The 144,179-nt window shown below is 37.6% G+C and overlaps 4 protein-coding genes, 7 long non-coding RNA genes and 1 other non-coding gene across 16 annotated transcripts; 3 read left to right on the top strand and 9 right to left on the bottom strand.

The window, feature by feature from the left end:
• The first annotated feature begins 6,414 nt into the window (after nt 1-6,414).
• On the top strand, nt 6,415-6,521 carry LOC130466468 (small nucleolar RNA R71). The gene has a single exon (XR_008926693.1). It is a non-coding gene; the product is annotated as a small nucleolar RNA R71 (small nucleolar RNA).
• A 3,088-nt stretch (nt 6,522-9,609) lies between these two features.
• LOC110775492 (uncharacterized) lies at nt 9,610-11,645 on the bottom strand. Its single transcript, XR_002529773.2, has 3 exons — nt 11,393-11,645; nt 11,087-11,136; nt 9,610-9,884 (listed from the first exon to the last, which is right to left on the bottom strand). It is a non-coding gene; the product is annotated as an uncharacterized lncRNA (long non-coding RNA).
• Nucleotides 11,646-23,148: 11,503 nt separating this feature from the next.
• On the bottom strand, nt 23,149-25,278 carry LOC130467228 (uncharacterized). Of its 2 annotated transcripts, XM_056835676.1 has the most exons (4): nt 25,143-25,272; nt 24,808-24,891; nt 24,031-24,729; nt 23,149-23,949 (listed from the first exon to the last, which is right to left on the bottom strand). In XM_056835676.1, exons 3-4 carry the CDS (start codon nt 24,709-24,711, stop codon nt 23,149-23,151), a joined length of 1,482 nt encoding a protein of 493 aa, XP_056691654.1. In that variant the 5' UTR covers nt 24,712-24,729; nt 24,808-24,891; nt 25,143-25,272. The 2 variants fall into 2 exon arrangements, with proteins under 2 accessions (XP_056691654.1, XP_056691649.1); XM_056835671.1 differs by having other exon boundaries at nt 24,031-24,891; nt 25,143-25,278.
• Nucleotides 25,279-47,420: 22,142 nt separating this feature from the next.
• Nucleotides 47,421-57,709, bottom strand: LOC110775493 (uncharacterized protein At1g32220, chloroplastic). Of its 2 annotated transcripts, XM_056835666.1 has the most exons (11): nt 57,548-57,683; nt 55,366-55,534; nt 55,136-55,253; nt 54,909-54,997; nt 54,249-54,304; nt 54,116-54,171; nt 53,802-53,895; nt 49,435-49,514; nt 48,649-48,691; nt 48,067-48,158; nt 47,421-47,914 (listed from the first exon to the last, which is right to left on the bottom strand). In XM_056835666.1, the coding sequence occupies exons 3-11, from the start codon at nt 55,241-55,243 to the stop codon at nt 47,738-47,740; spliced, it is 795 nt and encodes a 264-aa protein (XP_056691644.1). In that variant the 5' UTR covers nt 55,244-55,253; nt 55,366-55,534; nt 57,548-57,683; the 3' UTR covers nt 47,421-47,737. The 2 variants fall into 2 exon arrangements, with proteins under 2 accessions (XP_056691644.1, XP_021835785.1); XM_021980093.2 differs by lacking the exon at nt 55,366-55,534 and having other exon boundaries at nt 57,548-57,709.
• A 9,757-nt stretch (nt 57,710-67,466) lies between these two features.
• LOC110775494 (uncharacterized) lies at nt 67,467-70,434 on the bottom strand. 3 transcript variants are annotated; one of them, XR_002529774.2, is made up of 7 exons: nt 70,058-70,427; nt 69,660-69,736; nt 69,442-69,493; nt 69,243-69,347; nt 68,457-68,773; nt 68,303-68,340; nt 67,467-67,746 (listed from the first exon to the last, which is right to left on the bottom strand). It is a non-coding gene; the product is annotated as an uncharacterized lncRNA (long non-coding RNA). The 3 variants fall into 3 exon arrangements; XR_002529775.2 differs by lacking the exon at nt 69,243-69,347 and having other exon boundaries at nt 70,058-70,434; XR_002529776.2 differs by lacking the exon at nt 68,457-68,773.
• Nucleotides 70,435-70,608: 174 nt separating this feature from the next.
• On the top strand, nt 70,609-73,854 carry LOC130467218 (uncharacterized). The gene is made up of 2 exons (XR_008927345.1): nt 70,609-71,498; nt 73,584-73,854. It is a non-coding gene; the product is annotated as an uncharacterized lncRNA (long non-coding RNA).
• Nucleotides 73,855-80,901: 7,047 nt separating this feature from the next.
• Nucleotides 80,902-81,846, top strand: LOC110775491 (protein GLUTAMINE DUMPER 5). Its single transcript, XM_021980092.2, has one exon. It carries the CDS (start codon nt 80,997-80,999, stop codon nt 81,501-81,503), a length of 507 nt encoding a protein of 168 aa, XP_021835784.1. The 5' UTR covers nt 80,902-80,996; the 3' UTR covers nt 81,504-81,846.
• A 9,017-nt stretch (nt 81,847-90,863) lies between these two features.
• On the bottom strand, nt 90,864-93,216 carry LOC130466005 (uncharacterized). Its single transcript, XR_008926014.1, has 3 exons — nt 92,123-93,216; nt 91,825-91,882; nt 90,864-91,186 (listed from the first exon to the last, which is right to left on the bottom strand). It is a non-coding gene; the product is annotated as an uncharacterized lncRNA (long non-coding RNA).
• A 2,665-nt stretch (nt 93,217-95,881) lies between these two features.
• LOC130466004 (uncharacterized) lies at nt 95,882-97,844 on the bottom strand. Its single transcript, XR_008926012.1, has 3 exons — nt 97,104-97,844; nt 96,806-96,863; nt 95,882-96,167 (listed from the first exon to the last, which is right to left on the bottom strand). It is a non-coding gene; the product is annotated as an uncharacterized lncRNA (long non-coding RNA).
• A 2,982-nt stretch (nt 97,845-100,826) lies between these two features.
• LOC130466003 (uncharacterized) lies at nt 100,827-102,775 on the bottom strand. The gene is made up of 3 exons (XR_008926011.1): nt 102,085-102,775; nt 101,787-101,844; nt 100,827-101,148 (listed from the first exon to the last, which is right to left on the bottom strand). It is a non-coding gene; the product is annotated as an uncharacterized lncRNA (long non-coding RNA).
• Nucleotides 102,776-107,952: 5,177 nt separating this feature from the next.
• Nucleotides 107,953-108,333, bottom strand: LOC110775490 (glutathione S-transferase U17-like). Its single transcript, XM_021980091.1, has one exon. The coding sequence runs from the start codon at nt 108,331-108,333 to the stop codon at nt 107,953-107,955; it is 381 nt and encodes a 126-aa protein (XP_021835783.1).
• A 26,870-nt stretch (nt 108,334-135,203) lies between these two features.
• LOC130466002 (uncharacterized) lies at nt 135,204-142,089 on the bottom strand. Its single transcript, XR_008926010.1, has 7 exons — nt 141,714-142,089; nt 140,099-140,297; nt 139,779-140,003; nt 138,856-139,046; nt 138,370-138,621; nt 138,222-138,281; nt 135,204-135,454 (listed from the first exon to the last, which is right to left on the bottom strand). It is a non-coding gene; the product is annotated as an uncharacterized lncRNA (long non-coding RNA).
• Nucleotides 142,090-144,179: the final 2,090 nt, after the last annotated feature.

Raw genomic sequence — 144,179 nt, 5'->3', positions numbered from 1 at the left:
CGTAATCGTAATATGCAGCGATTGCTAACATTATCCGAATAGACTTTAGCATTGCAACTGGTGAAAAGGTTTCATCATAATCCACACCGTGGACTTGCCTGTAACCTTTTGCAAGCAATCTAGCTTTGAAAACTTCAAGTTTCCCATCCTTGTCCTTTTTCAGTTTGAAAACCCATTTGCTTCCAATGGCTTGGTAGCCATCTGGCAAATCGACCAAATCCCATACTTGGTTTTCAGACATGGAGTCTAATTCAGATTGCATGGCTTCTTGCCATTGCTTGGAGCTAGGGCTCATCATAGCTTGTTTGTAAGTCACAGGTTCATCACTTTCAAGTAATAGAACGTCATAGCTCTCGTTCGTCAGAATACCTAAGTATCTTTCCGGTTGAGATCTATATCTTTGCGATCTACGCGGGGTAACATTTCTAGTTTGACCATGATTCTCACCAGATTCTTCTAAAGATCTCTGAGTTTCATCCTGAATGTCATCTTGAGCATTCTCTAGAGTTTGTTGTTCGACTCGAATTTCTTCGAGGTCTACTTTTCTCCCACTTGTCATTTTGGAAATGTGATCTTTCTCCAAAAAGACACCATCTCGAGCAACAAACACCTTGTTCTCAGATGTATTGTAGAAGTAATACCCCTTTGTTTCCTTTGGATAGCCCACAAGGATACATTTGTCAGATTTTGGATGAAGTTTGTCTGAAATTAATCGTTTGACGTATACTTCACATCCCCAAATCTTAAGAAAAGACACATTTGGAGGCTTTCCAAACCATAATTCGTATGGAGTCTTTTCGACACCTTTAGACGGAGCTCTATTTATAGTGAGTGCAGCTGTATTTAGTGCATGTCCCCAAAATTCTAATGGAAGTTCGGCCTGACCCATCATTGACCTGACCAGGTCTAGCAAGGTTCTGTTCCTCCGTTCTGACACACCGTTCCATTGTGGTGTTCCAGGAGGAGTCAATTCTGATAGAATTCCACATTCTTTCAGATGGTCATCAAATTCATAGCTCAGATATTCACCGCCTCTATCAGACCGCAGTGCCTTAATCTTCTTGCCTAATTGATTCTCTACTTCACTCTGAAATTCCTTGAATTTGTCAGAGGATTCAGACTTATGCTTCATTAGGTATACATAACCATACCTATTGAAGTCATCAGTAAAAGTGATAAAGTAGCTGAAACCACCTCTAGCATTTGTACTCATTGGTCCACATACATCTGTATGGATTAAACCCAATAGTTCATTTGCTCTTTCTCCAACTTTAGAGAAAGGTTGCTTTGTCATTTTGCCAAGTAAACATGATTCGCATTTACCATAATCCTCTAAGTCAAATGGTTCTAGAATTCCTTCATTTTGAAGTCTTTCTAAGCGTTCCAAGTTTATATGGCCTAATCGACAATGCCACAGATAGGTGAGATCTGAATCATTCTTTTTGGCCTTTTTGGTATTTATGTTATATACTTGTTTGTCGTGATCTAATAAATAAAGTCCATTGACTAATCTAGCAGATCCATAAAACATCTCTTTAAAATAAAACGAACAACTATTGTCTTTTATTAAAAAGGAAAATCCCTTAACATCTAAGCAAGAAACTGAAATGATGTTTTTAGTAAGACTTGGAACATGGAAACATTCTTCCAGTTCCAAAACTAGCCCGGAGGGCAACGACAAATAGTAAGTTCCTACAGCTAATGCAGCAATCCGTGCTCCATTTCCCACTCGTAGGTCGACTTCACCCTTGCTTAACTTTCTACTTCTTCTTAGTCCCTGTGGATTGGAACATAAGTGTGAGCCACAACCTGTATCTAATACCCAAGAAGTTGAATTAGCAAGTATACAGTCTATAACGAAAATACCTGAAGATGGAACGACTGTTCCGTTCTTCTGATCTTCCTTTAGCTTTGGACATTCTCTTTTGTAATGGCCTATTCCATCACAATAAAGACAGCTTGATGTGGACTTGTCCTGCTTTGATTTAGCATTGCCCTTGGACTTTCCACCTTTCTTGAACGGTCTCCTTCTAGCCTTGAGTAAATCTTTGGCTTCACAGTCCAGTATTATTTCAGCCTTTCTGACAAGGTGAACAAATTCTGCAACTGTTTCTTCTCTTGGTTCACTTAGGTATAGTTGCTTGAAGCGACCAAACCCACTATGTAGTGAATTGAGCAAGATAGAGACTGCCATCCTTTCGCTTATTGGTGTTCCTAGTAGACTTAGGCGATCAAAGTATGAACGCATAAGATCCACATGGAACCTCAGTGGGACGCCTACCCTCTGTTTAGTGCGAAGGAGCTGAACATGTGTTTCTTGGACCTCCATCCTATAACACCTGTTGGGAGAACTAACCTTTAGACCAGACATTGATTCAATCAACTCATGGACGTTCAGGTCCCTGTCCTCCGTGCTTCCACGACAGATATCCCTCAGATTCTTGATGAGCGTAAAAGGTTCATAGGCTACAAACCTTCTAGCCCAATCATCAGGGATATTGTTCAGCATGAGACTCATAACCTTTTTGAGATCCGCATCCCAGGCGTAAAAACTCTCAGGGGTCATGTCTCTGGCATAGTAGCTTGGCATGGGATGTGATAGTACATACTCAAGTCCATTGAGTTTGACTATTTCAACTAGCTTAGCTTCCCATTCAAGAAAATTTGCCAGGTTCAGCTTGACCATAAGCTCAGAACCCATGATGATGTTTTGATTGTTGTTTGCCATATTGAAAACTACAATTGAAAAGAATAAACAAATAAATAACCATTCACAGTTTCTCTTAATAAACTTAAATCCTAGCATACATGCATAATTCAATGTTTATTAAGCATTTTATTCAAGTTATTTGTTCCGGCAGGTGTGAATAAAATGATTCCAAGATCCTAAAATCATTGAAGAACTAAGCACAGTTTGTCGACTTAATCCTAGAACATCTTAGGTAAGCAAAAGCCTTTTGCTAATAGTCTAGAAACTATTCTTGGTTGATAGGTACGTCTAAGAACTTATTAGGTAAACCTATCGATTTTGCCACGACATAAAAGGACTCCTTACTTATATCGTTGAGTTTCACCAAAACTAACATGTACTCACAATTATTTGTGTACCTTGCCCCTTTAGGACCAATAAGTAACACCTCGCTGAGCGAAAACTATTACTAGATTGATGTAAAGGATATCCAAGCAAGTGTATATTTTGGCAAGGCACCTTTTTACTCAATTTTTAAGTTTGGAACTTAAGGCTCTTACTATTTTGGTTAGATTTTAAGTGAACTAAAATCCTTAATCATGCAACATAATCAAGCCATAATCTTATGCATAATTAAGACATATTTAAAGCAATAAATAACTTAAAGCATGCATAAGATAAAGGTGATCTAGTATGGCCCGACTTCATCTTGAAGCTTTGACTTCAAAGTCCGTCTTGAAAATCTCCGTGGGAGGCACCATTTTCTTCAAATAGGATAAGCTATAATTAAAACTAATTACAACTATTTGATGGTACGCAGACCATATTTGAATTGAAAAACAACTTTGGTACTTTAGACCAATTACATTCAAATTAATGGTACGCAGACCATATTTTCTATCCTATTTGGGCCATACTAGTCACTTCATAACCTGCAAAACAGTACATATACAATATATACCATTCACCCATTCATTATCATGAATGGCCCACATAGCTGGTTAGTAAAACACATTATGCATCACGTAAACATTTGCAGCAATTAATCAAGGGCACCAATAATCTACCAATTATTCAGTCCTTATTAATTCTAATCAAGTTGTTTTAACCTTAAGGATTCGTAGACCTAATCAAGAGTTTATGACTAAAAAGCGCTCCCACTTAAACCAATAAATTTATATGCTTTACTAATTTTAAACATAAAAATGTATTTCTAGTCTAACCGGAAACATACAAATTTAATTAAAATTTAAAGCTCATATGAATTTATAATTGAATCCAAAAAGTTTAATTTAATTTCAGTCGTATTTAAATTAATTCATGATTTTAATTTTAGTAAAATAATTAGAATAAATAAAATTTATTATAATTACAATATTCAAAATTAAAATCCAAGAAAATAATTTAAATTATTAATTTTAAAATTAATTAAAATTACGTAAACTGAAAAATTTCAAATTAAACATTCAAAACGATCTAATCGCAACGCAAGCACCCTACGCATCGCACGCCCATGGGCCACACGCACACAGCCATCGCTGGCCATGTGCGCGCAGCCCATGCGCTCGTCGCATAGCTGTTGCATCTTCCATCGCAAGCCATCGCACAAGTGGTGCTCGCTGCGCGCGCGCCAGCGCTCGATGCACGCGAGCCATCGCTCGCTGTGCGCGCTCGCCAGCGCTCGCTGCGCGCGCTCCAGCGCTCGATGCACGCGAGCCATCGCTCGCTGTGCGCGAGCCATTGCTCGCTGTGCGCGAGCAATTGCTCGCTGCGCGCGATCGACGCTGGGCGCAGCGCTCGTGGCACGCGAGATTGCGCTCGCTGCGCGCGAGGCTGCGCGCGCTTGCGCAAGGCAGTGCGCGTTGTGGCGCAGCTCACTTGCTGCCCACACGCGACTGCCGTGCCTTGCCTTCGCCCATGCCCATTCGTCCATAGCTCGTGGCCCACGACACAAGGCAGGGCTACTGCCTTGTGCTCGTGCACCATGCCCCTGCTCATTGCATTCGTGCCGCACGGGCGACGAGCTCCCTTGCTCGTCGTCGCATGCCCGCACTATACAACACCCCTTAAGGGTAACACGAAGCGTCCATTGCTTTGTGCGTGCAAGTTATATGAACGAATCGCATAAAAAATTTAAAATTTATATTTAAAATTAATGACAAATTAATAAATAATATTAATTTCATAATTTTAGGGCGAAAAAATCGAAAATTTATTATTCAATTGATTTCCGATTATTATGGATTCAAGCCTAGGTCATAAAAATTTAAAATTTATCATAAATTTACAATTTTTATGGTGATTTTTAATCATAGGTTTCTAATTAAATTATAATTAATTATGAAAATCAAATTAATTCTAAATTATTCTAATTTTCAACAAATTAATCATAATTACAAATTAGATTGCATAATTAACAAGGATAGGCATTCAAACTTGTTAAACATATACAGTAGGTCAATCAAAAATTCAAGATTTATCAACAAGAATCGCAAATATTTAATTTAACATCTTAAATTTACGAAATTTTGCATTCGAAAAACTAAAACCTTCGAAAAGTCATAGTTAGGCTTCGAATTTGAGAATTCTGGGTTCGGCAGAAAAATATTATTTTTGTCAAAATTTTAGAATGCCTTTTACATGCGGAATTGACACAAAAATCACTCGATTTGGATGAGTAACGAAGAAACTGCCGAAAAACTGCGTACGTATAATTAAATAAACGCAATTTGCAATTAATTAACAATTACGAAAATTAATCACCCCTTTTAATTCATGCAAATTTGTAATATTTAACCATGTTCATGCAATTTAGATTATGAAAATAATAAGGGGCTCGTGATACCACTGTTAGGTTATGATACATATGACAATTCATAAATCATGCGGAAAAACCATTTAGCCAGGAATACATATTATTTACACATAATCATATAGCATAGTTTAGATGCATACTCTTTGTTGCGTGCCTTCCCTAGCTGCGCCCGAACCGAACAAGAACAAGTCTTTAGGACTCCAAGTGTCGTCCCTCCATAGATAGTCCACAGCACGTCCGGAATCAATTTCCGTTTCGAACAAATATTTAATATTTCCGTTTCCGGAATTATTTTCCGATTCCGATAATATTTCCGATTCTGACAATATTTCCGTTTCCGGCAATATTTCCGATTCTGGCAATATTTCCATTTTCCGATAATATTTTCCGATACGTACCATGTTTCCGTTTCCGGCAACATCTACGACTTGGATAATATTTATATTTCCGATACGATCCATATTTCCGTTTCCGGCAATATCATCGTTTCCGGAGTATTCATTTCTTGCCTGTGACGATCTCAGCTCCCACTGAAACCAAGATCCGTCGATTCCGAATATCCATAGATGGAGTATCTAATGCCATTAAATACTTGATCCGTTTACGTACTATTTGTGTGACCCTACGGGTTCAGTCAAGAGTAAGCTGTGGATTAATATCATTAATTCCACTTGAACTGAAGCGGCCTCTAGCTAGGCATTCAGCTCACTTGATCTCACTAAATTATTAACTTGTTAATTAATACTGAACCGCATTTATTAGACTTAACATAGAATGCATACTTGGACCAAGGGCATTATTTCCTTCAACCTCCAGTTGCATAAATCTCCCACTGGCAGCTGAATCCAAATGACACCTAGACTCATTACCCAGACCATTATTGAACTGCTGAACCAGGAACCAGTCATTCAAACCATGATGCGGGCACTCTCTTTGCAAGTCCTTGAATCTCTCCCAAACTTCGAACAAACTCTCATCTGCTTGTTGAGAGATACCTAATATCTGACCCCTCAGACGAGCTGTCTTCTCAGGTGGGAAATATTTAGCATAGAACGCAAGGGCCAAGGAATTCCAATCAGTGATTTTCATAGCTGCGCGGTTGAGACTGTTAATCCATAGCTTTGCCTTCCCACTCAATGAAAATGGAAAGAGTATCTTCATAGTCTGCTCCGGTGTTAAATTCTTCTGCTTAATGGTGGCACAATACTGAATGAAAGACTGAATATGGAGATTAGGATCTTCACCCTTTTCCCCACCGAATTGGTGTCTCTCGATCATGTTTATCAGCTGGGGTTCGATCTTGAAATTCTCGACCGCAATGGAAGTCATGATTGCCTTGGGAAGCATAGACATACTTGGTTTAGAATAGTATGTAAGCCTTCGCACAAGTGGGGGTGGTGGTGGTGGTGCTTGGTCACCCATCTCTGAATCTGTATGGAATAGATTGCTAATCAGATAGTCGGATTCAGAGTCAGAATAGTCTCTCAACTGTTCAACGAAGCTACGCCGTCTATGAAAGGTCCGTTCAGGTTCAGGATCGAACGAAGTCAGATCGCTGGTATGGACAGTCCTGGGCATAAACAAGCAAAAACTAGAAAACAGTCGTGAGATCCGGTCTCAAGGAACGGGAGTCCCTTGAGAAGTAACAAACAATAATCTAGAAAAACAATTAATAACAGAAAATAAAACCGTTTCCCCGGCAACGGCGCCAAAATTTGACAGGCTAAATCGCACTCCTATCAAAGATAAACCTAACGTTCACCAACTAAAAATATAGCAAGGGAAGCAGGGATCGTATCCACAGGGAAACAGGCGTTCTTTCTACTATTAAATTACTAATCTAGACTAATGGTAACAAGAGTTTGGATTGGTTTGCGTATTAAACTAAAGCAAATAATCAAATCGGAAAATACAATATTAAAGGAATCTAGGGCAGTGGTTCACCATAAATGCAGACCGGGATTGGACAACGAACAATGACAATCAATTAACAATCATAACTAGGAAAACATGCATCTCTCGAATCTTATGAATTCCTTAGGATAGAACAACTAGTGGGCTCTCGCTACGTACTAGAAATAATTCCTATCTAATAGCCACAGACCAAAAACATCAGATTTGTACCTCTCGGCGCATAATCCAAGGTTAATCAAACTCAAATCAAAATAGTCCGGCCGAACAGAATTGACGAGCAATAATAATAAGCTATAGAAATTATAATCAATCAATCAATAATCAAGTCCACATATAATCCCAATCATGCATTCATGGATCCCCTAAACCCTAGAAATTAAACTACTCACTCATGATAATAAATAACAAAGCAATTAACATAATAGAAAACATGATCAAAGCAATAAGATAAATTAAAGCAAGAAACAATACCGACTTGAAGAACGATGAAATAATAAAGCTTGAATCTTTTATTAAAATTAAAACTAAGTGTTTGGAGAAAAATAGAGAACTCAATCATAAAACTAAGCTATTCAAAAACTAAAAATAAAGATGTCACTAAAAATATAAGGGGCTAGTATTTATAGTTTGCCCAAAATAGAGCACAAAATCGGAAATAAAAACTCGCGAAATACGCTGGAGGTTGGCGTCGCCCGATCGGGCGACGCTTCGCCCGATCGGGCGATGTGCTCGATAGTCGGCCCGATCGGGCGGTTGCAAAATGCCCAGAACAGCGCCCAGAATGACCGCCCGATCAGGATCGGGCGAAGCCCGCCCGATCGGGCGCGTGTTGAAACTGCACGATCCTCTATCTTCAAAACGTCATATCTCCTTCGTTATTTGTCGGAATTAGGCGAGTAACCACTTGTTGGAAAGCTATTGAAGTCTAGAATCCAACCCAATTGGAATTACATCATTTAAAGTTGTATAACTTGAGTTATGCTTAAAATAGTGGACTATAGTCATTTTTGTACTTCCTTCCTTATTCGCTTTGCTTCAAAACTCTTCAAACTTAATGTTTGTGCTCTCGAAAGTACATAATCTCTTGTATTTATTCAAATGAGTAGGAAATGCACAAAAATATGCTAATTCCTACAATGATGAACCTGAAACTACAAACACACTACAAGGAGCACATTAGTACTAAAAATCGCTCCGAAGAGCTCATTTGAGATCAAAAAGTACTAAGGGACGGGGGTAAAAAATCTATATAAAACACACATATCAATGGCCGCAAGCCACTGATGATACTCCTGCCGCTGATGTTGCTTCTATTCTAACGAACAACAATAGTCTGTTTATATTGATAATGAAGTTGTTGAAATGGTTAATGATGTTTGGTTTACTTTCTATATTCTTTTGCTTACTTTAAATTTGAAAATATTTACTTTTAAAAGGTAAAATGTATGATTTCATTCTAAATATTCCTACTCCGAGAGAACATATCCTACTAGCTCAATAGGTAGAGCATTTGTGTGAATGCACAAACGATGTGGGTTCGAATCCCACGTAGGTTCATCTCATTATGATGAGGAATACATATCCTACATGCGCTCGACATTACCTTACAGTGTGTTTATATTAGTAGTGAAGTTCTTGAAATGGTTAACCATGTTTGGTCTACTTTTTACATTTTAATTATTATGTGTTGGCTAATTAGCTTTCTACCTTTATTATTTACTTTTTGTATTGTTTTACTTACTTTTAATTCAAAAACCTTTACTTTGACCTCCGAGCATATACTTGTTTCTTATAATTTTGATCAGCTTGTAGATTGATGAAAGTTAATGATTTGGAGTTTCTTTGCTCGATCATTAGCAATTGCCGCATCGAAACATTTTGATGTACTCTTTAGTTATTTTGATTTACTTTTTAGTTATTATGATTTACTTTTGAGGTATTTTGATTTACTTTTTAGTTTCTTGTATTTACTTTTGAGTTTTTTTTTTTAAAAAAAAAGTTTAGTATTAGAGACAACCTATGTAGGAATCGAACCTACATCCCCTATGCAACTGCATAGTGCTCTACCAGTTGAGCTAATAGGTTTTTCCAAAGCATCTCAAGTTGCATCACATTTTCAAAAGTAGATAAATAACTAAGAAAAGTAAATGGAACTAATTTAAAAGTAAATCTCAAGTTGCATCACATTTTCAAAAGTAGATAAATAAGTCACAAAAGTAAATGGAACTAACTGAAAAGTCAATTTAAATCATAGATGATATCGATTTCCCGTATTTCTTTCTAGTTCCTAGGACCATAGAGTTGCAGACGATAAGCACAAAACTTTACACAAAACCTTACAGAAAGGAAAATATCAAACTGCAGGATGTTTGAGCGAATGATAAGCAGACTGTTTGTGAGGTTTATATGCAATTCTTCCTCGCTTTCCTCGGTAAAAGTTTTGCTAGCTAATTCGCCAAGCGGCAGCTACAGACAAGAAGAATTTGAAAGTCACTAATCCCGGATGGTATGCCAATAAACCCCAAACTAAAACTGAAGTTCACTAAATGACCTGAAATAACTCAAAGTAACAATGTATGTTGATGTAATTTTCTCCTTACCTTGTATTATACCCTAGATACTAAATTGAACAGAACTCAGGATGAACACTAGCTACTATTGTATAATAACTTCTGCCTCTGTTGAGAAGAAAATAAAATCAACTTTTAAAAATATTTTGATTTACTTTTGATTTATTATGATTTACTTTTTAAAGTTATTTATCTACTTTTTACTTATTTTGATTTATTTTTGAGTTTCTTTTATTTTGAAGTTTTTGAAGGTTATCTACTTTTGAGCATATACAAGCTGATCTATGGGTGAAACACAAACGAAGCAAATTATATAATCAGTACCAACAGCCCAGTAGCAACTACTATCCTACTTTGCGAGCATAAATTTTAGTTTACATTTTGCGAGATTTTATTTACTTTTAGAGGGATTACATTCCTTTAAGTTATAGCTCCGCAACCTGGTTGATTTTATGCATACGTGAGTTGTTCGTTGACGCTGAAACAATCAATCTAGTAGTATCTAAAGTTTTCTTTTTATCTGAGGTGCATCAGTAAGCAATAGACTGCTTCAAGCAACCAGGAAAAAACCAACAGCAAACACCACAGATTTACTGTGGCCACATGTATCAGGTTTACTTTTAGAGATATTTGGTTTACTTTTAGAGATTTTTTGTTTACTTTTCCGCAGTTTCAATCATTTTGTGTCACCACTCCATCCTAATTATCAACATATGTACTAACCACTGTTCATAGCCAAAAAAAACCACCAAAATAAACACCAAAGTCAACCAAGGTCAACATTTGCTTAAACCTAGCAAAATAGGTTCAAGCAAGGAACCAGAGACTAGAACAACAACACAGGAACAACATAACAGCAACACAGGAACATCACAAGCAGAGAAAGCAAAGATCAAATAAAAAGAATAGGCAATCAGATCAGAAATAACAGTGAGATCCAAACTGTAGCAACAAACAACAACACAATGCATAACAGAAAGAGCAGCAGCAATATTTGTGCTAACGTAATGCAAGCAAACAATTTCATGTGATTCATGGACAAATTAGACACCTAAAATTCAATTAATCCCAAAATTTAGAAGTTTATCTTAACTATACCTTTCAAATCTCTGGTTGTTGAAGAAATCCACATAGTTGCTCTCAGAAACCTAATTCCAGCATCATAGAAATTTAAATCAATTAATCAAGTAGTTTTTTCTAGAATTCGAAGATAAAACTAATTTTTCTATGAAAAGCTGAAGAAATTTAAAAATCAAAAATCGAAAATCCTACCTTTGCGTATGATGAATTCGCAACAAATCGATCAAAAATCCAATCAAATTATTGATTCGATTTTCGCTTTTTGTTGAATTTATACCTAATTTAGCTAAACTTCTGGAAAAGTTAAGAAAATGTGAGTAATACCTGATTTCCATATCGATTTTGCAGAATGGTGTAGAATATGAGAATCGCATAAGCACCATCGAATTTGCTTGAAATCTTTGGCGAACTCCAAAATTGCATTTATAAATTACTACGAATCATTAGTAATTCAATTTGGGGAAATATTCGAGTGCAATTGCAGCTTGATATTGAAAACTATACCTAATTTTGGGTAGAGAAGTCGGAACCTCAAAGAAAATGGAAGATTATAGAGTTGTGAGGAGAGAGAAACTATCAAACTTTCTATTTTGGGAGTAGAGAGAGAAAGATATCCGTGTGTTCTGAATTCTGATAGAGCGAACCATCAAAATCAAATTTCTTGAGATTAAATCGCATCCGTCTATTTCATCTAAATCTTACGGTTGCTAAAGGTTCTCATTATAAGATTGGTTCTCATATATATATATATATATATATATATATATATATATATATATATATATACACTCACTCCATGGACTTTTTATTATTTACATACTAGTCTTATATGCATTCGATGTGTGCGTAATTATATAAAAGCTTACAATTGTGTTATTACAAAGAATCACAATAAATATTAGGCAAAAAAATATTCGCAAAATTCACATTTCAAAACAATGAGGTCATACTACAGGTCAATCTTGTAATTTAAATACTTCCTCCGTTCTTGAATGTTAGCGCCCCTTTGGAAATCTAAGACAACCCAACAAAAAGTGCAATTGTCACATGAATTTCAATAGAATTCAACCCATATGGGTAGGAGAGAGAAATAATTAAGGGTTTTAATGGGGATACAAATTTACTTGAGAGTAAATAAGTGAGACGTTTTGGATATGTGTAAGGGTATAAGAGAGATAAATGTTGGACAAATAAGGAAAGATTCCAAAAGGGACTAATAAAAAAGAACAACTCAATAAAAAAAGAGGACTAACATTCAAGAACGAAGGGAGTAGTGAAACTGTGTAATACTCATGCCCGTAAATGACGAAAAATCTAAATCTTAGTACCAGAGTAAAGTAATTGATTTTTGTTTTGGAATTTTCATGTCTTTTTTGTTATGGGGTAAGTGATTTTCTTTAGCATCTTTTTTATCCCTCCACTTCGACAATTGTCTTCATTTTCATCCTCTATGAACTCCAAAATTACATATAGTTTATCGACATTTGTTTTTTTATAATTAAATTTATAACCTTATTAATTTATTTCACATGTTTAAAAAACTATTAAAAATATTAATTTTAATTCTTTGATGAGTCATCCGATTTTTGTGGCTAAAAAACTCATTCATATCAATAACACTTTCTCTCACCTCTTCGTAACTTCGTGAATTAAAAACTATTAAAAGTATGAAGGAGTAAGTTTACAGTGAATTGAATGGAAAAAATAAGTTGAGTGATTTTGGAAGTTGTAATAAATTTCTGGTATTATTTGATTTTTCTTTGTCATCCTTGACTTATTGGTAGATTTTGAGAGATTACAGTTTCTTTCCATTATTTTATTCTTCATTTCTTGACATCGTATGCTTGCTGAGTAATTTACTTAATTCGTCGGTTGACTTCTTGCTATTAATTACTTTGCCAGATTTATATGCGTGAATTATGTATGCCTGATTTTATGGTTTTCGTGATTTGATTGCAATCAGTTTTTTGAATTATTATACCATTTCTTAGGGAAAAGTTGGGCTGGTATTATTATTGCAAATCAAGATCCGCTAAAGTATACTCTGTAATACTTTGCGAAAAAGAATTCATACAAATCAATTCAGAACTACCCCCGAGTATCCCACATTTCCACTAAGTAGGCTACTGTATTTCTGCCCTCTTAACCGGAGAGATTACAAGAGCATAGAAAAATTATGAAAGTACATCAATATCATTATATATAAAAAAAAAAAAACAAAGGAGAAACTCCACAAAGGAGCCTGTAATATGAGCATCTACATTTACTTTAACCATTCTTATTAGAGGATATGCACAACGTAACTTGAGGCTGAGAGGTGGTTAACCTTCAATGTCGGGTTGCTGACCTTCTTTGCATACATACTATACTCTTCAACCATTCGAATAAAGCTCGATGTCGTAATCGTGCCATTCAAGTGTAGTACGTTGTTCGTGTATTCTCTTGTTTCTACAGAAGCACTTGACCTAAACAATGGCTATTCTAAAATGTGATTCGTTTCTCATTATATACACGAACAACTACAATATATACAGTAGGACAAAGATGGAAATCAGCTTTGATTGTGTAACTTACTCCACTAATTGTGGAGATTATTTCCTATTATAAAGTTACACTAACATTAGCAACATTAGGATAGTTGACTGAATATTTTACAAAATAATTTACATAATGATACATATTCTATCAAAATTAAATTTTGAACTTTAGAGGGTAGTTTAGTCTATTCAAAGGGGGACACCAAAAGTGGAGTTACTATTTTAACCTCACCTCTTCCCTTATAGAATAGAATTTTGTTTTTGATGTCTCGTTTTAATATTACATTTGGAATACTTACTTTTATATTATAACATAATTGGCCCTAATGTTTTGTTAAAAAATATGCCAAGTTATTATTTTAATCAATCAAATTCATTGGTACATTTAATCTCTCACACTTTCCATTGGAGTATTATCACAATTTCTCAATATCATATTTTAGATTAAAGTGATAACATTATAAATAAACATAATTCGTATTGTTTAAATACTGCAACAAAATAGAAGTAGAAATCTCAATCCACATTAATTATTCGTTAAATCGCGTGTATAATACCAAACAAAAAGAACTGAATCACATATAAGCCATCTTTAACAATTAGATTCAAGATATGAACACAACAATGAATGTGAAAATGCTTTCCACCACAAACCATATCACTCAGTACCCCTTGTTTCAAATAAAATATATATCAGTTTATCCATGCATGTTGCTTGCATTATCAACACTCGGTGATAAAATCTTAATTTAAATACCCCAATCTACAATAGTGTTAGTAATTTGTTAAAATAATTCATACTCACCATATGGGGGGGGGGGGCAATGAAAAAAGCAAAGTACTTTTCTATGTAGCATATTTTCATCAACATGATTGGAAGTTGTGCATAAATAGCCTCATGAAAGTTCGTATATCAGAAGTAAGACATATTCTTCCAGGGACCCCTATTAAGACACTCTTAATCTTCTCCTTTAAATCAGCATGTAACACTAAGCAAGTCCTTTTTGCAATGTTTCTAGATATTGATTCAACATTGTCATTAAGATATTTATGGACTTTTCTAATATTTCATGTCCAACCCAAGAAAAGGAATACCCATATCAGCGATCGTATTTTAATATAAGTTACAATTTCATTTTTAGAATGCTTTTACATTTTAATAATATCTCTCTTCTCATGCATGGTCATTGGTCACGCACCTATGTCTCCTCTCATATCATTTTCTTTAAATAATTAATAGTCTTATTTTCTTTTCTTACAATTGTTAATTATCCATTATCCCTTATTTTTGTAAAATCAACTCATTTTTCAAAAAAATTATGTCAGACCAATTGTGAGTCATATTAAAAAATATACAGATGGAATACTCCATTAAAGAGGTTTAAGTTAGTAATTCCTTTGTTTTACAATACATATTAAATACTAGTTACACAATTTCTATTTTTAGTATGGTTGCATACACTTTTTATATGTATTTACGCACTAAATGTCTATCAAACCATAACTCCATTGCCTTACAAAAACATTTGATATTTACCATTGTTATCTCATATTTCTCCTTGTTTGTAATATATGGACATTTAAAAATAAAATAAAATAAAATATAGTTCCCTTTTTTTTATTTTGTGCCCACCCCAATAATGCAATTAGAATAAAGTCGGACAATATAAGGTTTATAATAGCATTTTTTTGTGAGAATAAGGGGACAAGGCTAAATTTAAAAAGAAACCGAAACAACATAAATTGTAGAAAACACAATTAGAAATGAAAATAAGTTGAGAAATACCGGTAGGAGTTAGGACCGATATTTATAGTATATATATGAGGTACATTTTAATTTGATATGGATTGGTATATATACTCCCTTCATTTTTCTTTGACATATTTATCATATTGGTATGTCCCAAAAGATTGTTCCTATATCAAAAATAATCACGGTGACCATAATTTTACTCTCACATAAGATATATTTGACTCCATAATTTTTGTACCCCCATAATTTGTGTATGCCATCAATTTCACACAACTAAAATTAACCGAAGGAAAAAATAGTTTGAGGACAAACAATTAGGGATGGAGTGAGGGAGTATATTGTAATTTTTAAAAAAAATCGAAATAAGTTGAAATTAAATACTGCTCATCTGTATAATAGATATATTGGGAACAATAAGATTTTTAAAAAAAATTCACACCAAAAAAAGGTAAAAAAAAAAGACAAAGATAAATAAAGTGTGGACTGATTTTAATTAAAGTAACGTGGCAATATGGTGGTAGATTCCAATCATGGTTGTTTGGGCTCCCAATTGATTCTCAATTGGGCCACTAAGTCCAAAGCCCAATGGCTCTAAACAACAACATCAAACCTACCAATGGCTATTCAGCCATCCATTAAGGCCCAAGGCCCAATAACAATAAGTGACCTATGGGCATTTATTATGCAAACACTATAAATAGGTCGCCAAGGCTCACACCTCAAGGTACGTCCAATTTATCGCCTTAAGACTACTCTTCTAGAGAACTTCTCTCTAGAATCCGAGCATCATTCTTACTTAGGCATCGGAGGGGCTTTCCTCGGAAACACCCCCGAGGCCAGTGACTTTGCTCTTGTGCAGGTGAATTCGGACTCCACTCATTCAAACAAGCAAGATCTTCAACACATACAAAAGGGCCTTCATTCGAAGCCCATTGTTTCCATCTTTGCAACACCGGAACAATTTGGCGCCGTCTGTGGGGAAGAACACTTCAAAGCCTTTGGAAGACATCAACCACCTCTTTCCGCGAAAATGGTGAATGATGTTGTTAACAATGACGACGATATGATGGTGCGGTCAGATTCAGAATCTGACCAAGAGGGGCACCCTCAATCGATGGCGAGGTCACAGCCAAGCAGAGCTACGACCGCCACAAATGCAGGACCTCCGATTCCAACTAGGGAAGAGCTCACTGCGGCCATGACCATCATGCAAAACTTCCTCTTCAATGAGAAGCAGCAAGGACTGGCAAACGACCGCAGAGAAGAGAGGAGGACCAGGCGAAGGCTGAACGAGCCACCCAGTGCGGAAATGTCCAGACCCGAACGAGAACTCCTTCCCTTGACAGGAACACACTTGACGTCGAGGTGGACGGAAAGCACGTGGGACACCCAAAAAAGGGCACAACAGCAACCAGATTGGTTTGCGAGACCATCGCCTACTCCAACAGCTCTCCAAAGCGAATCAACTACTCGTAACACTCGGATCCGAAGCTCGGTGCTCAGCAGGTTGAGGCCCTCGGTCCACTCAAGGTTAAGACCTTCGATCCACACGAGACTCGGAGTAGGTGAGTCGAGCAGATCTGGCGAACGACCCGAGGTCAGTAGCCGAGAAAGAAGAAGAGACAGGAGGCATGATCGAACCCCTAGCCCCCATCGTACGCCCGAACGTTCTAATCATAGAACCTCGGCAAACGAAGGCATCAGGGCTAGACTCGGGAAAAGAATCATGACTCCTACGTCATCCCCTTTCTCGGACGAGCTGATTATGGAAGAAATACCGAAGGTAAGACTGCCAGCTCACCTAACCTACAGCGGAATCACAGATCCGAGGGATCATGTCATCTCCTACGAGCAGCAAATGTTCTTGAGTCCCTACTCCGAAGCATGCTGGTGTAAATACTTCCCAACCACGCTAACCGGAGTGGCGGGAGAGTGGTTTAGATCGCTGCCGAAGGGATCGATCAAGAGCTGGAAAAAGCTGAAAAAGAGATTCTGCACACAGTTCGTGAGCAACAATCGCCCCGAGCGAACCACAGCAGAACTGACCTCAATCCAACAAGAAAGAGACGAAAGTCTGAGAGAATTCATGGCCAGATTCATGAAGGAGTCAACAAACATACCAAACTTGCAGCCAGACGTGGCCATCTTCGCCTTGAAGCACGCGCTCCAGGAAGGGAAGTTCCGTGACGAACTCTCAATGAAGAACCCCTCCAGAATAGCTGACGTGCTCCAAATGGCTGACGCGTTCATCAGAACCGAGGAGTTCAACAAGGCCGCTGCAAGACTGAAAGGATCGTCGGATCCGAGAGACACAAAGAATACCCAGAGCAAGCCCGAGGGTAGCTCAAGGAAGGGGAAAGAGAAAGTAGGAGCTAGAGAGATGAGCCCGAAGAAAGACGGGAGAAGGGGTGAACTTCAACCCAAGTACACCAACTACACTCCACTAGCTCTGCCCCGAAAGGAGATATTCAGCCTCAACAGAAATGACGAAAAGTGGAAACTACCTGGGAAGCTCAAGTCCAACCCAGCTCGGAGAAACAAGAACAAATGGTGCGAGTTCCATGATGACTTCGGTCACCATACCGAAGAATGCAACTCGCTGAAAGACAACATTGAGGACCTCGTTCGCCGAGGCTACCTGAAACAGTACTTGTTAGACCGAAGGGAGGAAAAAGAAAAGGCCGCAAGCGGCAAACAACACGAGCAACCCCAGAAAAGGGTCTACGAAGCAACAGGGCACAAGAAAAATGACATCCTAGTGGTGTTCGGGGGACAGAAGTCTGGCCAGGCCAGCAAAAAACACCTAAGAGCCCTCTCCCATCGGGTCAACTTCAGCGCGGTGGGAGACAACCAGCCACACCCCCCGAACATGACCTTCACTGCTGATGATTGCTTCGGAGTCCAGTACAAGCATGATGATCCTCTGGTCATCTCCATGGACCTCAATAACCACAACGTACATCGAGTATTAGTCGACGGAGGAAGTGCCGTCAATATCATCTTCAGAAACTGCTTCGAGCAGCTGATCCTCGAAGAGCCAGAGGAAGCACTGACGAAAGTCAGTTATCCTCTGATCGGATTCAACGGATCCGCAGCTATCCCTCGAGGAAAGATCACCCTGCCAGTCACAGTGGGCGAAGGCCAGGCAGCAAAAACCCTTCGGGACGAATTTTTGGTGATGGACTGCGACTCCGTATACAACGTAATCATGGGGAGAACCATGATTCACAAGATGCAAGCAGTCCCCTCCACATACCACCAGCTGATGATATACGTCTCGGATGCAGGATTCGCCGAACGAATCAGGGGTGATCAAGAAGTGGCGAGAAGAACCTGCCACACTGCTGTCCGAAAGCCCAAACTAGAGGACGGCCCCGAGGAAGAAAAAGGAGCTAAGGGAGAAGAAAGCGAGGCAAAAAGAAGAAGAGCAAGCACGAGCAGCTTGTCTCCCGCAGAAGTTGATGCTCGCCCCGAAACCCTATCTCCCGAACCAGATCAAGAAATGGAGGATATCTTCCTCGAAGATAATTCAGACAGGAGCGTCCGAATAGGCAAGGGCCTAAGCTCGGGGCTCCGAATCGATTTGATCCGACTACTCAGGGATCACAAAGACATCTTCGCATGGTCAGCAGCAGATATGCCAGGGATAAATCCGAAGCTGATTTGTCACAAGCTGGATGTCAACGCTGAAGCTCGGCCAATCAAGCAAAAAAAGAGAAATTACTCCTCGGAGAAAAACAAAGCCATCGCCGAGGAGGTTAAAAAGTTGCAAGAGGCCGGATTCATCGAACCATGCATGTATCCGAAGTGGCTGGCCAACGTGGTGATGGTCAAGAAAGCGAACGGCTCATGGCGAATGTGCGTAGATTTCACAGATCTGAACCGAGCCTGCCCCAAAGACTGCTATCCCCTGCCAAGGATAGATCAACTGGTTGACTCCACCAGCGGCCATGCACTGCTCAGCTTCATGGATGCCTTTTCAGGCTACCACCAAGTATTCATGCACCCCGATGACAGGGCAAAGACAGCGTTCATCACAAGCGCAGGAGTGTTCAACTACAAAATGATGCCTTTCGGCTTAAAAAATGCCGGAGCCACCTACCAGAGGTTAGTTGACCACGTCTTCGCCGACCAGAAAGGGAGGAACGTGGAGGTCTACGTGGATGACTCCATCGTAAAAAGCATCAAGGAGGAAGACCATGTCAAAGACTTGGCAGAGACCTTCGGAAATCTGAGGAAATACAGCATGAAGCTGAACCCAAAAAAATGCGTCTTCGGGGTGAAGTCAGGGAAATTCCTCGGATTCATGGTGAGCGAAAGAGGAATTGATGCGAACCCAGACAAAGTCCAAGCGGCATTGGATTTACCCGAGCCGAAGACCAAGAGAGATGTGCAGAGGCTAACCGGCAGGTTAGCCGCACTAACAAGGTTCATATCAAAAGCCTCGGACAAGGGAGCCCCCTTCTTCAAGGCACTGAAACCAAAGAACCTCCCCGGAGGAGAAGCAGAACCAGTCAAGAAAAAGGGGGTCCCGAGGAAAGTGGATCCCGAACTGATATGGGAACAGGAGCAAAAAGAAGCTTTTCAGCAACTCAGAGCCCACCTAGCTCAACTGCCGACACTGGCCAGACCAAAGGAGGGGGAAACCCTGTACCTATATGTCGCAGTTAGCCCTGGAACCGTCAGCGCAGTGCTTCTTCGGGAAGAAGAAAAGAAGCAACAGCCAATCTACTTCACCAGCCGAACACTTACAGGAGCCGAAACCCGGTACCCACTCATCGAGAAAGTCGCATATGCAGTAGTGGTAGCTGCACGAAAACTGAGGCCATACTTCGACTCCCACCAGATCACAGTGCTAACTGACCAACCGCTCGAAAAAGTACTCGACAAAATAGAGAGGTCAGGAAGATTGGCTGCCTGGGCCTTCGAACTATCAGAGTTCGGCATCAAATATCAGCCGAGGACAGCAATCAAAGCACAAGCATTGGCAGACTTCTTGGCCGAGTGCTCATACCAGGAAATGTTGGATGATACGAAAAGCACTTGGGAGGTCTTCACTGACGGATCTTCCACAGTAAACGGCTCAGGGGCAGGAGTTGTACTAATCCCCCCGACGGGGAAAAGCATAGAGTATGCATTGAAGTTCGGCTTCAAAGCAACCAACAACGAGGCCGAATACGAGGCCGCAATCGCAGGGATAGAGCTTTGTTTATCCCTGGAGGCCGAACATGTTCGCCTCAAAACTGATTCCCAGCTTGTAGCCAACCAGATCCGAGGAGAGTATGAGGCCAAATGGCCCAGCATGACAGCCTATTTAGCAAAGATTAAATCCTTAACGTCAAAGTTAAGATCCTTTGAAGTCATCCTCATTCCCCGAGGACAGAACGCGCAAGCAGACGCACTGTCAAAACTCGCAAGCTCGACACTCATCGACCTAAACAGGTCGGTCCACGTGGAAGTTCACCAGGAGAGAAGCATCGACTTGCTACCCACCACAGTATGCAGCTTACGCACCGAACCGAGCTGGATGGACGCAGTAGTTGCATACAAAGAAAGGGGAGAACTTCCTGAAGATAAGCTGCAAGCGAGAAAACTGAAAAGATTCAACAGATGGTTCATCATCAGCGCCGAAGGAGAGCTCATGAGGAAATCATTCTCTGCTCCGCTGCTAAAATGTGTGGGTCCAACAGACGCTGACTACATCCTAAGGGAAATCCACCTCGGGATATGCGGAAACCACATTGGAGGTAGGACATTAGCACATAAAGCCCTTCGGGCTGGGTACTGGTGGCCCACTATGGTTTCCGAGGCAAAGCAGATGGCAAGGAAATGCGAGAAATGCCAAAAGTTCGCACCAGCCATCCATCAACCAGCTCAAGCCCTACAATCAACACTGTATCCCTTACCATTCGCACAGTGGGGGTTAGACATCATTGGTCCCTTCCCCTCAGCGACGAACCAGAAGAAGTGGTTGATTGTAGGAGTCGACTATTTTAGCAAATGGATCGAAGCCGAAGCTGTCTCCTCCATCACCGAACCTCAGGTCCGCAAGTTCATATGGCAGAACATCATCACAAGGTTCGGCATACCAAGACTGATGGTCTTCGACCACGGGAAACAGTTCGACAACACCCCGTTGCAAAAGTGGTGCAAACAGTTCGGCATACACCTAGCATACTCGGCAGTCTGTCACCCACAAAGCAACGGGCAAGCCGAAGCCGCTAACAAACTCATCCTCAACGCACTCAAGAAAAGAGTCGAGGATGACAAAAACAAATGGTTAGAAGAGCTACCCGGAACGCTATGGTCCCTTCGGACCACTGAAAAAGAAGCTACCGGACAAACACCGTTCCACCTTGTATACGGATCCGAAGCTGTAATTCCTGTGGAAATCGGAACAGAAAGCCTGAGGATCCAGGCATACAACAGGTATGATGGGCTCCAAGGAGAAAGCAACAACCAGCTTCTATCCGAAGCTCTCGATCTACTGGATGAAGCTCGGAGCGATGCAAGGACACTCAACGCAGCCTATTTGCAGAGGGTCAACAAGCATTACAACCGAAGAGTCAACGCCAGACCCCTAAAAGTCGGTGATCTAGTACTCAGAAACGCCGCCTCGGTTCAGAAAGGACGGATCCATGGCAAACTCTCAGCCACTTGGGAAGGACCATACATCATCCATTCCGAAAAAAGGCCAGGCACGTATATGCTGAAACAGTTAGATGGAACAATTCTGAAGAACCATTGGAATACCGATGTTCTCAAGAAATATTTTGTATGATCTCTGTCTGTAAACCAAGTAAGTTGTTTAATGAGAAGAGGAAAGCCATTGGCACCATGTGTTTCATTAAACTTATCTCTACATTTATTGTCCCTTTATATATATATGCAGCCTCGGATCTGATCAATCCGAGACCAAAAACAGGTTGACTTTGCCCATTCCTTGATAAAATGCAAGAAATGACCAAATCATACACTTCAGGGAACCGTCCAGAATCCTCGGATTCGCGGTACCCTAATAAAATTTGTTCGCAACAAACAGTCGCTCGAATCAAGTTATAAAACTCCGGCTCAGATCCACGGATCGCCGAAGGCATAACTAAAGAGGCAGACTAGCGATCTCTTGCCCAGGTTTCCGAACCACAAGAGATCGGAAGAACAATCCAAACCTCTGAGCAGATCGACGGATTTGAAGAGTCTGGAAACTAAAGAGTCTCTTAGCAGATCTACGGATTTGAAGAACTCGCAAAACTAAAGAGTCTCTTAGCAGATCTACGGATTTGAAGAACTCGCAAAACTAAAGAGTCTCTTAGCAGATCTACGGATTTGAAGAACTCACAAAGTCAAAGAGTCTCTTAGCAGATCTACGGATTTGAAGAACTCGCAAAACTAAAGAGTCTCTTAGCAGATCTACGGATTTAAAGAGCTCGCAAGATCAAAAGGTTTTTAGCAAGTCTACAGAAAGAGGAGCTCGAGAAATCTACGGATTTAAAGACCTAAAAATTGCGAAAGAACAAGTTGAAAAGAAGCAGCCAAGTAACAAACATTCATTTTTTATTCAATATTTGGGGGAAGTACAAACACATCGAAAACCTCAAAAATTGAAAACAAAATGAAACAAGTTAAAATCGGCAGCCATCAACAGACAATACCGGCCTACCGAAGTACTAAAGAAAGCAAAAAGAAATGAGTACAACGCAGCGCCGAGGCAAAAGGGGGAAAAGCAAGCACATATTCGGAAGTCCTCAACTGGAACCGACCGACTCTGAAGAAGACGACTGCCCGAATCCCTAACTCTTGGGAGTCTCAGAAGCGGCCCCTAGGGGAGCATCCTTCGAAGAACCCCCAGCAGTGGTATCACCTTCGGAAGTTGCCTTCTGGGCCCGAGCCTCTGCAAGAGCAGCTTGGCGTTCAGCTTCAGCTTCATCTCGATCAGCTTGGCATTCCACCAAGTGGTCCTCGGCCTGCATCCATAGAGGAACTTTCTCGTTCCAAGGGAAGTGAGGCATGTGCTTCGCAAACATGCGCCGAGCACCCAGGATGCCGTTCCAGTACTGCTCTCTACACTGATCAGCAGTGTAGAGGTTGACTCGCTCCTGCTCCAGCTTCCGAATATAGTCATCTTTTTCCCGAAGCTTCAGCCGAAGGACAGGCACCTTATCAGCTTGCTGCTGGATCAGCTCCCGATGCTGGACAAAATGGTGGAGCCTTAACTCCGCCTCTTTACGCTCCTTGTCGGCCGCTTCAAATTTAGACTTCATCTCCTGGAAGAGTCTATCTTTTTCCTCAAGTTCGCTAGCGAACTTAGCGGCCATATCCTTCTTCTCCTCAGCAAAGGAAGCGATCTTCTCAGCATCCTCTTCAACTCGGAAGATGAGCTGGCCAACCTCGGTCCCGATCTTCTCAGCAGACTCTCTAGCCTCGCGACTATAGTGAAGGTACAGCTGCTTGAGTTCCGTAAGCTCGGAGAGGAGTTGCCCAGCCTTCTGGTCCAAAATGGGAATATCACGAGCATAAGCCTCACGATATTTCCTCAGTTGTTTCTCCTCAACCGAGCTACACTCGGAAGCGAACGAAGACCAGAAAACAGCCTGGGAACGAGAGAAAGATGAGCAAAATAGGAAAAACATAAAACAAAAACACAACTCAAAGAGAAAAATCTAGCAAATTACCTCGTTCAGATAGTACTGGGCCATCATTGCCGGATTCCTCTCTTCGGCCCCAGGAACCCTCCACTGCGGGTTAGCACGAAGCAGATTCTCCCGAGCAGCCTCGGGGCCCACCAAGGATCCCACGTGAGCCAAAGGGTCCTCTCCCAAAATCGGAGCCCTGGCATATCGAGCCATCGCCTCCCTTACTTCTTCGGGGATCCGTTTTAGCGGAACATCCGAACAGGGATCAGCATGGATCAGCCTATCCAGGGCCGAGGTAGAAGTAGAACCCAAAGTTGAGTGGCGCCTCTTCCTCGTCAAACCTTGCTCGGGCTGCTCCTCCTCTCCAGCAGAGGGAACCTCCTTCTGAACCTCGGGGACCGCAGCTTCGGGGCCCGAGAGATCTATCATCTCCTTGTCTGGACTCTTCTCCCTCTCGAAGGGAAGATCAGCAGACTCCTTCTTCTCCCCAGCTACCTCAGGGACATCCGAACCAGGAACAAAATCGGCTTCAATCGCCTCCATCACCTCGGTGATATCCTGGATTTCGATCCCCAAAGCAGCAGATGGTTTAAGGGGAGAAGGGATGATATCTTCCTCGATCAGCGGCTGATCCACGGCCGGCGGTTCAGCAACCACCACACTCTTTAACTTCTGCCCTGGCAAGGGCATGAAGTGAAGAAGATTCTTAGGAGGAGGCATGACTTCCGAAACTGCTTCCTGCATAGCAAGCATTCAAAGATTAGTTTCCGAAAAGGGGAGAAACGAACTACAAAAACTCCAAGTCAGAACAAATACCTTCTCCGAGGGCTGAGAAGCCTTCACTTTCTTCGGATGCGTGGAAGGCCTCAAAAGAGTGCTACCCTTCCTTTTGCGTTGATCCTAAAAAGGGGAGACCAAGGGTCAACGAATGTAAAAGAAGAAAAAGGAAGAAATAGAGAAAAAAGCGGGAAATACCCGGTTCCTAGATAAAGAGATATCTATCCGAGCCGGAGATGAAACCGAAGGAACGGCACGCGGCACAGCGTCAGTCCCAGGACCCTAAAAAGATGGTCCAGGACCAAGACGTTAGCCGACGGCCAACCGAAAAGAAAAAGATAAACAGAAAATCGAGCCTATAAATGAACACTCACCGGATCCGAAGTCGTCTTCAACTCAGGAAGCACAACCTTCACAGGAACAGCTTCAACAGAAGAGGCGGAATCCCACGGATCAGCTCGAACTTCGGATATCCGAGCAACCCCCAAAGGAGACAACACGTAATCCTTCAGACGAGGATTACGAGGGTTATCTTTTCCGAACTTGTACTCGGGAGCCGGGTCGTGAATAGTCTTCAAATCCAAAGAAATGCCCAACTTCTTAGGATCAATGCAGCTAAAGCCGTACTCTGCAAAAACAAAGCACAAAACATGTCAGCAAAACGAAACAGGAAAGAGGACAAACTCACTGAAAAAACGGTCTCAGCCGAAAGACACCTACCCCTGTCAAAAATCCTGCTGAGACCGGCAACAACAAGAATGTCCTCCCTCAGAATGTAATTGAGATTCGGGAGCCAGCTAGACGGCAGTCGGTGGTTATCCTCTTGAGCCAAGAACCACTGGAGGAGGTCCACGTAGTGGCGATGGTTCCGATCTGGAGCCGCCACACCCCTCATATCAGGATCAGGAGCCACGAACCACTTCGGAGGACGATAAAAGTTGGGATGCTTCGGATCCGTCGGCACACGGACGAGCAACCACTCCGTCTTCCAATTGTGGTCAGAGCTAAGGTAGGGGTACGCCGTGATGTAGTTCGGATCCCCCCTCTTTCGGGACTTCTTGTTGACAATGGTCCACCAACCATACCCATCACCCTTGGAAGCATGGTTGAGAACCAGATCGTGAAGATCCCGAAAAATAGCGACAGAGCAAGGGAAATTGACGAAGTCACACACCCATCTAAATCCGATTATGTGCCTCATAGATTTGGGTGTGAGCTGGGCCAAACTAATGTTGTACGACACCAAAACCTCGGATACGAACGGATCCAAAGGAAAGCGGAGACCATTCTCCAAATGGTGAGTATACACGGAAATGAACCCCCTCGGTGGATGAGTCACCCGAGGACGCTCTTGTTCAGGAAGCTCGCACCAGTACCCCAAGGCATGCTGAATTCCGTATAGCTCCTCGGCCTTCCGATGATAATTCCCTAACTTCGCTTCCACCAACCAGTCACCGCTGACCGATTTCTCCAACGGACCGTCGATCTGCGTGGTCTCATGCAAAATTGAGGCATACTTGCCCTTCGGATCAGCTTCCGACCAATGAACTGGAAACTCGGAGTAACGACGACGAACACCCGAAAAACCAGCTCTCTCACCAGAGGTTGCACGTTCATCTTCGGAAGCATCCCAACCAATCGAACTCTTCTCCAACGGCCTCTCCGAAGGTCGACCCCTCGAAGATTTCGGTAACCTCCCCGAAGGCACGTTCTCTCTCTCACTAGAGGAGCCAACAACGAACTTGTTTTTGCCCCTATTCTTTGCCATGGTCGCGAAATCTCGATCTAGGGTTTAGATTGAGGGGTAGAAGGAAGAACGAAGAAAAAAGGAGAACTCAGAAACAAATTACCTTTTTCCGAAGCGGAATTCGCCGATAAAGCGAACAACACAAGTTCCCGAAGTCTAAAGTTGGCCGAATTTCGTAGATCTGAAGAAGCAAATTGCACTGCGATCGCCGGAATTTAGAGAGAGAATGGGTTTGAAATAAGGAGTAAAAAGTTTAAAAGGAGCAAGGCACCCAGTATTTATAGAAAAGAGAAAGGGCGCATCAACTTCCTCAAACCCACGATCTCCATGACACAGTACAATTCCCAACACTTGTCATCAATGCAAATCATCCCTTTTCAAAAAAGAGAGGGAACTTTCGGACTTCTGACAGCTGGAAACCCACCCATTTAATTCTAAATGGACCGGGTCTGGGGGGCATGTTGTTTGGGCTCCCAATTGATTCTCAATTGGGCCACTAAGTCCAAAGCCCAATGGCTCTAAACAACAACATCAAACCTACCAATGGCTATTCAGCCATCCATTAAGGCCCAAGGCCCAATAACAATAAGTGACCTATGGGCATTTATTATGCAAACACTATAAATAGGTCGCCAAGGCTCACACCTCAAGGTACGTCCAATTTATCGCCTTAAGACTACTCTTCTAGAGAACTTCTCTCTAGAATCCGAGCATCATTCTTACTTAGGCATCGGAGGGGCTTTCCTCGGAAACACCCCCGAGGCCAGTGACTTTGCTCTTGTGCAGGTGAATTCGGACTCCACTCATTCAAACAAGCAAGATCTTCAACACATACAAAAGGGCCTTCATTCGAAGCCCATTGTTTCCATCTTTGCAACACCGGAACAATGGTTATTTTAATTAAACACATAAAGAAAAAGAAAAAAAAAACAAGAGATGAAAAGTCTAGGATTTAGAGGATTCTACCAGAAGATTACACTATGCATTTGCCATTTAAGTCCAAATCATGAGTTCTCTTTTATATGTAGTATAGTTAATGCAAACGAATTGTTCACGAGGCTAAACAAGTCACATAACTATTGGAGCTAAACTTGTTGATTAATCGAGGTTGATCTTGTTTAAACTCTTACATTTACTCAGGAAACAAGTTTGACCTTGTTCATGAATGTATCTGCTCATTAATGCCCCTAATATCGACAATTCTGATTTCAATTACATGTATATGAGTGTATCGGCTTATGTACAATACAACAAAATAACATAATCTCAATGACCTTATCGAGATTCTTATCATAGGTATATGAAAATGGTTTCTAGACTTACCCAATTGTACCTAGACTCCTATCCAAAAACAACTTTATCAGTAACTGTCGAGCAAATTTCTTGAAGAATTTGTACAATAGACATGCTGACGAGTAAAGATGGGTCAAAGTAAAGAGGAACTCTAAGTCTTAAGTGGATTATTTCTAAAATGGATGCAAATGACTCTTATTGGTATCCATTAATTTGGTCTTATAATGAGACTAGTGTGGTATTGGTATACTAATACACTGCTAAGGAGCACGAATACGAGTTGTTTTCCTTATTTGTACTGACATATTTTGTGTTGGTACTAAAAGTGGTTTTATTGGGGTGTCTTGTGTCCAATTGGTCACCAACTGAGCCTTGATTATAATTTCGGTAAGTGACCTAAAGCACAACCACATTTTTATTACCTCTATCCAAATTGCATCTTATACGAATTTCTCTTATGCAGTTATGCATATTTTCGAGCAAATATAGCAGTAATTTTGATAAAATTTTCATTTTCCTTCAAGGGTCACAAACCTCTTTCACCTAAAAGCTGATAATAATACTTTTACGGCGTTGTTTGACAACTAGTGGATAATTGTTAGTTGATTCAATGGTTAAAGTCGACAGTCAAGTTAAGTTCAGTTCACGTTCAATAAGGATTAACCTTCCCACCATGGGTAAGGTTCTAGATTTGTTTAAGTATTTAGTAGGGTCTAAGTACCTTCTTGTATAGGAAATTCCATTGGAAATAAGAATGCTCTAGAAACTTGTAGGCATTTCCTTGTAGGAAGAGTATAGAATATTATAGGGTGTGTATATGTGTGAATATTCTGGAATTAGGGGATGGTGGCCTTTAAATAGGCACCAAGCCTCATTTGTAGATTGAAGTTGCGAGTTAAATACAAGAAAGAATTCTCAAAGGCACTTGTGTTTTCCTCCTACTCAATCTTCCTTCTTCACTTAAGAGTGTAGTGAGGAAACTAAGCGACGAGGTGTGCCAAGAGATGATCAGACACACTAGCGAAGGACTGTAAATTATAGTTAGGAACCAATATAGCTAATTGAGCGTATATCTAGAACTAAGGAATTTATATCGTTGGGCAGAAGTCTTACTCGTCTAAGCATCGAGGCATGAAGAGCGGTGCACGGTGCTTGATTAAGACTAGGCAAAACAGTCAACATGTGACTAAGGACTTGTTAATTGATAGTGCTTTTTAGAGTTTTATACTTCGTACTCTACTTCTATTTTTTCAAATTGAGGTACAAAGAAAATACTACTTACAAAATGGGAGGGGATTCAAATATGTGTCATATCGTACATTTATCATCGTTAACGTTGATCCTATTTTTTTTCCCTTTATGTCTATAGCCTATCACTGACTCAAATATTAAAGGACTTAGATTTCTTTACCTTACACTTAATTTATCTTAATAACCATCTCATCCCATCGAGAGTTGGAAAGAACAATCGATTTCGAACATTAAGATACACAACCATCTTTCAAAAAGTGGATAGTGCGAACTTGGTGTGGATGAGGTTGCTGATCTCTATGAATTGATGCAAGAAAGTTCTGAGCATAAATGGAACCATGCATGTATTCCGAGGCTGGTTTTGATAAGGTAGTCGACGACGAGGAAGAAGCTCAAAAGACATAAGGTTTCAACTAGAGGCAAGTGTAGTCAAGTTCGTTAATGGTTCAAGCTCTATGGAGAACGACTCAATATGTTTAGAAGTGTTTGGAATGTCACATACTATCATATGATATTCTATAATTTTGTATAACAAATTATTCACAACTACATTAAATTTAATAGTTAAATAATAAATTCATGTTTGATATTAGCAATTTAGAGTACAAAATTATTGTCGCACTATCTTAAATAGCCATGATTCTCGTGGTCTAATGAAACTTTTTTGAGGGGATATGTAACTAGCTAAATAGATATAGAGTGCAACTTTTGGGATTTTAAAGACGAAACAGATGAGAGAGGTCTTTTTTTTTGTCTTTTTTCCTTGTCCTGATGATGTAAATAGTTAATAAAATAATAGTAAATACTGCGTATTTGAGTAACGTTCGCATTAAAACACCAAAGTCTCTCCCTAAACATTTTTCTTATGAAGAAGTTATTTCATTAATACAAGTGCAACATCCCAAAAAAAAAAATTATACGGAGGCTAATACAACCTAATTTTCATCAAAAATAAAATAACAACACATAAAATCCTCCCGAAATAGGGAATAAGTATTTGTTTTTTCCACTTGGGAATTCGAGAAAAGATTTTTCTAAATTTTGGACCTAGTTTCTTTTAATTCTCTATATACTTGGGAATAGAACGGAAGATATGACATGACCCATATGCTATTTGCACTACAAGAAATTGTACTATTAACGACAGGAAATCCCGTCGCGAAAAGCCAATAATCGTTGATTAACGACGGGATTTCCTGTCGCGAACCCGTCATAAAAGGGGCCGTCGTTAATAGAAATCCCGTCGTAAACCCGTCGTAAAAGACATTTGCGACGGTTATTCCCGTCATTGTTTGGTTGTTAGTCCCGTCGCAAAAGGCTTTTGCGACGGGATTTTTGACCCGTCGTAATTAGGTTGTCGTTAAAGATACACATTCTTGTAGTGTTGGGTCGAAATCCACTAATGTTTTTCCAAACTACGGAGTAACCTTTAACTAATAGAAGAGGGCAGTAGGGATATACATGAATCGTATCACCCTCCTCTCATTACCTAAATTATACTTGGTATTATTTAATTATACGCAGTAGTAAATTAATAAAGAATATTATAAACTAATATAATTTATTTTACATAAAATATAATATAAAGTTTTATATTACCTAAATTATAATTTGTAGTAATTAATATCTTAAATTAATATAATGTAGTTTAATAATAAAGTATACTACCTTCATTATATAGCTTGGTACTATAAACTAACTATTAGTTAATCATACATAAAGAATATCATTGTTATTATAATTTACAATTTCCATATATAATAAATTTCTCTTTTTAATCAACCTAATTGCTTATTATGTGAAAATTCTATAAATATTAGCGGTTGATTTGATTTACGAATAATTGAATATCATATATATAATTATGTACAATATCTTTGTTATTTTATGAGTACGTTGACATGTATACCCTTGTTCACTTCTTTATGACATAGTCACGTGTATATATAGGAGTACTTCATTGGTTACTATTGTTCAAGATTGTCTAACTCTCAAGAAACTTTGGTTATATAATTAATGAAAAATCCGCTAATAGGTATAATGTTAATGATTATGGCTCTAATTCTATTGGTGCAAATGAGAGGATGACAAAAGTGTTATAATTACGATGTAGTATATGCACATTGCAAATGTAATTCAGTGCCGTGTCGAAATTTTATCCCAAACAAGTATTACAATTTTGGTACAATAATAATTTATGGTAATTGCGGTTGTAACCGGAGCGACCATCATCAATATATTGAGTACGAGTATGCTAGTGATACTTATGCAACATGGTGATCTTATTAGTAACATGTACTCTTTATGCTTATTATTTTAGAGATATACGAAGTATATAACTACTAAGCATTGTACTAATTGGATGATCTTTTGTTTTTTTTAATAAACGGAGTCTTTTTATGATTTTTTTTTTTAAATTTTGGATTTTCATTATTCATAAATCCCCTAATTTTATTTATTTTTGGTAGTTAAGAAGAAAACACATTAGGAGGCCCCCGGCTCGAGGGGAACTCCTAAGTAATCACCGATTACAATTGAAATTAACCCCCGACTACTACAACGTTATATATATATATATAGGGGAGGGATCCGGTAAGAACACCTCCTTATGTAAGAACACTTCTTACGATAAGAACACTTTTACACTCTCCATGTTCTAAAATATTTCAAGCATATTCTCAAAAAAATCTTGTAATATCTAAGATTATCGACACATTCCTCTATCATCTATGCATGTTCTAAATCTCAAGCTTTGTGTTCTAAATCTTAGGCCTTGTGTTCTAAATTAATGGCATCTTGTCATATAATTTTAAACCGTAATATATCAAAACAATCTCCTGAAATGAAGTGCAAATTTAACAAAAAAACAAACAAACTTTTTTCAATGAAATTTGTCAATCAGATGTTATTCATAAAATAGAACATAATTGAAAAAAATAAATAAATTGAACATCTTACAATTGAAACATCAAATTAAACTTAAAACTAAGGATCATAAACTCAGAAACTAGTTTAGCAAAATCAATGGAATCAGCCGCACTGCCAATTGAACCAATTCCATTATTAAAGCAGAATCAGTTTTCCTTAACTTATTTACAAAGTTTGAGCTAGTAAGGTAGATAGTTCAGATTAAACACCTGAAATTGTGCAACGAACCACCACGAGCAGCGACCGGCGAATTGAGAAGTGCTGATAAATCGATTTAACCGCTGGAACTAGGATTCGCCGCCGCCACCGCTGGAGCTAGGATTCTCCACCGCTGCCGCCAGAGGTTCTCAATGCTGAGAATTGCCGGTAAATCGATTGATAAATCGGTTCACAGAGGTTCTCATTGTAAATCGATTGAAATCGATTGGCGATTTCCAAGAATCGATTGGCGATTTCGATGAATCGATTTCGATTTTCTGGTTTGCAGCGAACTTAGAACTGCAGCGAGCAACGACGAGTGGCAAGAGGCGAGAGACGAGCAGCGACGACGATCAGGGAGAGAAGTGTTCAAAAAGGGAAGAGAGAGAGAGAGAGAGAGAGAGAGAGAGAGAGAGAGAGAGAGAGAGAGAGACAGAGAGAGAGAGAGGGGAATTGAAGGGAGAGAGAGGAATCTGAAATAATTAAAAAAAACAGCGTGAATGAATTATTAAATTAGGGGTATTTGTTTATAAAAATTACGAAAATACCAATTCCATATAGTGTTCTTATCGTAAGAAGTGTTCTTACTAGAGACTTTCTCTCTCTCTCTCTCTCTCTCTCTCTCTCTCTCTCTCTCTCTCTCTCTCTCTCTCTCTCTCTCTCTCTCTCTCTCTCTCTCTCTATATATATATATATATATATATATATATATATATATATATATATAAATTTGTAACAAGATGTCCTACCTTTTATATCCAATCTATTTCAGAAACGTTTTATACATATATTGTACCTAGGCCTGGTTGGGGGGTTGGGGGGGGGGGGGGGTTAGTTGAAGGTTGTTGCGGATCAATAATGGGTTGGGTTAATTGTGGGTCACTTAAAATTATTAGTGGTCAGGGTCATACTAGTTAAGGGCGAGTCAGGGTCATTCCAGTTAGGGGTGGTGAGGGCTAAGGTCTAGGAAAATAAGGCTAATTAATGGGCTTTGTAAATAGAATGTACTACTCCTAAATTGTGTAGGTTAAAAATATATCATTGATTCATAAATATGCTAAAATTGAATTTCTTTGTCGCAAGGAAATACATTATCCCTAAATACAATACACGCACCTAATGTGTTATAAATATATACTCATCAAGTATTTAATGGAAACCATCAACAAACCCAATATCTACTTCAATATCTCTGATCTACGAATTTCACTTGAAGTCCCCAATAAAAGAACCAGATTCCAAAACCCAATTTCTTTTGTACCTTAACACCTTAATTATCTTCCATTAAAAAATAACCTTAACTAATTCAATCATGTCATCTAATCTTGAGAAATTTCAGAGTAAGCTCAAAGCAGAATCAGAATCTCGGACGTGCGATTGACCAAATTATCCAACAACGGTGTACAATAAACCAAGCATCTAAGTTTTAACATCTTGGGATCCAATCAAGACAAACACTATTGATAATCAACCGCTCGATGATCACTTTAACGCCCACCTATGGTACCACAAAAAAGTGATATTTGTTACGATAACGACTTTGTGTTGAAGAGAGAAAGGCCTTGTTGGGAATTGCAAGAAACTGTATCGCATTCACTCAACATTCTTAATGTTGATGTTCATGCTTGGGTAACTAATGTTGATGTTGTGGTTGAAACTTGTAAGTATTTACTTGATGATGTTGGTGATTCTGAAAGTACATTACCCGACATGTATGTACGTTGATGATGAAGTGGATGTGGAGTTTGAGGCAGAGGGTGATGATCAAGAAGATCCCATGTATTACGATGCTATCGACTGTATGTAGGATGAAGAGGAGGTGGACCACAACATATGGAGGATGATGATGGTGAAGGAAATATGCCCTTCATCCAAGGTGCATTGTGTTAGGTTATGATACATATGACAATTCATAAATCATGTGGAAAAACCATAAACCCAGGAAAACATATTATTTACACATAATCATTTAGCATAGATTAGATGCATACTCTTTGTTGCGTGCCTTCCCTAGCTGCGCCCGAACCGAACAAGAACAAGTCTTTAGGACTCCAAGTGTCGTCCCTCCGTAGATAGTCCACAGCACGTCCGGATCCGCCTTAAGATTGACCAACTAGAATCGCCCTTAAGGTACTATTATTTTCGGCACTTTATAGGCAAATGTGTGACTGAATTTTTCTCTCAAAAACTCACTTTGAATACTTTGAAACTTGTGTTATAAATTGTGAGCCCTAGCCTCATATTTATAGCGGTATGGAAAGGGAATCGAAATCCTATTCAGATACAAATTAATTAAACCTAGAATCCTATAAGAACTCTAATTTAATTAATTTATCAAATAGAATTAGGAATTTAATCATTAACCGAACTCTGCATATTTTAGGAAACGTGCACGAACACAAACACTTGCACACACACGCACGGAAGCCACGATGGGCCCCATGCGTGCGCGCGAGCAGCAGCCCACTCAGCGCCCGCGCGCGCTGCGCGCTGCGCGTGCTGTGCGCGCTGTGCGCTGCGCGTGCTGTGCGCGCTGTGCGCGCTGTGCGCGCTGCGCGCTGCGCGCAGCCTGCTGGGCCTGGCCTTGCGCTGGGCCTGGCGTGGCTGTTTGTGCGGCGCGCTTGGCTTGCTGGGCGATGGCCTGGCTTCGTGCTGGGCCTCGTCCGGCAGGCCTCGTCCGATGCTTATTCGTACGATGCGCTTCCGATTAAATTTTCCGATTCCGAAATTCATTTCCGATACGAACAATATTTAATATTTCCGATTCCGGAATTAATTTCCGTTTCGAACAAATATTTAATATTTCCGTTTCCGGAATTATTTTCCGATTCCGGTAATATTTCCGATTCTGACAATATTTCCGTTTCCGGCAATATTTCCGATTCTGGAAATATTTCCATTTCCGATAATATTTTCCGACACGTACCATGTTTCCGTTTCCGGCAACATCTACGACTTGGATAATATTTATATTTCCGATACGATCCATATTTCCGTTTCCGGCAATATCATCGTTTCCGGAGTATTCATTCCTTGCCTGTGACGATCTTAGCTCCCACTGAAACCAAGATCCGTCGGTTCCGAATATTCATAGATGGAGTATTTAATGCTATTAAATACTTGATCCGTTTACGTACTATTTGTGTGACCCTACGGGTTCAGTCAAGAGTAAGCTGTGGATTAATATTATTAATTCCACTTGAACTAAAGCGGCCTCTAGCTAGGCATTCAGCTCACTTGATCTCACTGAATTATTAACTTGTTAATTAATACTGAACCGCATTTATTAGACTTAACATAGAATGCATACTTGGACCAAGGGCATTATTTCCTTCAGTCTCCCACTTGTCCTTAGGGACAAGTGTGCATTTCCTAATTCCTTTGTCACTCGATGCTTGCTCTTGAACATAAGGTAAGAGTTGTCATCCTTATTATGTCCAGAGGTGTTCCTCGGTTTCAGAGTTCAACTGATCAAATAAACAGATAATCATAGCCTATGATTCATCCGAGCACGGCCATGCATTTCACAGTTTCTAGCTCTCCGAGTGGCCTTGTACAACTTTTAAGCATCTCATCCCGATTTATGGGAGGACAATCCCAATCTTGCGATCTTGAGATTAGACTTCGTTTGATAGGTGATTACCTGAGCGTTGCCTTTATAGCCTCCTTTTACGGTGCGACGGTTGGTCAACGTCAAAGCAACCAGTTCTCAAACAAGTAATCTTCAAATCACTCAGGTATTGAGGATTTAGTGTCTAATAATTTAATGAAATTTACTTATGACAGACTTTCATCTCTTACAGTAAAGTTTCATAGGTCTCGTCCGATACTAGTCTTCCTAAAGTAAGTATCTATGCAAATGATTATGACATTGCCATGTCCACATAGTTCAAGAAACAGAACTACTAGTCATCTTGCATTCTAATCGTCTAACGTTTTCTATGCGTCCAATTTTATAGAAAACTCCGATTATGGACCATTTTCAACCTTTGACATTCAAGTTCACTTGATAGACATTTCTTAGTCACAGGACTGGTCCTGACAGTCTATCTTGAATATATCGTCAAATTGAAGGGACTCATCATTTAATAAACCACAAATTAAATGGAAAAATGAATTCTTTTCATTTATTGTGAATGATTAACCAATAATGTTTTACAAAGATTTAAACTCTAAAACTTTAAAACATTAAACAGAGACATCAAAGCCATTCTCCAATATGCTTGATTCCCATAGCTGCAGTGTGCGAGTTGTGCTTCGCCTGCGGCAGAGGTTTAGTTAATGGATCTGATATGTTGTCATCAGTTCCAATTTTGCTTATCTCGACTTCTTTTCTTTCAACGAACTCTCGTAGAAGGTGAAATCTACGAAGTACATGCTTGACTCTCTGGTGGTGTCTAGGCTCTTTTGCCTGTGCAATAGCTCCGTTATTATAACAATACAGGGCTATTGGTCCTTTAATGGAGGGGACTACACCAAGTTCTCCTATGAACTTCCTTAGCCATATAGCTTCCTTTGCTGCTTCATGTGCAGCAATGTACTCCGCTTCAGTTGTAGAATCCGCAATGGTGCTTTGCTTAGCACTTTTCCAGCTTACTGCTCCTCCGTTGAGGCAGAAGACAAACCCAGACTGTGATCTGAAATCATCTTTGTCGGTTTGGAAACTTGCGTCCGTATAGCCTTTAACAATTAATTCATCATCTCCACCATAGACCAGGAAGTCATCTTTGTGCCTTTTCAGGTACTTCAGAATGTTCTTGGCAGCAGTCCAATGCGCCTCTCCTGGGTCTGACTGGTATCTGCTCGTAGCACTGAGTGCGTACGCAACATCCGGGCGTGTACATATCATAGCATACATTATTGAACCAATCAATGATGCATATGGAATCCCATTCATTCGTCTACGCTCATCAAGTGTTTTTGGGCACTGAGTCTTGCTTAGAGTCATTCCATGAGACATGGGTAGGTAGCCTCGCTTGGAGTCCGCCATCTTGAACCTATCAAGCACCTTATTGATATAAGTGCTTTGACTAAGTCCAATCATCTTTTTAGATCTATCTCTGTAAATCTTGATGCCCAATATGTACTGTGCTTCTCCTAGATCCTTCATCGAAAAACATTTCCCAAGCCAAATCTTGACAGAGTTCAACATAGGAATGTCATTTCCGATAAGCAATATGTCGTCGACATATAATACTAGGAAAGCAATTTTGCTCCCACTGACCTTCTTGTATACACAAGATTCGTCCGCGTTCTTGATGAAACCAAAGTCACTGACTGCTTCATCAAAACGTATATTCCAGCTCCTGGATGCCTGCTTCAATCCGTAGATTGACTTCTTTAGCTTGCATACCTTTTTAGCATTCTTTGGATCCTCAAAACCTTCAGGCTGTGTCATAAACACAGTTTCTGTTAAAACGCCGTTTAAGAAAGCAGTTTTGACATCCATCTGCCATATTTCGTAATCGTAATATGCAGCGATTGCTAACATTATTCGAATAGACTTTAGCATTGCAACTGGTGAAAAGGTTTCATCGTAATCCACACCGTGGACTTGCCTGTAACCTTTTGCAACCAATCTAGCTTTGAAAACTTCAAGTTTCCCATCCTTGTCCTTTTTCAGTTTGAAAACCCATTTGCTTCCAATGGCTTGGTAGCCATCTGGCAAATCGACCAAATCCCATACTTGGTTTTCAGACATGGAGTCTAATTCAGATTGCATGGCTTCTTGCCATTGCTTGGAGCTAGGGCTCGTCATAGCTTGCTTGTAAGTCGCAGGTTCATCACTTTCAAGTAATAGAACGTCATAGCTCTCGTTCGTCAAAATACCTAAGTACCTTTCCGGTTGAGATCTATATCTTTGCGATCTACGCGGGGTAACATTTCTAGATTGACCATGATTCTCACCAGATTCTTCTAAAGATCTCTGAGTTTCATCCTGAATGTCATCTTGAGCATTCTCTAGAGTTTGTTGTTCGACTCGAATTTCTTCGAGGTCTACTTTTCTCCCACTTGTCATTTTGGAAATGTGATCCTTCTCCAAAAAGACACCATCTCGAGCAACAAACACTTTGTTCTCAGATGTATTGTAGAAGTAATACCCCTTTGTTTCCTTTGGATAGCCCACAAGGATACATTTGTCAGATTTTGGATGAAGTTTGTCTGAAATTAATCGTTTGACGTATACTTCACATCCCCAAATCTTAAGAAAAGACACATTTGGAGGCTTTCCAAACCATAATTCGTATGGAGTCTTTTCGACAGCTTTAGACGGAGCTCTATTTATAGTGAGTGCAGCTGTATTTAGTGCATGTCCCCAAAATTCTAATGGAAGTTCGGCCTGACCCATCATTGACCTGACCATGTCTAGCAAGGTTCTGTTCCTCCGTTCTGACACACCGTTCCATTGTGGTGTTCCAGGAGGAGTCAACTCTGATAGAATTCCACATTCTTTCAGATGGTCATCAAATTCATAGCTCAGATATTCACCGCCTCTATCAGACCGCAGTGCCTTAATCTTCTTGCCTAATTGATTCTCTACTTCACTCTGAAATTCCTTGAATTTGTCAAAGGATTCAGACTTATGCTTCATTAGGTAGACATAACCATACCTACTGAAGTCATCAGTGAAAGTGATAAAGTAGCTGAAACCACCTCTAGCATTTGTACTCATTGGTCCACATACATCTGTATGGATTAAACCCAATAGTTCATTTGCTCTTTCTCCAACTTTAGAGAAAGGTTGCTTTGTCATTTTGCCAAGTAAACATGATTCGCATTTACCATAATCCTCTAAGTCAAATGGTTCTAGAATTCCTTCTCTTTGAAGTCTTTCTAAGCGTTTCAAGTTTATATGGCCTAATCGACAATGCCACAGATAGGTGAGATCTGAATCATCCTTTTTGGCCTTTTTGGTATTTATGTTATATACTTGTTTGTCGTGATCTAATAAATAAAGTCCATTGACTAATCTAGCAGATCCATAAAACATCTCTTTAAAATAAAACGAACAACTATTGTCTTTTATTATAAAGGAAAATCCCTTAGCATCTAAGCAAGAAACTGAAATGATGTTTTTAGTAAGACTTGGAACATGGAAACATTCTTCCAGTTCCAAAACTAGCCCGGAGGGCAACGACAAATAGTAAGTTCCTACAGCTAATGCAGCAATCCGTGCTCCATTTCCCACTCGTAGGTCGACTTCACCCTTGCTTAACTTTCTACTTCTTCTTAGTCCCTGTGGATTGGAACATAAGTGTGAGCCACAACCTGTATCTAATACCCAAGAAGTTGAATTAGCAAGTATACAGTCTATAACGAAAATACCTGAAGATGGAACGACTGTTCCGTTCTTCTGATCTTCCTTTAGCTTCAAGCAATCTCTCTTCCAATGCCCCTTCTTCTTGCAGTAGAAGCATTCGGATTCAGAAGTGGGTTGACTGACCTTTCTCTTTGCAGATTTGGCGCCAGTTTGCTTAGTTGGGCTGGCTTTGTTGCCACCTTTCTTAGCATTCCTCTTCTTTCCAGATTTCTTGAACTTGCCCCCACGCACCATAAGCACATCCTGCTTATCACTTTTGAGCGTCTTTTCAGCGGTCTTCAGCATACCGTGAAGCTCAGTGAGCGTTTTGTCCAGACTATTCATACTGTAGTTCAGTTTGAACTGATCATACCCGCTATGAAGAGAATGGAGGATGGTGTCTATAGCCATTTCCTGAGAAAATTGCTGATCCAGCCGACTCATATTCTCAATGAGTCCAATCATTTTGAGAACATGTGGACTTACGGGCTCGCCTTTCTTAAGCTTGGTCTCAAGAATTTGCCTATGAGTCTCGAATCTTTCGACTCGAGCCAGATCTTGGAACATGTTCTTCAACTCACTGATGATTGTGAAAGCATCTGAGTTGATGAACGTTTTCTGCAGATCCGCACTCATGGTGGCGAGCATTAGACATTTCACATCCTTGTTGGCATCAATCCAACGATTGAGGGCTGCCTGAGTGACCCCGTCGCCTGCAGCTTCGGGCATCGCCTCATCTAGGACATACTCCTTTTCTTCCTGCATAAGAACTATTTGCAAGTTCCTTTGCCAGTCAAGGAAGTTTTTCCCGTTCAACTTCTCCTTTTCGAGAATTGATCGAATGTTGAATGAATTGTTGTTTGCCATATTAAAAACTACAATTGAAAAGAATAAACAAATAAATAACCATTCACAGTTTCTCTTAATAAACTTAAATTCTAGCATACATGCATAATTCAATGTTTATTAAGCATTTTATTCAAATTATGTGTTCCGGCAGGTGTGAATAAAATGATTCCAAGATCCTAAAATCATTGAAGAACTAAGCACAGTTTGTCGACTTAATCCTAGAACATCTTAGGTAAGCAAAAGCCTTTTGCTAATAGTCTAGAAACTATTCTTGGTTGATAGGTACGTCTAAGAACTTATTAGGTAAACCTATCGAATTTGCCACGACATAAAAGGACTCCTTACTTATATCGTTGAGTTTCACCAAAACTAACATGTACTCACAATTATTTGTGTACCTTGCCCCTTTAGGACCAATAAGTAACACCTCGCTGAGCGAAAACTATTACTAGATTGATGTAAAGGATATCCAAGCAAGTGTATATTTTGGCATGGCACCTTTTAACTCAATTTTTAAGTTTGGAACTTAAGGCTCTTACTATGTTGGTTAGATTTTAAGTGAACTAAAATCCTTAATCATGCAACATAATCAAGCTTTTGATCTCATGCATTTTAAGACATATTTAAAACAATAAATAACTTAAAACATGCATAAGATATTTGTGATCTAGTATGGCCCGACTTCATCTTGAAGCTTTGACTTCAAAGTCCGTCTTGAAAATCTCCGTGGGAGGCACCATTTTCTTCAAATAGGATAAGCTATAACTAATTACAACTATTTGATGGTTCGCAGACCATATTTGAATTGAAAAATAACTTTGGTACTTTAGACCAATTACATTCAAATTAATGGTACGCAGACCATATTTTCTATCCTATTTGGGCCATACTAGTCACTTCATAACCTGCAAAACAGTACATATACAATATATACCATTCACCCATTCATTATCATGAATGGCCCACATAGCTGGTTAGTAAAACACATTATGCATCACGTAAACATTTGCAGCAATTAATCAAGGGCACCAATAATCTACCAATTATTCAGTCCTTATTAATTCTAATCAAGTTGTTTTAACCTTAAGGATTTGTAGACCTAATCAAGAGTTTATGACTAAAAAGCGCTCCCACTTAAACCAATAAATTCATATGCTTTACCAATTTTAAACGTAAAAATGTATTTCTAGTCTAACCGGAAACATACAAATTTAATTAAAATTTAAAGCTCATATAAATTTATAATTGAATCCAAAAAATTTAATTTAATTTCAGTCGCATTTAAATTAATTCATGATTTTAATTTTAGTAAAATAATTAGAATAAATAACATTTATTATAATTATAATATTCAAAATTAAAATCCAAGAAAATAATTTAAATTATTAATTTTAAAATTAATTAAAATTACGTGAACTGAAATTTTCAAATTAAACATTCAAAACGATCTAATCGTAACGCAAACACCCTACGCGTAGCACGCCCATGGGCCGCACGCACACAGCCATTGCTGGCCATGTGCGCGCAGCCCATGCGCTCGTCGCATAGCTGCTGCATCCCTATCGCAAGCCTCCGCACGCATTGGTACTCGCTGCGCGCGCCAGCGCTCATCGCACGCGGGCTATCGCTCGCAGTGCGCGCGCGACATCGCTCGCTGGGCGCGCGAGCCATCGCTCGCTGGGCGCGCGACATCGCTCGCTGGGCGGGCGACATCGCTCGCTGTGCGCGCGAGCAATGCTAGGCGCAGCGCTCGTGGCACGCGAGCTTGCGCTCGCTGCGCGCGAGGCTGCGCGCTCTTGTGCGAGGCAGCGCGCGTTGTGGCGCAGCTCGCTTGCTGCCCACACGCGACTGCCTTGGCTCGCCCTACGCCCATGCCCATTCGTCCATTGGTCGTGGCACACGACACAAGGCAGGGCTGCTGCCTTGTGCTCGTGCACTACGCCCTTGCTCATTGCATTCGTGCCGCACGGGCGACGAGCTCCCTTGCTCGTCGTCGCATGCCCGCATTATACAACACCCCTTAAGGGTAACACGAAGCGTCCATTGCTTCGTGCGTGCAAGTTATATGAACGAATCGCATAAAAATTTAAAATTTATATTTAAAATTAATGACAAATTAATAAATAATATTAATTTCATAATTTTAGGGCGAAAAATCGAAAATTTATTATCCAATTGATTTCCGATTGTTATGGATTCAAGTCTAGGTCATAAAAATTTAAAATTTATCGTAAATTTACAATTTTTATGGTGGTTTTTAATCATAGGTTTCTAATTAAATTACAATTAATTATGAAAATCAAATTAATTCTAAATTATTCTAATTTTCAACAAATTAATCATAATTACAAATTAGATTGCATAATTAACAAGACTAGGCATTCAAACTTGTTAAACATATGCAGTAGGTCAATCAAAAATTCAAGATTTATCAACAAGAATCGCAAATATTTAATTTAACATCTTAAATTTACGAAATTTTGCATTCGAAAAACTAAAACCTTCGAAAAGTCATAGTTAGGCTTCGAATTTGAGAATTATGGGTTCGGCAGAAAAATACTATTTTTGTCAAAATTTTAGAATGCCTTTTACATGCGAAATTGACACAAAAATCACTCGATTTGGATGAGTAACGAAGAAACTGCCGAAAAACTGCGTACATATAATTAAATAAACGCAATTTGCAATTAATTAACAATTACGAAAATTAATCACCCCTTTTAATTCTTGCAAATTTGTAATATTTAACCATGTTCATGCAATTTAGATTATGAAAATAATAAGGGGCTCGTGATACCACTGTTAGGTTATGATACATATGACAATTCATAAATCATGCGGAAAAACCATAAACCCAGGAAAACATATTATTTACACATAATCATTTAGCATAGATTAGATGCATACTCTTTGTTGCGTGCCTTCCCTAGCTGCGCCCGAACCGAACAAGAACAAGTCTTTAGGACTCCAAGTGTCGTCCCTCCGTAGATAGTCCACAGCACGTCCGGATCCGCCTTAAGATTGACCAACTAGAATCGCCCTTAAGGTACTATTATTTTCGGCATTTTATAGGCAAATGTGTGACTGAATTTTTCTCTCAAAAACTCACTTTGAATACTTTGAAACTTGTGTTATAAATTGTGAGCCCTAGCCTCATATTTATAGCGCTATGGAAAGGGAATCGAAATCCTATTCAGATACAAATTAATTAAACCTAGAATCCTATAAGAACTCTAATTTAATTAATTTATCAAATAGAATTAGGAATTTAATCATTAACCGAACTCTGCATGTTTTAGGAAACGTGCACGAACACAAACACTTGCACACACACGCACGGCAGCCACGATGGGCCCCATGCGTGCGCGCGAGCAGCAGCCCACTCAGCGCCCGCGCGCGCTGCGCGCTGCGCGTGCTGTGCGCGCTGTGCGCTGCGCGTGCTGTGCGCGCTGTGCGCGCTGTGCGCGCTGCGCGCTGCGCGCAGCCTGCTGGGCCTGGCCTTGCGCTGGGCCTGGCGTGGCTGTTTGTGCGGCGCGCTTGGCTTGCTGGGCGATGGCCTGGCTTCGTGCTGGGCCTCGTCCGGCAGGCCTCGTCCGATGCTTATTCGTACGATGCGCTTCCGATTAAATTTTCCGATTCCGGAATTCATTTCCGATACGAACAATATTTAATATTTCCGATTCCGGAATTAATTTCCGTTTCGAACAAATATTTAATATTTCCGTTTCCGGAATTATTTTCCGATTCCGGTAATATTTCCGATTCTGACAATATTTCCGTTTCCGGCAATATTTCCGATTCTGGAAATATTTCCATTTCCGATAATATTTTCCGACACGTACCATGTTTCCGTTTCCGGCAACATCTACGACTTGGATAATATTTATATTTCCGATACGATCCATATTTCCGTTTCCGGCAATATCATCGTTTCCGGAGTATTCATTCCTTGCCTGTGACGATCTTAGCTCCCACTGAAACCAAGATCCGTCGGTTCCGAATATTCATAGATGGAGTATTTAATGCTATTAAATACTTGATCCGTTTACGTACTATTTGTGTGACCCTACGGGTTCAGTCAAGAGTAAGCTGTGGATTAATATTATTAATTCCACTTGAACTAAAGCGGCCTCTAGCTAGGCATTCAGCTCACTTGATCTCACTGAATTATTAACTTGTTAATTAATACTGAACCGCATTTATTAGACTTAACATAGAATGCATACTTGGACCAAGGGCATTATTTCCTTCACATTGGTCTAATAGCAAGGTTCAGATTAATTATAGAATAATTAATTCAGTAAGATCAAGGGATCGGAACATCTAGCTAGAGCAATGTATTCGATAAGTGAGTTCTAATCCTTATTAGACTCACATCTTACTCTTGACTGAACCTACAAGTTCACACAAATGACATATAACAGATCATTGGGTTCAATGAATCGGAAATTCATTTCATGGCTAATCGGGAATTTAGTTCGGAAAACATAAATATACGATAAGGCATCGGACCGTAATTGTATATCATGCCGCGTATATTCATGGGTCGTACGAATAATTGTATCGTACGTCGTTGGATCGTCAAGTATTATACGATAAATATTAGCCTTAAGGTCTTAGACGCAAATACGAAAGGGAACGAGCGACGCAACATCCCACGAGACAAGCGCGCAAGGCAGCAGGCCCATGACCAGCACTGCACAGGCGAGCGCGGAAAGTGAGCACAAGGCAACAACTAACATCATGCTGGCTTGGGCGTGGCCTACGGCCCATCAGCTGGGAACACTGTTTCGCTGCGTGTGGGCTTAAGTGGCCGGTCAAGGCTTGTAGCCTTTGGCCGATTTCTCCCTATTTGTTCCAAGGTTTTAGTTAACCTTGAATATAATATTTTCACTAAGAAAAAGTGTTCCTCCTAAAGTGAGTTGTCTCGAAAAGCCAAACAACCTCGTAAAAGTTTTAAGCTAACGGAATCAAGGCAGATCTGAACATGTCGGTGGACGATTGTAGATGAACTATACTTGGAGTTTCCAATCGTGTTCGTAAGGCTATTGGGAGTACACGCTACAAATGTATGTCATATTTAATTTATACTTTTGCATGTGATCTTGGTTTTGGAGTATGTTTATGCATTGTTAATTGGATGCATAAATTCCCAACAGTGGTATATTTTAATATATTTTCATGAATTATCGTTGTCGAATTTCTCTGGTATTTTTTCGGAACTATATATATATTTTATTATTATTGGATGAATCGGTGAAATTTTTTTTGTTACGAGAAGTGTTAGATTTTGATGTTTCCTTAGTGTTTTTTGGGTGGAAACGAAATTCTAAACACAGTTCAGAAACCCCCTACTAGAATTCCGAAATTCTGCTGGACTTTTTGAGGGTTTTTTTTTCGTTTCGAAATAATTAATTCTTGAATAAATTCAGCTTTAAAAATTATTTATGATTTTTAATCAATGGATAATTAATTGTAGATTGTCCTACTAGTTTATTATTTATTTATTATTATTATTATGAAGTGTTAAAATTAATTTCTTGGTGTTTTCTCTCACTAGAAATCTCACAAAAATCATAAATAGTACAAAGAAATAATTAAATAAAGGGTGAAGAGTAACCCACATATCCCAAACAAAACGAGAAAGAATCCTATGCAGGCTTGCGCGTGCGCACCATCCCCAACTTGTGCATGCGCACAAAAGGCCCAAAAAGCTGGCAGGAATTGAAGTCAGTTCAAATTTGTGCGCGCGCAACCCTTTATTGCATGCGGGCGCACAAAACTCTTCTTCCTTCTTGGCTTCTTGATGTTGTGCCAGTTGGCTAGTGGACCCAAGTTAAACATTTGATCACTTTGCAACTTTCCTTTTCTCAAATAAAACGCCATTAACTCCTTTTAATTTATTCCTCTTTACATAATTAGTAAATCTAAATATACTAATCCTTCAATAAGGATTTAGTTCACATAATCACAACATCAAGAATTTATAAAATCCAAGTACGCATTCGACCGATTTAACAAAATATTTGTATTAAATCTTTAATAAACATACTTATAATGGATCTTTATCACTAACGAAAAACTATTATTTGATACTCCCTACGAGTATTTCACGTAATGCATTGATGTAAAGAAGTAATATTATGATCATTGAAAGTTACTATTTTCAATTAATGCATTGATGTAAAGAAGTAATATTATCATTGTTTACGTCTCACCAAAAACATCGTTCATTAATTAGTGATGTACACATAATTTTAAAGGTGTTTAGTAAGTTTTCCCTTACAATTTTATTGATAGTAATTAATAATAACATACTTCATCCATTCCTCAAACATCACACCATGGTTGACATTTACTCCTCTACACATTACTTTGACTCTTAATATCTCAAATCGAAATTATAAAAAAATTGATATTTAGAAAATACATATCGATACGAATCTAACATGACCCCAAATGACCAATTATCTTACGCATGAATCACAAAAAATGATGAAAGTCGTAGTGTAAATAGCATAAAAAACAAAATGGTGCAATATTTACAGAACGTGAAAGTATTAATTAATACTTACGTATCATTGATAATTATTATCATCAATTAGTTAACCACAAATTATTTTAATATAATATATTTAATATAAGACAAATAATCACAATATTACATATTTATTTAGAACGTTATTGGAACTTATACGATCTTATTAAAACTTGTATGACCTTATAGGAACTTATAGAACCTTATAGGAATTAGTAGGACCTCATTGGAACGTATAAGAACTTATTAAAACTTACAGGAACTATTAAACTTATATAAAGTTATCTAAACTTATAAAACCTGAAAATAAGGTCATAAGGTGAAGATAACAAAACCTCGACGTTCATATCTAAGGCAGTTGAATGGATTGCCACTTTGCCCGGTGAAACCTTAATGATGACATTACCATGACTATCAAGATCAATTGTTAGTGAGACCCCAATCGACCTTAAATTTGTTTGGAACAATGACTTTGTATTTCATGAATAATTTAAAATTTGTTAATATCCAAATGACGAGAAAACTGTGCATGGACAAAATTATAAAACTCGAGGAGAATAATGAATCTTTATTCACTCAAATAACCAAAAATTTAGTAAGGGGTATTATATGGAGTAACATGAAATTGAACCCATGATCTGCGCCGTTACAATTGGCAAGGCCATGGCTACTTAAAACTAATAACATAGATTACAAGCTGCGTAAGCAGTTCTGCCTAACGGTTTGTTTCTAAGGGGAAAATTTATTATGCACCTGCATAGAAGCAAGGATATATAGACTAACTAGAGGGACATTACCCATAAGCACCTTGCTTCATCTTCCATCATTCTAGAACACGTTATAAGCAGATGCACAAATCTATATTCTACTTCTTCTGTCCACCATACCGTAATATTCCATGAACATCTACGATGCCAGGTGGAAATACAGGGTCAGTTGCAGCTCTAACAGCAACTTTCGCAACCGCTGTTACATTAACAGGAGGAGTCAGCAGTGGACCGACCAGTGGAATTTGAGTCAGTGGTTTTGCATGTTGAAGAACCTAGTACAAATTCAGAAAATCGATATCTCAGGATAAATGTCCATAACATAACCTCTGTGTAATTGGAAGGCTGAAAAACACTAGCTGGTATAGATTTATAGGCAGCTTGTTAGAGTAAAAAATCAGCAAATGTTAGAAGCAGTATACTTTACCATCTCCAATGGAGATCCAATAACACCTAGAGGTAATTTCATGCTGCCAACTCGACGCGTTCCATAGATAAAACCAGGTCTCAAAATAACACCTAAAACAAAACATATGGAAATCATTAGTCATCAGAAAAAGTAATTGAGGATTTGCAAGCCAGTGGACTATCAAGGCCAAACAGGATTTAGTCAATTTTTACATGGTCCCTAAATCATGAGTTAATCTTGAAAAACAGCTAAGGATCACCAGATAAGAACAAGACAACTCAAAAGATAGAATTGGGAAAAAAAAATCCATGGGTAAAATACAATCATTTAAGAGAACATGCTCCCATGGCATGCTATGCATATTGCCTATTCTATACATAACCCATTAAATTTATAGATAGCAAGATAAACCACCACCGAAAGAAAAGGTCTGGCCATTCAGAATCAATATCTTGTTCAAAAGGCGTCTTTATAGCATACTCCGTATTATTATCAGTTTTTGATTAACATTTAGTCATGAAGCCAGATCATGCCATCCATATTTCATATAGTATTGTTTACGCTAGCAAAAAGTCACCAGGAATCTATTCGAAAGCTCACCACCATAAGGAAATTTGGTTAATAGCTCCGTTTCAGCCGCTCTCTGTTACCAAAAACGAAACAAGCAAACTCATCAGTCAGAGAAAAACACTTACCTTGCGTGTGCTGACAGAAAGAAGGAAAGCAAACCAGAAATGCAGCATATATCGAGATATGTGCTTGCATAATTAATAATATTAAGGGCTTCAAAAGTTGGCAAAATGAGGAAGACTATAAATTCTCAGTAACTTTTATACTCTTTGTAAAATAAATTTCAGACTGAGCTCCATAAAAAATGATGCCATGAGAGGGGAAGAAGGATAACTAAAGCATTTCAAAAAAGTTCCAGGAAAAAGATGCAGCAATCAATAAGGAAAAAAATACAGGGAGACTTCAAACAGAAAAGCAACTTGTAGTAAGAGGAGGGAGGGGGGGTGCTACTGCAGTATATAAACAGAAAACAAGCAGGAACACCTAAAAGAAAGGTGCAGAAGTATGGAAATACAAGTAAGGTGCAGAAGGACGGAAGTACAAGGTTCAAACTATTAAGAAAAAGAAGACTAAAGATTACATAAAAGCAAAAACCTTTAGTAAATACAAGTACAGAACTGTTCTTCAACAATGGATGCAATACCGGGAAAACAATATGTAATGTGGAAAAGAACAGCAAGTAAAATAAAGAGGGATTTATTAATGAGAAGTATACATGCGGAAAAGAATGCTCAGAAACGTGCAGTCATGAAGGAATTGTGGCAGAAGTTATTATGAACTTGACATAGTGTGAGCCTAAGATATTGCCAGAAATACCTTTCCTTCGTAATAACCTTGCAGTATGTAATTAACCATGCCAAAATCGGCAGCAGAGATGTAAACAAATCTCTTCACACCTGCAAATTGACTATGTTATCACTCAAGGTGGAAGGTATCCTAAAACAAAAGAATAAAATATGCAAAAAGATCGAAACAAGCACTACAAGAACACTCTCGTAACATATACCGAAACAAGCACCACAAAAATACAACATATACACCCTCCGTATTTCTTATAGGGGTTGCGTATACCATTTGCGGCCGTATTTATTTAGGGGTTACATTTCTATTTTTTGGTAACTTTTCTACCCACCCACAGATTATTTAATATATCTTACTTTCCTATGGGGCTACTAGGCCCACTACTATAATAAACTCCCTCTCTACTTTGTTTAAAATACTTTCCCCACCATCTTTTTTCTATTTGTTTATTACTCCCTTCCCCACTTGCTTTATTATTTATATTACATTATTACATTCAACTCAGCTTTCTTAATACTTGTGTCAGTCAACATATAACTCCTAAAATTACAGAGGGAGTATAAGATGTAAAAAGTAAACAGGGGGGCATAGATGACAAACATGATGAAGCACAGAACTTCACTCATGCCTATAGAATGATGCCCAAGAAGGGCGGAGGATAAGTACTACGAAATCTAAGACTGCTAAATCTAAGACTGCTACCTCAAAGAAACTTTTAAGATCTAGATAGTAATGTACTGTCCAGAGTACGGTTAGTTGCCCAGGCACTGAGCCACTTAGAAATCAGAATCCATATAGGCAGCCATGGCCATTTCTGTATCTTTCCCATGAAACACAACCAACCATGTTAGCTAATACAAAAAGAGAAGTGTCAAGTAATATAGCCAAGTACTTAGATGAGGATAACTATTCAATATCGCTCCAGCACTAGTACAGAACTGGGGACAAGGTATTGAAGAAAACACACCATAAAAAAAGAAAATGCATGTGAATTCAACTAAGATATGTCCTACACCCACAACATTGGCAGGAGAACTGCTTAAAAAGGAGAAGAATACACCAATTTTCACCTTTACACTTCATATTTCAACATAATTGCCTCTAATAATCTAAAGCTGATAGAAATTAGAAGCATAGAAATTGTGTATTTGGTGTATTATATGCTTTTGGCTACTCTCTTCTGTTTTCAGTTTGATCTTAGTCCTCAATCAGACCATGATAAATAAGAAGAGTAACAATGAGGAAGTGAGAGTGAAAGAGCAGGCACGAGGAAGGAAGATGCTTGAGCTCTAGCTCAGACGATCAAATATAACCAGTGATATAGGGATATTGCCTAAGAAACTATTGCAGCGGTCAGTACAGGTTATCAGAAGAGGGGGACAGGGGTAGTTTCCTAAAAAAGAAAGGGCATAGCCAACTTTAACAAGGCATAAAGCAAAAAGACTTTCTCCAATGCCCTGTTTGTGGGTTTATTAAAAGAACCTTCTCCACCAACAACATCACCACAGCATTTCAAGCCAGTGAAAAGAAATAGCACACACTTCTTCCCTATAATAGGCCACATTAAGTCAACGATCATTTTTCCCTAGTTACATTTAAAATTACTGTCAATTTCAAACTTAACCCTTTATCTCCCAGCTGTTCCATTGTGAACACCCATCCCACAATAACCAAAACCTCTTATTCTGTATCCTGTGACCAACTTCCACCACTGGCACTATAGAGGAAGAATATAAGGAATAAAAAGGAGATTGAATGAAGTTCGCAACAGGAAAACAAAATCACCCGACATCTACTTATTGATATTCCAGAATCAATATCCTTCCCTTCATTGGTCTGATTATACTAGTAAAACGGTTCAATCAAAGTTAAAGAATCAATTGAAAACTCATGCTTCATCCGCACGAGATATTGCTGCACCAGTTGTAATTCCTATAATTGTGGCTACCATCAATCTCCCCGACTATCCTTCCTCTTTAGCTTCTTATTTTTTTGTCCACATGTAAGTTGTCCCAACTGTCCCAAGTAGGAGATCGGAAAAGATAATTACCAACATTACGAATGAGGAGTTATTCCTCCTGGTGCAAATTACTTTTGGATTAGAAACTCATTTGAGCTTATAAATTTATAATCGATCCATCTATTTCATCCTTCACAGGTTTGGCCCAAGCCCATCCTCATGTTATATTCAAATTCTGACACAAAAGGTAAATAAAATCATGCCCTCGAGCTAGTGAATCAATGTGATCTTATCTTCAAAATCAATGAGGCTCAATAGAAGCACGTGGCTTCAATAATACATGTAGCCACCGAAGATAACTTAAAATCCTGTCACAAAAAAGCTCTACCTTCCAAAATCCGCCATCCCTTTCCTTCCATGTAAACTACCAAACTGCCAAAAGATTCAACTTCTACAGTCAACACACAATAATAACAGAATAATAGAATGAACAGAACACCTGAGCTTGAATCATTAACCCATAAAAGCAGAGAAAAACCCACAGTTATGGTGGTCAACTGATTACTGTGTTGATGACTTGATGCAAAATTAATGTTGGAAGAAGTCCTTTTAACTAAGAGATAAGAAGACGTATATTGGAAGAAATCAGAGGAAGCATCTACACGCACACCAAAGAAAGCAAACTATCTGCATCTATGACTAAGTGAGCAATCACCTGTTTTCCTCTCTAAATCAGTCTCAAACATAAGAATATTTTTAGGTTGAGAAGGCTGATTTTCGGCCATCCATATTCCAGACCTCTTCTAATCATTTGTTTATAATCATTTAGTCTGATTGCAGTAAACGGTTTCCAGTTTAATTTCAATAACTTTGTTCATTTAGTTTGCCGACTGCTTATCCCTTTTTACTGGAATCTTCATCACCTATCCACGAAATAATATCGCCACAGCCCACAGGTTTACACTGGACAGAGGGCATGAACCTGGACCTTCCGACACCCTGACTATTGCCCAGAAACTGAATTGTTGTTCTTGTTGTAAGAATAAAGATTTTATAATCAAGTGTTCTGTTATAATTTCCTGTTTGTTCTCTAGAGGACGTTCTGTACTTCTATTCTACTAAACCCATAGGACAGCATGTACTAGTACAAGGAAAGCTAATTGCATGGTTTTCCATCATCCATCAATGATATCTTTTATAAGGATGCACCAAATTCTAAAAGTCCAGCGTAAGCACCCAAATGATAAAACTGAATACTAAATTCTATGTTCTAAAGTAAAGAAAGATAAAGAAAGCAACCATCAAGAACTCTCAGCCATCACTTATCTCTACAAAATGAATAAATGCAATTGTATATATAAGGCCCATTTCAAATTCACAAATAGCCACTCAGGAATACAACAAATGATTAGAATTGGAAGCTTGAAGCCATAAACCCTCTAACAAACAGGCAGACTCTGATGCCTTAGACTTCCATGTTACTACTGATGTATATGGTGTTGGAAATTTCACATGTAAATGTTGCTCGTGATTCACATTTGTTTCTTGTTATACAAGTTTTTCTTGGTGTGGTTTTTGAGTAAAACAACGTAAAAAGAAAGTACAGAATGCAAGTCGAGGTGCATATGGCTTACGGGCCATAAATTGGCATTCGAAGGTGTTGCATGGTCGAGCAACTAAGTCAGGAAGCCATAAACAAAGCAGAAGTAACAAGCGGACCTAGTAGCAGTGTGTCCGTTGCAGTTTTCACAGAACTTCGGTTATGTTTCTGATCTTTGTTGCACATTCAATGCAATAAGGTATTGTTTCTTTTACCAAGCTGGATTGTATTTTGGATGGTATCCTAATGAGTTACTAATACATTTCTTAGTATTTAGGGACACGTCGTTTGGGAAAAGATTATAGTTTTTCATGAGGAGGTGAGTCTTTTCACCCATTATCTATAATACTTCATAAGTGAAGCACTGAAGGAAGATGATAAATCATTTTCATTTTATACTCTTGAAAGTTGTAACAACATTTTGCAGTTTTTGCGCCTAGTGTGCGACTTACATAGAACACAAACTGCATGTTAATTGATTCCAAAAAACAACCTACGCCAATGTTCCCTCCTTTGCATCTCAATATCAATATCGTGTTAGCCCTACTGTTTACTAGATAGTCGATACGAAGTATTAAATTATCAGAAGAACATTTGATCACGTGCCTAGAAGTTATATCTAAAGTCTAAATTTTCATTTCCCAAATTCTGATCCTCTAACTGTTTTAACATAAGATAGTCACAGGGACCAAGTGTGTGTGTGGGTGTGGAGAGGGGTGGAGAGGCTGCCTCAGTGACATAGATACATATGTACAGACACTTCTAGACTTCTGTTATTCTAAGAAATCAAATCATGATGAATCCATGAATAAAACTGCATACCTTTCTCTGCAGCAGCTCTAATAGCATTCATGTTTGCAGCACCATTGGTTTTATACATCTGTGCGTTAGACCCAAAGCCACCAACACAGGATATCTGCAAAATGTCATCATTCTATGTAAGGAGTCCAACCTCTGCAATTAGACTTGGTAACAGCTCTTAAAAATTCATATAAAACAACATAAGATAGTACTATGCAGCTTGAACAAAGTTAAGCACGTAGAATGAAGCAATGGCAATAGTTTTGGAAGGGTAGTTATACGAATTTTGTAATGAATGAGAAAAATATAAAAAAGGAATAGTATAGGTGACATACAACAGAAGACACTCCATCCAGTGCATCTTTAATTGTTTCAGGTGAAAAGAGGTCACCTGCAGCAAGGAAATATAAGACAACATGCATTGAACATTCCCAATAGTATGTGTACGTAGCAAAAAAGAGACCAAACCTTTATGCCAACTCACTCTATCCGCCCAAGCTTCATTAACAGATGGCCTCCCAGATCTAAAAGAAAGAAGGTGCAGGTAATATATTCAAATAGGAATATGGAGAATCATAATCCAACTAATATTCTTTTTAACGACTTTTTTAATCAGTAATTTGTTCATAATCATATATATCAGTTAGAACCACCAAACTATGTCACTGACCATTACAGAAGAATAGAAAACAGCTAAAGATGTTACAGCAAGCCTATAGCAACATGCAAACTTTGTATTAAACAAAAAATAAGGTCATGTTTCACCAAAAAAATCAACTCTACGGAGGAAACCAGAACTGTTATTTTTTCTAAAGTCAAGTGCTGGGTTATCTCAACTCTACTGAGGAAACTATAACTATTATTTTTCCTGAAGAATATCTTTATAGATAGTCATAACGATACTCATTAGAACCCTATCATTATCATGAGCAAGACTGGTTTCAAAAAAAAGGAGGAAGCAGAATCTCCAATGAATACAGTAGTATACAGCATCTATGCATTTAATCGAGATAAAGCTCACACAAAAGAAATAGAGAACAGCAAGGAGCCAAGGAGGACTGCAAACTCTTGCGGCTGAATACAAACTAGTTGAAACTAGTTTAATTCTATCCACCATTATGGAATTACCTGCTCATACTAGCGACTGACAATCCATGTTCTAAAGCTTCTTTGCATATGTGCGAACCAACAAATCCGTTGCCTCCAAAAATAAGTAGCTTAACCAACACAAAAAAATGAAAGAGTTAAATAAATGAAAGTCCCTAGGTACATGCAAGAAGTTGACACTAAAAGGGACAGTAACTAAGGTACCATAAAGACTAAGTAGGAAATACATGAAACTTAAAAGGAGATACCTTCTCAGATGGGGGAGGGGGAACATTGACTGTTTCGGCTTCCTCAACTATAGAGCCTCCACTGATCCCTGTAGATTCTGTAGACAGAAATCTCCCACTTCTAGACATTGCCAGTGTACTAGTAAACCAATAAGTTTAAGTGGAGTCAAGATGTAGAAAAAAAATTCCTCCAGGTTAGAATATACATTAATACATGCATACACATATAATATCTTGAAATAAAGACCTACAATCTTGAAAATTATCCAAAAGAAGAAGAATTCCTTTTGCTCAAGCCTCAAAATAGCAGCCTTAATGCTCGTGAGCACAATCAGATCACCAAGGTACATTCTTCAGATATGATTAAAGAAACCTTGACAAAGATGTACTCCCTCCGTCTCATTTTATGGTCCTGTTTTCCTAATCAAGCGTCCCAAAATTATAGTCATGTTTCTATTTTTTGCTATTAAATTCTCCATTTTTTCATGTACTATATTAATTAAAAATACATTCAAAATACAACAAAAATTTCCCATATACTCCCACTGTTCCTTAAAACTCGCACCGTTTTGACTTTTTGCACTATTCACATAATTCGCTTTGACCCTATTTTATTTATAGTATATGAAAACAAATGTTAGTAATTAGTATATAATATATTGTTTCCTTCATCTCAATATATATTTTCAAAATATTAATATTTTACAAGTTTTATAATATGTGGTTAAAGATATTGGTGGTCAAAGTTGTGCATTGGCAAACGTGTTCAGTCAAAACGGTGCGAGTATTAAGGGACGGAGGGAGTACTATATTTCACTTTCCCATGTACTATATTCCCTTTTCCATGTACTATATTCCACTTTCCCATACAAATCAATAATCAACGTATTATATTCTACCATGTACTATATTCCACTTTTCTTAATATCCGTGTTTTTAATCAAACTGGACTATAAATATGGGAACGGAGGGAGTAGCTCTCGTGGATTTGAGACAATCATTTTCCTCTTTTTGAGACTAGCAATGTCAGTTATAATGTTTCCTAAATCCAGACAAAATAAATAAATTTCTAAGACCCAAACATCCACCGGATAAAACTCTGAAAGAGGTAAAGTGCAAACAATAGCACTTCAAACGCTCTTAATCTTCAAAGGCCATTCTGCTAAGAACGCTTAGTGCGACTTTCAAGCAAAAATTTCACTTCAAATTTCGGACCACAACATCCTGCTCTCATGGATTCCGGTGGGGTACTGTGCCCCAGACATTCCATTCCCCCCGAACCAGAGGTATAGAAGGGAGTTTCACATAAGGAAGGAACGAGCGTAGACAAAGAGGAGAGTGAAATAATATATCCAATATGATACAAACACAGAACTCAACAGGGATTCTAAGAGGAATCTTGTTGATCATCTATAGGTCTATGGTAATTCATAGCTGGCTGGGGACCATCATAACAAAGCCCACATATTCTTTTCCAGAAAAGAAAATGTGCCCCCTCAAATCACAGACCTTGTGCCACTTGCTGCAAACTGTGTTGAAATAGGAGTAACTAAAAATCCTAAAAACGTTATATATGGAAGTATTTAACCAAAGAAAATAAGTTTGTGAAAATATATAAAATGCCTTTGGACTTCCCATGAAGGAGGAGGCGAGTTTGGCCACCTACAAGCAACGCGAGACTCCATCCCAAAATTAATTGGCACTACTACTCTAGGGGACTACTAGATTTGTATGGTGCTAATGGTATATGAAAAAGGCACTACTAAATTTGTATCGTACAAATGGTATTAATTTTCTCTACTCTTCCCCTATGTAAAAAAAACTACACGACACACATGTAAACTCGCATATTGGTTAAAACGACCTCAGGAACCTTCTCTTCACCCTCTTACGTATTCATGGACCAACTGATGGCATTCATGGCAAGATGTAAGGTGCAACGCCCCGGCTTTAAAAAAAAAATACATTGAACTATTGGAGCCCCTATCCAACTCAAACGTAATACAATTCCCTCCCATGAACTACAGCTAAGTGAATTCCTTACACTAAAAAGTAAATCTTTCCCCCTTGATCAACCACTATAAAAGAGTTTCATTGGAACAACAAAATTTCACCAATCACCAAATACGATAAACCGCACAATTTTAATTCGTATAAAACAAAGTAAGTTCATTGAGGAATTGCGTCGAACACCAACAATACAATCCATAATACCAAATTCTAGGAGCAAATATATGACTGAAAACTTTAAACACAACAATCAAACACATTGAAATGAAATGATCATCAACAATTTGATCAAACACATACAAATTGCGCCGCAATACAATGCACGATTAATCAATTTTACAAAATCACATTCAAAATTGATCACTTTTTGTTTTATAATTTACAATAATCATTATAATCACAGAAAGAAGTAGATGATCTTACGAAAATTTAGAGAGAGAAGATCGAGCTTGAATCAAACGAGACATGGTGATGAAATTTTGCAGCAAAGTGAACAAGATTGATTGATTTTGGGGGTTGTTTTGGTTAGTTTTAAGTTTCGAACAGGCGGAAATTGGAGTGAGAAAGAAGAGGAGAGAAAGGGACGAAACTCGAACACGTGGCGTGTGAAGGTGAAGGCAGGACTCTCATTAACACGTGGCTCAATGTTAGCCTGTGGAATACTAACTAGACTAGTAAGGGCCAGAATGGCGAACCTCATAATTAGGCCCCATTCAATTCACCTTATTTCTTCTGAATTGCTCTGTTCTGAATAGGAATGTCCGTGGGACGGGTTTTGTGGGAGATCCGCCCACATCCGCCCCAAGTAGGCGGGGATGGGGTAGGTTTAGCGGGTGATGGGGCGGAGATGAGTATAAAAATCGTATCCGCCATGGGTGATGCGGCGGGTGTGGATTTTGTGTTGAACCCGCTCCATCCCCACCCGTCCCGCCCCATCTCCACTTCATACCCGTCATGGGTGATGGGGCGGGTGTGGATTTATTTGTTTGTAGGTGATAATATGAATTTAGGTGAGACTTTTAAGTTTTTTGTTTGGATTTTTTGTTATTACGAGTACTTTTTCCAATTATATATGATACTTTTAGTAATAAGGTGTTTTTTCTAAAGTTAATTTTTAGTTACTCCGCATATATGGAAAATATTTGCTAAATAAGAAAAAATAGGCGGGTATTGACGCGGGTATGGGGCGGGGATGAGACTGGAATGGATACCCAGGCGGGTGGTGGGGCGGGGATGGATTTTAGTTTGTACCCGTTGGGGCGGGGATGGGGATGAATGTTGTACCCGCCATGGGTGATGGGGCGGGGATGGGGATGCAAATTTTAGGTGGGGATGGGGATGGAGGGACCTACATCCGCATCCGCCCTGCCCCATTGACATCCCTAGTTCTGAATTTATTTTTCTAATTTGATATGATATGAACTTATTTATTCTAATTTAATCTAAACTGATCTGATTCTTCAAAATTAAAATTTAAATAAAAATTTGTAATCATTAATATTAAACGATTTACAAATTAATAAATGCTATATATATATATAACACATTATTTATTTTACCTTGTTCATGATATAACTATTCTTATATTACATAGATCTGGACATGATCTATATAGATTGGTTATTTGGTTATGCTGACATGATCTGGACATATCGGTTACGATCAAGAAATATGGGTTCTGGTCTAGTTATGATCTGGACAGGTTCTGCACATATCAGTTATGATCTGGATAGATCGGTTCTGATCTTGACATCATATGTACATATCTATTCGGATCTAGATAGATCGGTGTTGATCTGCATATAAGGGATCTGATCTGGACATGATCCAGATAGATCAATTTTTGATCTGAATATATGAGTTATGACCTGGACATGATCCGAATATATACGTTCAGATATGTACATATGAGTTTTGATCTGAACATATCGATTTTGATTTGGACATTTTTTGGATAGATCGGTTCTGATATTGATAGATAGGTTATGAGCTAGACATGATCTGGATAGATCGATTTTGATTTGAAAATAGCATTCTGATCTCGACATACCTGGAAATGTTGTTTCTGATCTGGCCATGATCTGGACAAATCAATTTTGATTTGGACATATGAGTTCTCATTTAAACATGATCTGGAGACCTGGACAGGACATATCGGTTATGATCTAGATAGATCGATTCTGATCAAGATATATGATTTATGTTCTGGAATTCTGCAAGATCGGTTCTTATTTGGATAAGATCTAAACTGATTGGCTTTGATCTGAATATATAGGTTATGATTTGGACATGATTTGGACAACTCGGTTAGATACACTAGTTCAGATATAGACATAATCTGGATAGACCGAATCTGCTCTGAGCATATTAGTTCTAATCTTGAAAGATCAATTTTGTTCTAAACAGGGAGAAAAGGGAGAGATAGGAAGAGAGAAACTGTCAGTTATTATCTTATTCAATAGACAAAATATGTACACACCATACATCATATAGGGTAAGGATATAATGGGCATCCACACTAATATATATTTTATAGCACTCCCCTTGGATATCCATTATCCAAAACAATGCAATGCCTTATAATGCACATGAAATGTTGCCTCATTAAAAACCTTGACAGGAAAACGCAGTGCGATAAAATCATGGTTAAGAGAAAAAGAGTGCAACACGCATTTACTCCCTCTAATGATAACATCACTGAATGTCTTTGAGACATCGCAATCCAATGAGGTTAATTAACTTTTGAAATGTAGTAGCAGGAAGCGCCTTAGTAAATAAATCTTCTAAATTTGCACTTGAACGAATCTGTAGGTCATTTATATCGCCATTCTTTTGAAGTTCATGTGTGAAAAAGAATTTTGATGAGATGTGCTTTGTTCTATCACCTTTGATGTATCCTTCCTTGAGTTGTGTAATTCATGTTGCATTATCCACATATAACAATGTTGGTGCCTCTTTCCCGGATGATAAACCACAATCTTCTCTTACATGTTGAATCACATACCTTAGCCATACACATTCACCACTAACCTCGTGATATTGCTAAAATCTCAGAAGGGTTAGAAGCATTAGTTGTTATAGTTTGTTTCATTGAACGGCAAGAAATGGCATTACCTCCACATGTGAATAGATATCTAATTTGAGACCGATCATTATGAGGATCAGATGAATACCCTGCATTTGCAAAAACAATTAAACCTTCTTTGGATAGATTTGGAAAGAACAAACCCATTCTTTCGTACATTGTAGGTAACGAAGTACATGTTTAATCTCATTCCAATGCCTCTGGGTTCGCAATGAGCTAAACCTCGCTAACAAACTCAAAGAAAATGATATGTCAGGTCTTTTATTGTAATACCTCGTATTTTTAAGTAATTATAAATATATTTAATTATTTTATAGAATTTATAAATAAAGTTGCATTTAAATATATATATATATATATATATTTAAATATATTTTTATTAATTAAAATTTATTAAATATTTTTAATTGGAGAGAATTTTTTTATTTTAAGTTGGGGATTTTAATTGGGTTTTAAGAAAAGAAAAAGAATTTTAAAATATTCTAGCACAATTCACTCCCAAGTTCAAGTCCAAACAATTCAGCAAACCCAGTTCCCTTTTCATGGAAGCCCGAAAGGGAATTTCCTAAGCCTAACCCATTAATGATTCTGCAACTTATAAATACAAGTTTAATTCTCACAAATCCCTACACAATAATTTCATTAAACCCTAATCTCTAATTTCTCTCCTCTCTTTTATCTCTCCTCCCTCACAACACCCACACTTCTCTTTTTCGTCTCTTCTCTTACCGCGTTCGACGAGCAGCAACAGGGCCAGCACACGGCCAACCACTACTACAAAAATGGGCAAAGAGTGAAGGAAATAATGCCCTTGGTCTAAGTTTGCATTTAATACTAAGTCTAATAAATGCGGTTTAGTATTAAATAAGCAAGTTAATTATTCAGTGAGGTCAAGTGATCTGAATGCCTAGCTAGAGGCCGCTTCAGTTCAAGTGGAATTAATATTATTAATGCTTCATCTTACTCTTGACTAAACCCGTAGGGTCACACAAATAGTACGTGAACGGATCAAGTATTTAGGTGAATATTATATTCAGTAAATACTCTAATTATGGATCTTCGGAAATGGCTTATGTTGGTTTCAGTGGCAGCTAAACAAACTGTCACAAACACAAAGAAAGAATATTTGCCGGAAAAGAAGATATTACCGGAAACGAAAATATGGTTCATAATGGAAATATAAATATTATCGAATACGAGGATATTGTTGGAAACAGAAATATGGTTCGTATCGGGAATATTATCAGAAATAAAAATATTGTCGTAATCGGAAATATTGCCGGAAACGGAAATATTATCAGAATTGGAATTATTGTCGAATTCGGAAATAATGTCGGAATCGGAAATATTATCGGAAACGTAAATATTATTCAAAACGGAAATATTTTCCGGAATCGGGAAAAAAATCGGAAGCACAAAACGAGCGACGAGCCATTGTACGAACGATGGCCCATCGCTCGATAGGTCGTGGCAGCATCGCCAAGCAGCTGAGCCGGCGCGCCAGCAAGCAAGGGCCAGCGCTACTAGCCAGCGCACATGGCAGCAACAAGCTGGCCTGCACTGTTGGGCCAGTGCTGTTGGGCCGCTGCTTGTGCCAGCACACATGGGCAACTTGCGTGTCAATCTGCCGATTGCCTTAAATGGTTTATTTGAGTTTTGGTATTTTTGTGAAAATTGCCTAAAACTTAAAATAAAGATTTTCTGCATGTTTCCTAAAATCTAATGTTTCCTAAACTTTATTATTAAGGTTATGGAAACTTAGGGTTTTCCTATTTCCTATATATACGTGATCTATGATCATAATACACACACGAGTTTTCATACTTGGTGTATCACAATAAAAGTGAGATCCCGAATTAATAACACCTTAGATTAAATTCTAGTTGGTTGAACTTAAGGCGGATCCGAACAATAACGAGTTTTCATGTAATGTGTTCACATTAGTTCAGATAAAATAATTTTGAACAAAAGAAATTGAACCAAATAGAGCCATTGGATCAAATCAAACACTTTTTATGATAAAAAAGACAAAACCTAGGCTAGCTCCATTTGATTTGACGGAAATCACTTTTTCGGAAAACAATTTTCCCATTTTCATTTGTTTGTTTTGCTTATGGTGGAAAACTCTTGAGAGGTTTCGAAGAGGCGACTCTCTCGAACCCCATGGGAAGACCTTGCAAGCAAGCTAACCAGCCCATAAATGGGAAGAAGACCATGGATAACCCAACAATGGTGTGTCATGTGACGCACGCACAAGCTCTCGTCCCTCCTGCTTCAGTAATGGAGGTTGGGGATGACAACTCAGTTTCGACGATTTCATACCCAGATATCAAACAAATGCTCGATGATTAGATTATTTCCCCTGAGTCTGGCCTGCGTGAATTGTAGCAACAATCACAGGTAAAATCGAACTTTAATGCTTGGTTATCTGGACTAAGTAATGGCAAGAATATTTGTACCCATTTTTCTGGGGGGAATGGACCAATATTTGAACCAGTTCTTTCTAGTTCAGATGACCCTATTCCGCAGATTAATTTGGATGATGATGTTTTTAAAACGCATAAACTTATTCAGATTGAATTGGAAGATATTTAAGATGAAATTTCTTATTGGCAATCATCTGTGGTTTGTTATGTTTTGGGTGCAAATCCATCGCAAAATGCGATGACTGGATTTGTACATAGAATTTGGGGGAAATTCGGGATTGATAAGGTCTCATTGGTGGGGAGAGGAGTGTTCCTGGTACGATTTAAGACTATGGAGAATTTCCAGAAAGTAATGCAAGAGAGTACACAATTTTTGAATTCCAAACCAGTCATGGTGAAACCATGGACTACTGACCAGAATTTTGCAAAGGATCCTATTAAACTGCTTCCCACCTGGATAAAATTGACTGGTTTAGATGTTAAATTTTGGGGAGAATAAGAGTCTTAACAAGATTGCTGGCCTAATTGGTCGAGTAATCAAAGTGGACCAAGACACTCTTCACAGGGATAAACTAATGTTTGCTAAGGTCCTTGTGGAGGTCTGCATTGATCAAAACTTCCCTACTGAAATCCAGTTTATGGATGAAAAATGGGTAGTCATACACCAAGCAGTAGAGAATGATTGGCTTCCCATTACTTGTTGGTTGTGTAAGGGTATTGGTCACAAGCAGGAGGCTTGTACAAGGAGGAATAATCAGGGTAAGAAGAGATGGCTACCTAAGGTAGTTCAGCCTGTCAGGGTTACCACCATGGCCCAAGATGTTGTTGTAACTAAGCCAATTGTGCCTAACTCAGCCATCTCCTCTCCTGAGCATGATGGGTTTGTTCTAGCAACTGGTTTCAGTAGACAGAAATCCACTCAACTAAAATATGTGAGCATTGGTAACAAGTTTCATGCTCTAGAGGTGGATGGAAATACAGATGCGCACATAGAAGTTCTTCACAATACTGTGGGATTGGAGATTGAATCAGGGCAAGAGGTGATCACCCTTGGGCCCGATGGATAGCATTCTCTACTGGAATTTAAGGGGGCTAAACAAGAAAGATAAGAAAAAATTGGTTAGAGGTATGCTTACTTCTCATCAAATCAAACTGTTTGGCCTCATGTAATAACAGTGAAAGCTCACATAATGGGAGACTTATACCTAAATGTTTTCCCATCCTGGTGCTTCACTTCTAATATTAGTTGCCACAAAAATGGTAGAATTGTTGTTGCTTGGGACCCAGACTCATTTATGGTTGACATCATTCATATGGACCCTCAGATGATTCATTGTTCTGTCACTCCTAGGTGTTCTGGTAATGATTTCTTCTGCACTTTAATTTATGGTATGAATGATAGGAAAGGGAGAGAACCTCCATGGGCACAGTTAACGTTTATCTCTTCTTTGTAATGGTGCATGGATTGTCAAGGGGGTTCAACTCCCTCATGGACTTGGGTTGATAGGATAGGGTCCACTATCACGGCTTCATAGGTTCAACCGATAAGATCATGCATGAAATTCTATAGACTAGCTGAGATCAAGACTATAGGGAGACACTTTACTTGGAATAACAAGCAAGATGGGGTGGATAGAGTCTTCTCTAGGATTGACAGGGTGTTGGAAAATGTGATGCTCTACAGGACAATGTTGAGGCTTCCTTTTTATTTGAAGGGAATTTTGACCATTGCCCTATGGTTCTCTCTAGTTACACTGCAAGGGCATAAAGGAACCCATTTAAATTCTTCAATATGTGCATCACTGCTCCTGGATATCATGAGCTCATTGATAAGAATTGGAGTAGATAAGTGCATGGATGCCCTATGTACAGAGTGTTATAGAAAATGAAATGGATAAAAGCTAATTTCAAAGTCTTGAATAAGGCATTCAGCAATGTGTAAGTTGATAAACACAGGAGCTATAATGCTTTCTTGGAGTCTCAAGGACATATGCATGCTGATCCTTGTAATGCTTCACTAGTCACTGCAGAGAGAAGTGTTGCTCAGGCTTATAAATTGGCCAGTGAGAGATATATGTCTTTTCTACAATAGACTGCCAAGGTCCATTGGATACAAAATGGTGATGAGAACTCTAAGGCCTTCCACCCGAGTATCAAACACAGAAGAAAGCAAAACAAGATCCACTCTATCCAAAATGAGCATGGTGAGTGGATTGAAACAGATGAGGGGTGCAGGATGCTTTTGTTCAGTTCTACAAAGATCTTTTTTGTTCACAAAAGGATAATATAAGCCATGTTCACACTATGATTATGGATAAAGGATCTAGACTCATAGAAGCTCACAAAAACAAGCTCAACTATGTGTTCACTATGGAGGATGTTAAATATGTTCTTGATGATATCCCATGTAATAAAGCTCCAGGGATGGATGGGTTTGGTAGCCTGTTCTTCAAACTCTCATGGGTCACTCTGAAACATTATGTCCATGCTGATGTTTCATACTTTTTCCTTACAGGGAAAATCCCGAAGAAGGTAAATGTTACCTCTATTACACTTGTTCCTAAGGTCAGTGTTCCTGCAACTGTGGGGGACTTTAGGCCTATTGCCTGTTGTTTAGTCATTTATAAATGCATTTCTAACCTTTTGTGTGAGAAGCTCAACTACGTCCTTCCTAATATTATCTCCCCTAATCAGGGTGCTTTTTAGTTGGTAGATCTATCCTGCATAATGTGCTTGTGTGCTAGGATTTGGTTAAGATGTATAGGAACAGTCAAAAAGCTAAATGTTGTCTGATGAAGCTTAACTTGAGGAAAGCTTATGATACAATTGAATGGGAGTTTATTAAAGAGGTCATAAAAGATCTTGGCTTCCCTGTTCACTTCATCAACCTAATTATGACTTGCCTCACCACTACTCAGTACTCCATTTTGATAAATGGTGTCCCCACTGATCTTATTCAGCCTAAGAGAGGATTGAGACATGGAGATCCCCTCTCCCCTATCCTCTTCACTTTGTGTATGGAGTACTTCTTTAGAGCAATGATTACAGTCAGTGAACACCCCCTCTTAAAATTTCATCCAAGATGTAGAAAATTATCTCTTAATCACATATGCTTTGCTGATGATTTATTGATTTTATGCAAAGGAGACAATGATTTTATCAAGCTCGTGATGGATGGATTCCAGTTGTTCTCAGACACTAATGGTCTAACTGTTAATGCCTCTAAGTCGTCCATTTATTGTTGTGGCCTCAGTAGTTATGACATGGATATATTGCTAAAAAACAGGATTTTAGTTTGGTTCCCTTCCTTTCAGGTATCTAGGAGTTCCCATCAGTACCTGCAAATTGAAGCAATATGAATGTGAAGCTCTGGTGGAAAAATGGTCCTTAGAATCAAAGTTTGGAGTTTCGGGAATATCTCCTTTGTTGGCATGATGCAACTGGTTAACTTTTTCTGATGAGCATTTGTGTTTGTTGGGCACAGATATTCATTTTTCCAAAAGTTGTGTTAAGGAAAATTAATGCTACTTGCAGAGCCTTCTTATGGAATGGAAACTATGATGATTGTAGGCCTAGTGTAGTGGCATGGGATCAATGGTGTTGGCCTAAAAAGCAAGGGGGTTGGGGGTTTAGGAATCTCATTTTATGGAACCAAGCTGCTGTAGGCAAGCTGGCTTGGGCTATTGCTCAAAAGAAAGATAATTTGTGGGTAAAGTGGGTTCATTCCCTTTACATCAAGAATAAGCCTTGGGTCCAGTTCACACCCTCTTCTCCCGCAAGTTGAGTGCTGAAGTTCATATGTCAAGTTAAAGATCAGTTTGTCCAGAATGTCTCTTCTCATTGGCTTGCTGCTCCTAGATACTCTATAAAAAAGATCTACCAAACTAATCTTACTCAGAGGGAGAATGTTCAGTGGCGCATGTATGTTTGGAACGGGTTGTCTGTTCCTAAACGTAGGTTCGTCCTTTGGCTTGCTACTCAAGATAAGTTAAAAACCAGAGTTAGGCTATATAGCTTGGGAATCACTCATGGTTGTGTATGGCTAATTTGTTGTACTGCTCCAGAAACTGTGGACCATTTGTTCTTCAAGTGTGTCTATATATAGCTATGATTCTGGCACTGAAATCCTGAAATGGCTAGGCTTGTCTCACTGCAAATCTGGCATCAGTTGCCTTCTCAAATGGCTCAAGAGATCTGCAACTAGTGCATTCACAAGAACTGTTGCATACACCACTACAACTGCTTTGGTTTATCACTTATGGAGAGCTATGAATACTGTTATTTGGAAATTTCAGGTGCCTGCAATTCGGAATCTTCTTAAGGAGATTCAGCATGATGTTAGATGTAACCTGATTGGAAAAAAGGTGCACAGTAAGAAAGTGTATTGGTTTAATAAAATGTAATAGGGGTTTTCCCTTTGGGGTTGCAGCGTCTCATGTCACTACAACAAACAGGATCAAAGAGGGCGAAAAAAGTCGCCCTCTTTGATCAAAATATCGCCCTTTTAACTTTTATGGGAGAAATAAAAATCGTCCTTAACTCGCCCTGTTAGGTTCGTCCTATTAGCTTTCTACAACAACTCCATTTGCTCGCCCTTTTTTATCAAAACCAAAGAGGGCAAATAATTTTCGCCTTCTTTGTTTGAAAACAAGGAAGGCAACTTAAATTTCGCCCTCTTTGATTGTTTTTCGCCCTCTAATTAAAATATTTTAAATAGGGCAATTCTGTTTCCCCTGTTTGTTCAAAATCAAAGAGGGCAACTTGATAAAGTCGCCCTTTTTGTTCTATTTTTTATTTTAAAATAAATAAATCTGGTGAACTAACAAGTATATTACACCTTTCAAAAACTATGATACTGGGACTTTAACATTTATGTCCATCTTGGGAGAGTAAAAGTATATAGACAACAAGCATTTGAATCCATACAACTATTATGGTTAGATCAAAACTAACTTCGGTATATTTCCATCAAAAAAGAGAGGAACAATTCACTATAGCTATTACATGCTTATATCAAATGATTGTCCAGCCAACTCAAAACCTACTCGATCAATCATCATATGCTTGTTCTCTTTTGTGCTCTTCTCTACGCTTTATGCTCCTCAGTTTTCCTACAAGACCAATACATTTTCCAGCATAAGGCATTTATTAGCTGCATATGGTGTAGACACCAACAGAACTGAATATGAGGTTTGCAACTCTCATATTCAGTATACTGACTTTCTAAACCAGTAGATCAGATTTCAGATGATCAAACTTTAGGTGATTCAAAGTACATGTAACCAGAGGCAAGTAAGATAATCTAATAGTGCCATTTCTTTGTTGCAAATTAACTCAGAAGCACAGAATTCTCAATGATTTAATTTAAATTATACACATACGCACAAATGGCATACACACACATGCAAGGTTTGAACAGACATATAATTTTCTTGAAATTGTAACCTGTAAAATTGTTGCTCATCTCTTTTAAGTCATGACTTCAATAACTTGGTGAATAACTTGGAGAATAAGTCACATATTTACAGGGAAAAAAGTTGTACTCTCTTAACATTTTTGTGATCAATCTTATGAGAATACATACATCTGATCCCTGGACTGTTTGAAGGGTTTTATTTTCTTCTTATGTTTATATTAGTGTTACGAATTCAAATATTAAATAATTACCTCAGAATAAGTTGTGTGATCGTACGCAAGGCCCTTACCTAAAGCAAAAGGCACAAGAAAACAAAGAAGAAGATGAAGAAAATGATATCAATAATAAATTGCATAAGGAAATAAACAGGGATGATAGAGTGAGAATTTTCAAGACAGAGCGAACCATATGTTAGTATAACATCATCTTTTAGGAGGAACCAGAACAACAGCAAAAGTATGTAGGTATTATCTTTCATGCTATTTTCCTAGGCTGGAATCTGTTTGTATAAGTGAAATGTGTTTCCTAGAAATCGTTCTTTGAAACTGCAACAGAGTGGATACGATGTGCAATGTCCAAAACCGGGATCGGACGAATGATAGTGAGGGAAAACATCAAACTCTGTTGGCTCCCCATCTACCAAAACTCTCTCAATCTCCAAATTCTCATAATGCAAACCAATAACCCCATTATCAGGGACAACAATCTCCAGCTCGGTGTAACTACATAATTGCAAAACCAAAAATAAATTAAGGTTACTCAAACAAGTCATGTGAACATACCAAACAGAACTCTATACAAGTGAATTTTCCAGCACATAACCTGTCAATTCGAACCTCTTGGCTCAACAAAATACTCGTACACTAGAACCTCAAGTAGATGATAAACCAGTATCTAAGTTTTTGTATTTCCATAGTTTGTAAACATAATCTTTCCTGAGTTCTATTCATATCACAATGTTCGTGGTTCAAATCATCCTTTTCATTGAACTTTATGCCATACAGCAACACTACCAGTACAGAGCACTAATATAAAGCAGCACAATATATATCAAGTAAACCATCAAGAACTACTATTATCATCATTCATACTAAGCTAATTGTATATACTGTAAGTCATATTATAATTTAAACTTAACAAATTACCAATACATTCAAGATAATCACATTTCTTAGTCATCATAGAAACTACCTTCTCAGCCAAGATCCTATCACCGACATCAAGCGTGGGGTACATCGAAGATGAAGGAATAGACCTAGGCTCAGCAGGTGAATCCAAACATGAAGCTAAAAAAAGCTAGGGATTGATAATTGAAACGTATATCAGCAGATGAAAGGACGTGTGCCAAATGCCAGAACAAAAACACAAATGAAAGGGAGAAAAATATTACCAAGAAAATCCCCAAAGTCTAAGAAGAAGCCAACATCCAGGTGTTTGGACAACTGCAGAGCACCCGAGTCATATAAAAACAATCAGAGCCGAGGAAAACCAATCAATTACAACAAAATTGCTCTAACATGGAACTTGAACAAAATAAAATTTCTATCTAATTTATTCAAACAAAAGTAATTGCAAAATCTGGGGATAAGAGTGAGAGAAAAAAGTTACTGATTCTAGCAAATCTTTTGGATTGGAGGGAGAGCTTATCAAATCGTCTGAAATCTTATTGCCGAAACCGATCAAATCTGTAAGCGATTTGAACTAATCGTCAAGCAACAATATCAAATATGCAAGCAATTCGAACTAATCTTCAAGCAATTCACACTAATCTTCAAGCAATTCGATCAAATCAACAACCAACTCAAACTAAATCGAATTACGATAACAGTTAACCTAATATTGCATATTGAAACAAATTCGCAAATTCATAAGGAAAAATCGCAACATATTTTACGAATCATAGTACTAATCACGAAATTCGAACCAAAAAACGCTAAACATCAACCAATTGTAGAATAATTGCCTTCAACATAACTAATTTTAAGGAAAGAATAAGAGATTCGTACCTTTTTGAGATTTTTTGAACAAATCGATTTCTAGGGTTCCAGAAAATTTGCAAAGAAAAACTATTTTTTTCTTTTTGAATCGGGAAGAAGAGAATGGAAATTCAAGTTTATCTGGATCAAGTCGGTTAAAAAGGAAAATGAAGGATTAGAAGAAACTTGGGAGGAGAAGACGAAGAATCTTTCATCCTCTTTTGTTAATATTACTCTGGTTAATTATTAAAGGGCAACCAAAACATTTCGCCCTCTTTGGTAGCTGCATTAAAGGGCAATCAAAACATTTCGCCCTCTTTGTTAGTTATACCCAATATCAAAAAGGCAGTTAGATAAATTTGCCCTGTTTGCTCATATCAACAAGGAAAATACAATATCGCCCTATTTGATCCGTTCTACTAGGACAATTTTATTATCGCCTTTCTTTTGATGATAAAATCGTCCTCCTTGCTTCTGATTCTTGTAGTGTGTGTGACCAGCCACACCATCAACTTGATGGTGTGACGTGTACGTGCAATTAATATGGAGAAAGTTATTGACGAGTGTTACCTAACGTTCTATGCTAGTGTTACTTATACATAGTATTCGCCGTTACTTTTCTTTCTTTACTGCAATTTCTTGAATTTTATGTTAGAGGTTGCTTCTTTTCAAAGAAAAAAAAATGTTAGAGGTTGCTTGTATAGACTGGTGGTACTTGATTTTATATGTTGGTATTACTTGTACAGTGTATTGGTTGTTACTTTTCTTATTTTATTCCAGTTTCATGTTAAAGGTTCCTTGTATAGACCGATGTTACTTGACTTTCTATGATGATGTTACTTATACGTTGTATTCGCTGTTATTTTTTCTTTGTTTTACTACAGTTCTTGAATTTCATGTTTGAGGTTTCTTATATAGTCTAGTGTTACTTGAATTTCTGTGTTGGTGTTAGTTTTAGTTATTGCAGTTTCTTCAATTTTATGTTAAAGGTTCCTTGTATAGATTGATGTTACTTGAATTTCTATGTCGGTGTTACTTATACATTGTATTCGCTGTTACTTTTCTTGGTTTATTGCATTTTCTTCAATTTCATGTTAGATGTTATTTGTATATACTGATGTTACTTTATTTTCTATGCTGATGTTACTTTATTTTCTGGCTTTAAACGCATTGGGCTTATTGTAAGTGTGAACATGTCACACCATCAAGTTGATGTTGTGGCTGGTCACATATAAGACTTGAGGTTGGGGTTGTTGGCTGAGTGTTCTTAGCCTTCTGTTTGGCTTGGGCTGCAGGAGAAACCTGTTTCTCCTCCTCCCTCCCTTGGTGTAATTGGTTTGATTGATTAATGAAATCTTAACTTGTCAAAAAAAATGGTGGAAAACCATTTTTCTAGTGTTGGAAAACTATTTTCCCAATGGTGGGAAGCAACTTTCTCAAAGTAGAAAACAAATTTTCTTTTGAAAATAAGGTATGTTGCACCTTCCTCTTTTCTCTCTTACATTTCTTTTTCCTTCTCCTATTCATCTCTCATTTCCATCTTTTTCCTATAATTTTTCTTGTCAGGAAAAACAGATAAAAAAATATTATTTTCTGTCCCTTAAAAATATTTTCCGTTGAAAAGTTAGGTTTCCATTAAAACAAACGAGGTTAATCTTAAATAAGCATTAAAAAAAGAAAAAAAAAAATCCAGCCGGCAATATATTGACATAGTTGCACATGTATATAAAGATAAATATATTGACATAGTTGCAAGTCTAGCAACCATATTGTCGACAAGAGAATCTACGATTTAAATTCATGAAATTGCATCAAATCACCATATTTTCATATATCTTTGGCTTCCTCTTTTCCTCTGAATCCACTATCAAATGTCAAACCTAAGCGCAAGTATATTTGTAAAATTAATATGCCATTACTGTTGATATATAGTGTACTTTTTTGGGTAAACCGTCTTATCGATACAAAACTCATCTCTCATATTTAACGAACTAAGCATTTTATAGAGGGAAAACATATAATATTGAGTTCATAATTCAACCAAATCATGTTACTTTGACAAACATAAAACAAAAAACTGAAAATTGAAAGTAATACCCAACAAGACCATCAAAATGTAAATCTCAATAAGATGCATCATGCATGTAGTTAGAAATAGTGGAATCATATATGTACAAAACTCCATCAAAAATTGTCTTATCGAGACGAAACTCACCTTGGATTAAGCCAACTAACCCAAGTTAGCTAACTAGATCGAGCTTTAGTAGGGGGAATAAATACTGTACTCGATCAAATTGCAAATGTTTGTCATAGGCTTATCCATATATTTACAAGAATATCTCCATATTCCATGATGTGCATATTTCACTCAAATGAAATGACTTCATACTAAGCTTCAAGATAATGATCATGGAATAATTGCCTAACCCTTCTTTAATCTTTAAGGAGTATCCAAATCAAATTAATCTATGTTGTTTCATTTAGATTTAAACTCATAATCGAACCTCTTTTGTTTTTGTCTAATCATGTTTCATTAATAATCTAATTAAGGTAGATTTATTTTTAAAAATATTATCCACAATATATTAGTCAACAAAACCATCAAATTGTTATTGAAATTAGTGGTTATGGGCCCATAATAGTGATTAATTCCTCATGTAATTATAACATTAACAATTATACATATGGCCCCACCATATAACTAAAGTAAAAGAGATATGATGATTATAGGAAATAGCTTAGGTCACTAATCACTAGGGCCTCAAATTAGTTAATACGAAAGTAGCACTATCACAGTAGTTCATCGTTTTATGATGGTGCGTGTGACTCTCCGGGCCATGCACGAGCCCGTATAAGAGAAAAGTCTTGTCATATATAAGCATGATAAAGTTTCATTCTAAAACCAGTTCGTTATATGTAGAGCTACTCATATTATAGGAGTCAATTCCTCTCTATTTTTTCAACGTGAGATAACTAATCTAATTTTCACATATGTGGATTATATTCTTAACATGCCTCAATCGGTAATATAGAATATACTCTTCCGGTTTCTTATGAGGTTGTCTCGATTGCCTTTTAGGTTTCTCCTATTTAAGTTTATAGGAAGGTGTTTGATTGATAATATAATGTTGCACTTCCCTCTAAACAAAAGTTTGCTTAATTATTCAGACAACTTTGAACACTTCTTAGAAATTGAAAATTCAAGGAAAACGAAATTCATATAAAATGATCGATACTCCTAGATTCAATATTTCAATCAAAGGACTACTTAATCAGTAAGGTAACATTTTTAAGTAAAGTAAATATTAAGGAATGAGATAATTAATTTATAAGGGATAGAGGGTGTAATGTAAGTTTTTCGACTAATCCAAATTCGAGGTGACTCAACCTGATGGCAACTCTTCAAACCGATTAGCATATTATACAATCTGAAAAGCATAAAATTTGTGACTGTATATATATTGAAATTACTTTGAGGGGAAGAACAATTTGGTGTAGTGACTTTACCAACAATTCTATATTCTTTATTTCTTTATTCAATCATCTTCTTTTGCAGGTTAATGAGTACATATTGGCCAGGCTGATATCATCTCCATAACAGAATTTCAGTGCCTTTCCACTGTAGCTTTTCAAATGGACTCGTGGGGCAGATCATGAATCCAAAATACTTAATATTGGATTCCGGATTAGATTTGCACTTAGACCATAAATTTTCATTTTTTTTACTAAGGCAATTAAGAAAAAAAATGTCCTATTAGGCCAGAATTCTATACGTGCAAGTCGATTCAGCTCGGATTAACAAGCTGATTAAGGTTTTGTTCTCTTCACCTTATTTGTATGGTTTATTGCTTATTTTTCTTAAAATTAGACAAAACGAGCAAAATTCATATCATATCAGACTAGAAAAAGTAAAAACACTCACAGAAAACAATCAGACTAGACTAGGCTAGACCGGACGACACTGGACTAGAAACTAGAGAAATCAGACTAGACTGGACTAGATGAACAGGGACTAAGCCATTCATGGGTAATCATCCAATCATTAAAATGCCCATGACCGAGACTAGTACTACTTCGGTTACTTAAGGTTCTTTACACTTACTATTTGCACGAACTCTAATTAATGCAATATTTAATTACCATATATTTAATTTTGTATGTGAAAAATTTATACAAAGTTGATATTATGAAAATATAAACCGAGACCAATCTAACAAGATATTACATGATAAATTTTTATGTATATAATAGTGATAATTTACGGTCAAATTTTTCATACTTTGAACACATTCCAAGGTGTAAAAAACTTTCAGGAACGGACGTGTACTTAATTACCAAAAGGCTAAGCTTAACTTAGTGCACTTAGAGTATATATATTACTAGTATTACATGCACGCGGTGCATGCGAAGATATATAAAATAACAAAATTATGTTAGTAGAAATAATTATTCGCAAGTTTCTCTACAGAAAAAGTAGACTTCAAAATAATTTGGGGATGTATTTTTATTATGGAATATATTTGTTTGATTGAATTATGTTTTTAAAATTTAAATTTAAATATGATTTATTTGTGACAATATGATAACGTGGCATAATAAATACTAGAAAGGAAAAATAAATTATGTGAATAAGGAGTATATATATTTGGTTGTGATTAAGTGTTTGATTGTGATCGACTTTTTTTTTTTGATTTATGACTTTTTGTATGTTGTGATTAGGGGTGTAAGTGGACTTGGAAAAGTCCAAAGTCCAATCCAATCCAATCCAAATTGTCGGACTGGACCGGACTTGAAAAAGTTTGGATCGGATTCGGACTTAAATTTTCAAGTCCAATTTTTTTTGGACTGGACTTGGACTCAATTCCTTGGAGTTCAAAAATCCAATTAAGTCCAAAGTTTATAATTTTTATTCTATAAATAGAGCTATTTATCCTATAAAAAATGTTGAAATTTGCGGTTTTTGGGCCTTGACATAATATGATGGGTAATAACTCTAATAAGTTTATAACCAAAACCCTAACCCTAATATTTGTCATGAGCTTATATTTACCCTATAAAATAAGTCGTAACCTTATTTTTCCCAAACTTATTTTTTGCACCCTCTCTTCTGACGGCTATATGTTGTATGACTTCAATCCTCTCTCATTGTTCCATAATTTTCCACACTTTCATAAGTCTTGCCATTATTTTAAAGATGTAGCCATAATTTTCTGAACATAGCCCAATAATCATCAGCAATCTACGTAGCTATGTACGAAGTATTTTGGTTGGTTTAATTCTTAATACTTTGTTTGCATTTTCGTTAACATTTTGATTTGCATTTATAGTGTAGCTTTACCAAGATATTATTTAAGTATTTATTGGGTTTAAAATTATTTTACAGTACGAACGATAAGATTTATTAAAAAAATTGGATCGGACTGGATCGGATTCGGACTTAAGAAAATTTATTTAGATCGGACTGGATCGGACTCGTGAAAGCTTTGGATCGGACTTGGACTCAAATATTCGAGTCCAACAAAATTCGGATTGGATTTGGACTTGACAAAGTCCAATCCAATCCATCCAATTTACACCCCTAGTTGTGATTAAATCAATTTGACTAACTAATTTTCTTTTATGCCTTTTTATTTTATTTTATTTTACTCACAAATAATGCTAATATAATTGATAAATAGTATTAAATTTGATTGACTAATTTTCTTTTATGTCTTTTAATTTATTTTATTTTACAACTAATATCCATATTATTTGTAAGTAGTATGGGCGTTTTAGACTATTTGGGAGACAACAAAACTTCATTTACGAAAAATACATGACTTCAGAAGTTCCTTAAAATAGAGAGATATTGTAATATACTTATTTTATTTTATAACGTATGTATTTATTGATCGATCGACATATTATTTTTATGATGAGGCCCAATTTTAAAAATAGTGGAGAATATGGGACTAATTAAAAGGTCCCTTGAAGCAATCAATCATTAACAAAAGATTATGATATGAAGGAAATTAAACATGATTATCTTAGCAATAGAAGTGCATATTAGATGTTGGGTTAGCATATATTTTAATTAAACTAAATAATTACATGATTACTTTTATTTAAGTTGGCATATACTGATATACCAATATAATATTCCATATAGAAACTTCAAAATAACTAATCATCTTGTGACAATCATGTAATTAATAACAATATAATACGAAGTAATATAATTTGAAATGATAAAACATGAAAAGGTATAGGAATAAGTTCATGTGGCAAAGTTTCATACATTTAGTAACAGAATATATAAAGTTACTAGGTAGTACAGTATGCACTATGCTCGTTAAGTACACCTTTTAAAGCTTAATCAATTGGTTTAATTGGAAAGTAACTAACATATATATTCATTCAAGTACATATACACATTATCTTCGAATTGTGGATGTCAATCAATGCATAAGAACTTTGCAATTTTATATGACTCGTATGTTTAAGAGACATAATTTTTTGGCCGAAGGCCGGCATCGAAACGATAAGCCGGATTAAGCTACCTCTCCTACGTGCACCAATTAATAGGCCGAACTAAGCACGCTAGCTTTGATTTGTAAATGTTAAAAATTATATGTATATATGCATCTAGTCATTATCTTTGTGTTGTATATTAACAAGGTCATGATCTAGTGGTCAACACCAATGACACGTGTACGGTATATCATAAATTCGAATCCACCGTTCCCATTTGTATATAGTTAATTTGATTGCCCTTATATCTCATTTGTACCAAAAATAAATTAAAATGATGTTCTGCCAAAGAGAAAACGAAAAATCATCTAGACTACTACTCCCTCCGTTTCTTTTTGTTGTATCCGTTTCCATTTTAAGCGTTTCATATTGTTGTATCCATTTAGAATCTATTCTATTTTTGGACATACATTTTACCCAAATTCTTATATGAGACTGTCCTCACCATCAACTGATGGTGAGACCAGTTCACACTTGCGAATTTAGGTATGTTACTTCTATAGTTTAGACATGTTACTTTTTTTTATAATTTTAGAGGAAGATACTTTTTTTAGTTTAGGTATGTTACTTCTATAGTTTATACATGTTACTTTTTTTATACGGAGTAGTTTTAGGGGAGATATCTTCTTAGTTTAGGTATGTTACTTTTATAGTTTAGACATGTTACTTTTTTTTTATATAATTTTAGAGGAAATACTTTTCTTAGTTTAGGTATGTTAATTCTATAGTTTATACATGTTACTTTTTTTTATACGAAATAGTTTTAGGGGAGATACCTTCTTAGTTTAGGTATGTTAATTCTATAGTTTAGACATGTTACTTTTTTTTTTAATAATTTTAGAGGAGGTATTTTTTTTAGTTTAGGTATGTTACTTCAATAGTTTAGACATGTTACTTTTTTTTTTATATGGAGTAGTTTTAGGGGAGATACCTTTTTAGTTTAGATATGTTACTTCTATAGTTTAGACATGTTACTTTTTTTATACGGATTAGTTTTAGGGGAGGTACCTTTTTAATTTATATATTACTTCTATAGTTTAGACATGTTACTTTTTTTTGTAATGTTAGATGAGGTACTTTTTTAGTTTAGTTATATTACTTCTATAGTTTAGACATGTTCCTTTTTTTTTTGTATGGAATAGTTTTAGGGGAGGTACCTTTTTAATTTATATATTACTTCTATAGTTTAGACATGTTACTTTTTTTTGTAATGTTAGATGAGGTACTTTTTTAGTTTAGGTATGTTACTTCTATAGTTTAGACATGTTACTTTTTTTATACGGATTAGTTTTAGGGGAGGTACCTTTTTAATTTATATATTACTTCTATAGTTTAGACATGTTACTTTTTTTTGTAATGTTAGATGAGGTACTTTTTTAGTTTAGGTATGTTACTTCTATAGTTTAGACATGTTACTTTTTTTTTTTTATAATTTTATTGGAGGTACTTTTTTAGTTTAGGTAAGTTACTTCTATAATTTAGATATGTTACATTTTTTTTTATAGTTTTAGGGGAGATACCTTCTTAGTTTAGGTATGTTACTTTTATAGTTTAGACATGTTACTTTTTTTTGTAATGTTAGATGAGGTACTTTTTTAGTTTAGTTATATTACTTCTATAGTTTAGACATGTTCCTTTTTTTTTTGTATGGAATAGTTTTAGGGGAGGTACATTTTTAGTTTAGGTATGTTACTTCTATAGTTTAGACATGTTACTTTTTTTTTTTTATAATTTTATTGGAGGTACTTTTTTAGTTTAGGTAAGTTACTTCTATAATTTAGATATGTTACATTTTTTTTTTTATAGTTTTAGGGGAGGTACGCTATTGGTTTCGCATTCGTCACACCATCAAGTTGATGGTGTGACTGGTCTCACAGGAAACGCGCTGTACATTTTATCCTAAAATACCCTCACATTTCTATCTAATTACCAAAATACCCAAAGATTTTACCCATATTCCCACCTAATTTTTCCCACTCATAATATTTAATTCTTTTCCCTTCCCCATATACCCACTCTCTCACCTCCTTTATCACCCATCATTATCACTCCTCTCTCTTACCTTATTTCTTTATTATTTTCTCACTCCTTTATTTATTATAATCTCTTACACCCAATCATTTTTCTTACACCCAATCATTAAATTTATACCCATACAAACCAATTAATATTTCAATTTTCTTAAAAACCACACCAGATTCCAAATTGATACATCAAAAAGAAATGGAGGGAGTACATACTTTAATTTTTTTGTCGGATATACATAGAGATAAAAAAATATATAACTAAAATTTGTCATAATTAACGTAAGGGGGTTTATACACAACCATTCCTTTATTTAATTTAATGGTTTAAATTAATAACCTACATGTGAGTTGGGACTCATTTGTTCCACACGAATTTTTTTTGGATGAGATCTTATCAGGTTAATATAGCCTGATTGTCGACGTTAGACACGACTTGGCGTAGTGGAATTTATGATAGTTTGTATATATGTACTTTGTAGTCATTTTTGTGGTAAGTTGGTAGTATTTAGACGCGGCGTATATGAGTTAGACGCAACTCGATAATTAAGGTGTTCTTTTTGAAGTAGTGATAACCTTGAGACATACGTTTTAGAGGAAGAATAATGATGATCATATTGATTCAGTTGAATTGGCGTGACATTATTGGACTCACAATCATATACACTGACATCACTGAGAAACAGAATAAAACATGAATGTTGATGATGATGATTAAGATGATGAATTAGTATTATGGGCTATGGATAATGGATTGGATATAAAGGTGTCATCAACTCGTCAACATGCTGCTAACTAAGTGCTAACTATATTTGAGATAATTGAAATCAGAGAGAACGAACTTGCTCATCAGTCATGGCCTAAACCAAACAATTATCTGAAGATATTAGTCATGTGGACTAATATTGTCAAAATTTATTAATCTTAAACTTATTCTATATGGACTTATTAACTTTGAATTTATCTTATCTAAACTTATCTTGTCTAATCGTATTAATATATCATGAAATAGGTGAAAGTAACATAGGGAGAATAGAGCCATGAACTTGTCTTTAAATAAACTTTCTACTGCATTACTTATTAAATCTTATTTGAACTTAGGTATAATTTCTATTTAAACGTGATTATCTTGATTGAAATTTAACTCGTGCTATCATCACAGTATATTAGCAAGGTAATCCGTATATATAAGAGGCAAATGGGGAAATAGGGAGTACACTACTCCGTAGTACGTTGGTGCGCATGGCTTGGTGGGAGTGTGGGACTTGGAGGCCCTCTTCATTATTGCCCATTACTAGAGTTTTACTACTAGTAGTAGTATTAGTATTAGGTTACCGAGCTTTCATGCAAGTTGTGAGTGAGTCCCAATTTACCGCAACACAACCAATAATAGAACAACTAGCTTTCTTTATACTTGTACTACTAGTAATAATTATGCGGGCCCATCACAAAACCATTTGCTAAGGTACACAATGGGCCCTCTCCTGAAACGACGTAACTCCATTTTGATACACAAATAGAACTGTAAAAGGAAAAAACTGACCCAATTTGACCGCAATCCATACAAAATGAAGTGATTTGGAAAAACAACTGATTAGTGTCACGGGCGATGTTTCTGATAGTAGAATAATAGATTAATTAGATTATTATATTATTTGTTTTGAATTTTATTTAATTTGTTAGATTACTATGTATCTTGTTTTGAGTATGCTTTAATAAATTTTATCATGTAAGGATTTCTAACTCGTAAAATTAATGACTAATTAGTGATGAGAAACTATTAAGAAATTATTCAATTCACTTTTCTAATTATATTGATTGAATAATTTTGAACGTATAAGAAATAACAAAATGAGTTGTGGCATAGTGGTTAAAATATGTGACTATCAAATGAGAGGTCATAGCGGCATGTGGCGAGATGACACTTTTTACCTTGGAGTTTTAACAATAGTATAGATTCATGCATCTATAATATAGATCGGACACATTAATGTAACCTACGTACGTAAACTATTATCTGATATGACCTGAGTCGATTATACTCTATCGGGCCATAACCAACCTTAAACGACTCCGTTTAACATTTCTATACGTATTAAGGTGAGAGGAATATAGGATAGGATCAAAACCAAATGAAAAGTTGCCCCTGAAATAGGTGTTAGTTTAATTATTGGCTTCTTAATTGTTCAATTGCCCATTTTGTTAGGCTAGCTAGCTAACTCTTTCCAACAACACAACATCATCCTATCTGTGATCCTTTTAATTACTCGATCCACTCCATCAAATAATCTCTCTCCTACTTTTCTTTTCTTTTCTTTTTCTCTTATAAATACACCCTCACACCCCCATCACACACTCACATCATCACAACAACAACAACACCCCAAATAATAAAAACACCCCTTTTCTTCCTAGTGAAAAAACAGGACATAAACATGAGGATGACCACTTTCGTACACCCCACCTTAACCCCGGAGAAGAACACATTCTCCATTGCTCCAGCATCAACCACGACGTTCTCAACACAGCCGAGATCACCATGGCACTCGCCGGTGCCTTACCTTTTCGGAGGCTTAGCGGCGATGCTCGGCCTAATAGCCTTTGCCCTCTTGATATTGGCTTGCTCTTACTGGAAATTGGCTAGAAACGACGACGATGCCCAACGACAAGGCAATGAGGGAGGGGATATTGAGAATGGTGAGAAAGTAGATGGAGTTAGTAAGATGAATGGAATTCCTGTTTATGAAGAGAAGATTGTGGTTATTATGGCTGGCAATGATAAGCCTACTTTCTTAGCTACCCCTGCCTTAATGTTGTTGCCCAACATAATTTCTAATGATCATCTAAAGGTTAGTAATAACAATATTGCTAAGGATCAAGATGAGGGAACCAATGATGATGAGAAGCCTAAAGAAGATGAAACCACTCACCCACATATTTAATTAATTACTAAACCTCTTCTTAGGGTAACAAACACAGGGTAAGGATTCTCTCCAGTTACTGGACCATCGAGTTATTAGATTTAGAGAGACATGAACTATTTCTCTAGTTACTTGACCATCCATTAACTTGAGATAAACTCAACCCATCAATTTTGAAATTAGCTTAGAATGACCCATATGGATATATATATATATATATATATATATATATTTTTTTTTTATCTTTTTCCCCTCTTTTTTGGTTACCTTGCGGGAAATGTATACAAGAGGAGAAATTATTTTCGACTCTGTTATGTAATATTTCGTGTGTAAGTTGATATGGAATTATTTCTTCATTACTTAATATGATTTGTTTTCTTCTCAATTTTCGGCCAAAATGATCGCGAAAATATGCATTATTTCTAGTTGGAATTATATATGATGAAATCTAATTAGAACCAACATTGAAAAGTTATAGAAAAAAGTACAATTTTTCATTCATGCATGCATGAAAATAACAATGTTACTAATTTGTACAAAGAGTGGTTAGGGTCCATTAAATATAATGTTTATGATGTTTAAAAAATACTCCGTATTAAGAAAAAGTATAGTAAATCCCATGTTAAATGAAGTTTGTACAATTTATCATCTTCTGTTCCCTCTTTAATGTAAGAGGAAAAGACAAATTATGTATAACTATCTATATGATCGAGTCCATTTTACTTGAAAGTAATTTCGTTATTTTATACTCCACTCAACATCTAAATTCAAAATCCATGGCTATATATTAGCCTTTATATCTACTCATTGTCTCATTGTACACTACCTAAAAAGGGGTGAAGCAAAAGAAAAGTTTACAACAAAATTAAAGTTGTAATTTTAATTACATCCTCAATATCTTTAGAAGATACAAACTTTTGTAAAAGATTATCTACTAGTTTATTCAGACGACTACTTATATATATGTTAACCAACACTTACCGAGATGACATAATATTATATATGGTCTGACATTAAATAAGTGTAAGAACATCTCATACACACGGTAATTGAAAATTGAGAGCTTAGATTTAAATAATTTACTCTAAAATGAAATGGATGCTCAACAGTCATAAATTTGTTCGATAATGGGTAAGTGGAGAATATATTTTGTACATATATTTGTTTTGTGATTGCGCGCTTGAGTGATTGATTAGAAGTGGGGAAGGGGGAACATATTCTTAAGCCAATGAAATGATCAAATGAATTAAAGTGTAAAAAGAAAGGCAATTTGTGATTAACTTTGTTGGGAGACGAATAACCGGGAGGCGGGAACGAGGAAATTTATGTTGCGGAACCGGAGAATGCTAGAGCGATGCCCAAAATGTTCTTATACTATCTCTGTTTTAAAAAGATCTTTATAGTCAATATTTGCACGAACTCCCATGTAATATTTAACTACTAATATATTCAACCCAAATTCTTATATGAGACTGTTCTCACCATCAACTGATGGTGAGACCAATTCACACTTGCGAATTTAGGTATGTTACTTCTATAGTTTAGACATGTTACTTTTTTTTTTTTATATAATTTTAGAGGAGGTATTTTTTTTAGTTTAGTTATGTTACTTCTATAGTTTATACATGTTATTTTTTTTATACGGAGTAGTTTTAGGGGAGATACCTTCTTAGTTTAGGTATGTTACTTCTATAGTTTAGACATGTTACTTTGTTTTTATAATTTTAGAGGAAGTACTTTTTTTAGTTTAGGTATGTTACTTCTATAATTTATACATGTTACTTTTTTTATACGGATTAGTTTTAGGGGAGGTAAATTTTTAGTTTAGGTATGTTACTTCTATAATTTAGACATGTTACTTTTTTTTTATATATATATAATTTTAGAGGAGGTACTTTTTTAGTTTAGGTATGTTACTTCTATAGTTTAGATCTGTTACTTTTTTATAGTTTTAGGGGAGGTACGCTATTGGTTTCGCGCTCGTCACACCATCAAGTTGATGGTGTGACTGGTCTCACAGGAGACGCGCTGTATATTCAATTTCGTATGTGAAAAAATTATAAAAATTTGATATTCTGAAAATACATACCGAAACCAATCTAACAAGATCTTACATGTAATGTTTTGATGTATATAATAGTGAGAATTTACGGTCAAAATTTTTATACTTTGGACATATTTTTCAAATCGTAAAGAACTTTTAGAAACGGAGGTAGTACGTCCTATGGATACGTACTCCATGTAATTTTTTAGCGTTGTTGAGTTATAACTATACTCATTATCTTCTACGTAGTATTTTTTTTAAGAAAGTATCACCTATTGTTATCTGTTAACACGTCAAATAGCTAGGTAGTGAAGTATCTAATCGATAGTCTAAGAAATTTTTTTTTGTCTTGTGAAGCTGGCAATATATTGATTGCACGTACTCTGTAACTTATAAAGTTGTTAACATCGACAACATATTGTTCTTGTTAACAAAAACAATAAAGAGGAAAACAAACTAAAATCGGTAGGAGGTAGTTCTCGACGACGAGCACGAGTGGTCAAATCATGCACTTAAGAAACTCTGAAACGAGCAACCTTTTATATTAGCATAAAATCGGAAATTCCAAACTTTCGGGAAACTTCCTTAGATCAGAAGTTAGCCACAAAACCGTCACATAGACAGAATTGGCATGCTCGATTGTGGACATGCATGGGGATTAAAGATGGAAAAACCACTCCACAAAGGGATCCATATGGAAACATAGTAGTTATTTAGATATGCTCGATTTTGGATGGCGTTCATTCAATCCGGCCAATCTTTATGCTAACTCAAACTATTGTCTTTGGAAAGAGGGAGCTCAATAATAAATATTATTTGGTGAGTAAACAATTCAATACTAAACCATTAAGACGGATTATACTACGTATTCGACACGAGTACGAGTGCTAAATAGCTAATGTTTTTAGTTAATGTTGTTTCATTAACAAATACGTAAGACGTAGTATGTGTAGGAATAATGACTAGTAATGAACGAATAAATTTATCTTAACCAAATCGTGATGTGTACTAACACTGCTTAAAGTTGAAATTTCCCCGTTACGTATATACGACCTCTTGATAATTAACCTCCATGAATACACGGCATTTATCTCGTTCGTGTAGTACAAAAAGTTTATATTGAAAAAGAAATTGATCGTTGCAAAAAAACAAACCAGAGAAATTGTATTTAGAGAGAATATAGATTGATTATTCTTCTTGTGCTTTGTGAGGAATGTTGGAATTTAAAGATGGAAAAGCGCTCAAAACCTGCCTGCCAGGTTTTGGAAAACCGGCAGGTTTTCCCAAAACCTGTCTGCCAGGTTTTCCAAAACCGGCAGGTTTCGAGCGTGAGTTGAAAAACGGACTTAAAAGGCATTTTTTGAAGTGCACCGAAAACCGGCCGGTTTTGAGAAACCGGCCGGTTTCGAGATCGGCTCTTAGTGTTGTCCGTTTTTTATCTTCTCTTTGGATTCCTCTTTTATGATAACCTTTTAAGTATGATTTATGGACAATTATCATTCTGATTATGATGATTAAGTTGGTCCATTATTTCTCTTGATTATGGGGGTTATAAACCCTTCATTATCATGGATTTAATTGGTGATTCAATACCATTGGATTCTTTTGAGTCCTTTGGTTTCTTTGGGTTGTTTTGTATTCTCCTCTAATCCTATAAATACATGCTTCATTTCTTGATTTGTTTACAGAAAATCATTCCCTTATCATCTCCCTTTCTTCCTCTCTTTTGGGCATAAGTTCTGGTAACTCCATCTCACACCCAAGAGTGTCATTGTGTGTTGAGGGTTGTGTAAACCTTAGGGAATGAATCGGTGAATACAATTGTGCACCCCGGTTGCACCGAATCTCGTTTTCAAGGCAGTGGTTTGGTTACCACGGCACAACAAGTTCCGTAAGTCTTACTTTCTTGTTCTTCATTTTAGCCTTGAAAACTCTTAATCTACAACAATTTGAAAACGAGATATTATGTCTATTGTTATGGCTAACTCTATGATGTACAAGACCCTTCCCGACCTCTCTAAGTTGGAGCCTCTTGATGGCAAGAACTACAAGAGATGGTCACAAAAATTATTGATCTTTTTTGAGCAACTTGAAATAGATTATGTGCTCTATGAGGATGTGATTGAAGCAATTGAAGCAAGCAAGGCGGTAGCACCGGATCCCTCCCTTTCGGCGGAAGATGTCAAGAAGGCGGCCGAAGCATTGACCAAGAAGGAGAAAGACAACAAACTTGTTCGGGCTCACATTCTCCATCATGTGAATGGAATCTTGTTTGACCTCCTCATCACCAATCGGTCAAGCAAGTCCATTTGGGACACCTTGCAAAAGAAGTATGGAGCCGATGATGCCGGTAAGAAAAAGTATGTTGTTGGTAAGCGGATCAATTTCAAGATGACGGATGACAAGTCCATCATGGATCAAGTCCATGATTACGAGAACATCGTCACCGACATCTTGGGTGAAGGTATGAAGATGTGTGAAACTCTCCAAGCCAATGTACTCTTGGAGAAATTTCCACCATCATGGAATGACTACCGCAATTCTTTGAAGCACAAGAAGAAGGACATGAACCTTCAAGAACTCATTGGTCATATGAGGACCGAAGAGGCTAATCGCCTCAAGGATAAGTTTGAATCCCTTTCTTTGAATTCTTCTAAAGCTAACCTGGTTGAATCTAGTGCTCCTATGGCTAAAAACAGGTTCAAAGGGAAGAAGAAAAATCATTCAACCAAAGGAAACTTCACTAACAACCACAAGATTCAAAAGACCAAAGGAGCTTGCTATGTGTGTGGAAAGATAGGACACAAAGCCTATCAATGTGACCACCGCCACAGAGCAACTCCAATGGTGCCTCCCAAGCCAACCTTGTTGAAAAGAATGAGGTGATAGCCGCGGTGGTGGTTGAAGCCAATTTGGTGGAGAACAAGGTAGAATGGATCTTGGATACGGGAGCATCAAGACACTTTTGTGCTAACAAGGCTATCATGACGGAATTTGAGGATGCTACCGATGGAGACCATGTTTACATGGGAAATAGTAGCACCGCCGGAGTTCTTGGCAAAGGAAAGGTCCACCTTAAACTCACTTCCGGAAAAACTTTGTTTTTGAATAATGTCTTGTATGTTCCCTCCCTAAGGAGGAATCTTGTTTCGGGTGCCCTTCTCAACAAAGCCGGCCTAAAACTTGTCTTTGAGGCGGATAAGATTGTTATCTCTAAGAATGGAGACTTTGTTGGGAAAGGCTACCTTAGTGAAGGCTTATTTGTGTTGAATGTTTTGAACAATAATGAAAGTACTTCTTCTTTTGCTTACATCGTTGAGTCTATGGATGTTTGGCACAATCGATTAGGACATTTAAATGTTTCTTACATGAAAAAGTTAAAAAACATGAACTTAATTTCTTTTGATAAAATTGACAAAGCCTCTAAATGTCCTATTTGTGTTGAGGCCAAACATACTAAGAAACCTTTTAAGCAAGTGACAACGAGAAGTACTAAATTGTTAGAGTTGATTCACTCGGATTTAGCGGACTTTAAAAATTGCACTACTAGTAGAGGAGGGAAAAATTACTACATAACTTTTGTTGATGACTTTTCAAGGTTTACTAAAGTATATCTTTTGAAAACTAAGGATGAGGCCGAAAGTGCATTTTTAAAGTATAAAGCCGAGGTTGAAAATCAACTTGACCTTAAAATCAAAAGAGTTAGAACCGATAGAGGTGGTGAATATGGAAAATGGTCTTTAAAAGAATTTTGTGAAACCAATGGAATTATCCATGAGCTAAGTTCTCCTTACACCCCACAACAAAATGGTATTGCCGAAAGGAAAAACAAATCTTTAAAAGAGACTATGAATGCCATGCTTCTAAGTTCCGGATTATCCAACAACATGTGGGGGGAGGCGGTTTTATCCGCTTGTTATGTACTCAATAGAGTGCCCCTTAAGAAGTTGGATAAGACACCCTATGAGCTTTGGAAGGGTTATAGTCCTAACATGAGTATTTTGAAAATGTGGGGGTGCTTAGCAAAGGTTGCTTTTCCAGATTTTAAGAAAACCACCATTGGGTCTAAAACTTTTGATTGTGTGTTCATTGGTTATGCTCATAATAGTGCCGCATATAGATTCATGCTTTTGAGTGATCATTCTATTTGTGAATCTAGGGATGCAGTTTTCTTTGAGCATATTTTCCCGTTGAAATCCTCTTTGTCTTCTCATGTGCATGAGTCAAGTGTTGATGTGCCTTTGGATGTTTCTTTGCCTAGTCCTAGTGTTCCTCCTCCTCCCACTATAGTGGAAGAAGTCCAACCTAGGAAGAGTAAACGGCTTAGAGTAGAGACTACCTTTGGACCAGATTTCTTGACCGTTTTTCTTGTAGAAGACTTTGATGTGGATTATTTGAGTGAAATTGTTGTTTCTTTGTTTCTCTTAGAAGAAGACCCAAAGACTTATAGTGAAGCTATGAAATCCATAGATGTTAGTTTTTGGAAAGAGGCCATTAAAAGTGAATTAGATTCAATCATGTCTAATCATACTTGGGACTTATGTGATTTGCCTAAGGGGTCTAAACCCATAAGTAATAAATGGATCTTTACTAAGAAGAAGAAACCCGATGGCTCTATTGATAAGTTTAAGGCTAGACTTGTTATTAGAGGTTTCACTCAAAAAGAGGGAATTGACTTTTTTGATACCTACTCACCTGTGACTAAGATTGCCACCATTAGGACTTTGGTTGCTTTAGCGGCAATTCATGACTTAGTGGTCCATCAAATGGATGTTAAAACGGCCTTTCTTAATGGTGATCTTGATGAGGAAATTTACATGACTCAACCGGAAGGCTTTGTAGTTAAGGGTCAAGAGCATAAGGTGTGTAGACTTAAAAAGTCTTTGTATGGTTTGAAACAAGCTCCTAAGCAATGGTATGAAAAGTTTGATTGTACTCTTAGGAGTGATGGCTTTGTGACTAATTTTTCGGACTCTTGTGTGTATTCTAAAGTGTTTGATTCCTCTTGTGTTATTATTTGTCTCTATGTTGATAACATGGTTATTATGGGCACTAACCTTGAGGTTGTGAATTACACTAAAGATTTTTTGTCTACTAAGTTTGAAATGAAGGACTTAGGTGAAGCCGATGTGATCCTTGGTATTCGTTTGACAAAATCCAAGGATGGGTTCTCAATGAGTCAATCTCACTATGTGGAGAAAATCTTGAAGAAGTTCGATTGCTATGATGTGGAGCCATGTAAGACTCCTTATGATGCAAGTGTAAAGCTTACAAAGAATAAGGGTTCAAGCGTATCTCAAGAGCAATATGCCAAGGTAATAGGAAGTGTAATGTTTTTGATGAATTGCACACGTCCCGACATTGCCTATGCGGTAAGTAGATTAAGTCGATATACTCACAATCCTAGTAGTGAACATTGGAAAGCACTTCATCGATTACTTGGGTACCTAAGGGGTACCATGGAGGTATGTTTGCATTTTAATCGCTTTCCTAATGTTTTGGAAGGTTATTGTGATGCTAATTGGGTGTCCGATAATGATGAAGTGGTTTCTACTAGTGGTTATGTGTTTATGTTGGGTGGAGGTGCTATTTCATGGAAGTCCTCGAAACAACCATGTTTAGCCCGCTCCACCATGGAATCTGAATTCATTGCTCTTGAGTTGGCAGGTCAAGAAGCGGATTGGTTAAGGAGCCTCCTAGCCGATATCCCATTGTGGGGGGAGAGAACTTCCTCGGTATCCTTGCATTGTGATTCTCAAGCGGCAATTGGTGTGGCTAATAATAGCAACTATAATGGTAAGAAGAGGCACATACGCCTTAGACATAGTTCGGTGAGGCAACTACTCAAAAATGGAGTGATTGCATTGAACTATGTAAGGTCCGAAAGAAATTTGGCGGATCCTTTGACTAAGGGGTTGGCAAGGAACCAAGTTCTTGACTCGTCGAGGGGAATGGGGCTTAAGCCCATGAAGTGAATATGATAAGAATTACTAATATTCCATTCCTATGGCAGTTTGTGTTTGTAATGCTTAGTGTAGGTTGAATTCGTTGGAATTCTTAATGGATTTATACTTACGTGGTAGGTGCTCTAGCTAAGCATTTGAGAAATCCACCGTTGAAATTTATGTGGAGGTTGAGTTTGTTTAAACTCTTAATGAATCCTAAGAGATGTTTTGTGCTATTGAGAAGCACAAGGGATTCACCTACGTGGTTGTGAAGACTCGCCATCTTCCATGGAAACTTGGGCGGTTTCCTAGAGCTTCCATGAGAACTAAGGTAAACGCATGGCTTAAAACGCGTTCACTTTGCGGAGTTTACTAGATCTTTGGGGTGATGTATGTGTTGTGGGGGGCTTGACTTAAATCTTAGAGTTTCAAGGTTAGTCCACTCTTTGATCAAAAGTTTAAGGGTTTCAAGGTTAGTCCACCCTTGGACTTGTAAGTCATTGTTCCACTTCACTAAACATTTGGTTTCAATTTACTTAAATGTAACACCGAATGCTATGTATTGATCTCCTCTTATGCCCAATATTTTCCTCTTCCATTTGATATCTTTTCTCATCTTTAGTGGGGGATTGTTGGAATTTAAAGATGGAAAAGCGCTCAAAACCTGCCTGCCAGGTTTTGGAAAACCGGCAGGTTTTCCCAAAACCTGTCTGCCAGGTTTTCCAAAACCGGCAGGTTTCGAGCGTGAGTTGAAAAACGGACTTAAAAGGCATTTTTTGAAGTGCACCGAAAACCGACCGGTTTTGAGAAACCGGCAGGTTTCGAGATCGGCTCTTAGTGTTGTCCGTTTTTGATCTTCTCTTTGGATTCCTCTTTTATGATAACCTTTTAAGTATGATTTATGGACAATTATCATTCTGATTATGATGATTAATTTGGTCCATTATTTCTCTTGATTATGGGGGTTATAAACCCTTCATTATCATGGATTTAATTGGTGATTCAATACCATTGGATTCTTTTGAGTCCTTTGGTTTCTTTGGGTTGTTTTGTATTCTCCTCTAATCCTATAAATACATGCTTCATTTCTTGATTTGTTTACAGAAAATCATTCCCTTATCATCTCCCTTTCTTCCTTTCTTTTGGGCATAAGTTCTGGTAACTCCATCTCACACCCAAGAGTGTCATTGTGTGTTGAGGGTTGTGTAAACCTTAGGGAACGAATCGGTGAATACAATTGTACATCCCGGTTGCACCGAATCTCGTTTTCAAGACAGTGGTTTGGTTACCACGGCACAACAAGTTCCGTAAGTCTTACTTTCTTGTTCTTCATTTTAGCCTTGAAAACTCTTAATCTACAACAAGGAAGAAAGGCTCACTGTAACACCCCGACTTCTAAACACCATAAATTAGGTTAATTATCTTTAATTAGCAGCGGAAACCCTAATTTAGTCGGAGTGTCACATGCCTATTTCCCTCGTGGGAAATACAAGGCGACATAACCTTTTTAAATTACTAAATAAACTTTAATAATAAACACTTTTAACATCTGATTAAACATTAATATTAAAATCTAACTCAAATCATGAAATCAAACTTAGACTTTAAATAATACATCCCTTTATTACTAATGACATAGTTATCTTTACTAAACATCAATCGTGAATTTGGTGGTTGCATCCTCACTCTAAGGCATCCCATGATCTTCTTCGTACCTAAAACAAAAGCAATATCGTGAGCCGAGGCCCAGTAACATACTACCCTAACAGCGTAAACTCATTTCAATTCATTTTATTTACTTTGCAATCAGGGAGAATAGAATATAGTAAAACACTTTCATAAATGCATTATAATAAAACATAATTTATAACTTGAAACTTTAATAGTTCCCATTATCTTTCATAAAACATTCATTTTACTTGGTAACTGACAAGTTAGCCTTGCGGGACGTCTCCCACCTTGCGATAGTCCTCAAGGAGCACTCTCCCTTGTTGGACATACGCCCGTACCTAAATAGTTTCTCTTTTAGCTTGCGGTAACCCTCAAGGAGCACTCCCCCTTGTTGGGTGTCCCGCGGTACGGCGGTACGTGCACGACCTAAAAATAGTAACCCCACTAACTGCCAGAACCTGTTACACTTTTATTTATCATGTTTCGTATCTTATTAATAACTCGTAAACATCATCTTATAAAATCATTCATAAACATATTTAAATATCATCATTCATAAAACACACTTCATAAATACATTTCATATCCCACAATCCAATAAAAACACATCATTATAAACATATTTCATAATCACATAAACACATTTTATAAGGGGATTGTGGGTGTTAGCAATAGATGTTACCTCAACCGTAGTTTATACTTCCTGTTCGATGGACCGTTCTTCCTGAGCTCCGAGAATACTTATACGATTAAATTACCAAAATTAGTAATTATATACAATTATGAATATAGTTGTTAATAATCATATTTTAGAAAAACAAGTTTTATAAATTATGTAAATCCATTATGTAGAATAGCATTAAAACTTACCCAATTACGTAAATCCATTATGTAAATCATGAATATAGTTGTTAATAATCATACTTGAAGAATCTATTAGGAGTATTACTTGTATTACGTAGAATAGCATTAAAACTTACCCAATTTTGTCTTTAGTGGTTGGTAAGTATAGTTGACTTTTTTTTTTTTTTTTTTTTTTGAAAAGAAAATATTAGCAGCATATTAATTGGGATTTGGAGCAAGGTCCCAACCACCTGGTTTCACATTAGACGAAACAGAGGCAAGAAAAAGGAGAGGTGAGGCGTGCGTGAGTTAGCGGCAACATCACTAGGGTGACACATGGAGGTGGTCAGGTGGTCGGAGTTTCTGGGCGGCAAAGTTCAGTGGTGCTTCCACCGGTGAGGTGATGCGGTGGTGACAATGGTGGTGGTTCGCGACGGCGAAACAGCAAGGAAGGGGGAAGGGTCGTGCGAACGGGGAAAGCAGGGAAATGGGTGTTTCCGGTCGATTATGGGCGGCGAAAGAGGTGTACAGGCAGTGAGGGTGGCTGGGAAAGGTGGGCGGAGTGCGGTGGTTGCGGCACGGTGGCGGAACAGCAAGGGAAAGGGAGTGCGAACCGGGGAGGGGATGCGGGGGTGTTTGCGGTGGTGGAAGTAGTTGCAGTGGCAGAGCTGCGGTGTCTATGGTGGTGGCCACAAGAGGTGGCGTTGGTGGTTTGTTTCGAAACAGGGGAATAGCTAGAGGACTTGAGGTTTTTTTGTTAGATTACTCCACCGAATTGTTGTGAAAATGGGAAACAGATTTCATCTCTATTTATAAGGTAATTGGAATTCAATGGACATCACCCATGATCTCAGCATGGAAGTAGAGTAAAGAAGAAGGAGAGGTACTTGGGGGTCAAGAAAATGAACTTAGACTGCATTGTGGGTAAAGAGGAGTCAAAGAAACTAGGAAATTTTGACCCTTATTGTACCCATACACGTAGGAGAAGGGGGGAAAGCTAGGGGATTTCCCTTTTTTTTTTTTTTTTTTTTTAAATTTTAAATAGCATTTTGGGTTATTTCATAAGGTGGGTAAAATTCAGAAATTCCTTTGCTATATTTAGGAATCCTATATAAATAGAAATGTTTAATTAAAAACAGATTGTGAAATAATTCTTTAATAAATATCGTTAACATAAAATAAATTTAGTTTTCGAATAATATAGGAACGTTCCGAAATTATTAAAATCCTTTATAAACTACGAAATAATAATTAAGATTTAAAAGGTAGCTTAAGCTCGTAAATATTAAATTATAAATCTAAAATAAATAAATCGTGTAACAATATTAAAATTCAAGCGACATAAAACTTCGTAAACTAAAATCAAGTTCGAAATTAGGATTTAAAACGGTTTTAAGCTAAGTAGAAATAATTAAGCATAATTAATCAAGTTTTTAAAAAAATTCGGGGTATTACACTCTTACCCCCTTAGAAAAAGTTTCGTCCTCGAAACTTGAAAATTAAACCTATAAAATGATTGTTCTGAATCGAAAATATTCGAAATAAAAGTATGACATTTTATTTTAAAACCAAGATCTCACAATTGTATATCAATTCCGACAATGTCTAGCTTTCATTCCGCCATCTTCTTTGATGACTCAGCTTCAACTCGAGACCTAGAATTGAAGAGTAAAGAATACAAAAGGGGCAAAATTATATATCGACCCTTAATCGTCATTAAGGTCAATTACATTCTGCCAGCATCTTTCGTACCTCCACTTTACTTCATAAAATAGGATCGAGGAGCAAAGAACATAAAAGGGGCAAACTTGTTAGCTTAGACTAGGCTCCCATTTTACTTTGTGATATCTTGTTTGAAAATATTTTTCTTACCAAAAATAGTAATATTTAATGCAAAATTTATGACTTTGAAAATGAGAATAAATATTTATCTAACAATTGCAATACTCAAATAATTCGTAAAAGTCATTTATTATAACAATCTCATACTCTGAGCTCAGGAGAACGTCCACCGAAGTCGGCTTCCATGTATAACGATTAGATTACCAATACAATCATGTCAGCATAAACATAATCCATAAAGCATATCATAAAGACATAATTCATAAATTGAAAATTTTCACATTCAACATAAGCATAACATTCATAATCATTCGATCTAACACACGAGCATGGTTGATTCATAACACGTTTACATAAAACCTCGTGATTCGTACATTATATTGTTCTTAGGCGACTATCTGGAGATGTTGCGTTTTCGTTTGCTCTTGAGCTTCTTTGCTGCAGGAATCTTGTCGTTGACTTTCTTTATTCGATTCGTTTTGATTTCGATCTCCTATCTTTTCCTCTACGTTGAATAACTTCGTTGACTACGTTCGTTGCAGGGGTTCGAGTCAATCACGTGATAGAAAATACATCGTTGGACATACGACTTCGATCGTTACTTATTCTTAGTATTTCAGGTAGACAACCCTCGTATTTCGCGGATAATGCTAAGTCATCAAATGTGCCTTTATCAGAAACAATCTATCTTCCAGAAAACTTAGTTCAGACTACCTGGTTTTATAGACATGTCGTTTTGTCGATTTCCTATTCTCAATTTCATTGCATTCCTCAATCATTCATAACTCATTTCGAATTTCATAACAGTCATTGATATCATCAACCTGATACACATACTAATTCTTGATAACTCATTTTGGTAGAATCCTCAAAACTTTATATGCAAACTCAATTTCGTCTTTTCGATCACCACAAAACATGTTTTCCCATAACATTTTACAAACCTTAAATTATCTCTCTTAGCTTTCTTTATGGAGATTATCAAGCATCCTTTCAGATAAATACATAAAAAAAACAATCCTTATAATTATGCGTAATGGTAATCTAAGAATCGATTTCAATCGTAACTTCAATGCTTTAAACCTCGATTTAATTGTTGATTCGCCACTTACGAAATACAAACTCATGCTCTTTCGATACTCTATCATTCAATCTTTTGATATACTAATTCCTGATAACTCCTTTTGATAAAATCCTCAAAATCTTATTCATATGTCAACTAAAACGGGTCTTCTACCCTAACTCATGTGGTTCATAACATTTATGTATAACTTCTTAGCTTCCTTAATAGAGGCATATTAATCATCTTTTAGATACTAGACTTTTGTACTTATACACCAAAATATTTATCATGGATAACACGGGAAGGTAACCCTAGAATCAATTTCATTCATAATTTGAACACTATAAACCTATAATAACCTTAACTTAATTAGTGATCCACCACTCGTGAAATACAACCTTATGCTCGTTTGATACTTAACATTTATACTATCCTTAAAGATTCCATAACCATAAAAATTCCTCAAAACAATTCATATCCACAAAATCTTTGTGTTCGCATCGTGCTTTAACTTAACTTCTTTCAAGAAAACAGTAATGCTTAAACTTTGCCTAGTCTGTCTAGGGTAGGAAACTCATAACATGATAAACATGGGAAGTTCGGATCCAAAGCGAGAGAGATAAATTGAAATAATACTAATGTTGGCGCCATCGTGAATGTTGTGCTTGTTGTGAGCTTCGTTCATGGCATCGTTAATGCCCTCGACAATCGATATTTCGCATAATATATTCAATCAGGAAAACATAAATAACAAGAGAATAAATCCCTTTAATCCCGTTCCTACACTCACACTCATTCCATTTTAACTTGAATTGATTTTAAAATATTCTTTTTAACTTATTCCTTAAAATTCTTGCTTAAAGCCTAATGAATTTTATTTCGTGCAAAACCCGTAAGGTTTAGCACTTATGGTCGCAGAACTTTGGCTCTGAATACCAAACTGTAACACCCCGACTTCTAAACACCATAAATTAGGTTAATTATCTTTAATTAGCAGCGGAAACCCTAATTTAGTCGGAGTGTCACATGCCTATTTCCCTCGTGGGAAATACAAGGCGACATAACCTTTTTAAATTACTAAATAAACTTTAATAATAAACACTTTTAACATCTGATTAAACATTAATATTAAAATCTAACTCAAATCATGAAATCAAACTTAGACTTTAAATAATACATCCCTTTATTACTAATGACATAGTTATCTTTACTAAACATCAATCGTGAATTTGGTGGTTGCATCCTCACTCTAAGGCATCCCATGATCTTCTTCGTACCTAAAACAAAAGCAATATCGTGAGCCGAGGCCCAGTAACATACTACCCTAACAGCGTAAACTCATTTCAATTCATTTTATTTACTTTGCAATCAGGGAGAATAGAATATAGTAAAACACTTTCATAAATGCATTATAATAAAACATAATTTATAACTTGAAACTTTAATAGTTCCCATTATCTTTCATAAAACATTCATTTTACTTGGTAACTGACAAGTTAGCCTTGCGGGACGTCTCCCACCTTGCGATAGTCCTCAAGGAGCACTCTCCCTTGTTGGACATACGCCCGTACCTAAATAGTTTCTCTTTTAGCTTGCGGTAACCCTCAAGGAGCACTCTCCCTTGTTGGGTGTCCCGCGGTACGGCGGTACGTGCACGACCTAAAAATAGTAACCCCACTAACTGCCAGAACCTGTTACACTTTTATTTATCATGTTTCGTATCTTATTAATAACTCGTAAACATCATCTTATAAAATCATTCATAAACATATTTAAATATCATCATTCATAAAACACACTTCATAAATACATTTCATATCCCACAATCCAATAAAAACACATCATTATAAACATATTTCATAATCACATAAACACATTTTATAAGGGGATTGTGGGTGTTAGCAATAGATGTTACCTCAACCGTAGTTTATACTTCCTGTTCGATGGACCGTTCTTCCTGAGCTCCGAGAATACTTATACGATTAAATTACCAAAATTAGTAATTATATACAATTATGAATATAGTTGTTAATAATCATATTTTAGAAAAACAAGTTTTATAAATTATGTAAATCCATTATGTAGAATAGCATTAAAACTTACCCAATTACGTAAATCCATTATGTAAATCATGAATATAGTTGTTAATAATCATACTTGAAGAATCTATTAGGAGTATTACTTGTATTACGTAGAATAGCATTAAAACTTACCCAATTTTGTCTTTAGTGGTTGGTAAGTATAGTTGACTTTTTTTTTTTTTTTTTTTTGAAAAGAAAATATTAGCAGCATATTAATTGGGATTTGGAGCAAGGTCCCAACCACCTGGTTTCACATTAGACGAAACAGAGGCAAGAAAAAGGAGATGTGAGGCGTGCGTGAGTTAGCGGCAACATCACTAGGGTGACACATGGAGGTGGTCAGGTGGTCGGAGTTTCTGGGCGGCAAAGTTCAGTGGTGCTTCCACCGGTGAGGTGATGCGGTGGTGACAATGGTGGTGGTTCGCGACGGCGAAACAGCAAGGAAGGGGGAAGGGTCGTGCGAACGGGGAAAGCAGGGAAATGGGTGTTTCCGGTCGATTATGGGCGGCGAAAGAGGTGTACAGGCAGTGAGGGTGGCTGGGAAAGGTGGGCGGAGTGCGGTGGTTGCGGCACGGTGGCGGAACAGCAAGGGAAAGGGAGTGCGAACCGGGGAGGGGATGCGGGGGTGTTTGCGGTGGTGGAAGTAGTTGCAGTGGCAGAGCTGCGGTGTCTATGGTGGTGGCCACAAGAGGTGGCGTTGGTGGTTTGTTTCGAAACAGGGGAATAGCTAGAGGACTTGAGGTTTTTTTGTTAGATTACTCCACCGAATTGTTGTGAAAATGGGAAACAGATTTCATCTCTATTTATAAGGTAATTGGAATTCAATGGACATCACCCATGATCTCAGCATGGAAGTAGAGTAAAGAAGAAGGAGAGGTACTTGGGGGTCAAGAAAATGAACTTAGACTGCATTGTGGGTAAAGAGGAGTCAAAGAAACTAGGAAATTTTGACCCTTATTGTACCCATACACGTAGGAGAAGGGGGGAAAGCTAGGGGATTTCCCTTTATTTTTTTTATTTTTTTTTAAATTTTAAATAGCATTTTGGGTTATTTCATAAGGTGGGTAAAATTCAGAAATTCCTTTGCTATATTTAGGAATCCTATATAAATAGAAATGTTTAATTAAAAACAGATTGTGAAATAATTCTTTAATAAATATCGTTAACATAAAATAAATTTAGTTTTCGAATAATATAGGAACGTTCCGAAATTATTAAAATCCTTTATAAACTACGAAATAATAATTAAGATTTAAAAGGTAGCTTAAGCTCGTAAATATTAAATTATAAATCTAAAATAAATAAATCGTGTAACAATATTAAAATTCAAGCGACATAAAACTTCGTAAACTAAAATCAAGTTCGAAATTAGGATTTAAAACGGTTTTAAGCTAAGTAGAAATAATTAAGCATAATTAATCAAGTTTTAAAAAAAAATTCGGGGTATTACACTCTTACCCCCTTAGAAAAAGTTTCGTCCTCGAAACTTGAAAATTAAACCTATAAAATGATTGTTCTGAATCGAAAATATTCGAAATAAAAGTATGACATTTTATTTTAAAACCAAGATCTCACAATTGTATATCAATTCCGACAATGTCTAGCTTTCATTCCGCCATCTTCTTTGATGACTCAGCTTCAACTCGAGACCTAGAATTGAAGAGTAAAGAATACAAAAGGGGCAAAATTATATATCGACCCTTAATCGTCATTAAGGTCAATTACATTCTGCCAGCATCTTTCGTACCTCCACTTTACTTCATAAAATAGGATCGAGGAGCAAAGAACATAAAAGGGGCAAACTTGTTAGCTTAGACTAGGCTCCCATTTTACTTTGTGATATCTTGTTTGAAAATATTTTTCTTACCAAAAATAGTAATATTTAATGCAAAATTTATGACTTTGAAAATGAGAATAAATATTTATCTAACAATTGCAATACTCAAATAATTCGTAAAAGTCATTTATTATAACAATCTCATACTCTGAGCTCAGGAGAACGTCCACCGAAGTCGGCTTCCATGTATAACGATTAGATTACCAATACAATCATGTCAGCATAAACATAATCCATAAAGCATATCATAAAGACATAATTCATAAATTGAAAATTTTCACATTCAACATAAGCATAACATTCATAATCATTCGATCTAACACACGAGCATGGTTGATTCATAACACGTTTACATAAAACCTCGTGATTCGTACATTATATTGTTCTTAGGCGACTATCTGGAGATGTTGCGTTTTCGTTTGCTCTTGAGCTTCTTTGCTGCAGGAATCTTGTCGTTGACTTTCTTTATTCGATTCGTTTTGATTTCGATCTCCTATCTTTTCCTCTACGTTGAATAACTTCGTTGACTACGTTCGTTGCAGGGGTTCGAGTCAATCACGTGATAGAAAATACATCGTTGGACATACGACTTCGATCGTTACTTATTCTTAGTATTTCAGGTAGACAACCCTCGTATTTCGCGGATAATGCTAAGTCATCAAATGTGCCTTTATCAGAAACAATCTATCTTCCAGAAAACTTAGTTCAGACTACCTGGTTTTATAGACATGTCGTTTTGTCGATTTCCTATTCTCAATTTCATTGCATTCCTCAATCATTCATAACTCATTTCGAATTTCATAACAGTCATTGATATCATCAACCTGATACACATACTAATTCTTGATAACTCATTTTGGTAGAATCCTCAAAACTTTATATGCAAACTCAATTTCGTCTTTTCGATCACCACAAAACATGTTTTCCCATAACATTTTACAAACCTTAAATTATCTCTCTTAGCTTTCTTTATGGAGATTATCAAGCATCCTTTCAGATAAATACATAAAAAAAACAATCCTTATAATTATGCGTAATGGTAATCTAAGAATCGATTTCAATCGTAACTTCAATGCTTTAAACCTCGATTTAATTGTTGATTCGCCACTTACGAAATACAAACTCATGCTCTTTCGATACTCTATCATTCAATCTTTTGATATACTAATTCCTGATAACTCCTTTTGATAAAATCCTCAAAATCTTATTCATATGTCAACTAAAACGGGTCTTCTACCCTAACTCATGTGGTTCATAACATTTATGTATAACTTCTTAGCTTCCTTAATAGAGGCATATTAATCATCTTTTAGATACTAGACTTTTGTACTTATACACCAAAATATTTATCATGGATAACACGGGAAGGTAACCCTAGAATCAATTTCATTCATAATTTGAACACTATAAACCTATAATAACCTTAACTTAATTAGTGATCCACCACTCGTGAAATACAACCTTATGCTCGTTTGATACTTAACATTTATACTATCCTTAAAGATTCCATAACCATAAAAATTCCTCAAAACAATTCATATCCACAAAATCTTTGTGTTCGCATCGTGCTTTAACTTAACTTCTTTCAAGAAAACAGTAATGCTTAAACTTTGCCTAGTCTGTCTAGGGTAGGAAACTCATAACATGATAAACATGGGAAGTTCGGATCCAAAGCGAGAGAGATAAATTGAAATAATACTAATGTTGGCGCCATCGTGAATGTTGTGCTTGTTGTGAGCTTCGTTCATGGCATCGTTAATGCCCTCGACAATCGATATTTCGCATAATATATTCAATCAGGAAAACATAAATAACAAGAGAATAAATCCCTTTAATCCCGTTCCTACACTCACACTCATTCCATTTTAACTTTAATTGATTTTAAAATATTCTTTTTAACTTATTCCTTAAAATTCTTGCTTAAAGCCTAATGAATTTTATTTCGTGCAAAACCCGTAAGGTTTAGCACTTATGGTCGCAGAACTTTGGCTCTGAATACCAAACTGTAACACCCCGACTTCTAAACACCATAAATTAGGTTAATTATCTTTAATTAGCAGCGGAAACCCTAATTTAGTCGGAGTGTCACATGCCTATTTCCCTCGTGGGAAATACAAGGCGACATAACCTTTTTAAATTACTAAATAAACTTTAATAATAAACACTTTTAACATCTGATTAAACATTAATATTAAAATCTAACTCAAATCATGAAATCAAACTTAGACTTTAAATAATACATCCCTTTATTACTAATGACATAGTTATCTTTACTAAACATCAATCGTGAATTTGGTGGTTGCATCCTCACTCTAAGGCATCCCATGATCTTCTTCGTACCTAAAACAAAAGCAATATCGTGAGCCGAGGCCCAGTAACATACTACCCTAACAGCGTAAACTCATTTCAATTCATTTTATTTACTTTGCAATCAGGGAGAATAGAATATAGTAAAACACTTTCATAAATGCATTATAATAAAACATAATTTATAACTTGAAACTTTAATAGTTCCCATTATCTTTCATAAAACATTCATTTTACTTGGTAACTGACAAGTTAGCCTTGCGGGACGTCTCCCACCTTGCGATAGTCCTCAAGGAGCACTCTCCCTTGTTGGACATACGCCCGTACCTAAATAGTTTCTCTTTTAGCTTGCGGTAACCCTCAAGGAGCACTCTCCCTTGTTGGGTGTCCCGCGGTACGGCGGTACGTGCACGACCTAAAAATAGTAACCCCACTAACTGCCAGAACCTGTTACACTTTTATTTATCATGTTTCGTATCTTATTAATAACTCGTAAACATCATCTTATAAAATCATTCATAAACATATTTAAATATCATCATTCATAAAACACACTTCATAAATACATTTCATATCCCACAATCCAATAAAAACACATCATTATAAACATATTTCATAATCACATAAACACATTTTATAAGGGGATTGTGGGTGTTAGCAATAGATGTTACCTCAACCGTAGTTTATACTTCCTGTTCGATGGACCGTTCTTCCTGAGCTCCGAGAATACTTATACGATTAAATTACCAAAATTAGTAATTATATACAATTATGAATATAGTTGTTAATAATCATATTTTAGAAAAACAAGTTTTATAAATTATGTAAATCCATTATGTAGAATAGCATTAAAACTTACCCAATTACGTAAATCCATTATGTAAATCATGAATATAGTTGTTAATAATCATACTTGAAGAATCTATTAGGAGTATTACTTGTATTACGTAGAATAGCATTAAAACTTACCCAATTTTGTCTTTAGTGGTTGGTAAGTATAGTTGACTTTTTTTTTTTTTTTTTTTTTTGAAAAGAAAATATTAGCAGCATATTAATTGGGATTTGGAGCAAGGTCCCAACCACCTGGTTTCACATTAGACGAAACAGAGGCAAGAAAAAGGAGAGGTGAGGCGTGCGTGAGTTAGCGGCAACATCACTAGGGTGACACATGGAGGTGGTCAGGTGGTCGGAGTTTCTGGGCGGCAAAGTTCAGTGGTGCTTCCACCGGTGAGGTGATGCGGTGGTGACAATGGTGGTGGTTCGCGACGGCGAAACAACAAGGAAGGGGGAAGGGTCGTGCGAACGGGGAAAGCAGGGAAATGGGTGTTTCCGGTCGATTATGGGCGGCGAAAGAGGTGTACAGGCAGTGAGGGTGGCTGGGAAAGGTGGGCGGAGTGCGGTGGTTGCGGCACGGTGGCGGAACAACAAGGGAAAGGGAGTGCGAACCGGGGAGGGGATGCGGGGGTGTTTGCGGTGGTGGAAGTAGTTGCAGTGGCAGAGCTGCGGTGTCTATGGTGGTGGCCACAAGAGGTGGCGTTGGTGGTTTGTTTCGAAACAGGGGAATAGCTAGAGGACTTGAGGTTTTTTTGTTAGATTACTCCACCGAATTGTTGTGAAAATGGGAAACAGATTTCATCTCTATTTATAAGGTAATTGGAATTCAATGGACATCACCCATGATCTCAGCATGGAAGTAGAGTAAAGAAGAAGGAGAGGTACTTGGGGGTCAAGAAAATGAACTTAGACTGCATTGTGGGTAAAGAGGAGTCAAAGAAACTAGGAAATTTTGACCCTTATTGCACCCATACACGTAGGAGAAGGGGGGAAAGCTAGGGGATTTCCCTTTTTTTTTTTTTTTTTTTTTTTAAATTTTAAATAGCATTTTGGGTTATTTCATAAGGTGGGTAAAATTCAGAAATTCCTTTGCTATATTTAGGAATCCTATATAAATAGAAATGTTTAATTAAAAACAGATTGTGAAATAATTCTTTAATAAATATCGTTAACATAAAATAAATTTAGTTTTCGAATAATATAGGAACGTTCCGAAATTATTAAAATCCTTTATAAACTACGAAATAATAATTAAGATTTAAAAGGTAGCTTAAGCTCGTAAATATTAAATTATAAATCTAAAATAAATAAATCGTGTAACAATATTAAAATTCAAGCGACATAAAACTTCGTAAACTAAAATCAAGTTCGAAATTAGGATTTAAAACGGTTTTAAGCTAAGTAGAAATAATTAAGCATAATTAATCAAGTTTTAAAAAAAATTCGGGGTATTACACTCACAATATATAAAACGGAAAAGCTAACCAATTAATTTCGGAAGGAAATTAAATCAACAATCAATTTGTCTTTGATTGGTACCAATTGACAGAATTAAATCAGCAACCGTTATGGAAAACATATGATTACCATACATGTCAAAGTAGTTGTTACGCAATACTGAGCTGTAGCAAAAAGGCCCCACCTACACCAGCGAACGCGCAGCGCCACACGCCCTCAACCGGTCCGACGTGCGCACATGTGTACAATTGCTTAGAGCTACATCTTTTGTCTTCTAACAAACATACTAGTTGAAAGGTAATATATAAAGTAGGTGAAATACTTGTATATTTTCAATGAGGGACAACAACTATTTTATTCTTTTGAATCAAAACCAACAAATGAGGAAACTCCAATAGTATGTTCTTCAATCACACTATTAGTATTTGGGATCATGATGTATGTAACTCTATACTACAAGTGTACACCATGTGTTCAAAAAGGATTTAGACTAGTCTTATATGCACGTGTTGCGTCCGAATATGAAGAAAAAAATAATTGCATTGTTATATCTTAACCTGAAATAACATGATGCTTTATAGAATGTTTTATGATCCTTTTCCTTCTCAACACTTTATAAAACGGGTGAAAATGCTATTGCGGCGGCAAAAAATCACGATAAGAAGCGGGTTGAGCCAGTCTGGGAGGTTGTGACTCTGTGAGTAGATGACTACTATCAGGGAGAAGGTGGTTAGAAAAGGGGATTTGATAGTTAATAGTAAATAAAAATTCGTAAAAATTATAATTATGGAGAGAATAAAGGGATTACAAATTTAAGAGAGTGAGAATTAAGGGATTACAATTTTTTCATAAATTACGAAGGTGAGAATTTAAAGATTTCATATTTAAAATGGTTCAACATTTTTTCAAATTTGTTGTTGACTTTTGGTTGTCATGTTGCAAATGTCTTACATTTATTAAAATATGAAAAAATTTATGCATTAGAATACCTTATTTGCAATATGACATTAAATAATCAATTTTTAGAATTATTACAGTTCAGTTTTTCAATTAAATTGTGAAAATTACCAAGGGTATTATATTATATAGAGGGACACCAAAAGAAAATTTACTAAAATGATATTAGGAGTTCCCATATAAAATAGAGATTGTACGTTGATAGGAATAAAGGTAAAATATGGGTTACAACTAATTAATTGAAATTAACTTAATTTCTTAAAGAGTCTCTTGGTACTTTTTAATACTTTCTCTCTCTACTTTTCCTCTCGTGAAAGAAACCCCCCCCAAAAAAAAAACCCTAACGCCGCACTGCTTGCTCGCTGGTGGTCGTAGCCTTAACGGCCGCCGGCGAGCTTGCGTTTATCTGGCGTAGTGGTAGTTATTAGGTTGTTCTTGCCGGCAAAGAGGTAGAGATCGAAGAAGGATCGTCGCAATATTTGCTTCAAAGCCCCCTTAGTGTTCATCTCTTGCTTGTCGGAGTTTTTCGTTCTTAAATTCCGTAAGAAGCTAATAGTTGGAGTCAACCATAAGAAGCTAAGTCAAATTCGATTTCGGAGGATTTCGTTTGACCGGATCTTCAACCTTGGTGCCTATTTCCAGATCTTCCCCAAGACGCCGCCACCGTTTAAAAAAAAAAAACAAAACCGCTGGTAAAGGTAAAATTTTAGGGGTTAGGGCTTCTATTTTGGGATAGGAAACACTGGTTTTAGGGATGTGTTCTGATTTTCTTAGGGTTTGGTTGTTTTAATTCCGAAGCTAACATTGTCGTCGCGGTCTTGTAGTGTCGGATTACGTCGATCTTGACGGTAAAGGTAAAGATTGAGTTAGGGTTTCTGTTTCGGTCTTAATTTCGTTCACCTGTGTCCCTAGTAAGGTTTTGGCCATTGTGGGTTGTATACCTCTCTTTGTTATCCTCTGTTTGCTTAGTGGTTTATTTTCCTTCTTGTTGTTATGTTTTAATGTTGGATGTTATTAGATTGGTGATGGTAGTAGGGTTGTTATTTTTTGCTTGTGTTGGTAAATTCCTGTTTAAGTTTGTTGATGTTGGTAATCAATTGTGGTTCTGGTTGGTGTGGATGTCAATTGGAGAAGTTGTGGCAGTGAAGAAATGGGGGTTAGTTTTTAGATGTTGGGAGTTAGTGTGTAATGTAGTCCTTTCCTCTTTTGGAGTATGGAGTTCGATTTTAGGAGGAAGTGAAATGAAGGACTTATTCACCTTCGAAAGTGGCCTTGGAAAAAAGTCTCCAGGTAGTTTGGCGAGGGAAGGAGGAGATTATGACATGAAGGTTTGGTGTTCTTGGGTTTTAGTTGTTAGTTGGTGTTTGGGATTAACTTTTGTTAATTTCCAATTTAGGTTAGCGTTGGGGTTTGATCTCAACGTTTTCAAAATCATTTATATGAATGTTGCTCCCCATTTTTTGGGGATTCATAGTATGCTACTCGAGTTACTCTTGGTGACTCATGATGCTTGTGAGCGATTCACAAGCTCTTTGCAACTAGCTCAAGACATTGTTTCTATTCCACTTCTTTCTTTGTCTTCCAAGGCTTGCAGGTTAACGACGAAGTGTGACATCAATTACTACCCCAACTCATGCTTTATCTCCTATAAAGAAATCACAATCACAACCAATGGTGGTTTTGGCACGATATCATCTCAATGGTGGTGCAAGCAAGGCATTATCGGCAAACAAGGGCTGACACAAGGGAATACTACTACCTGTTCGGATTATACCGGCCAATTTTGTGTTTTGAATGTTATTTAAGTTATGTAATGGTCTCTAAAGACTATAGTAGTGTAGTTTGCTTAGGTTGTAATAAGTGAACTTTGTTTTGTTTTTATGCAAATTAAGCCTATGTCAAAAAAAAAACCTAATTAATTGAAATGAAATAAGAAAACTATATAGATACTTAAGATGCATTTGTATGTTAGTGATTCCTACCTCTGTTTCATAAAAATCTTTACGCTTATTTGCACAAATATTAAGACAAAAGTATAATAGTTCGTTAAATATAAAAAAAAAAATATCGATAAATTAAGAGAAATATGTAAAAAGGTGGGTGTATGTAAGAAAAAAAAAGAATAAAGTAAGAGAAAGTGAGTGAAAAAATATTGTTGGGTAAGAATGATAAAGTAGTCATTTTTCACATCAAAAAATAGAGTAAAGCAAAGTGTAAAGAATATTATGAAACCGATTAAAACGAAAAGTTAGAGATCACTTTGAAACGGATATATAGGAGGTAATAAAAAAAAATTCTAAGAAAAATGAATTTTGTTTGTATTTCAAATGTGTAAAATAATTTATCCAAACGGTAGAAAGTTTTTTTCCCTTTTGCAAGGAAGGGATATTTATATACCTTATTTTCCGCAATCCAACCTAATTTAACTAATGAACTTTTTGAATTGGTTAATCGTGAGCGTGAGATTTAATTAAAAGTATTAGTTAATATTTGAGTAGTTTAAGGCATGTGCAACACACGGTAACTATTAAAATAATTTGTTATTTTAATAGTTACTAAATAAAAGACTTTTGATTTTAGGATAACGTGAAAATAAAAAGGATAGATGGAAAAGTATAAATTCAAAGTTGTGCAAAAAAATATTCAAATAAGCTAAATTTGTATATTACAATAAAAAGTTTAAGATTATAGTTGTGTACTTGTATGTAGATTGATCTAACAAAGTTAACCAAACCCGAATGACTGACCCGACCAAGACTAATTTTCGAAAAGACCTGAGCATGACTGAGTTAGTCAAATGCAACACATTTTGAATTGAGTAAAACTATGATAAATGGACTTTTAATGTTAGTCTATTACCATGTATTATTTTATTTAATTATCATTCATACTTACCATGTATTATATTATTAACAATGCATGGACTAACATTAGAATTCTATTCATAAATATTATTTAAATTTTTTATCAGATTAATAAGTTATAATAATATAGAAATAAAATCATATCATAAAGGAAAAATTAATATTGATTCAACTTTCCTCCAATAATATATTATGTAATAACATTTATGGTAATTGAATTATATTTTGTATTTCATTTTTATCTTAGTATCCTAAAAAGGTAATGTAATTTTTTTTAAAGAAAAAAAATTAAATGTTTTGGCGGAAAAAAATGCACCAGGAAGTGACACGTGTCATCTCTGGTGTCTGTTTTAGTATAATGTAACTAGTCTTATATGCACGCGATGCGTGCGAACTTAAAAAGGAAATTTTGATCCGCTTAAGAAAACATACTGTAAAATCAAGATCAAATCATAAATTCTTTTGTTTTATCTTAAAAGATTTTTGACTTCTAAAGGACATACAATTGCTGGAACACACTCTAGAATCTAAATACACCAAGACGGAGACACTGGAGCGAGCATTCTTGCACATTTATTTTACTCAAATTTGAGGAAGTGGAATTGTTAAAGCTAAGCTAGCATAAACCTTAAATACAAAAGATCTAAGGTTCACCATGCATGTAAAACATCATCAACCAGCTATAAAGTACTAATCCCTTCATAACAACCATGCATTTATAAGTTTAAGTAGAAGCGGCTGCTTTAAACCTAGCAAAAATGATCTCGGAAAACTCAGCAAGCTTAGCAGTGTCAAGCATGTAATCCTTGACAGAATCATCAGCACAGAACTTGTCAGCCCAGACTAGGAGGTTACGCATCTTCTCCTTGTTCAGCAACTCAATGTTGTTTGTCTTTTCAGTGACGCGCAACCATCCCAAGTAGCTCCCAAAGGCGATGTCAAGGTAGACAATACTATCACCCCCGAAAAAGGACTTCCCTTGGTTGCATTTGACAAAGGCATCCTCAATCAATGACAACCCTTGTGTTGTTTTCTCTAATGTTGCTTCTTTTGCTTCCTCTGTTTGTGCTTTTGTTGTTCCTTGTAAACTTGGGAACCACTGCATTTTGTTCTTTTTTGAACAATTTACTCAAACGTTTAATTTTCAATACAAACGTTCCAAACCACACTAATTAAGTATCTGAATCATAACTAATGGATTGTGTCTGCGCTTCCTAAAATGGAATGATGTAGTGCAATGATCTCTAGTGCAATTGAATAGTGCACACAACATCAAGTTGTATGAAATTATGAAATTATCATAACGTTTTCATCAAATCTTCATAAAATAGAGTTTATAATTTCAATTATAAATCCCCCAAAATCAAGTCCAAATAATTTAGAATTTCAAAAAATAAAAGGTGAAATTTCTCATAAAACACCAAAAACTCAACAAAATAAGATGGTCTACAACAAAACCTCTTATATGCACCAGAATTTATATGAATAAACAAAATAAGATGAATACAGAAAATTTCTCATAAACAATCAAATGAGAAACATGTCGAGTACCTTGAATTCGCAAATAAACAGGTAAAAATAAAATCACAGCAAACATCCAAATAATAGATTAATTTTCTCAAAATAAACCAAACCGAAACTTCTAAAACAACATAAATTATACCTAATGATTTTTTGGACGACCATCCGCCTTACGATCCAACAATGCCTTCTTGTCTTTATCGAGTTTCTACCTAGTCACAACCACATTGGAAGGGTGAATTCCAACATTTATATTCCAACTTTTTGTCTCTTCGGCGAAACTCGATGGGAAGAATCGAAATCATCTGCATAACAAAAACAACGTTAAAAGTCACAAAAATTCGAGAAGGATAGAAAAAAATTATAGAATGAGGGTTGAGAAACCTTCAAGATCGACCAAAAAATAGGGTTGAACTTGGCTATAATCGAACAAAGGTTCAAGTTCTTCATCTGAATCCCCCTTTTATCTCTATTAATCAATCAGAAAATTGAAATTAAATTGAAACTAAATTAAGAATGGAAGGGTAAATTGCGATTGGAATTGTAAAATACTCACTATTATTGATTTGGAAACTTTTACATTCTAGATTTGTGCAGAGCTGCAACGAAGACAATCAACAACAACCAGCAGCTTAACCATCAGCTAGAGTTGAGAGAGAGAGAGAGAGAGAGAGAGAGAGAGAGAGAGAGAGAGAGAGAGAGAGAGAGAGTTTGCGCTCAAACTCAGGGATTTCTAGGGTTTGGAATGAAGGCTGGGGTTTAAATTAGGGGTGGGGATATTATCGTCTATTCCAAGGGGGACACGAAAAGTGGATTTACTCATATACCGTCAACTCTTCACTTACATAATAGAGATAGATTATAATTTTTTGGTTCATCACGTAGTTAGAGGTTTATTAACTTCCTTTTAAACTTATATTTTCGTCTTGAACAATTACTTTGTTTCAAGTCAGTTTTATTGGGCTATTTATATTACCTCTCTCTCTCTCGATCTCTTAGAAACTGATTTACCTTCATATGGAGATTATGGATTTGCTATAACTAATCTCGCTTTGGAGAAATCTTGAAAGTAACTTAGCCGGTAACCCATAGTAAAGAAATAAAGGGGGCTAATATTATTTGTTCCAGTGTTGAAACAATGGGCTTCGTATGAAGGCCCTTTTCATTGGTGTGGAAGATCTAGATTGCTTGAATGATTTGTGTCCGTATTTACCTGCACAATAGATAAAGTCACTAGCCTCGGGGGTGTTTCCGAGGAAAGCCCCTCCGATGCCTATGTAAGAACGATGCTCGGATCTAGTTCTCTAGAGAGTAGTCTTAAGGCGATAAATTGGACGTACCTTGAGGTGTGAGCCTTGGCGGCTTATTTATGGTGTTTGTATAATAAATGCCCCATAGGTCATTTATTGCTATTAGGCCTTGGGCCTTGGTGATGGCTGAATAGCCTTGCGTGGGGTTTGATGGCTTTGATGTTGTTGTATTGAGCCATTGGGTTTTGTACTGCTGGCCCAATTGGTATGCAATTGGGAGCCCAAATAACATGCCCCCAGACCTGGCACATTTAGAACTAAATGGGTGGGTTTCCAAGTGTCAGAAGTCCAAAAGTTCTCCCTCTTTTTTCAAAAAGGAACATTTTTATCCATGCAATGAGAGACAAGTGTCGCTGATCTTTTCGGATGTGTCTTTGATCGAGTGGATTGGAATAAAGTGGAAGTTGGGCGGTTTTTCGAGTGGTTGCCTATAAATACCATCCTTAATCCACCATTTCCAACTTTATTCGCTCAAATATCTCAAAGCTTTCTACAGAATTCCGGCGGTTTCTTCTTGCGAATTTCTTCAGATCTTTGCAAATTCACTGGGAATCTACTTCGGGACCTTACTCCGTTTTGTCGGAGATTTCCGCTTCGAGGAAGGTAATTTGTTTCCAGTTTCCTCTTATTTTTTCTCATTGCCTTGCTCTTTGCTCTTCTGCACTCTAGATTCAGAGTTTTCGCCATGGCTAGGGGAAGGTGGAAAAAATAGTCCGGTGTAGTATCTTCTTCCAGTAAGGGAGATGAAAATAGGGTCTCTTTGGAGAGGTCGAGGGAAGCTTCTCCCGAGGTTGAAGCTAAGGAGCGCTCGGGTGGTGAAGCTCGTGCCGAATCGAGCCGTGGGGACAGTGTTACTGGCCGCTTTCCCGTTCGTCCCCTCTTTTCGAGGCGTTGGAGGGAGGCATATCCTTTGGGGATACTTGCGCCTCTCTTTAATGATAAAACCGAGATTGCTGGTCCAGACGGTACGACAGTTGATGGGAACTGGTTGGTGGAGGCAAGGAAGGGGCACTATCATCGTTTGGCCGAGGACCTATATTCCATTCAGTATGCCTTAGGTTATTGGTGTGAGCTTCCGGTGCAGAAGCATGCGAGGGTAATTCTCCCTCCTCCTGGTTTTATTGCCTTGTATCTTCATCATTTTTACTATGGACTTCGGTTCCCCCTGGATCCGTTCATCGCTCGTGTACTGAATGAGTACAACATCTCGTTGGCTCAGTTGACTCCGAAGTCCATGCGCCACATTATCGGGTACCATTGGATGTGTGACTACCTCGGTTATCCGCCTTTTATTAAGGTCTTCAAGGAGATGCATGAGCTCGTGAGGAATTCGAACGCTGCTCATGGTTGGTGGACCATTACTAACAAAAGGCCTCGGAAGGGCGAGAGAAATTTTCTGACTGCGCTCCCTTATGTATCCTCGGTTCACGAGTGGAAAACGCAGTGGCTCTTGGTTCGGGTGCCTGTTGATCCGAAACACTCATACTACTACTCACCTCCAAAGTGGTTCGTTAGGGTGGATCCGATGATGTCGAGAGTTGGATCTGTCGATCCAGAAAACACGGACCACACTGTTCTGCTGGAGTGGTTATGAGCGAGAACTTCTAGGGAGCTTGAGTATTGGCTTCCGAACTTGCATTACATCACCCAGGAGGTCATCCTCGCTGCTGTCGGTCTAAGTAGGATCTATGACAAGGGTGAGATTTTTGTGCTGAGATCGTGCTTCAGCTGAGGTGTTTGCCTCCCTCTTTTCAGTGCTTTTGGATCTAATCTTTTTGTTTTATTCTTGTGTAGATCAAGGTGAAGCTGATGTTGATTCCGAGGTGCTTAGCTATAAAACGGACGGCGGCGAGGTTCTCGTTCGCTTCCCTCCATACTATTTCATCAAGAGTAACCCTCGGCAGCCGAATCTAGAGAGCCACACGTTCTCGGCTCACGCCCTCGGGCTGATCCTTGAGACGCTAACAGACCTGGAGAGGCGGTTCCGATACAGACCATTCTCCCCGAATTGGTAACTACTTCTTGTTAGGTTATGATACATATGATATTACATAAATCATGCGGAAACAACCATTAACCCAGGACTACATATTATTTACACATAATCATATAGCATAATTTAGATGCATACTCTTTGTTGCGTGCCCTCCCTAGCTGCGCCCGAACCGAACAAGAACAAGTCTTTAGGACTCCAAGTGTCGTCCCTCCGTAGATAGTCCACAGCACGTCCGGATCCGCCTTAAGATTTACCAACTAGAATCGCCCTTAAGGTACTAGAATTTTCGGCAATTTGAGCAAGATGTGTGTTTGAATTTTTCTCTCAAAAACTCACTTTGAATACTTTGAAACTCGTTATAAATTGTGAACCCAAGCCACATATTTATAGGGGTATGGAAAGGGAATCGAAATCCTATTCAGATACAAATTAATTAAACCTAGAATCCTACAAGAACTCTAATTTAATTAATTTATCAAATAGAATTAGGAATTTAATCATTAACCGAACTCTGCACGTTTTAGGAAACGTGCACGAACACAAACACTTACACACGCAAACACGGCAGCCACGATGGGCCGCCCATGCGTGCGCGCGAGCAGCAGCCCACGCAGCGAGGCCTGCGCGAGCTGCAAGCCCACGCAGCTCCGCGCGCGCTACGCGCGCTGTGCGCGCTGCCATAGCCTGCTGGGCCTGGCCTTGCGCTGGGCCTGGCGTGGCTGTTTGTGCGGCGCGCTTGGCTTGCTGGGCGATGGCCTGGCTTCGTGCTGGGCCCTCGTCCGGCAGGCCTCGTCCGATGCTTATTCGTACGATGCGCTTCCGATTAAATTTCCGATTCCGGAATTCATTTCCGATACGAACAATATTTAACATTTCCGATTCCGGAATTATTTTCCGTTTCGAACAAATATTTAATATTTCCGTTTCCGGAATTATTTTCCGATTCCGGTAATATTTCCGATTCTGACAATATTTCCGTTTCCGGCAATATTTCCGATTCTGGCAATATTTCCATTTCCGATAATATTTTCCGATACGTACCATGTTTCCGTTTCCGGCAACATCTACGACTTGGATAATATTTATATTTCCGATACGATCCATATTTCCGTTTCCGGCAATATCATCGTTTCCGGAGTATTCATTTCTTGCCTGTGACGATCTCAGCTCCCACTGAAACCAAGATCCGTCGATTCCGAATATCCATAGATAGAGTATTTAATGCCATTAAATACTTGATCCGTTTACGTACTATTTGTGTGACCCTACGGGTTCAGTCAAGAGTAAGCTGTGGATTAATATCATTAATTCCACTTGAACTGAAGCGGCCTCTAGCTAGGCATTCAGCTCACTTGATCTCACTGAATTATTAACTTGTTAATTAATACTGAACCGCATTTATTAGACTTAACATAGAATGCATACTTGGACCAAGGGCATTATTTCCTTCAGTCTCCCACTTGTCCTTAGGGACAAGTGTGCATTTCCTAATTCCTTTGTCGCTCGATGCTTGCTCTTGAACATAAGGTAAGAGTTGTCATCCTTATTATGTCCAGAGGTGTTCCTCGGTTTCAGAGTTCAACTGATCAAATAAACAGATAATCATAGCCTATGATTCATCCGAGCACGGCCATGCATTTCACAGTTTCTAGCTCTCCGAGTGGCCTTGTACAACTTTTAAGCATCTCATCCCGATTTATGGGAGGACAATCCCAATCTTGCGATCTTGAGATTAGACTTCGTTTGATAGGTGATTACCTGAGCGTTGCCTTTATAGCCTCCTTTTACGGTGCGACGGTTGGTCAACGTCAAAGCAACCAGTTCTCAAACAAGTAATATCAAATCACTCAGGTATTGAGGATTTAGTGTCTAATAATTTAATGAAATTTACTTATGACAGATTTTCATCTCTTACAGTAAAGTTTCATAGGTCTTGTCCGATACTAGTCTTCCCAAAGTAAGTATCTATGCAAATGATTATGACATTGCCATGTCCACATAGTTCAAGAAACAGAACTACTAGTCATCTTGCATTCTAATCGTCTAACGTTTTCTATGCGTCCAATTTTATAGAAAACTCCGATTAGGGACCATTTTCAACCTTTGACATTCAAGTTCACTTGATAGACATTTCTTAGTCACAGGACTGGTCCTGACAGTCTATCTTGAATATATCGTCAAATTGAAGGGACTCATCATTTAATAAACCACAAATTAAATGGAAAAATGAATTCTTTTCATTTATTGTGAATGATTAACCAATAATGTTTTACAAAGATTTAAACTCTAAAACTTTAAAACATTAAACAGAGACATCAAAGCCATTCTCCAATATGCTTGATTCCCATAGCTGCAGTGTGCGAGTTGTGCTTCGCCTGCGGCAGAGGTTTAGTTAATGGATCTGATATGTTGTCATCAGTTCCAATTTTTCTTATCTCGACTTCTTTTCTTTCAACGAATTCTCGTAGAAGGTGAAATCTACGAAGTACATGCTTGACTCTCTGGTGGTGTCTAGGCTCTTTTGCCTGTGCAATAGCTCCGTTATTATCACAATACAGGGCTATTGGTCCTTTAATGGAGGGGACTACACCAAGTTCACCTATGAACTTCCTTAGCCATATAGCTTCCTTTGCTGCTTCATGTGCAGCAATGTACTCCGCTTCAGTTGTAGAATCCGCAATGGTGCTTTGCTTAGCACTTTTCCAGCTTACTGCTCCTCCGTTGAGGCAGAAGACAAACCCAGACTGTGATCTGAAATCATCTTTGTCGGTTTGGAAACTTGCGTCCGTATAGCCTTTAACAATTAATTCATCATCTCCACCATAGACCAGGAAGTCATCTTTGTGCCTTTTCAGGTACTTCAGAATGTTCTTGGCAGCAGTCCAATGCGCCTCTCCTGGGTCTGACTGGTATCTGCTCGTAGCACTGAGTGCGTACGCAACATCCGGGCGTGTACATATCATAGCATACATTATTGAACCAATCAATGATGCATATGGAATCCCATTCATTCGTCTACGCTCATCAAGTGTTTTTGGGCACTGAGTCTTGCTTAGAGTCATTCCATGAGACATGGGTAGGTAGCCTCGCTTGGAGTCCGCCATCTTGAACCTATCAAGCACCTTATTGATATAAGTGCTTTGACTAAGTCCAATCATCCTTTTAGATCTATCTCTGTAAATCTTGATGCCCAATATGTACTGTGCTTCTCCTAGATCCTTCATCGAAAAACATTTCCCAAGCCAAATCTTGACAGAGTTCAACATAGGAATGTCATTTCCGATAAGCAATATGTCATCGACATATAATACTAGGAAAGCAATTTTGCTCCCACTGACCTTCTTGTATACACAAGATTCGTCTGCGTTCTTGATGAAACCAAAGTCACTGACTGCTTCATCAAAACGTATATTCCAGCTCCTGGATGCCTGCTTCAATCCGTAGATTGACTTCTTTAGCTTGCATACCTTTTTAGCATTCTTTGGATCCTCAAAACCTTCAGGCTGTGTCATAAACACAGTTTCTGTTAAAACGCCGTTTAAGAAAGCAGTTTTGACATCCATCTGCCATATTTCGTAATCGTAATATGCAGCGATTGCTAACATTATTCGAATAGACTTTAGCATTGCAACTGGTGAAAAGGTTTCATCGTAATCTACACCGTGGACTTGCCTGTAACCTTTTGCAACCAATCTAGCTTTGAAAACTTCAAGTTTCCCATCCTTGTCCTTTTTCAGTTTGAAAACCCATTTGCTTCCAATGGCTTGGTAGCCATCTGGCAAATCGACCAAATCCCATACTTGGTTTTCAGACATGGAGTCTAATTCAGATTGCATGGCTTCTTGCCACTGCTTGGAGCTAGGGCTCGTCATAGCTTGTTTGTAAGTCGCAGGTTCATCACTTTCAAGTAATAGAACGTCATAGCTCTCGTTCGTCAAAATACCTAAGTACCTTTTCGGTTGAGATCTATATCTTTGCGATCTACGTGGGGTAACATTTCTAGATTGACCATGATTCTCACCAGATTCTTCTAAAGATCTCTGAGTTTCATCCTGAACGTCATCTTGAGCATTCTCTAGAGTTTGTTGTTCAACTCGAATTTCTTCGAGGTCTACTTTTCTCCCACTTGTCATTTTGGAAATGTGATTTTTCTCCAAAAAGACACCATCTCGAGCAACAAACACTTTGTTCTCAGATGTATTGTAGAAGTAATACCCCTTTGTTTCCTTTGGATAGCCCACAAGGATACATTTGTCAGATTTTGGATGAAGTTTGTCTGAAATTAATCGTTTGACGTATACTTCACATCCCCAAATCTTAAGAAAAGACACATTTGGAGGCTTTCCAAACCATAATTCGTATGGAGTCTTTTCGACAGCTTTAGACGGAGCTCTATTTATAGTGAGTGCAGCTGTATTTAGTGCATGTCCCCAAAATTCTAATGGAAGTTCGGCCTGACCCATCATTGACCAGACCATGTCTAGCAAGGTTCTGTTCCTCCGTTCCGACACACCGTTCCATTGTGGTGTTCCAGGAGGAGTCAACTCTGATAGAATTCCACATTCTTTCAGATGGTCATCAAATTCATAGCTCAGATATTCACCGCCTCTATCAGACCGCAGTGCCTTAATCTTCTTGCCTAATTGATTCTCTACTTCACTCTGAAATTCCTTGAATTTGTCAAAGGATTCAGACTTATGCTTCATTAGGTAGACATAACCATACCTACTGAAGTCATCAGTGAAAGTGATAAAGTAGCTGAAACCACCTCTAGCATTTGTACTCATTGGTCCACATACATCTGTATGGATTAAACCCAATAGTTCATTTGCTCTTTCTCCAACTTTAGAGAAAGGTTGCTTCGTCATTTTGCCAAGTAAACATGATTCGCATTTACCATAATCCTCTAAGTCAAATGGTTCTAGAATTCCTTCCTTTTGAAATCTTTCTAAGCGTTTCAAGTTTATATGACCTAATCGACAATGCCACAGATAGGTGAGATCTGAATCATCCTTTTTGGCCCTTTTGGTATTTATGTTATATACTTGTTTGTCGTGATCTAATAAATAAAGTCCATTGACTAATCTAGCAGATCCATAAAACATCTCTTTAAAATAAAACGAACAACTATTGTCTTTTATTAAAAAGGAAAATCCCTTAGCATCTAAGCAAGAAACTGAAATGATGTTTTTAGTAAGACTTGGAACATGGAAACATTCTTCCAGTTCCAAAAGTAGCCCGGAGGGCAACGACAAATAGTAAGTTCCTACAGCTAATGCAGCAATCCGTGCTCCATTTCCCACTCGTAGGTCGACTTCACCCTTGCTTAACTTTCTACTTCTTCTTAGTCCCTGTGGATTGGAACATAAGTGTGAGCCACAACCTGTATCTAATACCCAAGAAGTTGAATTAGCAAGTATACAGTCTATAACGAAAATACCTGAAGATGGAACGACTGTTCCGTTCTTCTGATCTTCCTTTAGCTTCAAGCAATCTCTCTTCCAATGCCCCTTCTTCTTGCAGTAGAAGCATTCGGATTCAGAAGTGGGTTGACTGACCTTCCTCTTTGCAGATTTGGCGCCAGTTTGCTTAGTTGGGCTGGCCTTGTTGCCACCTTTCTTAGCATTCCTCTTCTTTCCAGATTTCTTGAACTTGCCCCCACGCACCATAAGCACATCCTGCTTATCACTTTTGAGCGTCTTTTCAGCGGTCTTCAGCATACCGTGAAGCTCAGTGAGCGTTTTGTCCAGACTATTCATACTGTAGTTCAGTTTGAACTGATCATACCCGCTATGAAGAGAATGGAGGATGGTGTCTATAGCCATTTCCTGAGAAAATTGCTGATCCAGCCGACTCATATTCTCAATGAGTCCAATCATTTTGAGAACATGTGGACTTACGGGCTCGCCTTTCTTAAGCTTGGTCTCAAGAATTTGCCTATGAGTCTCGAATCTTTCGACTCGAGCCAGATCTTGGAACATGTTCTTCAACTCACTGATGATTGTGAAAGCATCTGAGTTGATGAACGTTTTCTGCAGATCCGCACTCATGGTGGCGAGCATTAGACATTTCACATCCTTGTTGGCATCAATCCAACGATTGAGGGCTGCCTGAGTGACCCCGTCGCCTGCAGCTTCGGGCATCGCCTCATCTAGGACATACTCCTTTTCTTCCTGCATAAGAACTATTTGCAAGTTCATTTGCCAGTCAAGGAAGTTTTTCCCGTTCAACTTCTCCTTTTCGAGAATTGATCGAATGTTGAATGAATTGTTGTTTGCCATATTAAAAACTACAATTGAAAAGAATAAACAAATAAATAACCATTCACAGTTTCTCTTAATAAACTTAAATTCTAGCATACATGCATAATTCAATGTTTATTAAGCATTTTATTCAAGTTATGTGTTCCGGCAGGTGTGAATAAAATGATTCCAAGATCCTAAAATCATTGAAGAACTAAGCACAGTTTGTCGACTTAATCCTAGAATATCTTAGGTAAGCAAAAGCCTTTTGCTAATAGTCTAGAAACTATTCTTGGTTGATAGGTACGTCTAAGAACTTATTAGGAAAACCTATCGATTTTGCCACGACATAAAAGGACTCCTTACTTATATCGTTGAGTTTCACCAAAACTAACATGTACTCACAATTATTTGTGTACCTTGCCCCTTTAGGACCAATAAGTAACACCTCGCTGAGCGAAAACTATTACTAGATTGATGTAAAGGATATCCAAGCAAGTGTATATTTTGGCATGGCACCTTTTAACTCAATTTTTAAGTTTGGAACTTAAGGCTCTTACTATGTTGGTTAGATTTTAAGTGAACTAAAATCCTTAATCATGCAACATAATCAAGCTTTTGATCTCATGCATTCTAAGACATATTTAAAACAATAAATAACTTAAAACATGCATAAGATAAATGTGATCTAGTATGGCCCGACTTCATCTTGAAGCTTTTACTTCAAAGTCCGTCTTTGAAAATCTCCGTGGGAGGCACCATTTTCTTCAAATAGGACAAGCTATAACTAATTACAACTATTTGATGGTACGCAGACCATATTTGAATTGAAAAATAACTTTGGTACTTTAGACCAATTACATTCAAATTAATGGTACGCAGACCATATTTTCTATCCTATTTGGGCCATACTAGTCACTTCATAACCTGCAAAACAGTACATATACAATATATACCATTCACCCATTCATTATCATGAATGGCCCACATAGCTGGTTAGTAAAACACATTATGCATCACGTAAAAATTTGCAGCAATTAATCAAGGGCACCAATAATCTACCAATTATTCAGTCCTTATTAATTCTAATCAAGTTGTTTTAACCTTAAGGATTTGTAGACCTAATCAAGAGTTTATGACTAAAAGCGCTCCCACTTAAACCAATAAATTCATATGCTTTACTAATTTTAAACATAAAAATGTATTTCTAGTCTAACCGGAAACATACAAATTTAATTAAAATTTAAAGCTCATATAAATTTATAATTGAATCCAAAAAGTTTAATTTAATTTCAGTCGTATTTAAATTAATTCATGATTTTAATTTTAGTAAAATAATTAGAATAAATAAAATTTATTATAATTACAATATTCAAAATTAAAATCCAAGAAAATAATTTAAATTATTAATTTTAAAATTAATTAAAATTACGTGAACTGAAATTTTCAAATTAAACATTCAAAACGATCTAATCGTAACGCTAACACCCTACGCATTGCACGCCCATGGGCCGCACGCACACAGCCATCGCTGGCCATGTGCGCGCAGCCCATGCGCTCGTCGCATAGCTGCTGCATCCCCATCGCAAGCCTCCGCACGCTTTGGTGCTTGCTGCGCGCGCCAGCGCTCATCGCACGCGAGCTATCGCTCGCAGTGCGCGCGACATCGCTCACTGGGCGCGCGACATCGCTCGCTGGGCGCGCGAGATCGCTCGCTGGGCGCGCGACATCGCTCGCTGTGCGTGCGAGCAACGCTGGGCGCAGCGCTCGTGGCACGCGAGCTTGCGCTCGCTGCGCGCGAGGCTGCGCGCTCTTGCGCGAGGTAGTGCGCGTCGTGGCGCAGCTCGCTTGCTGCCCACACGCGACTGCCTTGGCTCGCCCTTCGCCCATGCCCATTCGTCCATTGCTCGTGGCCCACGACACAAGGCAGGGCTGCTGCCTTGTGCTCGTGCACTACGCCCTTGCTCATTGCATTCGTGCCGCACGGGCGACGAGCTCCCTTGCTCGTCGTCGCATGCCCGCATTATACAACACCCCTTAAGGGTAACACGAAGCGTCCATTGCTTTGTGTGTGCAAGTTATATGAACGAATCGCATAAAAATTTGAAATTTATATTTAAAATTAATGACAAATTAATAAATATTATTAATTTCATAATTTTAGGGCGAAAAATCGAAAATTTATTATTCAATTGATTTCCGATTGTTATGGATTCAAGTCTAGGTCATAAAAATTTAAAATTTATCATAAATTTACAATTTTTATGGTGGTTTTTAATCATAGGTTTCTAATTAAATTATAATTAATTATGAAAATCAAATTAATTCTAAATTATTCTAATTTTCAACAAATTAATCATAATTACAAATTAGATTGCATAATTAACAAGACTAGGCATTCAAACTTGTTAAACATATGCAGTAGGTCAATCAAAAATTCAAGATTTATCAACAAGAATCGCAAATATTTAATTTAACATCTTAAATTTACGAAATTTTGCATTCGAAAAACTAAAACCTTCGAAAAGTCATAGTTAGGCTTCGAATTTGAGAATTCTGGGTTCGGCAGAAAAATACTGTTTTTGTCAAAATTTTAGAATGCCTTTTACATGCGGAATTGACACAAAAATCACTCGATTTGGATGAGTAACGAAGAAACTGCCGAAGAACTGCGTACGTATAATTAAATAAACGCAATTTGCAATTAATTAACAATTACGAAAATTAATCACCCCTTTTAATTCTTGCAAATTTGTAATATTTAACCATGTTCATGCAATTTAGATTATGAAAATAATAAGGGGCTCGTGATACCACTGTTAGGTTATGATACATATGATATTACATAAATCATGCGGAAACAACCATTAACCCAGGACTACATATTATTTATACATAATCATATATCATAATTTAGATGCATACTCTTTGTTGCGTGCCCTCCCTAGCTGCGCCCGAACCGAACAAGAACAAGTCTTTAGGACTCCAAGTGTCGTCCCTCCGTAGATAGTCCACAGCACGTCCGGATCCGCCTTAAGATTGACCAACTAGAATCGCCCTTAAGGTACTAGAATTTTCGGCAATTTGAGCAAGATGTGTGTTTGAATTTTTCTCTCAAAAACTCACTTTGAATACTTTGAAACTCGTTATAAATTGTGAACCCAAGCCACATATTTATAGGGGTATGGAAAGGGAATCGAAATCCTATTCAGATACAAATTAATTAAACCTAGAATCCTACAAGAACTCTAATTTAATTAATTTATCAAATAGAATTAGGAATTTAATCATTAACCGAACTCTGCACGTTTTAGGAAACGTTCACGAACACAAACACTTACACACGCACACACGGCAGCCACGATGGGCCGCCCATGCGTGCGCGCGAGCAGCAGCCCACGCAGCGAGGCCTGCGCGAGCTGCAAGCCCACGCAGCTCCGCGCGCGCTGCGCGCGCTGTGCGCGCTGCCATAGCCTGCTGGGCCTGGCCTTGCGCTGGGCCTGGCGTGGCTGTTTGTGCGGCGCGCTTGGCTTGCTGGGCGATGGCCTGGCTTCGTGCTGGGCCCTCGTCCGGCAGGCCTCGTCCGATGCTTATTCGTACGATGCGCTTCCGATTAAATTTCCGATTCCGGAATTCATTTCCGATACGAACAATATTTAACATTTCCGATTCCGGAATTATTTTCCGTTTCGAACAAATATTTAATATTTCCGTTTCCGGAATTATTTTCCGATTCCGGTAATATTTCCGATTCTGACAATATTTCCGTTTCCGGCAATATTTCCGATTCTGGCAATATTTCCATTTCCGATAATATTTTCCGATACGTACCATGTTTCCGTTTCCGGCAACATCTACGACTTGTATAATATTTATATTTCCGATACGATCCATATTTCCGTTTCCGACAATATCATCGTTTCCGGAGTATTAATTTCTTGCCTGTGACGATCTCAGCTCCCACTGAAACCAAGATCCGTCGATTCCGAATATCCATAGATAGAGTATTTAATGCCATTAAATACTTGATCCGTTTACGTACTATTTGTGTGACCCTACGGGTTCAGTCAAGAGTAAGCTGTGGATTAATATCATTAATTCCACTTGAACTGAAGCGGCCTCTAGCTAGGCATTCAGCTCACTTGATCTCACTGAATTATTAACTTGTTAATTAATACTGAACCGCATTTATTAGACTTAACATAGAATGCATACTTGGACCAAGGGCATTATTTCCTTCACTTCTGATCCGTTAACTGATTTTAATTGTCTTGTTTTCGGATCCGAAGTCTTTTCCATTTCTTTGTGTCAGAGCTCAGCCCTTTGTTTTCATTCAGGGATCCGAGGTGACAGTTGCTGCTCCAGTCGTCTCGTCTGCTTCATCTCTTCCTTCTCTCGCTGCGCCCGAAGTAAGCAGTGCTATTTTTCGTTTTTACTTGGTCTTTTATTGACTAGTTCTGACGCCCTGCTTCTTCTTGTGTCTTTAGGAGAGGAAGAAGTCGAGGAAGAAGAAAGTTTTGGAGGAGAAGTCTTCTCCCAAATCGAGAAGGTTTCTAAGGAGAAGTCTTCTTCGAGACCGAAGAAGAAGGATTCTTCGTCTTCGAGGAAGGTAACGCCTATTCCCGAGGTTCTCGAGTTTACTAGCCAACGTCCTCCCCTTACTGAGGAAATCATTCGACAGGTTGTTGTTGCTGGGGATCCGCGCCTTGCCGAAGCGGGTGAACGCTATCTCACTCGTCAGAAGGGTCCTCCTAAGAATCTTCGAAGTCTCCTTCCTCTTCCCGGCCAGAAGCTAAAGATTGTGGCGGTGCTGGTGAGGAATGAACCGGTGGACCAACCTTTGGTCGAGGAAACTGGTGTGCCTTCTCCGCTAAAACCACTAACTGATGCGGGGGTGATAGTCGAGGACATCACCCATGAGGTGGAGGCCTTCGAAACTGACCCTCCTTTGGGTTCTTCTGGGTCCCTTGCTTTCGAGGGTGGAGGTGCTATTGATGGTTCGGGGAAGGATCCTCGGACTCCTCATAAAGTTTTCGTGGATCTCACGGATTCGGAGGTGGCGGTGGATAATCCTTCGGCTGCGAAAGGTGAGACCAAGGATGCTACCCTCTCGGTTCCCGAGGCTGGTGACGCTGATCCGAAGCAAGGGATAAAAAGGCGTTGTGAGACATTGGGTTCTACTTCAACTTCTATGTTGGAGTGATTAGTTCATGCTGACCCTTGCTCCGATGTCCCCATAAGGAGGGTGCCTGCTGCAGTTCGGACGACCATGGCTCGGTTTGCCCGACCCTCGGTTATGGTAGAAGATCCTTCTGCTCATGTGGGCTCTTTGGTTGGGTCTGAAGCTGCTCGGGAGAACATGTTGCGTTCTATCCCTCAGTTTCGAGTTCTAGGGGAGTCAGTGAGTCATCTAACCAAAATGGACTAGTATCACATGAACGAGGTAAGTTTAGAGTTTTGTTGTCTATCCACTTCTTCATTGCTTGTCTTGTGATTTTTATTCTAGTTCGTTCTCTCTAGGCCAACTTCTGGACTGCTTTTTCTGCTGAATGTTAATATTATGACGAGATGCGGCTCCAGAGGTTTGAGGAACTATATGCTCGGGACGTCCCTAATCTCGACCAGAAGGCCAACTTCCTCATTTCCGAGCTCGCGGGGGCTAAGTTGTTGGTTGTTGAGTTCACCCGAGAAGGAACGGATGCGCTTGAGAAGATCGGTGCCGATTGTTGGGAATCTCTATGTTCGCGTGGCACTTAACTCAGAGAAATATCAAGTCCTTGAGAAGGAGAAGGCCGAGGAGAAGGCTAGCTTCGAGGCCAAGCTTAATGATAAGGAGAGTGCCATCTTGCGGCTGGTCGAGAGCGCTGAACTGGTGAAGGCCACTATTGAGAGGGTCCCAGTGCTGGAGGATGATATTCGGGAGCTGAAGGCTAAGATTTGTAAGCTTGAGCAGGAGAATGCCCAAATGTATACGGCCAATCAGTGTCAGGACGCGTATTGGGAGGGGATCCTCGGTGCTCGGCGCATGTTCGATAAGAACATGCCGGATTTTAAGTGGGTTGAACATGTGCCTAAGTGGGTTGAAGCTCGGGACCATGAGGAAGAATGTCAAGCTGATCGAGACGACGCTGCTCGGGAGCGAGAGGAAGCTGCTAGGGACCAGCAGGCTCGGAAGGTTGCTTCTGAAGGTGACACTAATGTGGGCACCTCTTTGAAAGCTGCTCAACAGGGGTCTGCTGGTGATATCCCTTAGGAACTCGGGCAGTCGTCTTCTTCAGAGTCGGTTGGTTCCAGTTGAGGACTTCCGAAGTTGTGCTTAAGTTTCTTCTTTTTGCCTCGGCGCTGCGTTGTACTTTAATAATTTTGTTTTGCTTTCTTTGTACTTCGATAGGCCGATATCATCTGTTGATGGCTGCTGATTTTAGCTTTAAACTCATTTTGCTTTCAATTTTTGAGGATTCCTCGGGTTGTGCCGAGTTAACTGATGTAATCGTACCCTTCTCCCCGAATATTGAATGAAAAATGGTTTCGACTTGCTATTTGATTGCTTTGCCTTTGTTTATTTTTGGGCTTCAGAGCCTTCGGTTTTTGCTGAGTTTATTTTAACTCCAAAAGTCTGTTTTGATCAAGTTCTTCAGATCCGAAGATTTTCTCAGAAGTTCATTTTGTTTTGAGTTTTTCAAATCCGTAGATTTGCTAGGAGACTTCTTTTGCTCGAGTTCTTCAAATCCGTAGATTTTCTAAGAGACTCATTTTGCTTTTGAGTTCTTCAAATCCGTAGATTTGCTAAGAGACTCATCCTGCTTTGAGTTCTTAAAATCCGTAGATTTGCTAAGAGACCCATTTTGCTTGAGTTCTTCAAATCCGTAGATTTTCTAAGAGACTCAATTTACTTTTGTTCTTCCGATTTCTTTTGGTTTGGGAACCTGGGCAAGAAATCGCTATTCTGACTCTTAGTTATGACCTCGGCGATCCGTGGATCTGAGCCGAGCTTTTTATAACTCGATTCGAGCGACTTTTGTTGCGAATAGGGTTTTCCGAGGTATCGCGAATCCGGGGATTTTGGACGATACCTTGGTCGTTGGTTTTTTAGTTAACTAATTAATGGAATTTAATCCAAGGAATGGTTAACTCAGATTGATTTTGGCTTCGGATTGATCAATTCCTAAGTCGCATGCATGAATAAAACACATAAGGAGATACGTTTAATGAAACACATGGTGCCAACGGCTTTCCTCTTCTCATTAAACAACTTACTTGGATTACAATGAGTGTTTGATCATAATAAATATTTTTTGAGAACATCGGCATTTCAATAGTTCTTCAAAGTGTTTGAGCATAAAGGTGCCAGTTCTCTTTTCAGAGTGGATGATGTATGGTCCTTCCCAAGTTGCCGAGAGTTTCCCATGGATCCTTTCCTTCTGAACTGCACCAGCGTTTCTAAGCATTAGATCACCGACCTTTAGAGGTCTGGCATTGACTCTTCAGTTGTAGTGCTTGCTAACCCTTTGTAGATAGGCTGTGTTTAGAGTTCTGGTGTCGTTCCGAGCTCCATCTAGTAGATCTAGAGCTTCGGACAGAAGTTGGTCGTTACTTTCTCCATGCACTCCATCATACTTGTTGTATGACTAGATCCTTAAGCTTTCTGTTTCGATTTCTACAGGGATGACAGCCTTGGAACCGTATACTAAGTGGAAGGGTGTTTGCCCAGTGGCTTCTTTCTCGGTGGTCCGAAGGGACCAAAGTGTTCCAGGAAGCTCCTCGAGCCATTTTCTCTTTTCGTCCTTAACTCTCTTCTTGAGTGCATTGAGGATTAGCTTGTTTGCGGCTTCGGCTTGCCCGTTTCTTTAAGGGTGGCATACTGCTGAGTAAGCTAGGTGGATACCGAACTGCTTACACCAACTTTGCAGTGGGGTGTTATCAAACTGTTTCCCTTGGTCGAAGACCATTAGCCTCGGTATGCCGAACCTTGTGATGATTTTTTGCCAGATGAACTTGCGGACTTGTGTTTCGGTGATGGAAGAAACTGACTCGGCTTCAATCCACTTGCTGAAATAATCCACTCCTACTATCAACCACTTCTTCTGGTTCACAGCCGAGGGGAATGGACCGATGATGTCCAACCCCCATTGTGCGAATGGTAAGGGGTATATTGTTGATTGTAGGGTTTTGAGCTGGTTGGTGGATAGCCTGTGCGAACTTCTGACACTTTTCACATTTCCTTGTCATCGCATTTGCTTCGGAAACCATTGTGGACCACCAATATCCGGCCCGGGGTGCCTTATGTGCCAAGGTCCTACCCCCATGTGATTTCCGCATATGCCGAGACGGATCTCTCTTAGAATGTAATCAGCATCGGTTGGCCCGACACACTTCAGCAGTGGGGCTGAAAATGACTTTCTCATGAGCTCTTCATTGGCATCGATGATGAACCATTTGTTGAATCTTTTCAATTTTCTTGCTTGCAGCTTGTCTTCGGAAAGTTCTCCCCTTTCTTTGTATGCTATGACCGCGTCCATCCAGCTCGGCTCGGGACGTAGGTTGCATACCGTAGGGGATGGAAAATCAATGCTCCTTTCTTGATAGACTTCCACATGGACTGACCTGTTTAGGTCGATGAGCGTTGAGCTTGCAAGTTTTGATAAAGCGTCAGCTTGTGTTTTCTGGCCTTGGGGGATGAGAATGACTTCTAAGGATCTTAACTTTGACGTTAAGGATTTAATTTTTGCTAGATAAGTTGTCATGCTTGGCCATTTGGCCTCATACTCCCCTCGGATCTGGTTGGCTACAAGCTGAGAGTGTTTTGAGGCAAACATGTTCGGCTTCCAGAGATAGGCAAAGCTCTATCCCTGCGATTGCAGCCTCATACTCGGCCTCATTGTTGGTTTCTTTAAAGCCAAACTTCATGGCATACTCTATGCTTTTTCCTGTTGGAGGTATTAACACAACTCCGGCCCCCGAGCCATCGACTGTGGAAGATCCATAGGTGTAGACTTCCCAAGTGCTCTTTGTGTCATCCAACATTTCTTGATATGAGCATTCAGCCAAAAAATCAGCAAGTTCTTGTGCCTTGATGGTTGTCCTCGGCTGATACTTGATGCAGAACTCTGATAGTTCGAAAGCCCACGCAGCCAATCTTCCCGACCTCTCTATCTTGTCTAGCACTTTTTCGAGTGGCTGCTCGGTTAACACCACTATCTGATGAGGATCGAAGTAGGGTCTTAACTTTCGTGCAGCTACCACCACTTCATAAGCTACTTTCTCGATGAGTGGATACCGAGTTTCGGCACCCGTTAGAGTTCGGCTGGTGAAGTAGATTGGTTGTTTCTTCTTTTCTTCTTCTCGAAGGAGTACCGCGCTTACGATCCCGGGACTAACTGCGGCGTATAAGTATAGGGTTTCCCCCTCTTTTGGTCTAGCCATTGTAGGAAGTTGAGTCAGATGAGCCCTAAACTGTTGGAACGCATAATCTTTGCTCTTGTTCCCATGCCAACTCGGGGTCCACCTTCCTCGGGACACCTTTCTTTTTTACTTGTTCGGCTTACCTCCTGGGAGGGTTTTTGGTTTGAGAGTTTTGAAGAACGGGGACCCTTTGTCCGAAGCTTTCGATATGAATCTCGACAGTGCGGCTAACTTGCCGATTAGTCTTTGCACGTCTCTCTTTGTCTTCAGCTCGGGCAGGTCCAATGTGTTAGGTTATGATTCATATGACAAAACATAAATCATGCGGAAAAACCATAAAGCCAGGAAAGCATATTATTTACACATAATCATTTAGCATAGTTTAGATGCATACACTTTGTTGCGTGCCCTCCCTAGCTGCGCCCGAACCGAACAAGAACAAGTCTTTAGGACTCCAAGTGTCGTCCCTCCGTAGATAGTCCACAGCACGTCCGGATCCGCCTTAAGCTTGATCAACTAGAATCGCCCTTAAGGTACTTGGAATTTTCGGCTATTTGTACGCAATTATGTGACTGAATTTTGCTCTCAAAATCACTTTGAATGCTTGAATACTCTATGTAAATTATGAGCCCTTAACTCATATTTATAGGCCATGGAATAAGTAATCGAATCCTACTAGGATACGAATTAATTAAATTAGAATCCTAGTAGAATTCTTATTTAATTAATTTATCTTTTAGGATTAGGAATTTAATCATTAAACAAATCCTATACTCTTTAGGTTTCGTATGTGAACACAAACTCTACACGAGCATTACCCGCAAGCGTGCAGGCCATGCCTGCGCACAGCCCACACGGCCGCTCGGCCCACGCGAGCTACAAGCCCACGCGAGCAGCAGCAATACTCGCAGCCCACTGCTCGCAGCTGCGCGCGCTGCCACGGCCTGCTGGGCCTGGCCTTTGCGTTGGGCCTGGCGTGGCCTTGGTTGTTCGTGTGGCGCGCTTGGCTTGCTGGGCGATGGCCCGGCTTCGTGCTACTAGTCATCTTGCATTCCAGTCGTCTAACGTTTTCTATGCGATTTCCATGTCCACATAGTTCAAGAAACAGAACTACTAGTCATCTTGCATTCCAGTCGTCTAACGTTTTCTATGCGTCCAATTTTATAGAAAACTCCGACCAGGGACCATTTTCAACCTTTGACATTCAAGTTCACTTGATCGACATTTCTTAGTCACAGGACTGGTCCTGACAGTCTATCTTGAATATATCGTCAAATTGAAGGGACTCATCATTTAATACTAAACCAAGATTAAATGGAATATGAAAATACATTTCATATATGATAAATGTTCAACCCCATTGTTTTACAACCATGGGCCTCAAACCCATCTTTAAAACAGTTCATGGAATTCAAAGCTATGCTTGATTTCCAGTGCTACAATGTGAGTGTTGCTTCTCACTTGTTGCATAGGTTTAATTATCATGCTTTGCGAATCTTAATATCCTTTTCATCGAATGTTCTTCGAGATATGATGATAAGATCTTTTGAGTATGTTTATTTTGTGATCTAGTCTTTCTTGCTACATTAGTGGTTCTACGCATTTTTCAATGAAGAACCATCAAGTTAGCAGACGTTTTTCTTGCTTCAAGAGTGGTTCTACGCATTATTCAATGAAGAACCATCAATCCAGCAGATAGGTGATCTACGCAAGTTCAGTGAAGAACTTTAAACAACCCTGTTTTATTGCTTCTTAGGCAATAATTACTTTTACTTCAACTGTATAGGTTGCTAGTGATGCTTTGGTTGGATTTACTTATCCAAGCAGTTCACATGTATGGTAGGTTGCTCCGGCATTCTTCAAGCCGAAGGGCATCATTCTGTAGTTGAACACTCCTGCACTTGTGATAAACGATGTCTTCGCCCTGTCATCAGGGTGCATGAATACTTAATGGTACCCTGAAAAAGGTGTCCATGAAGCTAAGCAAAGAATGGCCACTTGTCGAGTCCACCAACTAATCTATCCTCAGCAGGGGATAGCAATCTTTGGGGCAGGCTCGGTTCAAATGTGTGAAGTCTACGCACATGCGCTATGAGCCGTTTGCTTTTTTGACCATCACCACATTGGCCAACCACTTGGGGTACATGCATGGCTCGATGAAGCCTGCCTAGACCTGATCAAATGGCGGGCCGGGCCGGGCTTGAGCGTAAAAAATCAGCCCGCTATCTCGGGTCGGGCCAAGATTCGGGCCAAAATTTTATGCCCAAACCCGTTCTTTTCGGGCCGGGCCTACCGGGCTTTTCGGGCCGGGCCAAATTATAACTAAAAAGTGTATTTTTTGTTTCCCAAACCCGCCCAAAAAATAAAATTTTCGGGCCGGGTCGGGCCGGGCCCTGAAACCGGACCGGAAAAGTTCTTCCCAAACCCGCAAAAATTTCGGGCGGGCCGGGCTCATCTTGATCAGGTCTAAGCCTGCCTCTTGCAGCTTCTTCACCTCTTCGGCGATGGCTTTGTTTTTCTCTGAGGAATAGTTCCTCTTCTTCTTCTTGATTGGCCGAGCTTCGACATCGACATCCAGCTTATGACAGATCATCTTCGGATCTATCCCTGACATGTCCGCTGCCGACCATGCAAAAATTTCTTTGTGATCCCTCAACAGTTGGATCAAATTGATTCGGAGTCCCGAGCTTAGGCCTTTGCCTATTCGGATGCTCCTGTCTGAATCATCTTCGAGGAAGATACCCTCCATTTCTTGATCTGGCTCGGGAGAAGGGGTTTTGGGTCGAGCATCAACCTCTGCGGGTTTCACCAGATTGCTCGATCCGGCCTTTCTCCTCTTTGGCTCTTTTTCTCCTCTCGAAGGGTCTAGTTGATCTTCATCATCTTCAGAACCGTCTCCAAGCCTTCACTACAAGAAAAGAGTACATATTTAGACGGAATAATTGCGACAGTGTGACAAAGGGTCGCAGGAGCTTTGGGGCCGCGAATATTAATTTGCAAATTACGACGCTTTAGAGAGCCGAAATATATTACGACGGTCTAAAGCGTCGCTACTAGCAAAAAAAAAAACACGTGGAACCCACATGTTTTTAAGCCCGCAAAACCAATTATACATTCAGGCAAAACAAAATCCCGCCTAATTCTCCTAAAATTTTCGATGAATCGCGCTTTACACTCACTCCATCTCCCACGTTTCCCTCAACCTCCTCACCGATCTACCTCCAAAACCTAACCTCCATCTATCAGATTTCCTGATGAATCCGTCTTCACTCCTCCTCACCTTCAGCACCATTAATGAATTCCAATCAAATCTCTCAATCCTCCCAGTTCATCCCACTTTTATCTCACTTCATTTTATATATTCATGGAAAATCCCAATTGAATCACAATTCGGCCAACAAATTCAAGTTAAATTCGTTGTTTCCTCTGGTTTTTTTTTATTGGAGAGCATCCTCTGATTTTTTATTTGCTGCTTCCTTGGTGTATGGGATGCATTTTCTCTAGTAACTCGATCTTCCAGGTTAGGTTCTTTTGTAACTTTTGTTGCAGAAATTGTATGCTTTATTGTTAATTTGAGAGTTTCTTGATTGTTTAAATTATACTAGCTCCCTGATTAGATGAAGTTTATATTTCCCCATTGCTTGTTCTTTTCTACGCTTCTCTGCGGTAATTCTCTAGCTTCTCACTTCCTCGGCTAATTACCCCATCTAATTCAAGTATTGTGTTTCTATGTTAGGGTTTTAGATGAATTTGGAGTTCTTTTTCCTATTGATTTGCGAGTCAATTCGATTTTAGGGTTTAAAATAAATAATTATTTTGGAGTTCTAATTATTGTTTAAATATCATAGACCATTTTGAAATTTGTTAATTGAGTTGTATTTGTTGCAATTTGGGGAATTATGAAATTAGAGTTGTTTTCCAATTTTTTGTGAGGTTTGGAGAATTATGCTCGACATTTGTTTTGATAGTAGGGTTGTATGTCTTTTTTTGGAGTTATTTTCTTTTAGTTTCTCCTTTTCTTTGCATCAGTTTTTTCTAGAATGAAATATCAATAATGTATCTCAGACTTTCAGTAGATGTCCTGAAGATATGCATATCATCCTTTTATCGTCCTTACAATTTATTTTTTATGTTATGGGTGCATACAAAGCTGAATTAGGTGAAATTTTATCTTACTATCTTGACGCGTGATTTGATAGGTATGGCTGAATTGTCATTTTGTAATTTCATTTTACCTGTTAATGTTGAAGGGTTTTCTTTGCACTCTTAGCAAAGGGAATGGAGCCTTTAGAAGTTAGAGGGAGGAATCTATACTCCATATCAATTGGGTTTTGGAGACTATTAAAGAGCATTTGACTATCTCAGAGTATGATATATTGATATGGAATAAATGGCTCTTTTGGAGCTTAGTATCCGCCATCATAGTCTTTATGTTAAGATTCTTAAGACATTAGGTATCTTTTGAGTACTTTGACCTTAATGGAGTTATAAATGCTGAACAAAACAATATGCTAGGGTACTGCACTTCTCTGTCAATTGGATTTATAAATGTATACGAGGGTACTGCACTTCTCCGTCAATTGGATTTAATGTTGGTATTTGATCACTCTAACTAATGAGAATTATCTTAGAAACATCATCATAGGGTCAACAGTTGTAAGCTCGTCAATTTTTTCAGAAATCCAATTGTTGGTACTTCCAGGAGTTTTGGTATTAAAAAGAATTAAGATAAGTTTAAACAAAGTTATTATCACATCACCGAATGAACATATATTGTAAATTCTTGTACAAGACGGTTTGATCGTGAGTGTTCGAAATCTTGTATACCCCTCAGAATATTCATTAATGCAGGTGAGTTAGTTATGGTATTAGAAACATATTATTCAAAGTATGATTTACTGTTCTAGCATTTTGTCCTAATTCCTTTGAAAATCTGAAATTGATGACTAAATGGTTTCCAATTTCATAAATAAAGAGCAAAGGAGAGAGAGTAGAATATGACAATAATAATACGAAGTGTCTGATTTTTTCCAGTTTGATTGGGTCTTATTTTTTTCCAGTTTGATTGTGTCTGATATTTTCTAGTTTGATTGAGTATGATTTTTTCCCATGTTATGAAAAAAGAAAATATGAGAAATTGAAATGGTTGTTTCAGTGCAGTGGCTAACTTCCAGCTGCATTGGTGTTTCTCTCTTTTGCTTTATTGAATTTTCTTGGTTGAACACATTAATGGAAGGATGATACATATAGTGATATTAGGTAGCTTGTCCAGTGAAATTGTATGTGCATGTAGCAGTGTAGCACTATTGTGTTTTAGTTGATAATGGACTCACGTTCTATATATTTTTGTGCTACTAAGGATTCAGTATATGACATCTAGATTTGTGACCAATTTGTAGTAGTTTCCCTCATGGGAGGTAGAATGAATGGGTTCAATTGCCAAATAAGTAAATGGAAATAGCAGCCCTCCGAAGTCAGAATTTCCAATCAAAAAACAGTATAAATTAGAAGGAAGGAAAGGTGAATATAAATATATCCATTGGAAAATGTTTACAATCAAAGTGTTTGATAACTGATGTATAATTCTGTAGGTAGCTATTCAACCTACGAGGGCTACAACTATAACAGCTTGAAGGAACCTCCTAAAAAATGCACCATGTAACATTTTCTTCCTAAAAAGTAAACTTACATTCCCTAATAGTATATGCTACAAAAGAGAAACCGAAGTTACCAAGTAATACAAGGTAAAAAACTGTACAAGTACAAAATATAGTCTGCTTTCTAAAATTGGAACTCTATTCCTACATTATAGGTCTTTATCAACAACTCTTGGAAAAATAGAATATAAAAGAACTAAATGATATTGGATGAAGAGTAGGGCAAGATATATTCCTATATGAAAATCCGTTCTGACTGAGGTGTATATATCTGATTTCTCTGTCTAATTTTTCAACCTTCAAACAAAAAGCTTCAGATTAACAAAGGGGCCTAAAGAAAATAAATTTTATACACATAACAAACATATATTTTCATAGGTTGTCAAATGGACATGTGTATGTATGAAGTAGTAACAACTTATAAAGCATAAATCTGAAATACCTTATATTTCTTACAATAACAATCAATTAGAAACGCTAAACAAACCCCCTCCCGCCCTCAAAATAAAGTAAGAGGAAAGAAACATTATATCACATTAACGATGAAGCCGAATTGCTACTTCCAGTTGTTTGGTTATTGTTTACTGGATGAAGTTTTGGGGAGTGTGTGCCAGGTGGTGATTAGATTTTACTCAGTATCAAGTATCAACAGTTGTCTTTTCTGTTTCTTTTGGGAAATAATTGGAGCTTCACATATTTTTTTGGTTAAAATACTTCACCCTTGTGGGTCTTCTACTCTATGACTCTATGACTTGTATATTCTAGAATCTAGACCACTCATGAGCTAACTGCCAATTAGAGCCAGGATGAATTTCTTTTTCTCAACCAGATTTGTACTTTACTTCAATATATAATGAGTTTTCTGTCTGGTGAGATACTGGGATATATAGGACCAATTTATATAGAAAAGTTTTACTGCACCTGTTATAGTGTCTAGGATGTACTCGTACAATTAAGTTACTTCTTGAAGTATGGATTCTGGAACATGTTAAGAGCTTCTTGTAGACCTTTTTTTGTTAGCCAGAAGGCAGAAGCTAATGTAGTACTTTAACATGATGTAATTCATGGGTGCATTCTTTCATTAACTGTCATGTATGTTATTTAAAAATTACACTATCTTGCAATCAGAGTAGATAAGTGTGGAGTGGAGCAAAGCGACCAATGATTAGAGAATTTTAATACGGGTAAACAGTACTGATCAGAGCTGCATCGGCTATGCAATAGTGTATCATTACCTGAAAATGTGGCATATCTAATTTACATATTAAAATGCTTTTTTGTAGATTATTGATGATTCTTGTGGCAATGGTGAAAACCAGGCGAGACATGAGACTTTGACACTATTGCCAAAACCAAGGTAATTTCACATGGAGTTAACTACGTTTCATGCTTTATCACTAGTAGAAAAAACCCTTATTGCAGCGGACTTTTAGACCCCTGTTGCAGCGTACATCGTATGCTGCAACTGGGGGGCCTGCAACAAGTCTGAACTTGTTGCAGCGTACAAGTTCGCTGCAAAAAGTGATTTGTTGCAGCGGGCTTTTAGATGTACGCTGCAACAAGTGCCAAAAAATTGGCAAAAATTTGGACTTGTTGCAACGTACATATATATGTACGCTGCAAAAGACTCAACTTTTTGCAGCGTACATTTATTTGTACGCTGCAACAAGTCTGAATTTTTGCGAAATTTTTTTCCCTTGTTGCAGCGTACAATATATATGTACGCTGCAACAAAGCACTTTTGGCGGGAAAATTCTAATTTTGTTTAGGGATACCTAGAGTGCCTTGCACCAAATATAGAAACCTGTCAAAACAATAATAGAATAACGCAACCTGTATAACAAATATAAAAACAACAACTGGAGTTTTGTATACTATATATCCCAAAACCAAATTAAGTGCACATATTACATTTAAATATATGTTCCAATTTCAACATAAACATACATTTTAATATAAAATTTATTCTATAACAACTAAACCAACTCGATCAAGCGCGCTAAAGCCAATAATAAATACTTGCTGGTAAAAAACTTGGCCCATTGCTCACGAACCACATCAAATTCCTCGCATAAGGCGCAATCCTCGGAGTGTAGACCTTTACAAAAACAGAAATTTAAATTAAACATTAGATTAAATACAAATTAAATATCACATTTTAACATTCAAGAAACTAATGACAATGTCCTAATAGTCTAAAATGAGTCCTTAGGTTCTTTAGTTCAAAGTTAGGAGCGAAAATGTCATTTTAGCCTAAATATGACCTATAATGACCCAATGAGCCTATAGGTGCATAAATAGATTGGAACGAGTCTTAGATCGTTAAAATTATGCATATTAAACATGTAATAAATTTTAAATGAGTCCTTAGGTTCTTTATTTTAAAGTTGGGAGCGAAAATGCCTTATTTTAGCCTAGATATGACCTATAACGATCAAACAAGCATTAAATGGGTATAAGTAGATTAGAATAAGTCCTAGAAACTCAAAACTAAGCTTATTAATCATATAATAATTTAAAAATGAGTCCTTAGGTTCTTAAGTTCAAAGTTGGGAGCGAAAATATCATTTTAGCCTAAATATGACCTAAAACGACACAATGAGCCTTAAATGGGCATAAATGGATTGGAATGAGTCCTAGAAAGTTAAAACTAGAATATAAAACATTTAGTAGGTTTAAAATGAGTCCTTAGGTTCTTTAGTTCATAGTTGGGAGCGAAAATGTCATTTTAGCCTAAATATGACCTACAACGACCTAATGAGCCTTAAAGGTGCATAAATAGATTGGAACGAGTCTTATAAAGTTAAAATTATGCATATTAAACATGTATTAAGTTTAAAATGAGTGCTTAGGTTCTTTATTTTAAAGTTAGGAGCGAAAATGCCTCATTTTAGCCTGAATATGACCTATAACTATCAAACAAGCATTAAATGTGCATAAATAGATTAGAATAAGTCTTAGAAACTTAAAACTAAGCATATTAATCATATAATAAGTTTAAAATGAGTCATTAGGTTCTTAAGTTCAAAGTTGGGAGCGAAAATGGCACTTTAGCCTAAATATGACCTACAACGACCTAATGAGCCTTAAAGGTGCATAAATAGATTGGAACGAGTCTTATAAAGTTAAAATTATGCATATTAAACATGTATTAAGTTTAAAATGAGTGCTTAGGTTCTTTATTTTAAAGTTGGGAGCGAAAATGCCTCATTTTAGCCTAAATATGACCTATAACGATAAAACAAACATTAAATGTGCATAAATAGATTAAAATAAGTCTTAGAAACTTAAAACTAAGCATATTTATCATATAATAAGTTTAAAATGAGTCATTAGGTTCTTAAGTTCAAAGTTGGGAGCGAAAATGTCATTTTAGCCTAAATATGATCTATAACGACACAATGAGCCTTAAATGTGCATAAATGGATTGGAATGAGTCCTAGAAAGTTAAAAATAAGCATATAAAACATTTAGTAAGTTTAAAATGAGTCCTTAGGTTCTTTGGTTCATAGTTGGGAGCGAAAATGTCATTTTAGCCTAAATATGTCCTATAACGACCAAACAAGCCTTAAATGTGTATAAGTAGTTAGAATAAGTCTTAGAAACTTAAAACTAAGCATATTAAACATGTAATAAGTTTAAAATAAGTCCTTAGGTTCTTTATTTTAAAGTTGGGAGCGAAAATACCTTATTTTATCCTAAATATGACCTACAACGATAAAACAAGCATTAAATGTGCATAAATAGATTATAATAAGTCTAAGAAACTTAAAACTAAGCATATTTATCATATAATAAGTTTAAAATGAGCTATTAGGTTCTTAAGTTCAAAGTTGGGAGCGAAAATGTCATTTTAGCCTGGGGTTGGATAATTTTAAACACATACTAATTCCAAAATATGCTAAACCAAATAGATTGGATTAAGTCTTGGAAAGTTGAAACTAATCATATGAATCATGTATTTAAGTTTGACATGAGTTTTTAGGTTCGTTAGCTCAAAGTTGGGAACGAAAGTGACATTTTAGCCTATATATGACCTATAACGGCAAAAGAAGTCTCGAATGTGCAGAGATAGATTGGAACGAGTGTTGGAAATTTAAAACTAATCATATTAATCATGTAATAAGTTTGAAATGAATCCTTAGGTTATCTAGTTATGAATTGGGAGCGAAAATGACTTATTTTAGCCTAACTATGACCTATAACGACCAAAGTCTCAAATGTGCATACATAGATTAGAATGAGTTTTATAAAGTTAATACTATGCATATTAATCATGTAATAAGAATAAAATGAGTCATTATGTTCGTTAGTTCAAAGTTGGGAGCGAAAAATGTCATTTTAGCCTAATTATGACCTATAATGGCCAAACAAGTCTCAAATGTGCATAAATAGATTGGATTGAGTCTTGGAAAGTTAAAGCTAATCATATAAATCATATAGTAAGTTTGAAATGAGTTCTTAGGTTCATTAGTTCAAAGTTGGGAGCGAAAATGTCATTTTAGCCTAAATATGACCTATATAGCCAAACAAGTCTCAAATGTACATAAATAGATTGGATTGAGTCTTGGAAAGTTACAACTAATCATATGCCTATTTCCACCCAAATCCAAGAACAACCTATGCCTATTTCCAAAAAAGAAAAAGGGAGGGAAAGAAAAAGAAAGATAATACAAGAGCATGTTAAAGACCAAAAAATAAAAACAAGTAGAAACTTAGCCGATTTTCATATTAGCTTTATGACTTATTTTTTCCCCACATGGAATCCTTCTTCAGCTAATTCCATTAATTAATTAAATGAGAAAACAAATTAAATAATTAACCAACACCAAAGTACATGCAAGAAACAAAATTAGATGTCTTACTTTTTTCCTCAACCGGCTTTTCCTTGCTGCCTCACGGTTCTGAGCAAGCCTTCGTAGAGTCTATAATAATAAATCTTTAAAGATGTTACAAAAATGAAGCTACAAGATGTCAAATAGCATGAAAAGAGAAGAGTGAACAACTTCTAACCTTATGATCAGTCTACTTCGATCTCTCACTCGAATGATAATGACATTGCTTCTGCCCCCACCGTCTCTGAGCTTCCATCGTCACGAAATACAACCAGGCCTTTATTGAGTTTGTCGTCCCAAGATTCAAGTTCAGCCTCTCTCCAAATGCTAGCTCCATTCCCTGAAACTGCCAAAATGCTAGCTCCTACAAATGGCTGCCCCCAACTAGGTGACACATACTTCTTCAGGGAAGACAGGGACATTAGTGTTCCTGTAGCAGATAACAATACAATATTTAGGTAAGATAACCGCTGGAATTACCAAAATGGCCTGCAATATATATATATGGGGATTTTGAACTACATATTGGAAATCTAAAAGTAAAGAATCTGGAAACAGATGCAGAGATTGTACTTTTATATCACAAAAGAAGATTAGTACGTAAACCTGGAAAATCTAGATTGGTCAAATAGACAAAACATAACTCCTGATGATAAGATTCTACCTTCAATTCAAGCTCTCTGTCCATCTCTCTGTGCCTACTCAAAGAACTAGAGCATTCATTGAACTATTTTAACATATCAGCCAATTTCATCGAAAAATCATCCTCGATGTCTGCACTTCTCCTACGCTGGTCCAGCAGACTGTCCTTTTATAGGCCTGTAGCTTGTCATTTGGTGAAGACCTTCCCATCACCTGTAACACATAGTTACTGCTGTCAGTCGATGTTACTTTTTAACTACATACAAACTAGCTCAACTACGAAAAACAGAGTTCGTGCACTTGCATCAGAATACGGGTCCATCATATTCAGCATCTTTCATAGTACATCATATTTTTTATCTTCTGCCTGAGCCTTTCCTGACCACCCTTCCAAGAACTAAACTATGCAATCAGATCATAATAATGGGTTATTCCATACTTGACAGGTAGCTAGTAATAGAAATTACAGATCATCATTAAGTAATCATCCACCAGAGTGCCGAACTTTAAGCACGAATGTGGACAAAGAACAAACATAGAACTTTGTAGCACCAATTCTCTACCAAGAACCGAATAATTGTCTGTAACGACAACATTCTACTAAAAGTTCATTCCCATATTAATCATAAATGACAAACAAAACGCAATATAATACAAGCATATTTATAAATAAACAGAAAAGCAACCTCTCTACTAGTCCAAACTCCAGAAAGACAAGAAAACACCCATCTATCTAGGCCTGACCGACAATGACATCTATATTGGGTATCTATAGTTCTTGACGAAGGAGAAAGAAGTCCAAACATGCATATCAATTGAAGAAACACAACAAAGTCTAACTCAACCACAAAGGATTCAGATTCTCAAATCAATTAAGAGTCTACTTAGCATAATAAAAATCAAACAAAGATCTCAGAAATAACAGCCAAATCAGAGAAACTCCACCTGCTCAACTGCAAGAACAATCAACAGAAGAAGAGTTGCAATGATACTCAACTGCAGGTCCCTCTTGTTCTACCAACTCTTCTGTGATCGACTCCGGAAATAGGCCTGAAGGCACTGCCGCTGTTGACACGTTGGCTCTTGGAACTAATAGTACAGAGGATTGCTTATGTTGTAACTGATAAAACTTTTCAATTAAAGAGTCTATTTGCTCTGCCTTGTCAACATCTGTATTTGGATCGGCATCATCATTAGGCTCATTCTGAGGAAAAGGGTGTTAGTTAATCAAACCCCAATGATCTATAAACTCCATAATTTCTTACCTTGCATCTATATCCCCAATAAACAGCTCCGACAGATCTTTCAGTTCAATGTTTGTGCTTGGATTGGCATGAAACCTCTTCATAATCCAAGTCCGTATCTCCTTGTAGACATCCGGAGTCCGATTTTCCACCTTCCCATTGAAAAAGGAACACAATGTTTGTTTCTCAATTGAATGAATATTTTCCCAGGAAAAACAACCTTGAAAGGAACAAACAATTATTGTATCAATAAATGGAATTCCTAATATATACATTTGGAGTCTATAAACAGAGAAGCTTCAGCTCAAAATCTTAACAGACCATTCCCATTTCCAAATCTAAGATTTCTTAAGAGGTTTCTACGTTAAGATAAAAACCATTGACAAAACATTCCAAATATTTACCCAAATTTTCAAGGCACATAATACAAGGTACGAGATTCAAAAACAAGATGCTACCTGTTTTTTACGAGAAAAGTTATACTCTGATCCATAGATAAAACATTAGCCTATTTTGGAAATTTTACAAGATGCAATTAACAGAGAAAATGCAGACGAAAGAAACGTGGTGAAAGATAATAGAGGTAGAGGAAGAAGCTAAAGGTACTCCATAATAGTGATAACACTCCCCCCCCCCCCCCCCCCCCAAGTCAATATCCTACTATCATGGTAGTACAATCCCTACAGCAGAGCTACGATGATAGTAGCCGCGGAATGCTACAATTGTATCAGATGCTGGCCACACTGTATATCACAGTATTTTCCAGGCCACGTTTTGATGCATGATGTAAAGGCGTCCCTCCACTACGAGAACTACGACTTAGATGCATTATCAGCAAAAAAGAAAAAAAAGAAAATCAGTTGAACATGCAGGCATTTTGTTAAACAAAATAGGCATGCAACTTCATATTGCAAAGATACTCGGTGTAGAACATTCAACCATTACAGAGGACCATTCTGAACAATTCAAATACAAGAATGAAACAGAGAAACAAACAGTTCACAATTCCATACTGTAAAATTCATGCTCATCATTTCTCACTATAAAGCTTGATGAAGTACAAGAATTTAAAGCAACTAAGCAAGCATACACAGATGGCAATATACCTCAGTGGTTCGGTACCTCACCATTCTTCATATCACATAGTAGTACACACCAACATCTAACAGATATTTCACTACTTAGAGCACACTATTGGCCGGTGTCTCAGTTCCTATCCAAACAGTTCGAACTCAAGACGGTCTAATAACTCAATTAATTCTTACACACTAACAGGAAACTAACCAGCTATATATCGTGCCAGTAAGAATAGAAACAGATACATAAACAAAACACAAATAAAGCAGAACCATAGTAAAAGCATATACTAAATAGAAAATCATCAAAGTGATATAGTAATTCATAGGGTACCAAATATTATCCACTTTAGGGTTGGCATTCAAAATCGGAAAAAAAATCGGAAAAAAATAAAACCCTAACAATCAAAATCGGAAAAAATGTATCAATTAACACAAAAAATAAGAATAATTTATATAATCAAACCCTAAAAATACGAAATTAGGGGAAAAATCAAGAATTGACTGAAAGCAAACCCTAAAAATACGAAATTAGGGGGAGATGAGGCGAGAACACAGACCCATCGGCGAAGACAGCGACGCAGGGCCGAGCAACGCCTGAGTTGCTGAGTTCGACGGCTGAGTTCGACGGCGGCTGAGTTCGAAGGCTGAGGTCGAAGGCCAGATGCTTGGAGAGAAGGAGTCGAGCAAATTTTCACAAAAACCAAGACGAATTTTCACCCAATTTCAACAATTACTTGCAAAAAACCCAAAAAAACCACGAATTAGAGAGAGAAAGAGAGCAGATGAAGAAGAAGAAGAATGAGGAGGTGAGAGAGTACGCAGGGAAAGCTGAGGGAAGAAGAGGGAGTACTGAGCGTGGAAATGGTCCTTAGGTTTGAGATGAAATGTTTTTCTTAATTAGCTTTGCAGCGAAATTTTTTTATTGCAGGGGGCTTTTATCTGTACGCTGCAAAATAAATGGGCTATTGCAGGGGGCTTTTACTTTGTACGCTGCAAAAAACTCTCTTGCTGCGGGCAATTAATTTGTACGCCGCAACAACCCTTTATAAAGTTTGACCCGCGTTGACCTACTGGTTGTTGAAGCGTATTATTACATGTACGCTGCAACAAGGGGGTTGCAACAGGGGTTTTTTCTACTAGTGTATAGATAAACTGATAGTTGAAATAGGCTTTATAATTGCCTATTATTTATGGATGATGGTGAGTTTAGAAGGTAGATGCTTAGATTTAGTATTATCATAATAAGGTATTATGCTGTTAGCCGAAACACTAGTTGGTGATAGGTCTAGGTTGTTAGCCTGTTTCAAAGTTTGTCAAGCAAGAAATGATGGGTTCCGGAACAACAAAATCCCTTGTGCAGAGATTTCCATATACAGTTCGTATACGTTGGTATGGCTGTCATTTACAACTACAATAATTTCATACACACTCACGGACTCACGGTATCCATCAACTTACTAACACTGGGAAATTTTAATATGGCGAGTTACTATTTTCAAACCAAATGAGAATTTCTAGCTTATGTGGACCCAACTTAGCTGCTTTGTATATAAAAACCAATCTCTCCCCTCCAGCACAATAATCGATCCTAGATTCTAGCTCAAAACTGGTCAGAACATAACTGATCTAAACAGATGTGGTCAGAACAGAACTAACTGATCAGAACAGAACTGATCTGATCAGTTTAGAACTGATCCAAACAGAACTGGTTAGAACAGAACTGATCTTATCCGAAATAATCATAACTGGTCAGATCAGTTCTGTTCTGATCAGTTCTTTTATATACTCCTGTAAAAAAGGAAGGAAAGATTTCATTCAAAATTAATATGTAGGAAAAAGCAAAATTTTATATCAGTTGGGCACAAGAAAGATGCTAAATGGCATAGAAACTAAAAGTTGTGGGGGCTGTTCTTATTTTACCTGAGGGATTTGGATGTCCAGCCGCTAATGGTCTGCACATTTTCGAGCTAACCGGTGTGAGCCGGGTTTGTCGTTAGGTGTCGAAGTAGGGGATGATGCCATGTGAATCGCTAGAAACATGTAAAGTGTATGGCTAACCCAATAACGAAAGTTTCGCAGCTTGAGTCGTAAAATCTTGGGCTATGAACGCATAAGCAGGTAAAGAGGACTAACCAGGCAACTTCAGAGGCAGCAGAAGCCATCCTAGAACGAGTAACCAAACCCCGTTTTTTACTTTCAAGACGGTGTATGAGTTTTGATTAAAATCAATGTGTTATGAACTAATAAACCACTGTCCATTTTCATACTTGTGGAGGTATAACAAGTCTGCATTACACCACAAGAAAATGGTGTTTAATTTGCAGGTTTGATTTTCAACTTTGTTTTCTACAAATTTTTAATATTTTTCAATTCAATTGACTTTTTTTTATATTATTATTTAGGGCTAATTGTTAGTTTCCTTTGTTTTTTTTATTATAATTGATCTGGGATTTATTTGTATGTATTTTATGTCCTATGTTGATGTGAGAAATGCAGCCTTTTTTCTTCAATTAGGGACCTTACTCATCCTTCCTCTACCCCTTTTAGGATTATCATTCCATATGTTTTTTGGTACCATTCATAGTAGCCCTCTTTTGGCTTTTATTGTTCTCTGTGCTGTCAAATTGATTCTCGGTACCGCCAAGGTAATTTAGTGGTGGTGATGATTGATAGAGAAGAATGCACTTCTGTTTTTCAAAAGTGCTAGAAATTGGCATCAATATTGGTTGCTATCCTTGGATGGTGAAAAGGTTAGCTCAAGTTTGCTTAACTTATCAAAATTTGATTTACATGATTGTAGCTCCAACATTGGCAATTTTTTTTGGAATCAAATTGGTTGTGGGAGAAAATACATACTAATTGATGTTGTGGATGGATTTTCGTGGATGTGGATATTTTGGAGATAGTTAGGGTTGATATGCTAGATGGTTGTTGTCATTGTTGTTGAGATTTGATGTTATGAATACGGTTTTAGAACCATGTGCTCTCACCTCATTTCCACACTTTTGGACTTCAATCGTCTC

The sequence above is a fragment of the Spinacia oleracea genome, chromosome 1, assembly GCF_020520425.1.
Source record: "Spinacia oleracea cultivar Varoflay chromosome 1, BTI_SOV_V1, whole genome shotgun sequence".
Taxonomy (NCBI): Eukaryota; Viridiplantae; Streptophyta; class Magnoliopsida; order Caryophyllales; family Amaranthaceae; genus Spinacia; species Spinacia oleracea.
The sequence above is the reverse complement of the archived record's forward strand: the minus strand, read 5'-3'. Positions and strand labels throughout refer to the sequence as shown.

What these genes read in the sequence shown, in the direction of transcription:
- LOC130467228 (XM_056835671.1), bottom strand. Translation starts at nt 24,744, where the DNA reads ATGCTTGCTATGCAGGAAGCAGTTTCGGAAGTCATGCCTCCTCCTAAG. An exon ending in CCCAGTACTATCTGAACGAG is followed by an intron (nt 23,950 to 24,030) that starts GTAATTTGCTAG and finishes TCTCGTTCCCAG; the next exon opens with GCTGTTTTCTGGTCTTCGTT.
- LOC110775493 (XM_021980093.2), bottom strand. Translation starts at nt 57,591, where the DNA reads ATGTCTCGTTTGATTCAAGCTCGATCTTCTCTCTCTAAATTTTC. An exon ending in TGGATGGAGTGTCTTCTGTT is followed by an intron (nt 53,896 to 54,115) that starts GTATGTCACCTA and finishes GACATTTTGCAG; the next exon opens with ATATCCTGTGTTGGTGGCTT. An exon ending in AAGGTTATTACGAAGGAAAG is followed by an intron (nt 48,692 to 49,434) that starts GTATTTCTGGCA and finishes TTTTGGTAACAG; the next exon opens with AGAGCGGCTGAAACGGAGCT.
- LOC110775491 (XM_021980092.2), top strand. Translation starts at nt 80,997, where the DNA reads ATGAGGATGACCACTTTCGTACACCCCACCTTAACCCCGGAGAAGAAC.
- LOC110775490 (XM_021980091.1), bottom strand. Translation starts at nt 108,333, where the DNA reads ATGCAGTGGTTCCCAAGTTTACAAGGAACAACAAAAGCACAAACAGAG.